The sequence below is a fragment of the Chlamydotis macqueenii genome, chromosome 5 (assembly GCF_036417535.1).
Source record: "Chlamydotis macqueenii isolate bChlMac1 chromosome 5, bChlMac1.mat, whole genome shotgun sequence".
Lineage (NCBI taxonomy): Eukaryota > Metazoa > Chordata > Aves > Otidiformes > Otididae > Chlamydotis > Chlamydotis macqueenii.
In genome coordinates, this window is record NC_141560.1 from 17,113,578 (window position 1) to 17,245,592 (window position 132,015).

Sequence of the window (132,015 nt, forward strand, 5' to 3'; positions counted from 1 at the left end):
TTGGAAAGGCTTGGTATCTGAATCATGATTTGTTCTTGACATCTCTGAAGTGTTTGTAATGATTCATTTAAAAAAATGAGGAGTTAACATTCAGGCATGTTTAGTAGTTGAGATGGTTTAGAAGTCAGATTCTGTCATGGATCTGAGGAAGGAAAACACTTTAGTAAATGGTGATTTGTGTTTATTACGTGGGGCATCTGCTGGGACAGCAGGAGGGAACAAAAGTGTCTCTGCCCCTCAGTTGCATTGTAATGCATGCTCTCAAACACTGATTCTGCTGAAGTGCACCACATTTAAACCTGGTCATAATGTCCAAAATTTACTTTTGTTGCAGGAGCGGGTGAATTTGGCACGGCAGATTGAGAAGGCAGAATTTTTCAACAGTCGGGCAAAGCAACACAACTCCTGGCTCCAGCAAGCAGCAGACGCTCTTGAGATTGATCTTGATGATGACATGCTTATGGGCAAGTAGAAATGCTTGTTTATGGGTATGCTCAGTCGGTTCCATAGCACTGATGTCCAGAAGAAGCCCCACCACAGCAAAGGGATTCTTAAAACCTGTAAAGCACAAGGGGAAGGAAAGGAATGTCATTATTAGTACATGGCGTTGCTGGTGTTTTCAGGATGATTGTGCAGTAGATAGGGAGTAGAGGGAGGGAGGTGTGACAATTCTGGCAAGTCGCAGGCAAGTCCACCTGTTATAGGACAAGAACTGTTTAGCTTCTGGCAAGTGTTGTAGGTTAATCTAACAGCCCAGTATGTCCTGCTTGAGTCTTGTCCCCTCTGCGTCAAAGAAAAAGCTGTTTCTGCACTTCTGCTTGTCTCTCCCTGCCCCTGTAGTCAGGCAGCAGGGCAAAAGCCTGACAGCTCTGTGTGGGAACACCCAGAAAACACTAGTAAACACCAAAAATTACGTGGGCCTTCAGTGGCCTGAGTTCTGTGGGCTAAATGGCCAATACTTATATTTAAGTTGCTGAGGTTTTTGGTGGTGTGTTAGAAGTAAATAATTTCTTATATTTTTAAAAATAATGTTCTAGAGGCTGTGTCTGAGAGAATGCATAGGGCTGTGTAACTACAGGTGCCGGCTAGTTCAATGCCATGAAGCTTGGCACTGCTTAGATGCGCTGTAAAATGCCACATTGTGTTCAAATTTTAGGAGCTGAAGGTATGATTTCCTACCAGTTCTTTGAGGTGCTGCCTGGGTCGGTTCAGCTTAAGCTGTCTCTAACCTGTTAGTGGCTAAATATGCAGATACCTCAATTTTGAAGCATGTTCAGATTAATTTTTTTCTTTCTTCACGGCTTGACTAGCTTGTTCTCAGCCACTTTGCAAGCAAGTACTAATCGTCTCTGTCCAAACTGTTCAGGAGCGCTCTCAGATAATTAGCACTCTGCTGTCTTGTTTTGACATAATCTGAGTATGCTGTGCTTTGAAATGAGTTTCAAAACAGCACATCCAGTCCAAGTTGTGGCTCTCAAGTGAAGCACTTTGTAATTGCCACACAGAATCTTGCCAGATTCATGCTTTAAAATGTATTCCGTCTCCGATTCTTCTGTAGCTTGTTGGAGACCAATTAAAATCTCGGTCATTCCTCCCGTAAATGAAATGCCTCTTACACTGTTACAAAGGATTTACTAACGCCCTTTCAATGTACATTACAGCAACCTTGATTTCATTTATTCTCCCCAGTTCAGGCCTCTCACCATATTAGGTATTCCAGTCTTTTCTATGCCCTTTTTTCTTCTATCTTTTTTTTTTTATATATATATATAGATATAAGGAGGAAGTGGCTTCCTGTTTTATAGGTGCTGAAATAAGGCATATATAAAGTAATGAAATAAGCAGAAGAAGCTTCTGCCTGAGCTAGAAGCCCTGGATTAATACTGTATCTTCTGGGCCCCCTTTCTTTTTGTTCCTGAGTCTTTTCTGTGTTGAGAGCCAACTGAATGATTCTGCAGAATGATACCTGGGGTGTAGTTAGTCAGTAGTCAGGATTCTTCTTGATCTTGTTATCTTGTGGACAGCCTGAGTGATCTGAAGGTGTCACAGATGACTGGAAGACTATATGGGAGTTGAGTGACCTTGTTAGAGAGAGAAAGATGAGATTAGCATCTGCCCCTAGCACTACAAAAGCCTGGTGAAAGAGGCCAGTGCAAGTTCTTTTGTTGTAACATTCTGTATCTTTGATTTCTGCCCCAAGGAAGAAAAGCTAGTGAGCAAGAAGAAAGCCAGAAGCAAAGGATGCTGAAGGGGATGAAAAAACAACTCAAACACATGTTGTCCCAGCCACTCTTTAAAGTCCTTATGAAAACCAAGTACCCAACACAGTCTGGAAAACTACTCCTGCCTCAGACATCAGTGGGGATTTCAGAATCAGCTCTGGGTACCGTATCCAAAAAACAAGCCAAGAAGAAGAAATCAATAAAATTAAATTAGATAACTGAGCAAGATCACTCAGTGCAATGGAAACAAGGATAATACTTATCAAGGCTGTCAGTGCTTATGGAGGAGCTCAGCTAGAAGACACGTAGTATCAGAGGATGTTGTCTGTGCCCAGATTGTGCAGGCACAAAGCAAAATGTTGATTTAAAGGGCTCTGTTAACATGTGGTTACTTACTGTTGAATCTTATCTTGGATCTTGTTTTCTTGCGTTCTTAATTATTTTTTCTTACTGTCTGTATTAATAGAAGTTAATTAGTTTTGAAATAGTTCTGTTTATTACTCCTTTCTGTGAGATGGGTAAAATGCACAGTGGGCATACTCTAATGATAATACTTGATTTGAATTTTAATGTCCTTAAAGGGCAGGGGAAAGTGAGCTGTGTACAGTCTGAGTACAACCTGAGTGGGTGGTAATGGGAGGTTTGGCTTTTACTGCAGCCAGTTCAGTGAGAAAGGCAGCAAATCTAGGTAGTGTTACCACCAAGTCTGCAATTCTAGTTATGGAAATCTCTCCCAATTTTCTTTCTCCTCTGATAATATTTCTCTGTTCTGTTCTCTATGGGGTCTAAGTTCCTTAGTCCTGTGTTAATAAGTTTTAGAATGTGCAAAAACAGTGAACGTCGCAATGGGCCAGGACTGACCCTGGGAGCTGTGTAGATTTTTGAAGAATAAGTGTTGCTACTCAGTGTTTTATTAATTAATATTTGGACCTAAGTCTGTATTTGAAAACATGTTAGAACTATGACCTTTGCTTTAATGGAAAATATGATGTTGTGAAATGTCACTTTTGAGGAGTGCTTCCTGATAATTATGCTTTAAAATGATTTTAACCTGACTTGGACAAATAGGTTTAAAAACTATTTTAAAAATATATGTCAAAAATATATTTTTCTTTTTTTTTAAAATTATATCTGCTATAAAACCCAAAGCCTGTGTCCGTTTTCAATCACATGAGATTTCTAAATTGCTCATAGCTGATGCCCTTTTTGCTTAGCAGGCAAGGAGAGGGGAAAAGCACCCAAAAGGTAAGACATAGCAGTGGGATCTGTATTGGTGGGAGCAGAGGGAACCTCCACCTGGCAGTTCTGGATCGAGCTGAGTTTTTGTGTCTCATACAGTATAGAACCAGTGGTGCTGCCATGATAGGAGGCATCAATTTACTCAGCTAGTCAAAAAGAAATTTGTGGAGTTGAGTGCCCCCTCCAGGCACTTGCCAGTTATGTGAGAAGAGCAAAGGCTTTACTCTTTTTCCTATGTAAATAATTAAAGCCACCCACACCCACTCCCCCATCTCTGGAGGGCTTTTCTCTTGCTTCCTTGCAACACTGAAGAAGAGCTCTGACAATTTAATCGTAAGCATACAGAGCTTACCAATTATGTATGAAGCTTTCCTTGCAAGCCTGTTTGTCTCACGTCCTTTGGAGTAGAGGGGGAAGGTTTGGCGGGAAGAGATGGGAAGGGGTTTCCTCACCCATAGGAGAAGATGACACATCTTTGGAGTTAATGTGACATTTGAAAAATAAAACCAAGAATTTAAAGGAAGCTTCTTGTAAGGAAAATGAGCTCAGCAAAGGCAAGCATGCCCTCATTCATTTTCTGTGCCATTTTAATCACATTCTTATGTTATGGAAAGGAAATTGGCATTGGTTTTGCCACCCTGAATGTAGTGGAGACCAGGTGGGCCTTTTCTGCATCTTGTGGTATATTTCTGCTTTATAATTCATCAGCAAGATCAAGGCTGGATCCTGACACAACAGCTCTGCATCTCCTGCTTTGTTTGAAAATCGGCATGAGGCAGGGCAGTTTTGTCAATTTCTAATTCCATGTGATCATGAGGAGAACTGAACTGGGGGACAGTGAGAGTATTGTTATTTCCTCTCCATGACTGCTGTGAAGTTTTCCAGCTGCTTCTGTTTCCCTGTGTTTAAGAAGCTAGTTCTCACACTCCCACCCCTTTCTCTGGCCCTCAGCCTGCTTTGCAAGTCTCCTCAAGATGGAACACAACACTTCTGCCCTCCTTGCCTTCTTCATGCTTGCCTGTGGCATGCTCTGCTACTGGTTTTCTCCTGCAGCTTCTGATGTACTCAGCATGAGCTCTCAATGCTTAATCTGCTGATGCTGCACCCCCACAGGAGCTCAAGCAGAGCTTGGACCCTAAAAATATCTTGGTGTTTTAAAAAGAGTACTTGTCTAGCACTCTGAAAGCTCTCTTGTGGCTGTCTGCTTTGCCTTGTCCTTATCTTACCAGGATACCCTGAGTCTTCTACCTAGAGGAAAAACCTTATACTTGCTTTAGCTAGTTTAAACAAGTTATTAAACAGGAACTGGCAAATATTACCACTTAGCTGCCCTCCTCCAATGTGAACTAGATTACTGCAGGAAGAAAGCAGGGTAAAGGAGAATGTTTTTTCCAGCTCTGATCATTTGCATGTGTATTACCGGTGCAAATTAGACATGAAAAGGTTTGCATCAAGCACACATGGGCAATTTAGTTTTGGGATTTAATGAAATGTAGTATCCCATGGTTTCAGTAATACTCTACTGGCACAGCAGTTATACTAAGGCCTCAAACAAGTAATCTTGTGTTTTGTGGCAGCTTCTGTCTGCTAAAATATCTATTAATTAAAGGACTAATTAAGTCTATTTAGGCTGTCACAGCAACTTCCAGGTAGATTAATAAAAGCCTGAGTTCAGCAAAGTGTTGGTAGGGGCCAAGCCGATACAGAGCAACCACTACTACATAACAGTAGAACTGAAACCCTAATTGCTTCTGAGCCTTCATTTTTATTTTGTGACTACGTGGGGCCAGTTGACCTCATCCTTAACGCAAAGTTCTTGGTCTGTCATACGCCTGACAAGAGAAGGAAGAGTCCCTGTAGTTTAAGACATCTGCTGAGGAGATAGTTTGGACAGGATCTCACATACTGGACAGCAAAGATTCCTGACATTCTTGTAGCCTTTTCTTTCTTTCCTCCCCTCTATGTTAATAAAACAGTGAGTTAGCAAAGCAGAAGCTGGAGCGCTGCCTTGCCATATGCCAGCAGCCCAGGCGCACGGCTGCCATGTGGCACAGGGGAGGTGACTGAGAAAGGGCTGGGTACCACACGCTTACTGCAGCCAGTCTCTGTATCTAGGTTGCTGAGGGGGAAAGGAGACAGGACAAGGACACTTCTGATGACCTCGCCTCATGCTGCCTGATGTCAGGAGGAAAATATGGTAAGAAACACTGTGCTTTCTTGGGTGTTAAAATACCCACTGCTTTGTCCTGTGCTAGCAGGGTGTCTTTTGGGTGCTTGAGTGATTCCAGATTGTTTGATAAATGGCTTGGGGAAGGAAGCAGCTCAGAAGGCCATAGATTGGGCAACTAGTAATGGGCTGCTAATATAGCAAGCAGCAATGTGTAAGTATATCCAATAGTACTCACAGAAAAGTAGGATGTTGTCAGAGGTCATAGGACTGGGGAGAAGAAGGGAGGCAGAAGGGCTCTCTTTTAGGAAATGGTCCTGGTTCTGTAACCCTGTATAGATCCCTTCCACCCCGCCCTTCTGATACTCAGGCACATATTGTCTGGTATTTTTCTGGTTTGTGTGAGATTTCCTATTCCAGCTTCCTTTTCTGAAAGATACTTAAGGGTTTCAGTGTTTTCTCAAGTCAATCAAAAGTTCCTCATGGGGTTGGCCTCACAGAATGGATAAGAAAGAGGAAAATAATCTGTGGCTCCTGAGGCAAGTTCACGGCCCGGCGAAGCAAGTGAACAGAGCTGCTACACTTGTTTGTCTTGGAGTTCAGCAGCTCTTGCTGTGAAGCTGGAAGAAATTGTAACCTGTTTCCAGAGCAACCGACTTTAGATGGTACAAATTGCCAAATTTCTGTAGGTGAGGGCTGCAGTTACAAAACACAGACCCAAATCCTGGGCTGGAAAAGGAGAAAGGGCACTGCAAAGTACACATGGGCTTTGGTACCACTGGGCTATTTAGAGGTCTGATATTCTTTTGTTATTGATGTAATTATATCAGCCTAATTAGTAGTGTGGATGCTCTTATAGGAGTAAAGTTTATTTTCCTTTCCTCATGAGAATACCTGCACCGGTATAAGCCTGACAGGTGTGATGGATTGACACATGCCAGCCACTGTAACAGTCCAACCCTGGGATCCCACTGATTAATGTAAAGTCCAAGTGAAGGCTTCCAATTCCTCTTTTATTAGCTCTCAGCTTATAGCCTGAGCTGGGTGCCTCCAGAAAGGGACCCCCTACCCCAGATCATGCCCCTCAATTATACCCACACCACCCATCATGCAATGCCCAAGTCCAATCATATAATTCTGGTCGGTGGTCTTTTGACTTCTTGCTGATTTTCACTGTCACTGGAGTGACCTTCTTCTGAAGTTCCCTCATTCTCGTGGGGTTGTCTCCTTGATCCTTACTTTCTTCATTCTGTTCACATCTACTGGATTCAGCTAGTTCTGTGTTAGCAGCATTAGTTTTATCAAAAAGTTTACTCTCGGTCAGCTCTTGCGGCCTAAGGCTTCAACTACTTTAGCTGCTAGTGCGAAGCTGCTGCTGCTAAACCAGACTGTTCAGAGAGAGGAAAATAGTTAATCAAATTTCTTCTATAACACAGCGGTTTAACCTAATTAGATTTCTGTACGAGTATTGATAATAGCAGTGCTGTAAGGTGCAAGGTTGAATTTTTCTGAAATATTTCTCACTATATTTCTTCTTTGTTTTCCTAGGTTCTCAAAGTCTCCTAAGTTCCAGCTGGGAAAAACGTTTACTCTTGCACGTATATACATGTATAAACAGGAAAGTTTTCAAAAGTCTGTTTTGTAGTACATTATTCAATTATGTATATGTATACACATACACACAATGTGACCTGGCTTTTAGCTAATGAAACTACATCTATTTATATAGAAGTATTGTCATTAGCTCCCCCACCTGGACTCATTTGTCTCATTCATTAAAGAAATGAAGTATACATTTACCAAATTAGAAATAAATGTGAGCAGGAAAAAAATGTTGTCATCAAACATTTTGAATGAAACAAGAAAATCTCAATGTTCAGTCTCAGCTAAATCTCAGCTGGAAAAAATGCATCTTCCTTCAGGCCTTGAAACAGGACGCCTGATACCGACTTTTCTTTCTTCTTCATATTTCCCACCTCAGGACAACAAAAATTATGTCAGTTCATTGGCAAAAAAAAAGGAAAAATGGAATTAAGACTTGACAATTCGAGCATAAAAATGAGGACAGCTTTATCAAGTTGAAATTCCACGTTACTTTCTCCTATTTAATGTATGAACAATAACAGCAGAAAAATAAACATTAAGAAACATTTATCAGGAATTGTTTTATTAGAAAAGGGTACCATAATTCATCCCAGCACTTTTCTGTACACAAAAGTCTGGTTTTACTAATAGCCAGGGACAGCTTGCTTCTTGCAATGAAGAAAATGTTTGCATTTTCCATTATACTTCATTGTACTGCAATGCCTTATTATTTTTTTTTAAATTAAAAAAACAACAAACCAAAAACCTAGACTGGGAAAACTGCCTCTTGTAAGGCATTGGTCTGACTGAGAAAGGTTTATTTACTGTATGTCAACAGAAGCTGTCTTTGTTGTTCTTGCATTCTAATTAAACTGTTCCTCATACACAGAGCGTGAAAACAGAATTCAGTTCTCAATGAATTACAGCCTCCCAGAGCTGGGTCACGGTGCAAGAACAAACAGCCGTAAGACGTGGGTTCCACTGCTGGGCAAACAATGTCATAAATAAACATTCCTGCTCCTTAGCATGCTTATATTTATGACCATTTTATATGCTCTGAAAAGCAAATCAGGCTTTTGAATATATGGCATCGTTTCCCCGACAGAGGACTACTGCACAGGTGCACACAGGGCTGGTAAGTGTGCTTTGCTCTGCTTTTGCTAAAGTGGAGAAGTTAGGGAGGAAGGAGTTCAAGAAAAGAATATTCTGTGACCTTGCAATTGCTAAAACTACATGTTCTCCCTCTCTGCTTTGTTTTGAAGCTATCAGCATAACTTTTCAGTTGAGTTAGTGTGAAAAGTAAACACTCATTTAGAAAATTTCATTACATACCTTAAAGTGTTGGGGGGGGAACCGGATTCGAGTGACAGCTTTACAAGTGGTGCTTGCCAATTCCTGACAGCGCTCATCAGTCATGGATCCAATACTGTCAGTACAGCCAGAACTGCCAGGTGCAAAGCGGCTCCTGTGTGCTGGTGGCTTAACAAGCATCGAGCAAAAGGTTGTCCAAGCCCCGTAAGCCTGAACCCGTTGGGGTGTCAAATCATTTGTTGTTTTGAAGCTCTGGGAGTTCAGCAGGCTGCATTGTGTCTGGGGGACAGACAGACATCTTTCCCAATTAAAACATTAACAGATTCTGGCTTTGTCTAGTGAATGGTGAATATCAGGCGTTGTGTTTTTGTGTCTTTTGAGCAAAAATGCCGTGATAATTCAAAAACTTCTCTCAGGTTCTGGAAGGAAACCTTCGAATTCAAAAGGCTGCTGCTGTTGTGAGAAGTAAACAGATCTCTCCGCTTTAGCCATTGGCTTTACCCATCTTGGCAAATCTGATAGTTCATTTTTCCCCAGCCAGCTCTGAATTTTAAGTAAACAAATTCACTTTGCTGTTGAATTGTGAAGTGCACGGCACATGGCGGCAGTGGATACATTGAGGGATAAACTGGTATGTTGATTAACTCCAGCTTTAGTTTCACGCAGAGGTCTCTTACAGAGATACTGTTTTGTCCCTTGTACAAAACTTAACCAGGGTGATGCTGCTGTGTGAGCAGTGGTTATTCTCCTTGTGGAATCCTATCTCCTCCTTGCAAGAGGGAAATTAAATATGGTAGGATGAAAGGGAGAGCCTTGCTCTCTTCTAAGTTCTACTTCAGCATCTTACACGTCAAAGTCCCTCACCACTGGCTGTAGTTACCACCCCGCCTTTCTGCCCTATTTCTCTAGGCATTATTACAGGAATAGAGCATGAGTTGTTATTCTGTCTCTTGTTGATTCTTATAATGGCTGAATATAAATCCCTGTAAATCTCTCTCTTCTTTTTACATTTGCAGCTTTCTCCATATTTATTTATTCAGCTATTGCACCAAAAGCAACTCTTGCCAGGTGCAGTTGGGTTGCAGTGATCAAGAAGACAAGCAGAGTTCCTAAAAGATTATAAATCCTCATAGTAACTACTTTCCTGGTAGTTCACGCTGTGAATAATAGAGCAAACATCTAAGTTATTAAAATGTCTCTTGTTAGTATGATTTAGAAAAAAAATATTCACAATTGGACAGTGCTGTTTGAATTTAAGCCACTAAAGCTAGGGGATTCCTAGTCCGGGTGATGCATTTCCCTTCAGTGTCTTCCAGGCAAAATCCTCTGTACCTGCCTGTCAGCTCATCTCTGGAAAGAGCCTCTTCAGCAGCCCTTTTCCCAAGCACGCAGGAGCACGTTAAGGGGCTCTAAGCTTGGCCTTTCTTCCTGTTAATCCAGCATTAACGCAATAGCTGTTTATCACGCTGAAACCTGCCATCTTGCTGGTGAGCGGAGCGAAATGCTGGCTGCTCCTCCCGTCACCCTCCCGATGGTGACGGCTGTGTGCCTGAGCCAGCCTCAGCGCTGGTGGCTGCTGGTCCCTGCCAGCACACACCTCCACCGCACCCATGGGGAAGAGGATCAGAACTGGGAGAAGGTTCGGGACAGACCAAAATATTGACAGAAGAAGAGAGAAGAGGGGCTTTGCTGGGACAGGAGAGTTTGTTTCAGCTGTCACACTGGAGCATGTCCAAGGAAGGGCAACAAATCTGGTGAATGGTCTGGAGGATAAGCCCTATGAGGAGCGGCTGAGGGAACTGGGATTGTTTAGTCTGGAGAAGAGGAGGCTGAAGGGAGACCTTACCACTCTCTACAACTGCCTGAAAGGAGGTTGTAGTGAGGTGGGTGTTGGTCTCTTCTCCAAAGTAACCAGTGATAGGACAAGAAGAAATGGCCTCAAGTTGCACCAGGGGAGGTTTAGATTGGATATTAGGAAGAATTTCTTCACAGAAAGGATTGTCAAGTGTTGAACCAGGCTGCCCAGGGAAGTGATGGAGTCACCAGCCCTGGAGGTATCTAAAAGACGTGCAGATGTGGCACTTAGGGGACACGGTTTAGTGGTGTATATGTCAGTGTTAGGTTGATGGTTGGACTTGATGACGTTAAGGGTCTTTTCCAACCTAAATGATTTTATGACTCTACATCATGCTCCACTGGCCTCAGTTGTAGTATCAGTAGGAAAGTTTCCTCGAGTCTCAATAATTTCTCAGAGTATTACCTTTGCCCACATTTTGTCCCGTTTTCTGCAACTGAGTGTTGCTGACTTGTTTCTCTACAGAATGAAGCCGGACAGAGCTGCTAGTGTTTCTGGCCAAGCAGCCGACCTTTGTGGCTGCACTGAGAACAAGCGCAGCATCGCCTGAAGGTGCAGCAGGCAGGAGGGCTCATCTTCACCTCTGCTGCGTGTTACATCCTCAAAGACATGTTCAACTGTTCTTTCCCTAATCACAGCAACTCAGCTGTGCTGTCTCGTGGCTTTTTTAGCTCTACTAAAAGCATCACATGGCATGAAAGACTCTCCTGTTCCGCAGATGTTAAGCAGAGCTCAAGGACAGCTTGCTGGGCCAGATCAGAGGCCTGCCTAGGCCAGCAGAAGACAGCAGTCTCGGTATTTCAGAGAGTGTACTGATCTTCTGAAAATATCAGGGAAGGACTTTTCTTTTAAAGAGACGTAACCCTTAAGCCTTTTTGTGTCTTCTGAAGACGTAGATATGCAATGTCAGATAAAATGCTCTTTTATTTCTATTCACTTGGGAAAAACAAATTCAATAATGTGGTGTCTTGCTTGAACTGTTATAGTAAAATCCAGACTAACTGGAAATTATGGATTTGGGGGAATTACTTGGGGTTGTTCAGGTTTGTTTGTCTTCCTCTGAGTTGTGGAGTACAGTGATTTTTGGGATTAAAATATCTAGGTGATCTTTATAAAATTCTCTGCTACAGCAGGAGCCACCAACACTGAAGATGTCTTCTTTTGCTTTGCCCTCTTCTGGTCACATGTAGTTTTAGTATCTTGTGCTGAAGATCTTCAGTCTCCTGCAAATATTTGAGCACGGGTTTTGTGGGCTCTGGTAAGCAGAGACCATCTGGCTCTTGCACACTCATCTGAACAGGGGCTTACAAAAACTGTGATTGGGCTTACAAAAACTGTGATTAAGTAGAGGCTTACTAATTAGAGAATAGGCAAACACATTATTAAGACACTTCATGCTTGATTTACATCTGGAATAACAACTCTAACATACTTTATAATAGATCTTTGTGTGTATCTCTCCAGGGGGAAACATCCAAGTGCTTTGAAGCACTTAAAAAGACATTGAGGGAATTTTGAACACCTTCTGCGTTGAATTTCATAGCATAGCTCCCAGAGGGCAAAACTGTGGCACTTTCTTTTTTATAGGTAACAGGAAAGGAGACGGGAGAAAGAATAATTAACCTGTGTTCATCTCTCCCTGATGTTTAATGACTGGGTGATTGTGTGCCCGCGGATGCAACAGGGTTTGTGCGTCTTCCGTCTTAGGTATATCTTTACGCAGCTAAAGTTATTAGCAATTAGCCAACGAATTACCTTCCAGAATGGCTTTATCACAACCCTGGACTGCTGGCTCCAAGTGGGACATTGCGGTAGTGAGGCAGAACAGACGCTAGATGGCACGGACGCACTTGCAAAGCAGGAGGAGGGCTGGGATCGGCTGGGCTGGGCTGGGCTGAGCCGCGGGCATCCTCCCCTCTCCCGGGGGCCAAACCTGGGCCTCTGCAGCCAAAGCGCCTGGGTGGGGAATATAAGGGTCTGTGACCAGAGTAATTGTGAGCCATCAGTGTAATCATACACTCTGCTCTGTTAGCCTCAGCAAGAGTTGTCACAGGCCCAGTTTATCTATCTGTAAATGTTCCTTTGTCGTTCATAGGTGAAATGATGATCACTGGATATTTGCACTGCCCCTTTTACTTGCCCAGACTTAGGGTTTTTTTGTAACTCTTTGATGTCAGCAACAAAGAACATGAAGAAGAGACTAAGCTTTACCCGCACTTAAATCCTCAGCATTTTGCATCCATTTTGTTTGTGCACTCATGTTGATCTGTGTGTACTCAGTCAGGAGATTAAGGTGAGATCGCAGTTGTCCTTTAAACCTGCCCTAACGAGGCAGGGCAAAGGAAGCTGGAAAGGCTCTAGACAAAATGCTGGTGTGAAGCAAGCGGACAGATGTGGGTCTTGACAGCAGGTACTGGGGTTTTGTAGTCAGTCAGATGAACAAACCCCTGTTTCTGTTCCAAAGCTGTCCAGACACAGCAGCTCTGGATTGTTTTTCCCATGTGCCTCCCACCTGAAACAAGAATATTTTAAATCTCCACACATCTCTCAGTAAAAGGCCTCAGCAGACACTTCTTGTGGGTTGCCCTTTTGGGGAAGTTTTGCTCAGGTGCTTCACATATTTGTATTTACGCTCTATAGGCTCCTGATTGTGATGGTCACGCAGCTGTGACCAGGTCTCCATTTATGAGGACTAGCTGCATACAGCTCTTGCATGGGGCAGCAGTAAGGCCACGGGAGCTGGGGTGCACGCAGTGGGGCTGTTTGCCAAGCACATCCTGGGCCACAGGCACGGCCCAGAGGGGACATTGCTACCCTCTGTAGGGATCCCCCCCCGAAGAAACTGGAGCAGCTGGAACCCTGTCTGCTCGAGTGCTGCTGGTGCTTGTAGAAGTAGAACACACCTGGTACTAGAACAAATCCAGGGAAAAGCCATAGGGGTGGGCTCTCCAGCTGAGTCGTCATGTCCTGCTAGGGCTTTGGGCACAGCAATGAAAGACACCAGGGGATGCTGCCCACAGCACCTGCCTTCTCCTGGCTTTAGGTTCTTGCTCTTGCTCTAAACACTGATGGTAAAAGAAACCCAGCCCAGAAGCCAGACTGTAAAAAGCGTGAAGCAAACAGAGCAAGTACAGAGTCTGCTTGCGCCTGATAAATCCTCCCATTTTTCAACAAGCAATGACTTGGGGATTCCCAGTTCTTTGCTTAGTTTCACACTGAAAAGCCTGTTCAAGAGGTGCAAGAACCCTCTTGTGGGATGACTGAACCTACTAGATTCAAGTCATGACTGTTAGAGATACAGGGGATATTAAATTTAAGAGGAATCTACCAGATTCTTGGTCTTAATTTTTACTCTTGAGCTTCATAAACTTTTATACAGTTAGTGCTCATATTCAGTTTTATGTACATCTGTTGCCTGGTAGTAAATAAGTCAGTACTTTTTAGCTTTCAGTATTTGATGTTTTCAGTAATTTTCCCAGTTTGCAGGGCAGAATCCCTACTTAAAGTTTACAATTCCTCCTCAGGAATTCCTGTGAAGGAGTGCGAGTTTGAATCAAAAATAGGCTGGATTTAATTCAATCCATAATGTCAAGACTGTCTAGATTTAATTCTGTCTAACACTGAGAGCAAGACATTTGCTGAGTGACAGTCAAGTAACACAAAGATGCTTCTTCAACTGGGAAACTGAACTGAAGGAGGATTGCATGTGTTCAATTCTGCAATGTTGATGTGGTAAGTGTCTTGGTTTAATGAGATATGCACGTACCAATTCTGTAGCTGTTGAGGGCACGCACCGTTCAGATTAGTGAAATGCAGGAATTGCTGCTACGGGTTGCAGCAGTAGACCAGCTTCCATCTCTGTCGGCAGTCAGAAGCAGCTGTTGAGAAGGAATATTGCAAAAAAAAAAACAACAACTGGCCTCAGGCAGATACAGATTGGAGTAATCTTTGAAACACAAAGTTCTTAGCAGCTGGTGTACTTCATTACATTGATTTTTATGCTAGACTCTTCCCATTCCTTTCCTTCTCTTTCCCTTGTCCTTGGAGAATACGTTTCTCGTGGAAGGGATATGGCTGTTCTACTCAGAACATGGTATGTGATGAGAAAAATGTCTCTTGAGCGTGATGACCTTGCTTCATGAATACAAACTTTATTTTTTTTAAGCAGATAGTTTTGGAAATAGATACAGCTTCAACAGATTGCTATCACACCAGCTGATGTCTTTTTGTTAGTGTAAAAATAAAACACAGTGTTCTTGCTGTCTTTTCCATTAAGTAATTAAATTGATAGACGCTATTCAAAATCTTGTTCAGGATTTTAATATTCTTGATGGCTTTTTATATTCATTTAACAAAATCAGTCTTGCTTAAAAACTGTAAGACTTCAAGTGTTTGACCCCATTGCTATAATACTGAGTGAGCTTCAGCTTAAGTTTCAAAAGTATAAAACAAGATTTTAATTTCTTGGTTTGAGGCAAATCTGCATTTATCTCTGTCTTGGACCTTGGTCTTGGTATTCTATATGTTACTGTATGCCTTTGACCTCTCTCCGGGGTAGGGTCCCTGCATGAAGCACTGTGCATACAGGTAGTAAGCAGAGCCAACAAAAAAAATGAGAGTGGATGTGAATTTTTTTTTATTTAAAAACAAACCTAACTGGTTTTGATCCAAATTGGGTGGAAATCAGCATTGTTCCAAATTTCCAGCAAACCAAAACCTCTGCAGTCCGTGGTGTGGCTGGCTGGAACCAACACACTTGTCAGTTCCACTGGTAACAGCATCTGTCCATGCCCCAAGCAGCTGCAGGAGGCTCCTGAAATCCCCAGCTGGGGCAGAGCTGCTGGCACGTCGAAGTCCATCAGCCCCAGGGCGGGTGTCAGGAGCATCTGTGCTGTGTCCGAGACCTGTAAAACTGCCTCTGCTTCAGTAAAAATGTAGCAGTTAGAACATCACTTCTATTACCAGTAAATGCATTTACCTCAGTTGGAGTGATCTGAGGTTAACTGACTTTCCTATCCAGGCTTTCTAGTCCTTTAGCAGTACAGTTCTTAGAACCATGCTATAATGCTGTTCTCATTGTCTCACTGCTGCTCTCTGGGATATCCAAAAGGCCTGTCTCCACCTCGCCTTTCTGGGCACCTTGAGAGCTGGGAATGCCCCCACCTGGATGGAGAAGTCCTCTTGCTGTGACCATTTTTGCTAAGGAAGTCAGGCTGCCAAGGCAGTGGTGTGGACTTAGCATCACTAGCTGTCTGGTTACTGCAAGTGTCTTAAATTCTGCAGATTTTCAGAAGCGTGGATTAGCCTTAGTACTGTTAATATTCTTTCACACTTTTTTTCTTTTGTGCTGTTGCTTCATTGCTGCCAAAGACTGTGACCACGTAATATTTTTGACCATAAGATTTTTTTTTAACTTACAGTCATTATTCAGTTTGTGCAATAGTTTAAATATGACCAGAGTCAATTAGCTCTCCAAATCAGCAGCTTCAGGTCAGTGCAATTACTTCCATTGTATAAGGAGATAAGCACATTCGGTTGAAATACAGATACCTATGTGATTTAAGAAGCACTTTATAAGTAACATGGCTGCTTTGTGTTTCTGCATTATGCATTTTTATCCCAATGTATTGCAAGTCACCAACACATCCTAAATTGAATCATGCAAGCTGCTGTTCTTAGGGAAGGGAAGACCACATCTTCAGTCACAATAGTTCTCTTGACTTTTGGGGGAAACAGACATTCAAAGCATCCATCCAGACGTAACCTAGCTGGAATGGTATTGATGCCTGATTAAATCCCTATTTCAACTGGGAAAGCCAGCATTCAAGCAGAGGTTTCATAATAGCATTGTTAAGTATCCTCTGATTCAGAAGTGTATTGATTCCTGTGTATCAACTTGGAATGTAGCTACTGCTCATTGTAAAACATGGTTAATTCTGGAAATAGGTTCGGTAGCAGTGGCGTGGAAAGGGACCTACACAGCATTAACACAAGCTTTCTAGAAACACCCTTGCCATCCTCCTGAAGCGCACACTGCAAACAAACAGCTTTGCCAGAGCTGAGAAAAGTCTGATTCTTCTTTTAACTCGTGTCTTTTCACATCATAAAGCAGCCTGGAGATTTCAGGCCTATCAGCATCTGCCAATAAGCCATTAAAGGAGAAACAGCCCCTTCATGTAGAGGGTGGAAAATGAGCAGTTGCTTGCACAGTGCTATTTTGGAGAAAGAAGATCAAAATGTGCCATAATCAGTCAGATAAACTGAGCTGCCCAAGCTTTGGTTACTGCTTTCTTCCTGTTGTAACTCAGCCCTGACAAGGACCAGACTACGCAGTCTCTCTCTCACTCCCCCCACTCTCCGAGAGAATAGGAGGAGATTTGGCAAACAAAAGAAAACCAGAAGAAAAAAAAACCAAACACGTGGGTTGAGATTGAACAAAAAGTAAATTTAACAGTAATGTCAGAAGAAAACAAAGCAGTGATGGAACACAAATACAGTACAATAGCTCACAACAGATCTCCACATCCAGTCTCTTCCAAGTAGCAGAGGGCCTCCCTTCAGCACCCTCCTCACTTATATACTGAGCATGATGTCAGATGGGCTGGAATAGCCCTTTGGCTAATTTGGGTAAATTAACCCCAGCTGTTAGCTAATTAGTTAACTATCCCAGCCATAGGGGCTACCAGCTTCAGTTCTCCACCCAGCTCAGGTAAATATTATCTCTATCCTGGCCAGAACCAGGACACTTCCATTGCCTGAGATGTGACATTCTGATGCTGCGGAAGGTCTTCTCTGAGTTCCCAGCAAAGCTCTCTGCTCCCTGAAGAGAGGCCAGTCATAAGTTCAGGATCTGGATCCTGCTCTCCCCATCCCTCTCTCCTCCCTTCCTCTTGCCAAGTAAAAAAATGAAAGCCTCAGTAGGGTCACATTTACTTTCTCCCTACGGATTCTGGCTGGCTGCTGGAGAAAAACTATAGCTCTAAGCTGACAGTGACCCGTGATAAATCAGGTAGTGTATCTTCTTTTCAGTTGTGCTGAATCTCCTTTGAATTGCTCCAGTGGCAAATGCACTTGCTGTATGTCCTTTGCAGGAGGGGTTTTCCATGGTGGGTACAGCTGCAGAACCATCTCTCCAGATGGGGGATGCTTGGTGGGGAAGGGGAACAGAGGGCTGGGAGTCTGGTCATCCCTCTTCAGTACAGATGAGCTGGGCTAGGATCAATGCCATGTCCATGCAGCAGGCGACGGTGAGCAGCTGAAGGCAGAATTCTCCATGGGAGCTGGAAGAAGATGGGGGGAACTGTGGGTGAGGAATAGCAGCGCTTGGTTGCCATTGCTCTGCACCCAGAGCTGCTTGGAGCCAGTGCAATTTGGTTGCAAAGAGGAGGAATGAGACATTTCTGAATGTTTTCCATTTAATTGCTAGAGCTTTTGATTTATGCCAGAGGAACCAAGTCCAGCATGGGCACCATTCTGCCCTTGTAGCCCTGTCGCAGAAACAAAGACCACAACAACTCAAAACATTCGATTTTCTTATGGAAAAAGGACTTAAAGTGGCCTAAAGAAAATATTAAGGAAACAAAATTATGGAGAGCAGTTTACAGTTTTAGCAGAAATCCTTTTGAAGCATGTTGATAGGGGAGAGGGAGCAAGAGAATTTGTTGCTGAAATGGAAATGTTTCATTGAGTGGAAAATTCTGACTTAATTTCCAAAAACATGAAAGACTGCTGTCAAAACAGGCACTGTAATGCCTCTTAAAAGTTGCCTTTTACATTTGCAACTGTCATTCTTCTCTTAGGGCTGGGATGCCAAGATGGCCCCTCAGCTTCCTCGCCCTGGAAGGCCCTGGCCTCACTCCCTGAGTGGGGGTAGGGGAGGCGTTTGGCAATCCTGGCCTTGAGGAAAGTGGAAATGTACAGGGAGCAAAGTACAACTCCAGTCTAAAGACTCCGTGACTTTAATTTTTCACCCAGGTATTTACAGATCAGTTGTAGTATCTTAAGGGGTAGTTATATTTTCTATCAATAATCACATTTTTGGAATGTCTTGTTTTCATTCAGAAGCAGTTTCAGTGTTAGCAGTGCCTGTTAGCAGTGGTTCTGATAATGAAATTCACCCCAGGACTGGTGCACAACAGCCTTCTCTATGTGACTGATGCTTTGTCCTTTGCTCAAAGCTGCTTTATCCACAGTGATAAACACGGGAGGTGCAACTCGTGCATCAGTCTTGGGGAAGGATGCTCAGAGAAAAAAGAAGGTGCTAGGATAGGAGGTGGGCAGAGGCAGCCGGAACGGGTGAGATGTACTCAGACACCTCTAAATCTTGCTTTTTAAGTCCCAGTGAAGCTGATCACATAAGGTACCCATGATATTACCCATGGTAAATGAAACCATGCAGAGGTCTGTGGTGCTGGTTCCCCCTTCCATTGACAGAGCAGGCTGCCCCGCAGCTGACTCACTGGTCATATTTCCACATCCATAAACTGTTCTTCAATCATTTATCTTAACACATCAGCAACAAAAACGCTTGCCTTCCTCAGACCTTTAAACATCTTCTTTTCTTCTTTATCTTGCCATACAACTTAGTCTACTCTTGGTTGTTGTTCTGACTTTGTCTAGGGTTAGTTCTGCAGTACTTTATTATAAAGGGGATGTCTTTTAAAGGTTCTAAGCCATGAACTGAGCTTTGATAATTGCTATTTATCAAACAATATCAGCTTCCAAGTACAATTGAATTGAGCCTTCAACACCAAAGGAAAATCCATGTCCTTCTCCAGATGAGCACAGGTGTGGTGGTTTTGAGGGTTTTGTTTGGGGTTTTTTATGTTTCTACAGCCCACAGGGATACTGGTTCATTCTGGGTCTTTAACTATACAGCAGCACTACAAGTAGTAACTGTAGTATCAGGAAATAATTTTAAAATCTGAAATGTGGAACTTAGCAGAATCTGGGATGACTGAGTCAGTGAACTGCTGTATCACATTTTTCTGAAAGGAGAAGCAATGGGTATTTTTCTTTTTTTTCTTCCAATGGACTGACTGTCTGTGGTACCAGCTGGAGAAAGGTATTTCTCTCATCCTCCATGTGATCAGAAGGCAATTTTCATACAAAATGTCATCCAGGGCAGTCCAGTGAGCAGCCCAGTCCTATCCAGCCCACTGTCCCATGCTTTGGATGAAGAGCCATCACTACCGCACCCTCAACGGAGAGCATGGGGGGGCCAGAGACAAGCCTCTCACCAGCGAGTGCCCACCCTGGTACTTGGCATCGTGGGTCCCCATCTCCATGTGACTCAGGGACAGTCACATCAGTGTGAAAGTGGGGTTATGCTGTTTTAGGCAATGGTATTGTGTTGCTCTCTACTAGCGACTTCGAAGGTCGAGAGGAATTTTCAAATGCATGTGACAGTACAGTGCATCCTGTGACAGGAATGCGCTATTGGGAAACAAGAAGTGCAGGTTCAAGTCCCCAGTGTCCCAGGTCAGTTGTTTAGCACTATTTAGCCAACAAACGACTGTGGAATGGGACAGAGGTGAGTGCTTAGTTCTCTTTGCTCTGCTCAGGGAGGCTCAGTGCCTCAAAAGCCCCACACTCACTGTAAGGCATTACCTAAAGATTGCTGCTAGGGGCTTTATGGAAAGAGTTTGTGTAATCTCCCTTACCTTCCCATAGCTCGGGCAGCTGATTGGGGATTGAAGTGAGGTGATGTTTCCACAGAAGAACCGTGGTCACCAATGCCTGGCCCTGCATGCAGCCTGCCCCAGAACAGAGCAGTAGTCATTGGCTTTTTTTAAAGCACTGCAGCACAAGAGCACAGTGTTCATCTCTTATCAATCACATGGTTTGACTGAAATGCCTTTGAGGCTCTTTCCCTGTCCTCAGGTTGAGAAAACTATATCTTGTGGCAGAGCCTGGGCAAGAGTGTAGGATCTGCAGCATTGTCAGGTGGGACATTTTGGAGAGCATGTGTGACTGCATTTCTGGGCTCCTGGCCCACGTCCACATCTGATAGGCGAGGCACCAGTGCTGGCTCTTACCACCACTTGCCTACCTGTCCTAAAAGTCAGCATCCTTGACACCCAGTACCACTCCTTGTTGAGTTTGGCAACGAGCATGGGACATGAACAGTACTCAGCTGCTGTCCCATAGGGCTTTTATGAGCTGGATAATTCTTGGTGACTCAAGGAGGGCTGGTCTTGAGGAGTGGCATGTGATTTGATGCTAGAGCTATTAAAACTGATGCTACCTTTGAACTGAGACAAAAGACAAGGAGTTTGAGGTCAGATCTGAATGAACTTGATGCTGCCTGCAATGAGTGCCTCTAGCTTCACCAGCTGGTGAGTCACTTAGGAGTGTCTAATTCAGTGACTCTTAGGAAAGACAACTTTAGCAACCAGCTCTCCTGTTTAGACTGGTGTGAGGGAGAAGCCAAGGGCGTGGTTCACCGCAACCTGGTGCAAAGCAGTGTCAGATGCTTCCTTTCCAATTTGGAAATGTTTTCCAGCAAGCTTGCTCTATTAGAGCAGCCTAGAGGTTTGAATCTAGAGATTCCAATCTTGAGCCTAGAGAATCTGGAGATTTGGCAGCCTGTGGAAGAGCTGTGAATGGAGCATGCTGTTATGACATTGGAAATCTTGGGCAGGATGTACAACAGGCATAAGTCAGTAGAGCCTCTGCGTTTATAGGTAATGAATCACCTCTCATACAGAGTGGTGGATGCTGTGATAACACAGTTCAGCGTACGTGTTACTGACCCGTCCCAACATACTGCCATGGTACCGTGGGATCTGCAATTCTGGGTTTGCATCCTGCCCTTTCCTGCTTCTCCATTCCTGCTCACACCATCTGGCCCTGCAGAGCCTCTGCTCCTGATGCCTTCATCTACCTCTGCCATTCCAGAGCTGAGAAGCCCCCCAGGGCTGGATTGCTATTGGGGAAGGAGTGCAGGGAGGAGGATGAGTGAAAGAGAATTGCACCCCTGTCTCCTCCTTTGGCTGCTGGTGCTCTCAGAGCTGGACTGGGGAGGGGGGCTGTGTGCACTGATGCGAGAGGGGTGAGGACCAGACTGAGCACAGCCAGTTCAACAGACTCCAGGTTCAGGGGGAATATTCAGGGACTAGCGTAAGCCTTAAGGGCAAGATGAGTGGATAGAGTGAGGAGCTAGCGTGGGAAGAGCAAGAGGCCAAATGCCTCTGAACTCCACTGGGCGCACACTGAAAAGGCTCTGAAGTATCATGATACGATTTTGGCACTGTGAGTGATTCCAGTAGCATCACTCATCACTGTTCCCACGGTGATCCAGTATGTATTACTCGGTCCATTTTGTAGCCCCTTCTTTCTCCCACAGAAGGAGGAACTAAAATGAGGGGTTCTGCACTAATTTCAAAGTGGATGCTCTGAATCAGTGTGCACCAAACTGTACATTGATCCCACTCATACCCAGCATGACCAGTGTAATGACAAAGTTTTTTATTATCAATGTGTTTCCATTGTGCCGCAGTTGCATCTATTATTATCAACCTTGGATATACAGGGAAAACAAATGAAAACAAACATTAGAAGAAGTATTAGTGAAGGAAAACCAGCTAGCCTAATGCTGAGGTTTGCAACTTTAATCTATTGAAGTGGGACTATATTAATCTATAACAGTGTCATGTGAATCCTTTCCACTTTTTCTCACCACACTGTATTATTCCACCGCTGCCCACTGGCAGTTTGTTTTGTGCCTTCTTTGTAGCATCTCGCACTGAATCTGATCTCCAAAACCAGACTGCAGCTTCCCAGATTCATCAGAGTGTGTCACTAACCATATGACTTAAATTTTTTCAGAAGTGAAACCTGGCAATGAAAAGGAAAGGATTCCCCTGCAGGAAACCATGACTTGCCTCAATTCTCCTTCGAACCTACAGGATTTGATTCTGCAGCTCTGCTCTCCTCAGCCTGTGCCCTCACCGTAGTCTTGTGGGCTGTGCTGCCCCTTGAAGGTACTTGCTGTAGCCGGGAATGCAGGGACAGTGGATCAGAAAAAGTGCAGAAAGGAGTCTGTTTCTGTACCCCATGAACTGGTTTTGGGCAGTACTGGGATTATTTATTGTTGCTAACATATCCTACCTTTAGGATTTCTTGTTCTCACTATAAAATGCACATAGATGCATACTAGGTCCATGATATGGGTTTTGAGACTATAAGCTGAACTAATTTCCTCCTTCCTCTTTATTTTTGCTAGGTAAAATGATTTGTCTTTTCTCAGTAGGGCCAGGATTTCGACTGAAGATCAACAGAGCTGAGGGAAGATTCAGAGTTAGTCCCAAAGCTGTAACAGCTTGGGAACTGTTTTTGGACTCTATCCTTGGGCCTCTCCCTGGCTCCTCCTCTGACCAACCTCTTCTCTGGGTCTCTATTATCTCCCTGTTAAGATTATTCTGCTAAGCCATTTTAATACAGGGCTTTGGGAGAGGCTGGAGAAAGCCCTTGAAATATTGATGGAAAAACCATTGCAGTTCTCACTTTGTAGAAATGCCCATATATAGCTAAACCTAGGCAGTCTCCAAGTGGATTTGTTTATCCTAGCAGACTGTGTACTCTGCGGCTTTCTCCAACGATACTCTGCTCCTCAGGTTTACATTCCCAGGGGCATGAAAAACATGTTGTGACATATCTCAGCCAAGAAGTACAAGTCTCCCTGTGCTGCCTTTGTACCCCGTCTGTTGTCTGATCACATAAAAAGGAGCCTGATCCACCACCGTTACTGTTACAGACTGGCAGCAAGATGAGACCAGCAATGCGTTGTGCAATGTGCATACCACACATGCATATGTGCATGTGCTACTGATGATCTATAGCCCTTCTTACCACATTTCCCACCAGTATTTTGGTTGTTCAATGTATTTATTAACTTTCAGAGAAAATGTGAGAACTGGAGAAATACCATTCTTTGCAGGGAAACTGAGGCATGGCATTATGTGGCTTTTCCCCACTCTCTGTAACTTGCTGCTAGAGCTGAGGGACAGTTTGGATCTCCTTGTTCCTGGCTGTTTGTGCTGCCCGCCGCTGCGATGCTCCTGATCTTGCCAGTAATGGGTGGTTCTGTGTTTGCCAGAATGCTTTGGTGAGTAGGGTGAATGAACCAAGTCACCGGGAGTTCAGCTGTCCGTGGGGGTGTGCGTGCTCCTCACGGAGGCGTGCGGCACAGGCGCCGTGCTCAAAGCATGTGTGTCACTTACCTGCCTCATGTCCAGGCTGGCTGACAATCCCATCTCCTGCCATTGCCGCTTATGGCGGGGGGGGTGGCTGACAGCAGCCTGCCTTGTCCTGGCTCTGCCCTGGCACAAAAACCCTGCGTGAATTTCTGCCCCTCACAGCATGTCTAGGGCTGCCCAGTTCCCAGAAAACGCCATTCCTCCCGTGGTGATAGAGCAGGGCTCCAGCCTGGTACAAATCCCTTTGGGAGAGCCTCTTTTTCTTTTCGGAGCCTCCCAATGACGCTACAGCTTTTGTCCCTGTCCCCGTTTCCTCCCTGTGACTCTGGCTGGCCTCTGTGCAACCTGCTCACCTGCTGTCTGAGGTGACCTTTCTCCCAGGGGATGTGAAGCTCCAGCTCTTTGTTTTTCTCCTGTGAGCTGTTGCCCATCATCTGGAGGGGGGAAAGCCACTTCTCAGCATCTGGATGAAGAAGTCAGAAAGCTCGCCTGCTGTTGTGCTTCTGACCGGCAGAGAGGCAGCCAGCTGTGATGGCTTCCAGTTACCAAATGGCTTTACAAGCGACCATAAGGGTCTTTGCAAATTTACCAAGCCAGCTTCTGGCACTGGGCTGGGACAAGCGTTGGCTGGGCATCAAGGCTCTGCAAGGCGCTGTGCAGCTCTGCCTGTGCTAACAGGGCCACCTTCTTCTCTTACCATCGATGCTGAGGTAAACCTCCACCAGCTCCAGCGTCAGCTCTCAGCCGTTGCCGAGCAGAAAGGTTGGCGCCAGGAGGAGTGACGCCCAGGCGCAGACCAGGCCCAGTGGGCGCCACTTGAGCCTCCTTGGGACCTGGCCTGGAGGATCGGATCCAGGGCGACGGTTTGAGGAGACAGGCTGTGGCAGGGCTGCTTTATCTTCCCAGTAAGAGCACGATTTCTCCTTTCATCCCAGTTAAACTAAGGGACAAAGATGATTGATTTAACCAAAAATATTGGGATAAATCTTTTAACTATAGAAATTGGCTTCAGTAGCAACATTCTGTAAATATGGCTCAAAATTAGGCTTCAGTCACCGTATCTGTGTATTGCTGTGGCCTGGATTGCACTTGGCCCCCCTCCAGGAACCCATTTGATATCCATGAGAGACTTCCAGCGGGGAGGGAATCCAGGCTGTGCAGTGGCCACTGACACCACTCATTTGACAACACGGATTTTTTTCTAGCATGTTCAGCTGAGGGGGATGTATTTGATATTTACGGTCAGCGATAACTGAAGAAATATTCTCCTCTTCAGCTGTTACACATGAGTCTGAGCCCTAAGGATTTCTTGCAAGAGGGTGGTGTTCAGCACCACAAAGAATGTGATTTTTAGGTAGTTGACCTAAATGCTGCCCTACAAACCATAAATAACATGCTTAATAACATTACGATTTTTGTGGTATCATGTTCCTATAGCAAGGCTTCCAGGTCACATGCTGGCTTTTTTGGTAGTCATCTGACAGGATGACTAAATTCTTTATCAAGTTCTGATTTGTAGCTGAGAGTCTCATGCTTCCTGATGGTAGCTCTCACCTCAGGGTCCCCACCATGTTCCAAATAATCGACACAAGGGAAATGGACCACAAAGTGGATATAGGTGCCACCTACCATCTATCACACATATTTTATTGTCCTTTCTTTGCATGGTAGGGGCCAAATCCTGCTGATATACCAATTTCTTCCTGGAGGATATGTTATTCTGACTGCCCATGGACTTCTGAGGAACAGCCTGCACCTTACAAAATCCACCGAGGACCAGAATCTCTGCATAACAGCCTAATCTCATTGCTGGGGAATGTGTGGGAATCCGATTTAAGATGACTGGTTAGAAGCACTCATATCTCAGCACTCAGCTTGCTTCCCTCTACTGCATCTGGAGGCCATCTCAACAATCATGAATTACAAAAATAGAAACTGGGGGTTCTTTGTGCTTGCCAGTTTTTAAATATGGGAGTTTCACATTTTCAGATTCTTTCTCTGCAACTTTGAAGAGGCTTGAAACAGACTCCTTAGGAAAAAACCACACCGTGCCTTCTCCCCCACCCTTGCCTGAACGGTGGAGACTACTGCTTCATCTGTTGAGGGCAAAGCATCTGCCAGGCTGAGGTGCGAGAAAATTATGTGAAGTGTCTCTGCTGGTGGGTGTCTGAAGGAAAGGAATAACCCTGTTTTAGTCAGAGGATGTGCAAAGGTAAGAAAACAAGGCAGCTGAAGTTATTTCATTTCAAGGTTTTATCAGGGAAATGTATTGGACTCACACCTCTACGACTGAGGGCTTCAAGCTTCTAATCTCAGGGAATCTAATTTCTGGAAAACATGGTGATCTGGACGGAAAGGAGGAAAACTCCTCACCAAGTAAGGTGTTGGTCCATGAATAGAGAATGAATGAATGAATACAGCCAGAGTCTGTAGTGACCCAACAAGGAAATTAATCCAGTGTGAGACTTCACAACAATAAGTGAAATTTTTAAGATAATGTGTTTGCTTTGGGGTTTCATTTGCTTTTTGTTGTGTTGCTGTTCTGTTTTTTTTTTTTTTAAACTGTGTCCTTTAAACAGACTATTACTTTGAACAGACTTGACCTCACAGTGAAAGCAAGCCCGTGACTTATCGTGGCGCAAGGTCTAAATGTTGCCAAGGGATAAACTATTTATAGGCTTAACACCTGACTAGGTGTTAAATAGCCCTTAGTGATAAACCTTTTGGTGCAGAATTATCACTTCAGACTGAGACTAGACTGAAAACCCAAAGACCTGGAGTGCTTGAAAGTATTCAGGTAGGATTTAAGAAAGTGCATTTAATGCATCTTTTGTAAGGTATGTGTAACTCAGTTGGGTTAGAGACTTTGGTAATGATAGACAGGTCCTTTACCTGTGTGTAAACCACACATCAATGAATTTACTTAAAAGAAAATCACCTAAGTGTTTAAATACATCATTAAAACACAGATGGGTTTATCTACACCAAATAAGCCTCCACTGGGTGGTGGCCCCCCTCATTGTAACACAAATATTCCCTGGAGTCGAGTATATTTGTTATAAAAGCAAGAGAAAAAAGTATCAAAGCTTGTTGGACTGACTTGCTTGTTTGGAGAAGCGGACAGAGCACAGTTGACCTTAGACATGTTGGGATGGGGGGGTCAGGGAGCAGGACTATATTAATTTTATAGTGTAATAAATGTTTCAACATATCACAGCCCTCTTGGTTGCCTTGCATGGGACTAGAACGGTCAGAACCAATTTCCTGAAAAACATTGAGCTGTAAAACAGTCTGGAGCCTCTTCTACTGCAACTCTAATCCTCTAATAAAATAGTGGAGAAAAAGAGACTGTGTCACTCACAAAAGGGTGTAAGCAGAAGTTCTGAGCTGTCTCCCATCCACACTGCCTCTGTGCTAGCATGTGCTCTGGAGCCATTTTAGGGCAAGTTCCACAGTCACCTGGAGGGAGAGAACTCAACCATGGTCAAAGCCTAAGTCCTGGAAGCCAAGGATGTGCCTGCGTGGTCTGAGAAAAGTGCTAAGCAAGTCCAATCGGCTGTAATTTGTCCAGGCAGGTTTCTTCAGGCCAGCTCTACCCAAGTGTTGTATGGTTGTGTGGAGCCAGGAGCACAACAGAGCTGTCAGCCAGTGATGGAAATCGGAAGAAAGGGGGTCAGGAGGCTCAGGGTACTTATAGCCACTTTCAGTCCAGTCTATGCTTGCAGTGGTAGTGTGATGGAGCCCTCCAAGCATCACTGCCCTGTTCCTCAGGCACAGCAGCCCTGCTGACTGCGGTAAGTGATTGGAGCCTGCAGGTCTAAGAGTTCCCTGTGCAAGGGGCATGCTTTAAACCTCACCTTCAATAGCAGACAAGTTCAGCAAGGCAGAAATGAAACACGTATTTTGTGAATACTTTCAGCAACTTCATGTCATCCTGGTCTAACCCCATTCCTGAGCGGACAACGTAGCAAATTAACTGCTGTGACGCTGCTAAGCTGCACTATGCAGTTCTGACTTGCTTTCTTCCCAAGCACAGTTGTATTGGTAGGTTGGAGATTTCTGTCCCTTGTGCTGCTGGGGAAGCACGTGCTCCTAGTTCCTGGCCATAGACTACACAGATCCCATGGTCAAACTGGGCTGCAGCTATTATAGGGGGGATCTGTCTCCCTTGTCCTCTGCCCACAGCTTGACAGTGCTGCCCAGGCACACAGGCTCAGCCCCAGGAAAATGGGTCGGGCTTGCTTGATGCTGTTCCCGCCATCAGCTGCCAGAGACACGGCCAGCCCACCTCTCTGCACAGCCGATTGCTGGTGACTGCGTTCACGGGACCACAGCCCAGCAGCAAAGGCAGGCAGCAACAGTCGCTGTTACCTGAAAAGAGCCAGTGCATGCCTTAGAGTAACACTTACTGTCAGGCCATTTGTCACTGGTTTTCAGCAGGAAATCTTCATATATGTCTATGTTTAGCAGCTTCCCTCTCTAGCTTTTGCTCTCTGCAAAGAAAATGAAGAAATCCACAAGACTATTTTCAAAGAGTTAGTTCAAACAGTGAGAATGAAATATGCTGTTAAAGAGATTCTTTGGTGTCAAATAAGCTTTTATTGTGCTGTGCCACACAAAGAGGATTTCCATGATGTTAGAGGAGTGTATAAAAACAACTGGCCTTTGAGGGGAAATCTGGCAGTTCTGAAAGTTCAGCCTCCCAATAGCCTCCTGAAATACTAGTAATGCTAATAATCATAATACTTCATAACAGCAAGTATTAACGTCCTGTGGTGCTGGATGTTAATTAAATCAACTCCCAAATATTGTGCGCAGTGTTCATGAAATGCAGACTTGGACCAGACGGGTGTGGGCAGGGAGAGCTGAGCAGAGCCAGGGAACCAAGAGCCTGCCTGGGACAAGGCGAACTTGGCTGGCTTAACGCTAGCGAGAAAGCATCCCAGAAGGGATACTAGGGCTTTCTATAAATAAAGCAAGGGCATAACACCAGGGAGAACAAAGAATCAGTTAAGCTAAAGGACAGAGTCGGCTGTAAAAGAAATAAAGGGCCATGAGTCACTTAGAAGAAAGTTTGTAATCAGAAGAGAGAATCTGGAACACCGTATCACTGAGTGTAAGGGGAGCTGGGGCTGGAGCCATGTTAGACACTGTCCCTTTGGTTAGTCATTGTGAGTTACAGCTTCATGAAAGCCCTCTAATGCTGGAGGTGCCTAAATCACTTTGTACTCTCCCATTCGCACTGAGAGTCTCCCGGGAGCTGCAGGCTCTGCGTGCTCACGGTGTAATAACTGGCCCCAGTGTCATTGCTGAACCTAACCTAAAGGATTTTACAGCATGAGCAAAGACCTAGGCTTTGGTCTGTGCAGGCTGCACCACTGACTCATGGCGTCATGGTAAAATACGAAAGTTACTCATGTCACTGCCTGTGGGATGTGCACTTGTGAGGATGGGAGGGAGTCAGCGAGCACACTGCTCTCCCTTGGAGAAAGCCTATTGTCTGCAGCTCTTCCCCTGCTCCCATGGACTATGGCTGCTGCTTAAATTTCCTACTGATTGCAACATGTGTGAACATGCAAACGCTCCCCATGAGCAGCCAGAAGAGGGTCGCTGAGGGATGAAGCACGACTAAACCCTGACACTCCTCTCCTAGCACAGAGTGAGAAGGATGCTTACATCTTGTTGCACTTGGTGGCCGGCTCTGCTCTCTGCTGGGACGCAGCTTCCATCCGCACTTTAATTTCTTGCATCTTGGCAAGGAGCTCTGCTGTGACATGATTGACTTTGATTTCTGTCTTTAGAAGCAAGGTCTTCTGGAGCATGTTTGTGCCACTTTCCAGTGTCTTGCAGGGGGTCTACCAACAGAATTGGCTTTGCAAGTCAGTAAAGGCAAACGGCAAATCCCCTTATGCTTGCATAAAGCCAAGACAATAACCCCTTTTCTTAAAGCTGGCTAAATTCTCAGGTTGCACCGCCTGTACCTTGCAGTACAGTCATACACTTTACATGATAACCCCAAACAAGAACAGTAGTTTGACAGTTTTAATAAGTCCCCATTTGGTCAAACCATGAGACTTCCTCAGGCCATGCTAGGAGCCACCATGACTCTGGGTCCCATCCTGCCACAGCCCTCAAGAAATGTAAAGTGAGAAGAGACCCTTCAATCAAGGGTGCAGCTAAGCAGCAGCAAAGGGGATGGTGGTGGGCTGGGCTGTACTTGCACCATTAAGACCGGTGGGGCCCTACCATGTGGGTCTGAGCAGCCCACAGGTAGGAGATTAACCAGCTCTAAAGCTGATCAGCAATAAACATCCTGAGAGATCAGTGCACCCCACCCAAGCTCTGCAGTGCCCAAGGAGGTACCACCTCTCTCTCTCACGATTCAGGGGAGTGTAAGGTGATGAGACTGTGGACCATTGTTCAGTGCCTACAGTTACTTGGGACAAATCTGGGCAAAGGAGTTGGGCAGATGCTGAGGCACGTCCTGCTTTCTCACAAAGGAGGGAGTACCTGAGGTAGGACTTGAAAAATGTCATGAACCAAACAGTAGTTGTCCCTAACTACAGATGCTACTGTTGAAAACTTGGAACTAAGACCTTTAAAGATCCCTTCCAACCCAAACTATTCTGTGATTTATTTCCTTTACACAGTATATTTTTCTTCTTTGACTGCATTCCTGATTTTTTACCTTTTTCTCATAATGAATAATTGCTTTTGGGTTGTTGTATGTATTAAAAATGCATATTTTTTATGTATAATTTTATTTTGAAGGAAGTCTACATATAAAAATGGGGCTCAGCTCAACTTTGAACAGACACTTTGAATTTGACTGTATATTAGTAATGCTGATGCTGTCTGTCACCTAGGCCGTGCAGGGCACAATTGTAGGTCGCCTTGGTATTCTTCATTCCAGACTCAGGCTCCCTCTGCAGGGAAGTAACACCACCAATGTGGGACAAGGTGTTTGCATCAGCCAGAAAAATTACTCAATTGAGAGGTTATTTTTAAAATTAGCATGACTTACTCACCAGCAAAGACTGATCAGGCAACAGCTTTCATCAGGTTTCTTTTGATAATGTTTCCAGTTACTGATTTTCTGTTGAGACACAATTATTTAATTTTTTGGCCAAGTCATAACCTCAGTGATGCTGATGTAAATTGAAAGGGAATCAGTTGCATTTATTGCTGTTATAATCAGGTAAGTTAGAAGAGCTGAGGGCAGGATGCATCTCCTTGTCTGTAGGAGACTTGTCATCAGAATACTGAATGCAGTGATTGTTTGAAAAGTTCTTTAAAAATTTATGAATTGATGAATGAGGGGAAGCTTAATATTCTGTTTTTTATAAAGCTTAATTTGTTTCAAAAGCAATTACAATACTTGGAAATTTTTATTTTATGAAGTAAAGTCATTTCAGTAATTTTTTTATTTCAATATTCCTTTTAGGTTTGATATTAAGTTAAATGGAAATGCAACAAGAAATGTTATGTATTTTATTAGATTTTGCTTTTTAAAGGAAGACTACACTGCATGTTTACAAACAGATCAAGAATTTGCCTCTGGAATCAGACCCTGTATGAGAAATATCAGCTTGCGGTGATGAGATTTTTTCCTAATATGTTTCTTAACCCTGGTAATAGTAATGATACATGGTGTGTTGTCATGTCATACAATCACACAGCTCTGCTCAGTAAAGCATGATAGCCAAGATGAGAAAGGGTTGTGCTGAGACAAAGAAAATAGTCTTTCATTGCTCTGACATCAGTGCTTTCAAGGCCAAAGTGGTTTTGGTCTGAGTGTTTACAAAGATGACTATACTTCGAAATGTTCTGCGTACAAAATGAATGGGTGTTTTTAGAAATATATATATGTCTGCAGGGGCAGGGCTCCTTATGAGGACAAAGTGGACTAAATACAAGCTGACAGGATATAAACCAGACCTGTCCAGCTTCTTGACAAGTTGATGCAAAGATTGTACTTTAGTACTGCACTCAGGGGCCAAGCAACAAATACATTGCATCATATTGTGCAGTGGAGAAAGGCATTCAGGAGGCAGGTGGGTTGTCCAACGGGAAGATTCAACCCAGAAATTACCAACAGCCTTTATATTGCTTCTCTTTTAAGTTTAACGTCAATGCTTAACTCTGAAGATTTGAAATTCTATCAATCTGTGAGCCCAGATCCTGATAGGCAAGGTTGACATATATTTATCATTATCAATCAGAGTGCATTGGTCTCTTGAATGGATCCTTCTGTGTACATGGATGCTTAACAGCTCCTGAGGATTTTCTTCGGATTAATTGTTTGTCCTGCCACCTTTGCAGAAATTAATTCAGTGGACACAACTACTGGAATCTTGAAGAAAGTACTCAGAGGTTCTACAAATGCGAAAATGAGATATGTTCCCAGTTAGTAATTTTCCACTGGGCACAGAATAAGCCTGGCAGATATGGGATGAAAAATGAGGCTTCTGTTCCAGGATTAGTCGCATTCAAAATGTCTTAAGGGTTCTTATGCATTTGATTTGTTTATAGTTATACATTTTGGAAGTCTAGAGTCTTTTGTTACTGGAGGTGGAAGTCTTTGAGGGCAAGCTGCAACAGAGTGGTCTTGAAATGTGCAAAACTAATGGGCATGTCTGGTATGTTGCTGATTCTTTTGAAGAGACACTCTACTGGAAAGAACAGCTGCCAACACACATGGGAAGGACTGTGCCCCTTGGATCTGTTGCACCATTTTGAGAAGGCCAGTGGGCAAGCAGCAAGATGTAGGCAGCTAGGCAAGTAGGTTTGGGCAGCAATTTAGATAAAGCAGGTCAATGCATGTATGTGTTAGAGCTCTGCGGTATGTAAATAGATAACACAGTGGTGGGCACATTACTGTTGAGGGATGGATTAGATGGACTCATGCGTGAGCAGCAGCTGCACATACGCAGTTTCACATATTTGTCCTAGGCTTTTCTGGAGCTGAGTCAACCAGTTGTGCACATATGTGTCAGATTATGCATGGTGTTGTTCTGTCTTTTTATTTTTATTGACTCCATATTATCTGGTATAAATTCTGATTTTGCAATGATGAATCATCCTACTGCCTTCTACAATCTCCCTTCCATATATTGCAAGACAGTTTTAAATTCAGCCAGTGCTTACTGACATAATCCCAGTTTGTTCCACTTGTTTCTTCCCTGTCCACCCACAATGGAAAAGACATATACTTCCTAAGATAAAATCTTTTTTCTGCTTGCTCCAATTCAGCCTAACCACCTGCATAAAGGCCTCCTTTTTTTATATATATATATTTCTTTGCTGCTGTTTTCAGACAGAGTGGTGGACTCTGTGCACAAGTACATCATCAAGTCCTTTCCAGGTCTGTTTACAATTGTGGTTGTCAGCAAATTACCCTGAACAATATGGGATCAGCAGAGAGCTTTTCACTCATCTCCAAAGAGCCTGAAGTCTTATTGTTTGTTTCTCACTGGACATAGGATGTCACTCTGGAGCTCAAAGGGAAAAGTATTAATATGTCATGAGAACTTCATATGGCGAGTCAGTGTATGTCATTTGCATGTCACGTTATTTCACAGATCTGAAACACAATTTTAAAAATCTCTTGATGGAACATACATGCCTCTCCCTGAAACGCTTCTTGTGCTCCTCGGCCTGAGCTGCACCTTCTTTGGGAACAAATAAGTAGAGTTCCACTAAAATAAACAGGGATATACTGATTTCTAGTAGCTAAAGATCTGCTCATTCTTTACATAAATGAAGGCAAAAGACTGCATTCCCTGCCTGTCAATTTTGCAGCGTACAGTGAAGAACTTAAGGAGGGATGGAAAGTAACTGGAAGTAGAATTTTAGCTATATGAAGGAATTCTTTATCAGAAGAAAGCTGGAAAAAGCCCACACCTTCTGTAATATTTTCCTCAGCTACTCTCTTGCCACACAGATTTACACCTGGAATGGTTATCTCAGGTAAAGGACTTCACCCCAGTACAGCAGATTTCCAGTAAGATATCTGTACATATGTACATATAGAGAGAGTGAGTGCTCATTCATGTGTGTGTTTTTCATGACAAGAGGGTCAGAAGAGATGGTAATAGTTTGCCATAAATGGTAAAGTACAATTAGACAAGGAAAGAAAAGGTCGGTAATGCCTGGTTGAGCTATTCTTTCTTTGCATATTTATCTGTGTTATTTCCAGCATGTTACGAGACCTTAGTGGGTTTTGACTGATTACTTTGTCCTCATTTACTCCAGTGTGATGCCATGAGCTTCTCTGATATTGGACCAATCTACCTGACCATACCATAAAACCAGTATTGGTTCTCATGCTTTGTTACACAGATGTGATGCAGAGCAGAGACAAACTGATCCTGAGGGCAAACATGTGGTATGGAGTGTGGTTACAAAGATCAGTGGTGAAGACAGCACCCTCCAATTATGCCAGTAGTTTCTGGTAAATCTTCCCCTTAAAAAAAAAAAAAATTATAATGAAACACTCCACTCCTATTCACATCCTGAGCATTTAACCAATAGCCAGAGACATTTCATAACACTAGTGAAAATTTACACTATCAATCACTTTTTTTGCCATAGGAGTGTTTTGGCTCTTGCCAAAAAAAACTCTGCTGGTGCCATGTGCTGCACAGGCTGCCCCAGTGAGTGTGCGGGCAAGTTCATCAAGAGCTGCCACCTGCAAAAGTGAAGTCTTGATGAATGTACGGGGTTTGGGATTTTTTTTTCTTTGACTGTATTTTAAAGGAAGCCACAGTTTCCTGTGCCACTTGAACTCAGTGTTCGCAGCATGCCCCAATGTCCTTTCCGTGTGACTCAGTGTGTCAAAGGCTGGGTTGGTACGTGCAGCCTTGCTTTCCCCTCGTGCCTGGCTCACAGTGCCAGCATCCATCAATGAGGAAGGTCCCTGCTCCTGGTGTTCAAAGCCACATGTGGGTCCCTGCTGGTACACAGCGAGAAGTTGTCAGAAGTTTGATAACAATAGCACAGAAATGTGCTATTGGCAGCTCTGGGACTTGTTGCTTCCAGATGTCACAGAGATAAAGAATTTAGCAAGATTCAAATTTGGGTTCAGCATTACATGAAAATGGGACTGTTGAAAAGTAAATAATCAGAAAAATATTTGGAAAGGTTGCAAAGTGCCAAGTTTTGAAGATTCAAACCAGTCTTTATGAGCAGGCAGGATGTCTCAGAGGGGAACAGTTTATCCTGCCAGAAGTTTCTTGCAAATGCTCCTAAACCACCATTGTCAGAGTCAGTCTATAGGGTCTACTGAAGCTGACCACTGGCCTGATTGCTTTTTGAGGTGCTAAACAACAGAATATAAGATTATATCAGAGATTAATCCGTAATACATAACTGTGACCACAACACAGTGTGACAGACAGGATGTACAATCGCAGCAGAGAAAGAAAAACCATCTTCATGAAAAATAGATTGTGCCAACCAAGAAATGACCCAGTCTTTGCAACATCTCAATAAAAATATCTTTGACTCTCTGCATGCACCCACCTACACTCATATATTGTGTGAGCCGCTTAAGACATCTAAACATGTCTCACAATCTTGGGTCAAAAGGAAATCACTCATTAAAGGAAAAAATGGTAAACAATATTTAAGCACTTTTGAAAAGCTTAATACCAAAGTGCTGTGGTATCTGGAGAGCAAGCACAAAGTGGATGGACAGATTTTCCTACACTGACACAGCAATGTGCCTTGCTTTGGTCCCAAGAGACTGCCCCACCCAACAGAGAGTTTTTGGGCTGAGGAGACTGTAGCCCATGATGTGATTGATTATCCTGCCCCTACACCCAAACTGAGCCTGCACATGCTCCCATCAGCTACTGGGCAACGGTCAGGCATCAGCCTCCTCCATTTGAGCTGGACCAGCTTTGCCCTAGTGACCCAGCGAGCTGTTTGTGTCCCATTTCTAATCCTTTTGAAACAAAACCCTCTCCTTGCTCAGCTGCCATAGAAGCATCGGTTCCCCGTGCTCCCACAGTGCTTGCTCAGCAGCACTGCACGCTGCCTTGGCACTCTCAGTGCACCCTGATAATGAGTTGATTTGCACACTGCAGCTGTTGGCCCCTCCATTTGATGGTCAGCAGCATTCAGCATTTTCTGTCTTATCCCAGGGACCCTCCCTCTGCCAGGCTGTAGCTCCAAGGACATGGGTTCTACAAGGGCATTTCTGCAGCAAGGAGCCATGGAGGCTGCCAGCTCCTCGCACGACAGGAGAGCTCGGCATTGATGGCCATCACTTGCACGTGGCCAGAGCGCCAACAGCCCCACCATCCAAGGCCTGGTGAAAACACCCTAACCTTTCCTTCTCAGCAAGGAGGGCTTAGATAAATGCCAAAGGACAGAAGCACGGCAGCAGCTCAAATGGAGGAAATACATCCTGTTTATCGTTAACAGCTCAGTAACATCAAAGCAGCTTGGCTGAAGTTCAGCTCTTTACTCCAGCCTTCATCTGTGCTGTCATGCTTGTTCTCATCTTATTCGTAAAGGTGTTAACCAGATTTTCCATCTCACTTTGTGGTTTTGACACTTGTATAACAGGTTTTGTTTCCCTGTGCTCAGGTTTACCCTGAAGCTATGATATCAAAACACAGCTCAGGAAGCTAATGATGCTTAGTTTGGAGATCTGGGTCTCCCTGCCTCAGCCACACTGACTGGTGCCCTGTTGTAGATGCGCAAACCATGTAGGTTGCAAGCTACTTCTTAGCTGTGAAAGAATCTGTCCTCATCTAGGCTTTAGGGTGGGAGTTTTAACAGCCATTTACCTCTGCTCTTGAGGAATCAGAGAGCTCTCACTTTGGTAGAAAAAAAAAACACTACTATTCTTTTCACAGTTCCACTCTAATTTACCTGTTCACATCCTTTTTTAAGATAATCTAGACTGTCATACATAGATTACTATGGGATAGTAATTACTACTTGGTACAATAAAAAGAGAGAGTAAATACAGAACAAGATTTTTTTCCATCTTCTTGCTTTTAGTGATGTCTCTTCCCTCAGTACCCTTGTGACTCTTATTATTGCACTGTCTACTTACCAGCTCAGTAGACAGTGTTCAGAAGCCTGCTGAATTAGGTAAGTGTATGGTTATTTTTAACCGAGTTGAACATTAGATGTTTGTATGGCATGTTATGGAACAGATATACTGTGGTGTCATATGACACTCTGTCCAGACACTTGTCCTAGATTTAGCTCTAAATTTAACCTGAGAGATGTAGGGCAAATAATTAAATGTCAGCCCTGCAAAACAAATCTGTTGCATTGTGATTTGAACTTAAAGGAGGCATAAACTTCTGGTCCTCTCTCACATGTGTTCAGAGCAGTCAGTGCAGGACAACGAAGCTATCTCCGTGGCAGTGTAAAGGATAGTTCATTTCATCAAGGCTTCAGATATTGTATTTATTACATACAAATTTGACTGCACAGCAAAACCAGCACTGGGTAAACAGAGATGATGGTGCAGTGTCCTTTAGCACAGTCTATTCTGGTTCTTTCGCTGCACAGCAACCAATGATGTCCCAGGCCTGGCCATCTCATCAGGGGGAGTAGGCCAACGTAGCATGTGGATGACAGCTTCTCCCCTCACTTTGAGTTTCTGAGCCCTACGGCAGCAAAACTGCTTCCAGTTGGGGCAGCCAGAAGCCACCTTCAGCATTCATCCCAAGCCAGACTGGAGCCTGTCTCTCAGGAACCAAAACCACCCACTTCTCCCTCAGGAGAGTCCTGCTCTGCCTGGCCACTCCATTAGCACCTGCTAGCCTTAATTTAACTCCAAGCATATAGAAAGCCATCATTCCTTTAACTTCATTGTGCTCAAAGTTACGGACAATTCTGCAAGCTGCTGAATTTAGGTAGGGGCATCTTTTGTTTTTCAAGGCTGTTTATCTGTGGCAATAGTAAAGCAAAGACTGGTCTATATCTAGAAAGCCTGTTTTTCTCATGTCACTGAGGGAAGGAGAGTAGTGCAACAGGTCTTACTGCATACAGCAGGCACAACAGTTAGAAACAAATCAGTCTTAAAGGAATTAGAGGGTACCAGAGAAATGCATCGAAAGAGACCAGCCTGAGGGATCAAATGGAGAGGTAATCACCCATATTATATTTCCAAAGACTGCTTTTAAAAAACTGTGGAAAGGTTGTTTCCCATCAAAATCTATTTCACTTTTCCATCATTGCTGTTTTGAAGTAGCTATTTTTTCCAGGACCTTTGCTATTCTCAGCAGCTTGTGTTTCTTGTTGCTGTCCTCATCCTCCTGCTCCCCCATGAGAACCTCAGAGCAGTGCGGTTGCAGCAACATCTCTGAATTTTGTGGATTTTGTGGAGGTCAAGAAAAAGACAAGTCTTTCATTAGAATTCTTACTAACATACACTATAACATAAGATAAATGATATTTGCACAGCAAAGAGTAGCTAAAAGACAATGTTTATGCCTTCCGTCTTCCTCCAAGGAACATGTATTTGTTTATATAGTCTTTAGATTGTGTTCTCTTCGTATTAGCATTTCATGTTCCCTCTGACTGATTCCTCTTTCAGTTTGAGTCAGTGGATGTGACCTTATGGTGACATTTGCAGAGAGGCGGTGCCTGCAGTAGCTGCACACTCTTCCCAACCTCACTGGCAGGACAGGTCCAGGCTGAGTCATCAGGTACTGGAAATGGGGCTTAGGACCCATAATGGGTGTTCCCCTTTGTGTTCCTGTCATATTTCCAGAGGAGTGATGACTCTATTTTCTTTTTTATCTGAAAGCTAAATGTTTTCTGTGAGGAGCCACTGTGCAGAGGTGGAAGTTGTACACAGAGACAAAATCCACCCTGACTTGGGGGTGTGAGTCAGGAGCCATTAAGGTGGGATAAATTCCACCAGAGAGGAGATTTATGTTCTCAGTAGAGTGATCTCAAAACACCTAAATCTTTGCAGCACTGAAGGACTTAGGCAGCAGAGTCAGCAAGAAGGAATGTACATTGTATTCCCTACCCCTGGGCATGTGTGACATCCTGCACCTTTTCCCATACAAGTGCCTCTGGCTCCTTGCCTCTCTCAGGGTCCTGGGGCCAAAGCAGTCATTAGCTCTTGCAAAGGAAATTGAAACCACCTTTCCCTCTGGGAGTTTCTGTCTTCTTGTTATTTGGAAGTGGATTGTATAGCAGGAGGCACAGGAAGCTTGCTTTTGGTTCTGGTGTTAGCACTTCATCTCTGGGAGTGTCTGATGGAAGCACAGCATGGCAATACTGAATGCAAGGCTCTGCTTACTGGAATGTGATTGCAAAAGGTACGGAGATGTGTGCTCTAGGTCTATGCTCTCAGTGAAATTTGCCACCCAAACTATCTTGCTGTCTTTCTACAGTAAAAAGGTTCAGACAAGATATAAGTAACAAGGGAACAGTTCCAGGTAATGGGTGCACAAAGATGTGTGCTGTTCTGTGGCAAAGTATTATGAGGATCTTCTGTCCAGGGATGGTTACTGTCACAACTAACCAGTATTTTCTTCCTTTCAGAACAGCCACCCATGCGCCAAGTGTTTAGCTGCAGTAGAGTTACTCATCGTTGGTAGTTATAGGCTACGGACAAGAATACAGTCTATGCTCGTGTCCGTTCTCACCAGCATTTCATTATGTGATGGAATATCTATGGCAGCTCTGCACACAGAATGAGCCTGTAACAAGCTCATAGGTCTCCCGGGATGCACAAATGAGCTTTGTTTTTTTCACCAACCTCAGTTGCTTGATTCAGTTTTGTCTTAAAATAAAACAGCACTTAGTAGAGCTGAAGGGCTACTTAATTCAAGTAATGGAAGTAGAGACTCTGAACAAACCCCCAAATTAAGTAAATGCTACATATAGTTTTCTAACCTGACTTCTGCTCGCGATTTTGAGGAAACATGAAGAATAAAGCAAATCTTGCTGTTTATTTCATCATTTGTTATTTTCATGTGGTCATTCTTCTTTGCCTTCTCTCAGATTCAAATCTCTTTTATTGAGCCCTGAGTGTGAGACCCTAGCTGACTCCCCCATCAGCCTGAGCTGGCTATTTTCATCATTTTCTATTGAAAGAGAAAGCAAAGAGGTCTAATATGCAGTATTTGAGTTTAAAATCTGTCTCAGAAAATGGCATAAATTTATGTATTTATTTTTGCAGGTGACATTTTGTAATCTCTTGGAATGTCTTGGGGTTAAGCTGAAAATGTAGATCCATAACTGTGCATGCCCCAGGGGAAATATTAACAAATCTGATGCAATGCTAATAAATCATAATGATTGTTATTACTATGCTTTGGATGTGTTGTAATAAAGCCACAACATTGTTTTATTGGGGGGAAAAAATCAACCCCCAAATGTATGATTTCATTCCTGTATGGTAATATTTCTGTAACTAATATTTCAAACTTCTATGAGGTCTTCCTCTGAGGATACCAAAGTATTTCACAGATACTAATTAAGTAAGGTCTTATTCGGCAATCTCTATCCATATAAGCAGTCTTATTGGCTTCCCATCTGCAAGGATTTTTGGACTCTTCTCTAAAGTTAATGCGTTTCATTATTTCCACTTCACTAATGTAGAAAATGGGACACAGAGGAGTTAAATGATTTACTAAAGACAAAAGACAGAGTTAGAGGTATCCAAAAATAGATCTTCTGCAGCAGAGTCCTGCACTTTTATCAGAAAATGGTGCAGCAGCATTCATAGGAGCTCCAAGTACATCAAAGGAGTGCATGGGGCTTTGCAAGGAAACCCAGGAACGTGGGAGGGAAGAGAATTGCAGTGTGCTTGGTGTGAATGGCATGGGGAACCACCTGCAACTTTCATGGCTGATGGAACCTTGAGCTTCAGTATCTTTTTTATAATCAAACAGTCCATCCTGGAAGATTTAGGCACCCTTGTCTCTGCCAGATGTGAATCTGCATCACAATACTGTTATATTTTCGTGAGTTCAGTGAGACATCAAGCCAGCCATAGGAGTGCCACAGCTATGCATCCCATGAAAGACTGCCAAAAGGCAAGCAGAAGTGTTAAATGTGAGAGGTATTTACTCTTGGTTTTAAGCCAAGGCTGGTTAATATCTTAAAGTAATATCAGGGAAAAAACTGCTGGATGTTGTTTAAAAGTCATGGAGGGTTGGCTGACATGTTTTCAAGGGTGTAAGGTTTCACACCCTCTTGGTGATGACATCCACGGCTCCTTTGCCTGCCACAGTAACTGCTGAATGTCCCTAACTTTGGACAAAACAACAGCCCTAAGCACTAGTTATGAGGGGCAGATGGTTTTGTGGGGAGCAAAGAAGGTGGGCATGTCAGATACTGGCCATCCTGTCATACTGGAGCAAGTCTGATTGAGGAGCAAGCATGAAGGGGGAATGATGCTAGTCCTGAAAGACCCTAAAAAGCAAAGCAGGTGAGTTGGAAGGGATCACCTATTAGTGGGTGATATAGTCTTGCTAAATTTGTTTCCTTCAAGATTGCTCTTGTTAAGCCTTAGACAAGGGGTGTTTATGCACTGAGAAGGTGACAGCGGCTAACCTGAGGCTCAGCAATGTAGTTAGAAAGGAAACCAGACCCACTGCAGTCTGGGCTTTATTCTCTTTATATGTGATATTTTTCCATGGGAATCAGTGAAGCAGGAGCTGAAGAAAAAAGCATAGACATCATTTTGGTACTATATCATATTGTTTCCCTTCATTCGTCGTATTAGCTGGACAAATACATCGAAACCTTCCCAAACTGACTATTATCCCCATGTTCCAGCTAATCCAACAATTCTCCATATGAGCCTGACTCTTTTCTTCTAGCTCATCCCTGGATCAGTGCGCTCTCTCCCTTGGCCAGTTTGCCCTCTGCCAGTTTTTGGAAAGATGGCTACCATCGTTCACATTTACATGGTAGGAAAGCAGTCTTTTTCCAGTAGTAAGCTCTTAAAAATACTGCTTGGAACAGGTTTGCAGCTGCTTTTGTCATCTTTTGGAATCCTGAAGTCTCAAACTTGCAGCCTTAAAAATGTACGAACCACTCTAAAACATCAATAAATACCTATGTAATGTTTGCCTGTTTTGTTTAACAAGCAGCAGCTAAAAGAAAAGTAAATTGAGCTCCTTTCTCCCCAGGTAAATAAAACTCTCCATTTTACTTCAAAATTATAAGGCTTTTCTTTTTTTTTTCTCTTTAGGTTCCAGAAACATGTCCATATATGGTCTACTTGTCAGGGACAATAAATAATGATGTAATAGAAAGGTCAACTTTGTGTCATTTAGCTACAGGATGCTTGATGAAGTGAAGTTCTTCAGATAATGCAGCAAAGAAGAACTTTAGGATGGGTAAAAATTTCTGCCATGCATCTTCAAACAGGAAATCTGAGATTCAGAACAACTTATATTTTGGCTTGTATTCGCTGATCATGGGGTGATCCAGAAATAAACTCCAGGCTTCAAAGCGAGAGTGTTTCAAAGCTGTCCTGCAGTTGATCGAAACATCCAGGCAAAGCAGGGAGATGAATACCAGCGAGGATTTTCTGAATTAAGACTTAATCAAGGAGATAACCCATTTCAACAGTATTATTACCCTTTTATTTCAGAACAAAAAGGTAATGCAAATATGCATGTTTTAACTTATTTAACATTTTCAATCTGTCAGTTTGCTATATCTAGGCAAATATTTATTCCTATAGCAGTCTGTAACCTAACACCCTAACACAGTCTTGGGAGTTTCTGTGGTTTACTTTGGGGTTTTTGGGGTTTTTACAAATAAGCCATAAAACACTCACTGGTGTTAAGCAGAACTGTAGCTTTGTCATTTCTTTATTTTTCTTCTACTTGCAAGTGATGCTTATATCTTTGTCCCTAGAATAGCTTGCTCAGAAATAATTGTTGTCACTGTTACAACATATTAAGGTACAACGTAGTGTGCAAGGCAGAGTGTGAAGGAAAAAAATTATATCAGCAAATGATTCCTTTCATTTATAAATTTCCAGTTGGTATGGCGTTAAGCTAATATTGCAGGGAACGCTGCGTGAATTAATGCTTCCTGAGAAGAAATAAAAGCTTGCAGGTGTATGCATTTCCCGTAAAGAATTTGCACAGAGTCATATTTTGATGGCATCGTCACATATGCCAGACTGATAGGTGACCTGTTTTGACAGCTGGGGCTGGACAAGGGGATTTGTTTGCTTCGAGGATTCCTTTGGGAATCCTGGCTTTGCTCCTTCAGCACTGGGCTAGAACTTGAGCGGTTTGCATAAGTTGTCATTACAAAATACATTTGCCTGTTGCCGCAGCTAGACAGCATGAGGTGTCGTTCTTCTAATGTCCCAGCTCTGGCAGATCTGATGGGCACTGAAAATCTTTCTGTTTTTTAAAAAAAAACATTTGCTTCCCAGTAGTAGTTATCCAATATAATATCCTTTGAGAGCTGCAAAGATTTATCTGGAAACTGACCTAAAATACAGCAAAAACATGAGTACTTTAAGTGCTGCAAATTGGTCTGGTTTCCATTGCCAGCAGAGGATCTGGCCTGAAAGGTGCCACTGGAAGAGCTGAAGTGGAGGCTTGCTTTGCTGTGATGGCTCCCAGCCGTGTTTACCTTCCCTCTGTGCGTGCTCCTGCTGCTTTCAGAAGTAAAGGCAAACACACGGAATGGCAAACATGTCTCTGCAGAAGCTGGGGCGAGATCATTCCTTGCAAAAAGCAGAGCGAGTAAGCTGCTCCTCTTCTCTCTCTTTCGCAGCCTCTCAAAGACTTGTTTTTGTTTTCAGAAATGTGGTTTATCGCACCGTGAGCCATAAATACTGTGGTCCTGTATCGAGTTACAAGCTGACTGGGGTAAACTCAGCGCAAAGGCAGGCAAAGTCCCAGGCTCTGCTCCCTTAATGACCTTGTCACTCACCTGCCACCCTCCTCTGACAGCAGTAAGTGATTCTGCTAATTCTGCTGCCTGGGATCTATTGAAGGAGGACAGGCAGCCTTGCTAAGCTTTTCTTTAGGGAAGTGCTGTCAGTGGGGACCAGTTGTTTCAGATGCTAATGGTACCAAATAGTGGGGTTCTGCGTGTTCAAAGCTGGCTGTAATCCTTGTTGTTTATTTACGTTTCATCAGGGATCAGAGGCCCACTCTCCCAAACACTGTATGTTGGTGGAGCTTGCAGTCAAATGTAGTAGCGACCTCATTGTGTTTGTCTGTGGCTTTTATCACAAGGTGAGTGGTTATTAATAGTCACCCTGGTGAGCAGTACCCTTGGTTTCAGAGATCTGCTCATGAGGGCAGGACAGAGCGGCACAGCCTGGCCCTGGCACGGGCATTTCATTTCTAACCTCGCCTTCTGGTCGCTGGAAGCAGCTCAGTGTTCTCTGTATGGGACAGGCCTGATTTCCACAGCTAAATGAACAAACTCTCACAGAAATTGAGATGGCAAAATTAAGAACCAGGATCAGGCTCTATGTGGAAGCCGTGATAAATTTAGATCCAGAAGATCTTGTCAGACTGAGCTATTAAATGGCAGCACAGGCACCAGTCTTCTAAGATGTGTCTCTGCCAGGAGAGATCACTAAGCCATTCTGACCTGAAGGCAAAGTGATCTCTAAGGAATAACAGGGGCACCATACACATGGCTTTAAAACCAGGTTCTGCTCTCACAGCCCATGCAACGCTGTGTGCTACCTGCGTGTGAGGATGGGCTCTTGGGCTTCCAGAGAAACGCAGGGGACAGCCAAATATTAAAACCTCCCCCAAAAATCTGAAGTTATGGTGAACAGTAAACCTAGCATTTAACTTATAAATCAGATTCCAATACCTTAAACCTAGGAAGCAGGCTGAGAGCAAGCAAATAGATCCAAGCTGCATTTAGAAAGATCACTTTGGCCGGATCTTACTTATCCAAACTGATTCAACCATGTCTAGCAACAAAGATTGATTTTTTTTTTCACACCTTCACTACAGAAGCTTATAGTGCATTAGTCTAGTGGGCTTTCATAAGGTTGTGGTAGTTCACCACTGGCCACAGATGAGGTTGCCTTAGCCCTGCTGTGTCAGCTGTGCAGGGTAGGTCGGGGCGGGTGCAGCAGTGCTAGGCGATGCCAGCGAGGTCAGCCGCAGTGAAAAAAGGTTAAACTGAATCAGGCTGCATTGCATCAGTCTCCAGCTGAGGGCACACGCTTGGCCTGGTACCACAGCTCAGCTGGCTCGCTGTGGCTGGTTACAGAAATAACCTGAACCAGTGCCTGATGCTTCAAACAGAACCATCTCCAGGTGGAAGGGGAGGGTGGTGGCTCTGCGCTGCTCCTCTCGGGGCTGTTGCACAGGGAGCTGTACGGAGGAGGCACACGTCATACCTCCTGCCAAACTCAGGCACACCACACAGGTCAGTCTGAGGTAGGGGAGACAGGCAAAGAGAAGCAAGGACGGCTTGAGGCCCAAGTGGAACCATCTCTGCTAGGGGTCAGGAGAGCCAAGGCTGTCCTTGGCTATCAGGACCAACCGAAAAGCTCCTGCAGTCCCTGGATGTGACCCTCACACCTTCACTGGGGTTGTGCCAGTTAGATGAACAGAACTGAAAGCTTTTTCTATTTTGGGCCCCAGGATGTTTCTTCTTGCAGGATGAGTCAGTGGCGGGAGCTGCAGCCAGCACTGTTGTTTCTGCACTCCATGGGGCTCCTGTCAAAATATTTGGATTAGTGAGGATCACCAACATGCAGGGGAGGTTCTCACTTTTCTCTGAGAGTGGGTGGGATGCAGTTAACCTGTACAATGAAACCCATACAAGTTTGGGAGTGATCCCCAAACTTAAAATCTTCCTTTTCCTTCCCTGTGCTTCAATGAGGCATGAAACAAAAGAAGGAGGGAGGGGAAGATGTCCAGAAATGGCCTTTCTACCTAGATCCATTGGGAATTTAGTGAAGCACCTAGATCAGTTAGCTCCTCTGTACCAGAGTGCGGAGTTGCATTGGCAGTGGTGTCCCATATGCCCCTCAAAGCCCTGACTGCACATGAAGGGAATCCAACACCCAGCTCAGAAGCAGGGTGGGGCTGGACCCACTGCCTCCTCTGCCTCCTGTGCTCTCAGGATGCTGGCAGTGGGGCTGGGGAGGATAAAGAGGAGGGATCTGTGCCCTGTGCTCCACTGGCACAGGTTGACCTCAGAGAGGAGCACTTTTGTCTTCATTCTTGCCTCCTCCAAAGAGTCATTGTGCATCACCTCCATTAGAAGCTTACGATCAGATCCTGCCCTCTCCATTAACTGCTTAGTTTAGGTCTCTGAGTCACCCTCAGGGCCAGGTCCCTACATTTAGGCGTTGCAGTGGTGGATGCTGCAGACAAGCCCTCTGACTCCAGCCCGTGGGTTTCACACATCTGCAGCACACCAGCTACTGAGTGAGTACATAGGCTGATGGACTATAAAAGTGGCTGCCCAGCATGCCAGGAGTAGGGCAAGCCAAGCAGCAGCAGAAGCTGCTAGGAAAACAAAGCTGCGTCACAGTTCTTGGCCAGGCGCGGGCTGGAGCGCAGCCAAGGACAGGTACTGGAGCGGACGGGGCATGGAGTGGGAGCAGCTCCGTATGGGAGCTATCAGCGGTTTGATGCCTGGGCTTGGTTCCTTGGGACAGTGAGGGTCATAGCAGAGCTGAGGCACACAACTTCTCACAAGAAGGTAACAAACAGCAGCTATGAGAGGTCTGCCTGAAAATAAAAAAAAAAAGAAAACCCAACAAAATTGGGTTGCATTATTTACAGCAACAGAAGGTTTGATTTTGGCAGTTTTCTTGGCTGTAAAATACATCCTTCATTGTTAAAAGTAATAATGTCAATCTGAAATCTGCTGAGATTCCCTTTACCCTGAACTCTTCCCACTTCTTCTGGGGTGTGCTTCGCATCTGAGGTGGCTGTTGATGTGGGAGGTATCACCATTTCTGAACTGAAAAGCTTAAATCTGAAATTTTGTGTTACTTATGGCTTGATTCAAGCTCTTGCAATTTCTTCAAACTGTGTTAGTTTCTTTTTCTTTTTTTTTTTTAAATCACGGTTACAGAAACAAACATGAGTGTCTTGACATGCAGAGATACAGCTGTCGCCAGAGTGGCACACTGGTAGCCAGAGTGGTATCCAGATGAGATCTTGCTAGAGCATCAGATCTTGCTAGAGCATCAAACCATTCATGGCATTAGTGCTTCCCTGCACTGCTAGAAATACCACAGTATTTTGGATTGTCTTTGCCTTTTTTGAGTTCACGCTATGGTGATGGTCCATAGTAATTCTGTGATTGCTGAGTGCACCCCAATGTTTCCCCTTTCTCTCATTTTCAGCTCTCAACCACCATTTTTTAGAAGAGAGTCTGACCATAAGTCTGAAAGCTCATGACCTTGAACTTTGTTCTATGGAAAGCAAAAATTCAGAAGTGAAACTCAGCAGGGTCGTGTTGCTCTCCTAGCTGAGTGAAACAAAGAAAGTCACTTCATACAATAGCTTTGCATGATGCTTGAGAGATCTCTAGATAAGGTGAATAACATTAGTCCACAGTCTCTTTACACTTCATGGTAGAGAATCTGCGCTTGCAGAAAACCACCAGCTAGAGAGACAAGCCTCTTCCCTTAATTTTCTGCAGTTAGAGCAAGAAAAAAAACAAGAAAACAACAGCAAAAATATACGTCCATTGATGTTTTCCTAAACAAATTCATTTCAAAGCTTTATCTCTTTAATCTTATGGGGGTTTCCTTTACCTCTTTTTCTCTTGAGCTGTGGTAACCAGAACAAGTAGATAAAAACCTGTCTTGCTTGCAGCAGCTCACTTCCCTTTTTTAAACACCAGCTAAACCAGTTACTTCTATGTAATAGACAGGAATCAGTTCATTAAGTTTATGTGCAGATTTTAGCTGATAATGTTCTCTCCCTGGTGAAGGATTTCAGAAGGGTTTTCTAGTTAGTTTAATGAAGAAGCAGAAATGAACAAAATATGGTTGAGTTTCTTTCTTTCATTTTCCAGATTTTTATGGTCACAATTTCCTTCTACAGGAAAGCAACAAAAAATTTAAAAAATGGCTACAACGGCAGCAAATACTCAAAGACAAACAATAGGCTGCGAGGAATACAGTCTGTATAGCAGCTTGAGTGAAGACGACCTTATAAAGATGGCCATCCAGCAGAGCTTGGAAGAGGACCCCGCGGGTCAGACGGCTGCCCAGAGCCACCAGAAGTTGATGGTGGCAGGTCCCAGTGAGGTGGCCGCCCCCAGCTGCGCCAGCGGCCACAACCCGCCCTACCGCATCTACCCCTGGCAAAGGTGAGTGAGCGCCTGCCCCAGCTGCGCCGTCCCAAAAAACACCCTGCCTGGGAAGAGCAAAAGAGCTTCCCCTGTCTAAACACGTGCTCTCTAATTAGCGTTGCTGAGCTGCTGCTCTGTGAGCCTGTCGTTAGTTTGAAAGCCGGAGTCTGCTATAAATCAGATGAGGTCAACAATTTACACCCTCACAGAGAAATGAGAATTTGCTCGCTGTTGTCTGCTTTAAGCAAAAAATAAAATAAGAAAAGGGACACTGCTATGAGCTTTCCCAAATGACAGAAGCCCTGCCAAAGCCAGTGGCTCCCTCCTCCCACGGGGACACGCCGTACAGTGAGCTTAGGTTTCACCTGAGAGGGAGCACAGCATATAGGAGAGAGGCCAAAAATAGGCATATAAAACACTGAGAGCTGGCTACCTTTTAGATACTGCAGTCTTTAAAGGATGCAGTTATTTCAGGTCAGAGCCTGACCTCAGGCACCCCGCTCTCAGCCAAGAGCAGCTCCAGACACCTAAAAATGGCGGCATCTCCCTCCCCTGTGATGCCGGGCTGTGGGTTACAGAGACCTGCTGACAGTTTGAAACCCAGACATTGTTCTCCTTTCGTTTTTTAAAAGGCAGGTTTCTCAAGGCGGGAGGGAAGAGGTTACATAGTCACCCCCAAACCAAGGAAAAGTATCCTTTTAAACTTTTTTTTTTTAAATAAGCTGGGATTAAATGAAGTTTTGTTCCTCCATCTTTCTCATAACTCCACTATCTTCTGATGCCTGACTCATCACCACCTGTGATTGTTTGGTTTCCAAGACTGGGAAACTGGGGACAATTTGGTTAGCAGCAGGCATGTTTCATAGCTGTGGAATCAGGATGCAGGCAGTCCTGCTCCCACCAAAGGTTGTGGCTTCTCCGTGTTGTTACCGTGCACGCGTACTGTCAGCTCTGCCCAATGGGGACCCTGTCTGCTCAGCTCTGGGGACCCAATGTGGGGGAGAAGAGGGGACTTCCCCGCCCGTTTGGTCCTGTCCTCCTTGGGGATCCTTTGACACCTGCTGTTTTGGCAAAAGGTAGCATCTGCAGTTCTGCACATTAACCTGTCCTGCCTTTGCCTCAGCCTACCAGCTTCTGACCTCCCACTGTAGGGAAAATATTTGCAGGTTGTAGCTCCAGATCTGTAGCATGGCTGAACTCTTCTGCTGGGGGGAGAGCTGAGCTGGAAACGGAGCTGGCACCCGGGGGCCCTGGGTCCTCTTCCGCCCCCGCCTCCAACCTGCTTGTGTGGCACTTCGGAGGTGATGAATGTCACCTCATCTCATGCCTGCTTCCTGTGCGGTGGTGGCAGGGTTAACCTCGCTGTTGTCTTATATGGTCATTTGAATCCCCTGACGCTTCCTCAGAGGGCCAAAAATAATCTCGAGCCGAGTGAGCAGCTGAATTCAGAGCAGAGCAAGCCGTGGCCATCTGCTTTTATTCAAAGCCCTGACCGGCAGGCTTTCTCGCTCCGTCTCTGTGGATGCGTGTCTCTGTTTCTGCCTCAACATGACCTGTTTCTCCTATTCGGAGTATTTCTCTCTATTTCATTCATGTCATCGCCACTCCAGATTGGCGGCCCAGCCGAGAGGCCGTGCTCAGCCGTCCAGCTCGGGGGCAGCCTGGGGGGTCAGGCGAAGGTACGACGGCAGCCTGTTCAGCACATCCCAGCCCGTGTAAGTGCTTTTCTCTCCCTCTCCTGCTTTCCCTGCGGTCAAAAAAAGCCTTGCTACCCACTCTCCCCCGAGCTAGTTCTTCTGGGTGGTGATGGTGTCTAGTGGGGGGAAACGGTGGTGTTCATCTGGAGGAACTGCTTAGCGGGGTCTTGCTGATACCTGCATCGCACCCTCGCTGCCTTCCTGCTCCTCCTTCTGACCTTCCAGCTGCACCAGAGCATGCCCAGGCTCTTGTAGGTGACCCACCTCACACCTCCCTTGTTCTCTTCTCCCCCTTCATCCCTCTCCATTTCTCCAGTGCACATGTCCTGTGGATTCTGGGTCATTCGGTAGCTTTGAGGTGACAAGGACAGCAGGGAAGGTTTATTTATATATGCTGGCTCCCACATCAACACAGTAGATGAGGCAGGCAGGTGCTGATAGTAACTGCATCGGTATTAAGTTCACAGTTCAACGTTGGGCAGGAATGAGGAAAACAAACATTTTATTGCAATACATAAACAGGGCAAGGAAGTCCAGTCCTTCAAAGTAAATATTTTATATGTGCTCCCAAGATGCCGTGCCTCTTCCCAGCAATACCTATACTGTCCTGCCACACTGAGGAGGGCTGCTGGGGAGCCGTACCACATCTTACCTGCCCGAGAAGGAAACCAGCTTGACTGACTTTGGTCCTCCTGGCCACGTTTTGCTGTTGGCAGGGGCCATAAATAAGCTTAGGTGAACAGTCATGGATCAGGAAAGCAGACAGGCAAGGGGCTGGCCCAAGCTCTGCCCCAGTGCCTGTGTTCAGTGGAAGTGTCTGGACCATGAGGGTTTATTACCACTCTCTGAGGGGCTGAGTAGATGCAGGCACCTGCCTTTAGCTATCAGTTGAAGACAGGAAAGTGTTGTAGGCAGCACTTCTGTGTCCTTTAGAAAACTCTTCCCTGCCTTTTTTATCTACCCAGTTCAAATCCACTTTGTTTTCTCCATCTTACAAGTCCCACCTTGGATGCAGAGTTGCAGTGACTACTCCTCCACTACTCCTCTTTCTTTCATCCCTCACTCAGCTCTCCACTCTCCCCCACCTTACCCTGCACCCTGGCTGCTCCAGGCTCTATCCCAGGCTCTCCACTGACATTGCATTCTCTGACACATGTGGAAACCTCTTTCTGCTGAAACATGAAGCCTCCATAATACCTGTCACCTGCTGGCTCCCCTCAGCCACATTGAAATCCCATCCTCTCATTAAGTGCTCTGCACACCTTGCATGCCTTTATCCTGCTTTGGGTGCACTGACTGGAGGGCAGGCTTTTCTCCTGCATCAGGAAGCTCAATAGAGTTCAGTTCACAAGAAGATTGGGATAAGGCTGATAAGCTAGCCCTCATCTGCTGCCAGGTGAGAGTAGAAATGTGGCTGGGAAGCCACAGGAAAGCTTTATGGCAAGACTGTTTTACAGCCCAGGTCTCAGAGCCAGGTGAGGATGATAGTTGGCATCACGTGGGGAGATGCTGTTCCTTCATGCTGCCTGCATCTCATCAGGCTGCCAGCAAAAGAAGGAGCTTCCTGAACTCTTCCGCGCTCCACTGAACTTCTTCTGCGGCACTCAGAATTAACCCCACCATACATCTCTCCTGCAATGAGTATTTATCATCTTGGCTACTGGCCTTTGAAATACAGTAATTCTTTTGATTTTCCTATAAGGTTAAGATTTCATCAGATCTTCAGGTTTCCTCCATAGTTCTAATACTCATTTTTTCTATATCTGGTGAAATCCAGGGAACATAATGTGTTGGGTTTTTTATAACAGCCAAATATAAGCCAGGCAGAAAACAAGGATTTCACATGGAGATTCATTAAACTTTCTGTTCTGATCTGGAATTTACTTGGCTAAAGCATCTACAGCCTGGTCCAGCAAACCCCCTCATCTTACTCAGGAATCATTTACGGTCAAGGAGCCCGAAAGAAGTTTGTTTCGTTCAGCATCTGAGGGCTTAAGCAAAACAGTAACTGATTCTTCACACATTTTTAACCCTACCACAGATCCGAGGTACCCTCTGCTTTCACTGAGGTCTCCGCTAAGGTGGTTCACCTTGCTTTTGCTGCCTGCCAGCCCCACGCGCAGCCTCCTGCGGTGGCCCACCTGGCATGCAGTAACTCATTCAGTGCTGGTAACTCTATCCTGTGCCCAAATCCCCAGGTCACAGTGAGCGGCTCTGCGTGTGTAACACAAACCTTTGCACAGAACAACAGATGGCTTCAGCAGCCTTCTGCCGAAGGCTTTCAAAGACGAAGATCCCCCCCCTCCTGCTCCTCTCCCAGCCAAACAGGCCAATTGTTGCTGTTAACTAACATAAACAAAATGCTCAATTTCAAACACCTATCTAAAAATCTATTGTCTATATAAAACTAGCAATTTTAGTTTTAGCCCCCAGCGTACTCTAAGTAGTGTGGGGGTACAGCGGTGCCCCTGGGCCGCAGCCTGGCAGTTAGCAGAAGGTGAGATGATTCCTCCTGGCTGGGCCACGGCCAGGAAGGCAGCTGCCTGCTCTAGCTGTTATCTCCTCAGGCAAAACTTTGTGTCCCATATCTCCCCCCATTCCAGTGTTGCTATTTTAGTGATTCTGGTGTCTTGAGATCACTGCTTCCAACTATAGAGAAGGAGCAAGTGGCACTAAGTACTTTTTCACTTGGGAAATGGTGTGTTTTCCCAGTCCTTGGTGCCCGTGTTGTGTTCACCTCCTTCTGCAACAGGCCCTGAGTTTATCCTCAGAGAAAAAGCTTGGTGGCTTTTCTTTCAGTGCTAGTATCAGTGTTTATGGCACAGATTGGGTACCTCTGGGCAAGTTGAAATTAATGATGGCTGTGTGAATTTCAGGCTGTCAGTCTGTCCAGCCTCTGCAAGGCAATGAAATCCAGTGCTGCTCCTGTAACCTGCACTAAATGCAGAGCTTGTACCAATTATCTGTTTTGTGAGGACTCCTGTGCTGAGCTGCCCGTATTTTTTTGTCTGTGATCTCACTCCGCTGTGTCTTTTTACACCTTCTGTCATAACCAGGGTTTGTGGTTGTTCCCACAACCTTCATTGCATGCTGTTTTCCTACCTGCAAATTTTGCCTGCACAGGCCCTGTAGCAAGACAACTTAGGGCTAGAAATATTTATTGCATAGGCTGTAGGGTTTCACTGTAGTAGCCAAATAGTGATGTTGCTGAAAAAAGCTTCTCAGTAATGAAGGAAGCAGTAAACAGATTTTAATCTTGTTTTAAAGAGAACTTGACCCCGTAGTAGCAGCAATCAAGGATGGAGATGAAAAAGCAGTATGCAACATGATGAAATCAGGAAAAAACCTTTCTGAACCTAATAAGGATGGCTGGATACCCCTCCATGAAGCTGCATACTACGGCCAAGTGGGTTGCCTGAGCCTGCTGCAAAAAGGTTAGTAAAGTTAAAATTAGTTCATTACAAAGGAGGAAGAAGAATACGAATAAAATAAAAAGCAGAATTAGCAGCAGCCCAAACCTTGCCTGGGACTGTGTGTGAAGCTTTTTTCCAACGTCTCTGAGTGTGTATTAATTTTACCTTCTTTTTGAGAATGGGTTTCTAGACTGAGGACTCTAAAAGTTAGGATATTCAGGAGAAAAATATATCTGGATTGATCTTACCAAGCTCTGAATTTCTCACAATAAAGTCTTGTAGCTGAGCTCTCAGCTGTTGCTCTCAGCAATTACCCCACTTCCTACTGGCTGGAGATCCAGCCCAGCACCTCTTTGCTGGTGCCTGAAGGTGGTTAACTACTGTAGTTTGTTCTCAAAGTGCTACTGAAGAGCATACCTCAACAGCCAGTAGCCATAGCTGAACATTTTAATCTGAGACAGTGAGTGGTTTAGATACTTCATCTGAGTTATGCTAGTTTTATAGTATATTCTTAACTTACTTTGTTCATGGACAAGGAAAAGAAGAGAAAAAATAAACAACAAAAACCTACCTAAAACTCCAAGGGTTTTGAAAGGTGATGGTACTGCAGATACTTGTGCACTACATGCCATAATGACTCTGGGCTCACTGTTTCTTCACAGCGTACCCTGGCACAATTGACCAGCGCACCCTCAACGAGGAGACGGCTCTCTACCTGGCCACCAGCCGGGGCAACCTGGACTGCCTGCTCACCCTGCTGCAGGCTGGGGCTGAGCCTGACATCTCCAACAAGGCCAGAGAAACACCGCTCTACAAAGGTGAGTGGCTGTTGTTTCCAGGGATGCTGAGCTCTTCTGGCACCACCGAGGCAGAGCAGCAGAATTACTTCTGAGGTGGTGCTGAAACTCAGCAATTCGCTCCCATTTTCTACCTCCCTCCAGTAGTCCTGCATCTCCTACGTCTGACCTGCCGTGCCATGGCCTCTCTTCTCATCCACATCAGAGATGGGGCTCGTGGCTGCCCTGCGGGGTGCAGGTTGCAATGCGGTGCTGAGGGTGGGGGTCATGGTGCTTAGCGGGGCCCTCTCAGCACAGGGTGTCTGCACAATGTCCCAAATTTAGGGACGGCTGGATAGTGCAGGAATATGTATGCTTTTCTAAACAGTAGGGCCTAAGTAAGATGTGGGAGTATAGTAACTGTAGACATGCCAGTGATTCATATACCGTGTGGGCCAGGCCAGGCTGTGTGCTATAGGAGGGATGTAAAGTTATAAACAATTTGGTGAGGTAGATAAAGTCTTTAACATGGACATATAACTTTGCTGCTGGTCAGAGAGAACACTTTCTTTAGCATTACATTCATGATATCACAAAGATTCAGAGAAGGCAATGACCTCTCACACATTTGTGTCCCTCTCCCTTTTATTAACTGCTCCTGCCGTGATTATTGTTAGTGCTCTAAAACATTAAAAAGCACATACAACAGTAATCTTGCCTCCAACTTTGCATGCCTGGCCTTAGAACTGCTCCATTTAAAATGTTTTACTTTTAAAATTCTGGCTGGTAGTCAGCTAAAGGAAAGCTGTTTAAAGGTGCATAGTGGCAGTAGTAGTAATACTCGTAGTAATAATAATAACAATAAAATGAAAACACCCTTTAGCCAGAGAAAAACTTATTAAAAATGTGCTAGTATCGATGCAAAAATCTTCTGGTTTATCTTCCAGCAAAAAAAAAGAAGAGTGAAAAAAATCATAAAAAATTACTCAACCCTAGTATGGAAGCAAATTAAACTCTGCAGAGCTATGCATAAGTAATTACAGCAGTGTCTAATCAGATAGATGTCACTTATGTGTACTGAAATCAACTCTGTATGGGAGAGGAAGTCATGGCAGTGTCTCAAGGGAAGAATCAAAAACAAAAGGCAGGACCACTGTGAGAAAAAGACACTATTATTTCAAAATTTTTTAAAAAATTGCTATGGAATGTGCTGGCCTCTGTCTCTGCACGCTGTAAAACAAATACTAATTGATATTTGTAAATATGGCTGCTTATTCTAGGTATCTTTGGTTTGAGGTCCTGCAGTAAAGGTGTGTAGGAAGGTTTGGGATTCAAAAAGCAATGGAACAAATTGGTAGAATAAAAATTAACTAAATACTATTAAATATCAAGAAAATACATTTAGCTCAGGATGGTCCTGAACTATAATTTCTTACAGGCTGAGAGAGTGCTACTGACTTCCACCATTATTGTTTTCTAAGGATCCTTTTTGGGCCACTGTTGGTTTGAGATTTTTTTTTTTAATTTTCTTGTTTATATAGAGCTTTATCTGGGGCAGTAAGATACAGAGTCAGTGTTCACAGAATTTGGAAAGAAAGTGTTCAGGTCATGTGATTTCTGTAGCATGTTTGTTCTTCATAAATTATCTCCCACACCTTGTCACGTCCCTGTGTGTTCCGGTTTTGTTAAGGGGGGGTTTGGGGGGGCCGTAAGGTGGCAGCTTCTGTAGGAAAATGCTAGAAGTTGCTCCCCTTTGTTCAGTGGACTCGGCCGGGCCTAGGGCGGACCAAGGCCAAGCCAATTGGTAGCAGAATGATAATCCCATGATAATGCCTCTGTGATAATGTATTTAAGAAGGGGAAAACAGAAAAAAAAAAAAGGAGAGAAGATGTGAAGCAGTTGAGCGTGGGGCAGAGAGGGAGAGGCACGAGCCTTGTGGGCCTTGCAGGCCACACCCTCTGGCCTCCCACCAGGCAACCGACTGGGCCCAACTCGGCCCGGCCTGGCTGCAAGAAAGTGGAGAGGAGATGAGAAGTGAATAAGATGTAAAAAGGATCCTGAGAGGCGTCTGCCAGCCTGTTGTGAGGAACGGCTGCAGACACCAAGGTCAGTGAAGAAAGAGGAGGACGAGTAATGCGGCTCCTGGCCAAGGTTCCCCTGCAGCCTGTGGTGACGACCGTGGTGGAGCAGGTTGTCCCCCTGCAGCCCATGGAGGCCCACGGAGGGGCAGAGATCCATCTTCAGCCTGTGGAGGACCCCACGCCAGAGCCGGTGGAGGCCTGAAGGCAGCTGTGGCCCGTGGAGGGCCCGCTGGGGCAGCTGTTCTGAAGGGACTGCACCCCGTGGAAGAGATGACCCACGCTGGAGCAGTTTCACGATGGACTGTGGCCCATGGGAGGGACCCCACGAAGGAGCAGGAGAGGAATGCGAGGAGTTCTTCCCCTGACAATGACGCAGCGGCGTAAAACAACGTGTGATGAACTGACCGCAACCCCCATTCCCTCTTCCCCCCTGTGCCGCTCAAGAGGGGAAGGTAGTAGAGATAATGTTAAGCCCAGGAAGAGGGAGGGGTGGGGGGAGGTTATCTTGTTCCCTCTCTCATTCTCCTGCTAGTTTTAGAAATAAATTAGTATTTTTCCCCAGGTCGAGTCTGGTTTGCCCGTAACGGTAACTTTAAAGATTTCTCCCCCTCCTTATCTCAAATCTCGAGCTGTTTTTCCTTATATCATCTCCCCCTGTTCTCTTGGAGGGTGGGGGGAGTGAGAGAGAGACTGCGTAGTCTGGTACCAATCGGGGCTGAACTACGACACTGTGTCACTGTGGTGTCCAGTCGGTACAAATGTGCTGGGCTGGGCTGGATTCCCCTCAGTCTCCCACATGCTTAGCCTCCCCCAGGTCCCGGTTGAAGATTGACTTCACTGCCACGTCCTTTGCAAGCCCCTGACAATGTCATTTGGCAGCAGCCTTGGCCCTCATATTGACCTAGATGGATCTTTGGCCTTACTCAATAAGGCCTAGTTGTATTATATTGCCTTGTGCTACATGAAATGGATACTGTAGTACTCATAATCTTTTCAAAATCTTGTCCTGATCACCTCCATTTTTTCCAAAACAGCTTGTGAGCGCAAGAATGCAGAGGCCGCAAGACTCTTGGTACAGTACAATGCTGATACCAACCATCGTTGCAATCGAGGATGGACTGCTCTCCATGAGGCTGTCTCCCGAAATGACCTGGAAATTATGGATATCCTTGTGAAAGGGGGTGCCAAGATCGAGTCTGCAAATGCCTATGGGATCACTTCTTTATTTGTGGCAGCTGAGAGTGGGCAGTTGGAAGCTTTGAGATACCTGGCAAAATGTGGTAAGTACAGTTTTGCCGTTACATGCCATTACTAATTTCATCCTTAATATTTCAAAGTTCCCATTAGTTCTCCCTGGCTCAGTTCTTCTGTCTCTGGAGACAAGGCCTAGCCTGCAGAGGTGCTGAAACCCTGTTGCTCCAGATGGCTGACTTGTGTAGGGTCTTTCGAAGACCATGGTCTAGACACACACGCTTCTTCAGCATTCATTCATGGTCACCTATTTTGGGAAGCAATATGGTGCTTTTTAATTGTATTGCCTGACAGCTTTCAAAACCCATATTGCTGCACACATATAGCCTAAAATCTAATCAGTCATAAAAGACAACTATACGTTGGTAATAGATGGCAGAAGTTGAACATTAGCCAACCCCATCTGCTCATGAACATATGCAGTGATGGGCAAGGTTAGCTCTCCTCCACTAATGAATCCTGCTGAAAATAGATAAAGTACTATTGTATATTTAATGGATTTACACCAAGGAGGAGACTCACTGCCTCTGTGTGTATATGTTCAAACATATAAACAGAGTGAAGTTGACTCCAGTTTACACTAAACCTACCTTTTACTGCTCCATTCATGTAAAACAGCTTTGCAATAAGCACAACATACTTTACTACTATTCTGAGGCATGTTTTATTGTCACTGTGGGCTAACATCCTCAATGTAGGTAAGAATTGGGTCCTGCACTTCTGAAACAAGAGCTAAAGAGCGATGAAGATAAGAAAAACTTCTGAAGCAGTTAGTATGGATAAGAAAGATATGAAAGTTAGGGAGTGAAAAAATGTGTTCTGCTGTCCAGCTAACATTGTCAAGTCAGTTTTATATGACCAGTTAGTCCATCATACTGCTTACAATTTTAGAATCTAAGCCAGAATGTGATTTGTGTTTCAACTTAGACAGATATTAGGATTTCCTTAAAGTTCAATTTTGAGAAAAATACACAGGACAAAAGCCAATAAAACTGTCCAATTGTTTCAAGCCTGGAAAAGCTCCTCAGAGAATCCTAGGCATGATATCACTGCATCATTTACGATGAGCAATGTTCATCATAAAAAGGGTTTATTTTTCATTTATTTTTCATTAGGAACGTAGTCCTGTGTTATGTTTTGTCACTGCAATTCTCCTGATGTTTCCGGCTACATCTTCAAAGGGCCAAACACAATACACATGTTTTGGTTTGGGTTGAGAGCACAGGGAAATGTTCTCTTTGGCAGTGAGTTTTCATGATCAAATGGGAGACTTGCTTCTTTATTGGAGTTTAGAAGCAAAACTCCAGTGAACTGTCATTCTCATTTAGAATACACATAGAGCAGCCTTCCTGAGGACACCATGGTACAGTATATTGCAATTGAAACCCAGGCTTTCAAACCTTAAATATCTAGCATGGAAAAAGCTAGGTTCCAAATTTTTTGTGGCCAAAAAGTATTATGGTTTATTCTTGCATGTTATTTGTCAAGCCAAGCACACACTAAAGCTCAAGAAAAAAAAATGCCCCAAATAATCTAGTAGCTTATTAATAATATTTATCTTTTGGTAAAACTTACCATTTGAAGCCTAACTTGAACCCTCATGGAATTAAGAGATATGGCCTCATGTGTTGAGTTTTGAAATGAAATGTTCTGTTCATTGACTAAGGCATGCTCAAATAAAAGCTAATTAGAATTGTTGCCCAGTACCATGCAGTTGTCATGTTATAATATCTTATTTTACCCTGGGTATGCACTAAAAATAAATATAGTATAAATAATATAAATGTACTTATAGTGTGAATATATACAGTGTACTTATAGTGTGAAAAATATGTATAGATATAAATAGAATTATAGAACCATATAATCATTAAGGTTGGTAAAGACCCTTAAGCTCATTGATTCCAACCATTCACCTAACACTGCAAAGTCCACCACTAAACCACGTCCCGAAGTGCCACATCTATATGTCCTTCAAATACCTACAGGGATGGTGATCAACCACTTCCCTGGGAAGCCTGGTCCAACACTTGACAACCCTTTCCGTGAAGAAATTTTTCTTAATATCCAGTTGACACCCACCCCCGCCCCCCCGGCCCGGCCCTGGTGCAACTTGAAGCTTTTCCTCTCATCTTGTCACTTGTTACCTGGGAGAAAAGACCAACACCCACCTCACTACAATCTCCTTTCAGGTAGTTGTAGAGAGCGATAAGGTCTCCCCTCAGCCTCCTCTTCTCCAGGCTAAACAATCCCTGTTCCCTCAGCCACTTCTCATGGGACTTATTCTCTAGAGCCTTCAGCATCTTTGTTGCCCTTCTCTGGACAAACTCAAGCACCTCAATGTCTTTCTTGTAGTGAGAGGCTCAAAACTGAAAACAGTATTCAAGGTGAGATAAATATATCGCATAAATACGTAACCATAGAATTTTAGAGAACACCTATTGAGATAATCTAGTCCAAACTCCTGCTCAGGAACAGTGTACATACACAGTGTAAACATATAAATACTAATGAAACCATTGTGTCTAAACAAAAGGCCATACTGTGTAAAAAACAACACATTTTAGAGGTTTTTTGCCTTTGAGCTATAGCTGAGTAGAGCCTGGATTAATGATTGTGAGCTAATAGTTGCCACCCTTCACATCCCCATCCAGCACATTCTGTAGCTCCAGTGTCATGGAGACGTACGTATTCATTCAAAATATGTTCCTTCCATCTGATTTTAACATTTTGGTGCTATAAAGCTTTTCTTCCTTCCTAGGTGCTGATATTAACACTCAAGCCAGTGATAATGCCTCTGCTCTTTATGAAGCCTGTAAAAATGGACATGTGCGTGTTGTGGAGTTTCTTCTGTCCCAAGGAGCAGATGCTAACAAAGCCAATAAAGATGGCCTGTTACCTCTTCACATAGCAGCCAAAAAAGGGATTTGCGAGTAAGTTTTATTTCATTTCATAGTTTCATCTTTTGAGAAAGAATCAAAAGTCCTTATGAAAAGGAGAATGTAATGTCCCAGATCTAATTCTGAGCATTGTAAGCAAGGAAGCTGCCATTTGAGAAGTGGACTTTCCGCTTGCAGAGCTCAAGTTGGAAATTATAAACTGAAGAGTGTGTTGGCAGGTTGAGATGGAATGGGATGGGGCGAGCAGGAATGTGGGGTGCAAGATTCCTTTAGCTTTGCCAAGATATCACCTATTACAGCTAAATAACCTCATGTATCTTGGAAGCAGATTAAACTGAACTCCACAAAATGTGCTTGAGATGGAATAAAAAAGCATCTGGTGAGGGTGAGGGTTGGGGTTAGTCCTCAATAGCTATTGCAGCATAGTTTGCTATCAGTTTCCTACATGAGCCCATTGTGATTCTTCTGCACAGGCAGAACATGCTGCATTCATCTCTGGTGTGTTCCAGTTTTATTAACAATAATTCAGATGCTGACAGCGGGAAGTGGTTAAGTGACTCTCTAGGGCATTAGTGAGATTGTTGCTAGAATACGGTGTCCAGTTCTGGTATCCTCCCTTTCACAAACCTTTCAGGAAATTGGAAAGGCTTCAGAAAAGAAGAATTACTCACGTCTGGAAAATATACTTTATTAGTGAGTGATTAAATGACTCTTAAATGTAACAGACAAATGCATAAAAAAGATCCAGTGGTTTGCTTCTGAAATTAAATGGTTTTGGGATAGAGTTGAACATATTCTTTAAACAGTGAGAAAAGTAACTACTGGAAAATATAACCAGGAATTGGGTAGATTTACTAGTCCTCTGAGGTAGAAGTGTTTACAGGAGGGGGAGAAACTCTACAGCCTATGATAAAGGATACCAATTTAGAAGATGCTGTCTAGAAATAGGATTGTTGCAGGGTCATGTAAATAGTGTTCATCTAGTGTGGGGGGTTGACCCTGGCTGAATGCCAGGTGCCCACCAAAGCTGCTCTATAATTCCTCCTCCTCCGGAGAGAAAATATAACAGAAGGCTCATGGGTAGAGATAAGGACAGGGAGAGGTCGTTCACTAATTGCCATTGCAGGCAAAACAGACTCAACTTGGGGAAATTACTTTAATTTATTACCAATCAAATCAGAGCAGGATAATAAGAAATAAAACCAAATCTTAAAAACACCCTCCCCTCACCCCTTCCTTCTTCCCAGGTTTAACCTCACTCCTGATTTCTCTACCTCCTCCCCAACAGCAGCACAAGGGGACAGGAAATGGGGATTGCGGTCAGTTGATCAAACATTGTCTCTGCTGCTTCTTCCTCTTCAGGGAGAGGACTCCTCACGCTCTTCCCCTGCTCCAGCGTGGGGTACTCCACAAACTTCTCCAGCTTGAGTCCTTCCCATGGGCTGCAGTTCTTCATGAACTGCTCCAGCATGGGTCCCTTCCACAGGGCGCAGTCCTTCAGGAACAGACTGCTCCAGTCTGGGTCCCCCACAGGATCACAGGTCTTGCCAGGACCCTGCTTGAGCATGGGCTTCCTATGGGACTACAGCCTCCTTCAGGCATCCGCCTGCCCCGGCACGGGGTCCTCCATGTGCTGGAGGTGGATCTCTGCTCCTCCGTGGGCCTCCATGTGCTGGAGGGGGACAGCCTGCTCCACCATGGGCTGCACCACCAGCTGCAGGGGAATCTCAGCCAGCAGCAGCATTACTCCTCCCCCTTCTTCTTCACTGACCTTGGCATCTGCAAGGTTGTTGCTTTCACATATTCTCACTCCTCTCTATGGCTGCAATTGCTGCTGTGCAGCAACTTTTCCCCCTTCTTAACCGTGTTATCCCAGAGGTGCTGCCACTGTCACTGATGGGCTCAGCCTTGGGCAGCAGCAAGTCCCTCTTGGAGCCAGTTGGCATTGGCTCTGTTGGACATTGGGGAAGCTTCTGGCAGCTTCTCACTGAAGCCACCCTAGTAGCCCTCCCACTACCAAAACTTTGCCACGCAAACCCAATACACCTAGCTCTTTCAAGACCTGGGACATTGCAGCATGCTTCTGAGCCTGAACTCCTTAGCATTTTACTTCCGATCCTAGGGCAAGTTTTAGCTCCTGCCTTTAACCCCTTGCCACTGAAAGGGTCAAGTGGCCCACAGCTATTTTTGCAAAACCCAGTCACATCTTGGTGACTAGTGGACTCTTCTGACTACCACAGTTTCTATCAAAATCCTTTCAGCAATAGTCAAGGAGAGAGTACATCCAGCTGCAAAGACTATTTCTAGACAGTAAAGCTATCTTTGCAGACAAATGCTAGAGCAGATTCTTAAATATTTCACAATATCTGAGGAATGAAAACTTTTGCCAGCACTACACCTTACCATAGCATCTTTTATCCTAGCATTTAGGTCTGCTTGGGAATGCCAATAAAGCTTCTCAAATCGCTTTGACAGACCTGAGAATATTAATTTTCTGCAGCTGGAGTAGGCTTGCTTCTTTGTGCAGCCTGTGTATTCTAGAGGGCAGCCCAGTGTGCATTTATGTAATGGATTTATACGCTTACAGCATGTACATGGATACCCCAAACAGACTAATGCAGGCATGATTCAAAATTTTCTCCGGGGTTTGAGTTACAAAGATATTTTCTTCAAAACAAAAACATTTTAGATGAGAAATGTGCCAGAGATAGAACCCAGCTCCAGTTGCTCACTTTCAAAAAAGTTCATCTGAAAGTACAGTGAGTTAATCCAAATCCAATTTGTATAGAGTCTGGACCAGCTCTCTGAATCTTTTCCTCCCCTCAACAGTTCCTGAGTCCATCTCCATGTTATGAAGGAAAGGGCCTGATGCAGATCTCGCACCTATTATTCCCAACACTCAGCAGCATAAATGGGACCAGAATTCAGCCCAAACTCTGAGTTCCTTCACTTGTAAAAGACTGAGCACAAATTTTTGTGCACAGCTGCTGCAAACTAAGTGCAAAAGAAAGAAAAAGATCTTCTCTTATAAATATTTATCTAAATGACAAAGCTTTAGCCCAATTGGCTGATCATTCTTAATTCCTTTGGTATTCAGTAAAACAACACCCTTCACGGTGACCTCTCTTTGTATTCCCGCAGATTTAATATGTAATTCTGCAGGAATTTCATGCTTCAACTTTTTGCCAGAGCACAAAGGCTCCCTACCATCAAAAGGCCAAGAATATGGTCCCAAGGCTCAACTGTCAACTCTTGTTGCTTGTTTATGTTAAATGACACCTTGTCAATACTGACTTGAAATTCATAAGGGTCATCTGATCAGCTGTAGGACAATTCCAAGCAGTCATTTAACTCCTTCCCCCTTGGAACTGAGATGCCGAGAAGAGAAGACTTTGTGAAGTGTGGGCAGATTTATTAAGTAAATGCAAGTCAAGAAATTCTCAGCACACTCATACTAAGGATGGTCTGCCTCTCCTCCATATAATTTCTAACAAGTAGAAATCAGAGAAGCATGTGTCAGGGATAAGGAGAAACTCAGCACAATTTCAAAACTGTACATGAAGCTCAGCCCTGTGGCAGACATGCAATGTGGTCTGGCTTGTCTGGCCTTGGGTGCCTTCACTCGAGCTGCTTTTCTTCCTATAGACAGACAAGAAAGACTGCAGTGGTGGAGGCACCACATTGCTGAACCAACCCACTTTGGAGGATGAGGAAGAGAGACAGGTTCAAGCTTCAACTAAACTCTGGTACAAATTTGATGCTTCCTGCTTTTCCTCCCCAGCTAAACCTAGAGTACAGAAAGTGTAGTGAGGTCTAGGACATTGTAGCATTTGGATGCAGAGCCTCAGTGTGGCACCCCTGCAGTGAAGTTCAGGTCCCCCTTGCAGACAGAAATGATGCAGTGCCTCTTTAACTCAAATGTGAAGAGCTGGCTGAAGCACATATGCTGGAGGGAAAGAACAAAACAGACCCTTAAATCTTCAAAACAGTTGATCATGGGATGACTAATGCTGGCACTTGGCATGGTGTCCTTGCAGTGCTCTGTGCCCTTTTTGTTATTATGGCTCTTACAGAACATTTGCTAATGGTGGGAAGCTGCCAGCTCACCAGCGCCCAAACCTCCTGCTTTCTGGTGAGTGTCACAGCACTGGAAGATTAGTGAGGCTGCTTGGAGGGAAAAAAAACCCCATGCTTAATTTCCAAAGATTTTACATAATTTAAAAAGCTTTTTTTTTTTGTTAAAAAATAAGACACAGAAGTAACTTGGAGACATCAACAGTCCCTCATGTAAATAGGAACATAATCCTGTAAAGTGTTATGCATCTGCAACTCTTATTTCAGCTCCTGAGAGTGTTGGAGGCTCAGTTTTTCACAGGATCACTCAGTGCATCACAGACAAATGTTTTCCTGAGATCAGCGCTTATATTTGGCTTAGTTCATTATGAAAATATATGTTTGAGGGCACTGTGTTGGGACCAACCGTTGCAGTCAAGCTGAAGATATGCAGCATTTTAAAGGAGGACTCACTACATGACAGGAAACTGAGCTTTGCAAGTTTGTGTGTTAGAAAAGCTGTTGACTGCTAGATAGAGGATTCTGCATGGGTGAGAAGGTGTGCTTAGCTTGCTGGATCCCACAAGTTCCTTTTTTAGATATCTCTCTCTCCACAGGCATTATACAGGGAGCATAGGCATCTCCTGAGACAGTAGGCAGACTCAGGTTGGATGGTGCCTAGTCTCTTTCTGGAAGTAGCTTAAGGTGACTTATCCGTATTTACAGAATAAACCTAGTGCCTTGGCTAAACCATCTGACTTCATGAGCAGGAAATGAGAGTTTAACCCATGGGGCTGGTCATGCAGCTCCAATGACATCTATGGAGACATAAAAAAGACCACAGATTTATGACTATGGGGCTCCTGTACATCATATATTTAAACTTCACATTACATAATGAAAACAGCTTGATTTATGTTACTGCATTTAATGCCACATCACACTTGCCAATAGCAATCCCTAATTACTCCAGTTTAGGACTTGGCTGTACATTTTTTCTCTCTGGGCTAAAGCGTGGACACCAGCCTGGAAAATATTTTTGTTTCTTTTCCTCCCCTTTCCTAATTGTCTTTTTGATTCCCCATGATCTGGGATGGATGTTGGTAGCCCTATGGATTTGCCACAGCCAAAAGCCAGACAGTGAGGGCCTTCAGGACGGGGATCAATCCAGGGTAATAGCTGAATTGTAAAATCTGGTGGGGAGGCTTGGAAACCAAATGTGTGGTTTATCCTAGCTCAGTCCAGCAGAGGAAGGTTTGGCTTCACCTCCTTTCTGTTCTCAAGCCTCTTGCTGTGGCTGTGATCCATGAGGCTTACCAACACCTTGTGTTAGTGCCCTTCTCTGCTGAGCAATAAAGCAATACAGTTGTTCCTGTGCCCAGCTTAGCAGGCTCTCTCTTATGGTTACAACCATATATCTACTATTTGCTGTTTGGTTGTAGATCCCCTAGATCCCCCAGAGCTCATTGCTGTTCATTGACTCTCTACCTGGCAGGATTGTCTCCATGCTGATCCCTGTGACAAGCCGCACTCGTGTCAAGCGTAGTGGCATCAGCCCCCTGCACCTAGCGGCCGAACGCAACAATGATGACATCTTGGAAGAGCTGATTGATGCTGGCTACGAAGTCAACACTGCCCTCTCCAATGAACGGTCCTGCCTTTATGAGGACAGACGAACCACCCCTCTCTATTTTGCTGTTTTTAACAACAACATCTATGCCACAGAGCTCCTGCTGCAAGCTGGAGCCAACCCCAATGTTGACCTCATCAACCCATTACTCATCTCCATCCGCCATGGCTGCCTGAAGACCATGAAACTTCTCCTTGACCATGGAGCAAACATTGATGCCTATATATCAAGCCATCCCACCACATTTCCGGCTACCATCATGTTTTCAATGAAGTACCTATCCGTGCTAAAGTATCTCCTGGATCTGGGCTGCAATGCAGGTCCCTGTTTTGATTGTCAGTATGGAAACGGCCCACATCCTGCATTAAATTACAGACGCGACAGACTTAATGATCCTCAGCTGTCCAAGGAGCCAACCGTAGTACAGGTAAGCAGTGCCTAGTCTATCTACATGTCACAGTTTAACCCCAGCTGGCGACTAAGCACTACACAGCTGCTCACTCACTCTCCCCTTGGTGTGATGGGAGAGAGAATCGGAAGAGTGAAAGTGTGAAAACTCATGTGTTGAGATAAAGACAGTCAAACAGGTAAAGCAAAAGCCACACATGAAAGCAAAGCAAAATGAGGAATTCATTCACTATTTCCCATCGGCAGGCAGGTGTTCAACCATCTCAAGGAAAGCAGGGCTCCATCACGTGTAACGGTTAACTGGGAAGACAAACACCATCAGTCTGAACGTCCCTCCCTTCCTTCTTCTCTCAGCTGTATATGCTGAGCATGATGTCATATGGTATGGAATATCCCTTTGGTCAGTTGGGGTCAGCTGTCCCAGCTGTGTCCTATTCTAACTTCTCGTTAACCCCCCAGCCTGCTTGCTGGTGGGGTCGTGTAAGAAGCAGAAAAAGCCTTGACTGTGTGTAAACACCGCTCAGGGATGATGACAACATCTCTGTATTGTCAACACTGATTTCAGCACAAATCAAAAACATAGCCCCATACTAGCTACTGTGAAGAAAATTAACTCTACCCCAGCCAAAACCAGCACACTACAGTACTTCTGAGGATGTCTCCGACCAATGTATCTTGACAACTTTAATGTCTTTTCTTCCCCAGCTTTCCTATGAGAGAAGATGCCTTTATTCCTACTTTATTTTCAGAAAAAAAAAGGCTCAGTAAAAGTCTGTGAATGTTCTACGTCCATGTTCAATGACAGCAGGATGGTAGGCAACAGCCGCTGTGGCCCTAGCTTGAATTTGCAGTGAATTATAGCCATCCTGACAGCCTTGCTGTCAGATCTACAATATTCTTTTTCTCTGGACCTGAGGTGCCAGGAGGGAAGCATGTTTTCTTGACAGGCAGTGTCATATGGGCTGTAGCATATGGGCAGTAGAAACCTGCTTGTTTTATTTTCCCTGTAAGATTTGTTTTGTCTGATATGGAATTTAAGCTCCTGGTTAAATTAAAATTGCTAGTGCTTCACTTTATGAGGGCAAACTAGTGAATGTAAACAGTTGCGATTTCTGAGGCTACTGATAAGCAGCCCTGAAGAGGGAGCATAAAACACTACATTAGCTATATGACTGTGCATTATAGTTGAAGTTTTCAAAAGAGATTAGGAGATTTAGATTGGTGATTTCATATTTTCAAAGCCGCTTACAGATTTCAGATATCCACATTTCACACACGTATCTTTGCAGTCCTTTCCAAAGCGCAGCTGGGCTCCGCTTCCATTGGGTCAGAATAAGACTCTCAATTCCTTAACAGGCTTCGCATAATCTCAAATTACACATTTTTTTTTTCTGATCTCTGTATGTTGACTCCTTCCAATATGTCTCAAACAAAATCTGACCCTACAATCAAAATTTGCTACCCTTCAACATGCAACACAACAAAGAAATCTCAACACAGCACTCTTTCTATTTTGCAAAGAATCAGGGAAGAAATAAATCAGCTTCTATCTAGTTTAAGTGTAGCTTTGAGAGATTCAGAAGAAAGTGTCATTTAGCCCAAAGAAATGATCACCAATAAATGCTCCTTCATGGTGCAAAGAATAAAGGAAAACATTAACAGATGCTAATCAGTCTTGACATTTTTATCAGTCTTCTCTTCTACAAGACTTTACTTTCCAGTAATATGCCTGGGAAACAAACAAACAAAAAATAAATCTTAGAAAGAGGATTGTAAAAGTCCATTAAAGTAACCTCTTATCCAAAACAGAGCTGACTTCTCCTCGAGAGTGTTACCACAGCAAAATTGCACCGCGATACCACATTTTTGTCAAAGAAAAATTAATAAAATGTATAATCTGTAGTTCTTGAACCATGATATGGTAGCATGTAGAGTGAACAGAGGGCTGGAATTCCAAGACAAGGAGAGAGAGTTTGTCTGTAGCCCACTATGGTTTCCTAATCACTCAAAACCAGTTTCGTTTTTACTTATTTAAGCACATTATTTCCCTCTGGATCTCACCTAAAACTACTTTTAGTGCCTAACAAAATACTAGGTCACTCATAAACAGAGGCATCACCTCAAAGGTCAGACTACATGAAGCAGAGGTAGCAAAAGCTGTATAAAATTATATCTGTGCCTAGAGAGAGATTGGTGAGGGACAAATGCATACAGAGAAAAAGCAATCCCTTCCCTCCAATATTATTTTAAATTTGCTTCTTGCTGCTAGGAATTTGGATAATAAAGGTAAGGCTTGTGTGGTGTAGCTTCATGATATAATTGTGATATGGTTTGTGTTCTGAAACACAGAGGGTCTTACAAAACTATAGCCTTCTCCACACAAAAGATGTGCGTTTTTTATTTCCTTGTGTAAGATATGTAAGGATAATAAATCGGAATGATTAGTCTTTAAACACTGAAGACTATGAGCTCCTGGGAGTGGATTTGAAAAATGCATAACTGTGAATCATTACTGTTGCTACTAAGTTAATGTGCCCTGGAGAAAGTGAAAGCAGAAAAACAGTTGCTGCCTCGCTCCACATTTCCAGAATTGCGGTGTTAAACCCTGACTGTGGGGGTGAAGTGCCCTGCTGCCACAAGAGGGAATTTGGGGGCCCACTGAGGCTGCAGGCCCAGAGCCGCTTGGTCCCTGCAGCAACCCCATCGCCTGCAGTTGCAGGTTTGCATCATTTTGCTTCGTTTTTGCTACAACATGCTTTGCAATATTTTTATTCCTGAAAACATATTTGTAGACTCAGGTTGTGAATAGGGAAGAGAGAAAAAGGCAGGCAAGGTCTCTGGCAGAGACAAGAATATGAAAGCAGTAAGATCCAGTATTTCACTGCCCTACATGTGTCCTCCTGGCAAAGTGGAGTTACTGCTTGGAGGTGGTAGAGCAGATCCTCAGTTTGCACCTCCTATGAGTAACTGTATGGCAGTGGCATATGCACTGGAGAATGACAGCCGGTTATAGTAAACCAAACTTCCTATAAGCGATCCAGGTAAGAAACTGTGGGTTGTCCGCTGGGATCCTCCTGACATTGCTGATTCTAATTCTCCTGGGAAACACTATATGGTGATACTCAGTGAAAAAAAAAAAGTCAGAAGAGTAGTAAACACCTCTGTGAATGCTCTCACCTTGAATAAAATGGCCTTATAATTTTCTGCAGCTTTATTCTTTCCTAGGTGAGCTACTATAATTTTATTTCTGAATAAGAGTATCCACACAAGAGTTTAAAGCATTTTGAGTTAGGGCTCATGCATGTATAATCAAATCTGATCTAGTTACAGGAGCTTAAACAGAAAAAGATCTAAGCCGGTGCATTTTCTTTCCTGTTTGGGGTGGGCTTGGAGGGTGCTCGCCATCCCAGTGACTAAGCTGATGGATGGTGCTTAAGTCACCATAATTCAATTGAGTTTGGCCATGTGCCTTAGTTCTTACCCACACAGCATGATCTAACTCATGTTAAACTTTCTGACAGCTCACATGCAGATAAGTCCACAGATCTCTTCATCATATGCAGCACCCTAACTGAGATAAATGAAGCTGTCTGGTATAATATACATATTTAGATTAAAGTGGGAAGAGACATCACTACTTTTTTTGAAATAAGACTGCTTAAAGTCAGGTCCTTAAGTCTGTTCTTCAGTAGCTCCATAAGCTGCCCTCCATGCAATGGCTCTGAGTACTCTGCAGCTTGCACTGGGGGCAACAGAAAATTTGCCTCATCTGGGACTGAGTAAGGAAGGTGCCTCTGTATTAGGCGCAGGATAGGTCTCCCATGAACGAATAAAACTGCCTGTGATTCACCTGTGCAGAGTTTTCCCCAGACTTGTTTCTGGTAAGGTGTTTCATCCCCAAAAGCTGCAGATACTAGGGGGCTGACAAGAAGCAGGAGGTGCTGCGCTCTGCCAAATCTCGCTCTTTCCCTAAGCCTCCTTTGTGTGCAGTCGCCCCACAGATCCCCTCCCAAGAAGGGAAAGGGGCCCAGCATGCTGGGTCACAGTGTCCTAGGCTGCATGGACCTTTCAGCAGCTTCCTCACTGGCCTGGGACAAAGCTCCTCTGCCCTCCCATTTCTGCGTAAGTAGGACCTTTGGACCCTGTAGACAATTCAGCATCCTTTCCATGCTCCAGAGCTAGGACTTCACCAGGGGTTTGTGTCCTCTTGAAGTTTTAAAGAGGGGATTATATTATTGTAAAAAAAAAAAAAAAAAAGGCTTTTGTTGAAGTTTTCTGAAGGGAAACTGGTAATTGCCCTCACAGCTGGTAGAAGAGTGGGACCACCAAAGCAATCGGAGCTGTTGCTATTTTTGCAGTTTCCAGAAGCGCATTCATGCCCCACTGACTGTGGTCAATTTGTTTTTCCTTGAAGTTTTGTGAAATGGTGTCTACTCCAGAGATGAGTCGCTGGGCTGGGCCGATCATCGATGTTCTCCTGGATTACGTGGGTAACGTGCAGCTCTGTTCCCGGCTCAAGGAGCATATTGACAGCTATGAGGACTGGGCTGTCATTAAAGAAAAAGCAGGTATGGTCACCCAGGAAAGAATCTGGCACAAATAATCCATTGGATTCAAAATCTCAGTCACCATCTCTTCTTAGTATTCATCCCTTAAACTTGATATGATTTCCCTACTGAGACTGAATTTCATTTCGAACCAGCTATGAGGCACTAGAAATTGCTGGGGTGTCACTGACCCTGTGATGTTAAATGCACACCAGCTGTGGATCTGACCCACTAGGAATGAGCATTTCCAGTGCAGGAAGGCCCATTTGGCTGTACCTGGGGTGCAGTCAGATCAGGGCAGGCGGCCAGCATGACCGCAGGCAGCCAGCATGACCACAGCAGCCCAGCAGGCACCAGTGGCCTTTAAAGCCTTTACTAGCATTCTGCTCTCCTAGATATCCTTTCCTTCAGAATTCAAGATCTCATAGACATTATTAGAATTAGTTTTTTGTCACCAAGATAAATTTGGTACATATTGCATTTATATTCAGTGGGAAGACTGACTACTGTGAAGCGGCTTGTTTCAGTCCTCCTAGAATGCCCATTGATAAGGCTGAGATGGGATACAGCAGCCCATCCTCCAGTGCCTCTTCTTTCCCTATGTTATGCCTCAGAATAGATGAGCTGCCACCAATGCCAGGTGCATCATCTCTCCATTACAGAAAAGCCTCCTTTTATTCATTCCTCCTCCTCCTATTTTCCTCTTGCCACTGACCTGGTCAAGCTGAGCTGTCCCTCTCAAGTTTAAACCTGTTCTACTCATGTTTCTGACCTGCCTGTCTTTCAGAGCCCCCACGACCTCTTTCTCATCTTTGCCGCATCAAAGTACGAAACCTGGTTGGAAGAAACCGCATTAAACTTCTTGACACCTTGCCTCTCCCAGACAGACTGATTCGATACTTGCAGCATGATTACACACAGTGACCCCAAGCACACTGGACATGCAGCGGCTTCCCAGCATGGTACCCAGCGTCATCAGCATGGTGAGGGCGCACATCATGCACAGTGGGGAGGAATTGCTGCTGGCTTGGTCAAGCGCCCTCAAATGACTAATCTAAGAGACATATGCTTCTGAAGCATGAGTGAGAAGAAAATGGAGGAGACAGAGAGAGAAACATAGGACTACTGTTAGATTTTCCAAGAGAAAACACATATTGACCTCAGAGCTTGGTCTGCAAAGAACAAGAAATGAAAGCCAACACTGAAAAATGAGTACTGCTGAAGCAAGTATCAGTGAGGAATTCAAAGGTATCCCGGGGTTGTGGTGGAGCTTAGCATCCTTGCTGTGATCACAATTTGGAAATTGTCAAGAGTCAACATATTTGGAAAAACAAGCACATTTCATTCACTGACTGAGACTTTGATTTTAGTTTCTATTCTACTGTTTGGATTTCTGCTAAGTGTGCTGGTTGCTAATTCTCTGATACTTTGGCACGACCTTGCTAACACTTTTACTTTAATTTTTTGGATCTTTCTTATTGAGTAGAGTACTTGATTACTGAACATTCAATTTTCAGAACTTTTTAATAGACTAAAACCCAGAAATGTTGATTCCTTTAAAAGTCAAGGAAAGGTTTATTTAAAGAGGATATAAGAATTGGGTTTACACATAGTGAATACAGTTCATTTTGTATTACATTTGCAATAAGAAGCAGGTGAAATTCTGCTTGAGAGTCTTTCCTAGACTGGAGATTTGAAAGCAACTCTATGCTCTTTTTTTTTTTTTTCTTTTTTGGTGTAAATTAGAAGTAGCTGCACTGTAAACAGTAGCTTAAATCTGTCATGAAGCTGATGTCAGAACAGAACAAAGCCCGAGAGGAGCAGGAACAGAAAGTGATGTGAAGGAGAGAGGCAAGGTACATAGGGAGAGGCAACACTGCTATACCAACTTTATCTGTTCCTCCCTTAGAAGATCTTGTCCCTACAAAACCCTTGAACCTCAGTAGCTATAACAATACCACCACTGGAAGAAAAGAGAGACTATTTCAAAATTATGAAAGTCAGACATTGAGATTTATGACAATAAATACCCAGAATTAGGATTCCAAATTGTTACTCAGGTGCCTAAGCAATGCCAACTTGCTTGCACCAGGTGTAGTTCCATTTAAGCCAACAGGACCACATTTGGTGTTAAATATTACTGAGGCAGAATAAAAGTTTTAGGATTTAGCCCTGAATTTCCTGACTTTGGAAGTCTGAAGTATCTATTAGCCCCCTTTGACATTGATGAAAGTTATTATCTCCGCTTCTTTGAAAATTAGGTCACCTATTTACAGCTCAGATCCACAATTGATTTATGGCAGCTTAACAAGTTACCATCTATCAGCTGAACCGCTATAATTGTCCGTGAAATTCTTTATTGAAGTTTTTAACAAGTCACATTCCCTCACAGCTGGGGAGGCCGAGGAGCCCATGAACGGTTCTCGGCAGTGACTACAGCTCAGTTGACAGGTGTGACTTGCTGAACCACTGATTTCATCAGTGCCTCATTCCTAACTAGGCACCTAAGTAAGGATGGAAGAGCCTAAATTTGGAACTATGTCTTTGCAGATCGTATGCTAGAAGTACACTCATCTTAGGTGACAAAGGAGTTGTGCACCATGGTTTGTTTGGATTCCCCACCAGAGACCTGATAGATCTAGTTTTGTTTGTTGGCCTGCATAACTTCCATGGACTCAGATAGAAACATAAGTAGGGAAAATGCATTGCACCAAGTTTTATTTGTGTGGAGTTTTGTACCTTAACACAGGACTAAAACTGTGTTGCACACATCCAAGTCTATCTGGGCACACAAGTTTAGATTCTGTGATGGTTTTGTGTGAAATATGTTCAGCACTTGTGAGACAGGATCTGAGCAGAAGGAGAATTGGTTACAGCTACGGGCACTCTGTCCATAGCTGTCCCCTTCCCAAATGCAAAAGAAGTTGAAAAACCAACAGAATTTCAATTCATGCTGTACAATGATCTTCTTGCAAAGCTTTGGAAAGTCAGGTGAGATTCCTCCACTGCTGAAATTTCATCCAGTGACTTCCATTACTACCAGTTTAGGATATACCTCCTTGTACCCTGCAGCGTGAACGGGGAGATGCTTCAGATTGCAAAAATACTAATTGGAGGGAAAGGGATGTGGAACAGAAAATCTTTAGACCAATTTTGCCAGTGAAGGCCCTGTATTGGTAAGCAATAGCTTGAGAGAGAGAAAATCACCCGTGGAGTTCATGCATCTCTTACTTTATGGGGCTGAGCTGTGAAGGCCTGGGTTTTACTCATATTGATATAAATCAGAAGAAAATTCCTTTAAATTAAATGAGTATAACAGAGCAGAGCTGTAGAGGGTGATGGATACAGACACAGCTTGGTGGAGATCATTTACTTAAGTGCTTGTTTGGTGTGCAATGACAGCCCTGGAGACCGCTGGCTGATAGAAGGTTTCACAATCACCAACTGCATGTGTAGCCACAAGGGTGGGATTTCATAAGCTATCCCAAACTGGGAATTTCCCCTGAGTCAACATTGTTACGTATACAAAAGTCTCGCAAGTTGCAGTTCATGTCCTTGGAGAAGTTGAAACTGAGTTTGAGTGGAGCAAATATGGAAAGTCCATTTCTTCTTTCAACCAAGAGACTTTCATCTCTACTGGGAGACCCATGTCCTGGATGCTCTCAACCATCTGTCCTGAGCAGGAGAGTCACTGAGCTGGACAGCACTAGTCTGATGGGAACGTACTGCAACTGTGGGAAGGACAAGGGTACACTGTGCACAGAAACTGAGGAGAGAAGAGTCTGTTAGAGGGGGAATCTGGTAATTACAATGCCATTAAGTCCTTTCTGCTTGGTACCTACAGCAAATCTTCACACACTCAGTTTACATTTATTTGCACTGAAATGGAGGCCACTGCCTCTCCACTCCAGTCATTGACACAATATTTTGTGCGCAATACTGAATCTGCACAAATTCAATGTGCATTTGACACATCTATCTAGAAGTTACTGTGAAAAATCAAATACCCCAAAACCCAAACAAGCAGGCTTTGTAAGCCGATCAGTAGTTCTAGTGCAAAGTAAAGCGGTTTGTTTTTATTGAGTATGATAGATAGACTCCTTCAGAGATGATGACTTTATGTAAAATGTTCTAGGAATGTTTCATGACCAGGTTACTGTACTTTTTTTTTTTTTTACTGCAATATGTGCAATTCACTTGATGTTCTTGTGCACTTTTCTGATTTTTTATTTCATTTTGTATGAAAGCTTTTTCATTTACCTCTCCCTTCCCATTATTTAGAAAAGCTATTGTGCTTTTAAGAGTTTAAATTTGCATTGTTTTAGCAAATAGCAGCTCTCAAATGTTATGTTTCTGTCTTTCAAACAAAGTGTGAATAAACAAGTAGATTCTGAAGGGCTATCAGCTGTCCTAAATAGCAACATTGAAAAGTCAAACACAAAAATATCCAGGAAAAGTCTGAATCAATCCAAGCTTGAACAATTAATAATTTTGATGTTAATCTCAGGGGTGAGAGAACAGTAAGTATTGCTAGAGAGGAGACAGAGTTGTTATTCTTTGCAAACCTTTTGGAAAGTCTCACACATCCCCATTCAGTGATTTTGAATATACTTAACAATTGTCTTCTGTTCATTTGTATTTTACTTCACTGCTGCTCCAGTTCAGAGCCCCAGCAAGGGCCACTGCCTGCCCTGCGCTGGGGAGGGAAGTTCCATGGCACAAGGGATTTTATGGATTTTTTAAAGTAACATCAGTTTAAATCTGAGGGTAAATGCATAAATATCTGTGTGTCAGAGGTCATTTGGAACAGTCTGGTTCATTCCTTTGTCATAACTTAAAAACATGCTATTCTACAGCATTAAAATAAGAAACATTTTAAAAGAAGAAAAATAAAACAAAGAGTTTAATATCCAAAAGGTAGAAACTTCATTTTAACTCTCTTCTTTCTCTGGATTTCTTCACAAATAAAATTTCTAGAGGCTATCCCCTTTGCCAAGTATTTTAATTGTGATAGAAATCCATATTCTGCTGCAATATGCAGCACTTTCAAACTTCCCTCCTGAACTCAAGCAGGACACTTGTCCACAGCAGTCACTGCAATACCTGTGGTTCATTCCACGACCTGCTCTGGTCACCCAGATAGAAATTCAGATCAATGCCAAGGAGGCTGCTCTGAACTGACAGCACTGAGACAGAGTTCAGCACTTGCCTTCATCTGGATTACAACAGTCACACAGAGAGATTGATGTGAGAAAGCATCCCTATTTCCATGTTAAAAATTCCTTGCCTACAAGCCTGCAAATTAGGAGCCATAGTTCTCCTCTCATTAACTTAGGTGGGGGTACTGCCTCTGGTTTCTGTTAGAGTCTCCTCATGGAGAGGGCCAGTCTCCTCATGGAGACAAAAAGGGAAAGACATCTAAGTATATTCATATATTCACTTCTGGATCAAGAGCTAACCTGATGTCTTTAACCCTTAGATCAGCTCTTTACCGCCTTGCACCTTGCATGTAGTTGCAGGTATGTGCTACCAAAGCTGTTTCCTGGTCTCTCTCCTATAGGAGTAGTCTATACAGGCTCGAAACATATATTAAGTGCTGACAGCAGGGAAAAAGCAATGACAGCCATCTCCATTTCTACTTTTGGCCTGCTGGACTAATATATTACAGCCACTGTTTCCATAAAAGTAAACATTGGTGGATATACTGTGAGGTTTGGGGAAAGAACGAGCTACTTTTAGCCCGAGAGTAGTTCATAACCTAATGAAAGATGCAAATATGTTCTATAACACCAAGCCCCATCAGAAGATCTAAAATGATATGCTACAATTGCTTAAGATGATAATTTTTTCATGACTGCAATGTTCTCAAAATAAGTGCTGCCTGTTTTTCCCCTTATGGAGATACCAAGAGTCACAGGGAGCTGTGCTAGCCAGAGACCAAGCCGACTGAGGCCATTTTTTGTTGAATCCTGGGAGAAGTTCCCATTAGATTCAGTGAGAGCAGGTTCAGGCCGTGGGATATCACAGACATCCATTCTCTGGCCTTCTTTCCCCACATAATACACTTCTCTTGACCTCAGCAATTTACTCCAGTGTAACTGAATAGATATATAAGCCTGCAATATTAAACCTTTCAGATCTCACGTTCTATGCCTTAGCACCACTTTCTCCATGGGTTTAAGAGAAATCTAACTTCAAAAAAAATCCCCTATTAACTTTGTAATGCATTTGTTAAAATTGTTGGAAAATTACTGGGCAAATCATTTGCAGCCAGGTCTTGTGATAGCATCTTACAATCAGGCAAAATAAAAGATGTCTGTGAGCCAGAAATCAAGGCAGGCTACTCTATATGCTTTTTTTTTTCTATCATATTTTATGGGTTTTTATTCAACAAATGCAATTTCTCACTTGTTCTGTTGATGCAGAGCAATTCCTGATGTATAAATTCATGATGCTTCCATTTGCACCAGCTTAACACTAGCTAATTTCCCAGCCCCAGAATTACTTTTTATTTACGTCACTCTGAACAAGCAGAGATTTCATCCCTCGTATCTGCCTACCAGCTGCAAATCAAACCTGTGTCTACCCATTGGGACAAAAATAAACAGACTGCATTTGCAGAATCACGAAAATAAAATTACCTCATTTCTTCCCTTATTATTTTCTTTTAATTCTCTCAGTATTTACATACAAGAAGAGCTTAAATCAATTCACAATTGTGTATTTTACATTAAAAACTGTCCTTCCAGTCTCTCGCACCGAAAAGGAAGTGACCTGAATATCTTGACTTCTCTGGAATTACTGTAAACTACAAAAACTCTTTGAATGGGTTTAATTCATTTCATTCTGCTGCTGCTGCCGCAGGGCAACCCTGGAAAGATGTTCCCACATGGAGGAGGTCTCCTAGGTGTTACAAGTGCGGCAATGAATGGCCCGCAGCCCCACTCACTGCGGCCTAGACAATGCCCATCGATGAAAGAGCCCTGGTTTGCCTCACGCTCCGTGCCACCGGCTTCGTAAGGCTTATTCCCAGTTTACACCCGTGTGCTGAGAGGACCGTGGAGCCCAAGCAGCTTCCCAACAGTTACGAATTCACTCCAGCCCACCCACGAGGAAGAGGGTGCGATCACTGGCTTCCTTCACCCCACCACTCCACGCTGCCAGCAGCTCATGCCTGGTGCCCGACCAGGCGTTTCAATTCACTTTCAGGAGATGTTGTGTTCAGTGTGACTCCAACACCCCCCCGGCTAAAGATAGCCAAAAACATTGAAGATCGGCGAGGGGACGGCGGGTTTGGTGGGGATGGGTTTCAAAACCACGGGCCTGTAGAGCTTCTGCCCTGTGCCGTCGGCCTCCTTGCAGAAGTGCGGCACCTCCGCCGGCAGCGCGGCCGCACTCTTCCTCCACAGCCCCAGCCCCGGGAAGGGCGACGGGGGCAGCGCACCCGGGGGCTGGTACACCCCTGGCCCAGGGCAGGGGTAGGGGCAACAGGTCCAGGCACCCACCCGGCCCGAGAGGACCCCAGCAGGGTCCTTCTCCCCAGCATGCAGGGCAGGCTCAGGGGAGCTCTCTGAGCCGGCAGCGTCCGGGCTCTGTTTGCTTTTCTTTCCCTCGTAGGGAGGAGGGTCTCTGGGGGCCAGAAGCCCCTCGGGGCTGGTGGGAAAGGCCCTGGCTGGCAGGCTCTGGGCTGGCCGTGGCTCTTCCCAGAAGGAGGCGGGGAGCTGTCGCTTCCTCATGGGCACCTGATCCGGCCTGGTGGCCTCGGGGTTCTGCTCCTGCAAAATCCGTTCACTCGTGGGGCTGTCCTCTGCCTTGGCTGTCTGCAGCACCTTCTCGGTGCCAGCCCCGCCATGGGGGCTGGGGTCAGGAGCCTCAGGCTGGGGGCCACGGCCCTGGTCCTCCGTCCCCCTGCGCCAGCCACACTCGGGGGGTTTGCTGGGGTGGCACCGCGGGATCCGCGAGTGCTTCTGAGAAAACCGCTTGAGCTGCTTCTGCAAGTATTTTCTGTGGTCAACCGATCGGCGACAAGGAGCTGATTTATCCAGAGCTGCTTTGATGTCACTGGAGGCCAGGTTGACAAAGTTCAGTAGAGTTTTTACCTCACTGTCCGATGCCATCTCACTGGATGTCCGGTGCAGAGTTTCCCATGAAAAGTTTATAATCCGCCTTCATACAAACCTTGGCGAACCTCCTTGGTGAACCTGCGAAACATGACGGGCAGACTTAAGAGCGGGAAGTCTTGGTTCAAATAGCACCAGGCAACTGGAGGGAGGGTGAGAAGACATTTGAAACTTCTCAGCCACACAAACAAGTTGTCAATCAGCTCACCTCCATGCCAGCAAACTCCCGGTGGAGTCACCGCACGCCTGCAGCCCACCGCCCCTCGTAGCTGCCCCGGCACACAGCAGCACGGGGACTGGCTCACGAATGCCAGCCAGCCCGGTGCCTAATCTTGTTAGATAGCGCTTAGGTGGAATGAAGCTGGGGCAGCCACTCCCGCCTCCCCGTAAGCGAGCGCGGACACTCACCCGGCGTGCGGCAGCTTTTCACAGCAGTGCTGGCGGCTGTGGCGTCGCTGCAGAGAAGAGCCCCTTCCTCACTAATCTCGTTAGGCAGGTTACACACCGCCAACCTCGGTGGAGGCAGCCGGGCCCCGCCAGTGTTTGGATGCAGTTTAGCAAGCACTTGAGCAAGCTGAATGAATATCGACTCCAGCGAGTTCGGGGCTCTCCCAGACCAATCAGAAGCCACTTTGCCAAATACAAAGCATCCCAATCAGGCATCAGCCTCCCCTCCTCGCATTCTTTGCCATCACAAATTGTCACCATGGGAACAGCCACAGAAAGACAGCTAATAAATACAATTATTTCCCTGCGATTTCTACCATTCTTCCTATCCTCTTCACCCCTGCCGAGGACTTTCTTTTTAAAAATTACACAATCTGAAGTGTAAACGCTGAGGATGAGTTAGGAAAGTTTAGACACCCTTTTCTCTGCCCTCCCTGAAGCTGTCTGGGGGCTGACACTAACCATGCTTCATTGGCACAGGACAATGTAATATGGGGCACCAGGCTAGCCTACTTTTAAGTGTTCCCCATCAGAGCTTTTTTTTTTTTTTTTAAGGGGAGGATGATGTCAGAAAAAGGTAGGAAAGGAACAAATCTCTAAAGAGATGTGCAGATATCCATGGAAAGGGAGCTTGAGCGCTCAAGAATCTTGTCTTTATGTTTGCCCCCTCAATTGAGTTACACAAAAGCTGAATTACCCATTCAAACTACCCAGACAAAAGGATGGAGTTGGATAGTACTCTTGCATCTGTAGTCAAACAGTTAGAGACTTAAATCGAGTCGTCATGATAGAGAAAGAGTTAGACAAAGCCCATAGAATTGCCATCAGCAAACATTTTCCTGTGTCATATTAGTGGGTCTCCATGACTCCCCCTGGCCTGGGGACAATAGCACAAGTTTGCACACTCGACTACTGTCACCCTGCCAACGCTGGCAAGGAGCAGAAACAGGACAATCCTTTAAGGGGAAAGCATGCCCGCTGCAGGGAAGGTAAGAAGAGAGGGAAGAAAAGGCGTGTGAAATGCTAATTGAGCTGCTTCCTTTACTGATCCAGAGTTATGTGAGCCCTCCGCCTTCTCACAAGCTTGTCCCTTAGGGATGGCAATAACTTAATAGCATGGTAAAATCGAGAGCTGGAGGAAGAGGAGGGCAGAAGGGCTGCCCTCGGTGTGCACCGGACACACCGACGACACAGAGCTGGCAGCAGCCTGTGTGCCAGCCCAGGACCCGCTGCCTCCCATGCCAGAGCAGCGCTGCTCCCGCTCTTCAGCCAGCAGCACCCTGGGATGGGAAGAGTGGAGAGGGGCACAGGACGTGTGCACCCACACAGGGAGATGCTGCCAGCTCTGGACCAAACACGTGCACGCCCTGGGGAACACAGACTGACGTCCAAGCTGTTTTGCAAGTAAAATCTACCTTACTGATGTGAGGCATCAAAGGCCTGAGCACTGAGGGTCAAAAGCAGCCACACTGTACAGTTATTTTACTGTATTTCTATTACTCCAATTTTCCTCAGAGGAGGACCAGATCCAGACTGTGCCATTATACAAAAATCTGGGCAGAGGCCTCAGGAATGACTCTTTAGTGTCCCTGTACTGGTGTGTACCCAGTGCTGCCATCCCTATTCACATCATTTCTCCCAGTCTGGCCTCAGCAACAGATGCTGGTGCCCAGGCTCAGGTGTTTCAGGTTTAGGGAGACCCTGGGGCCAGGGCATCCTGCAGCAGGATGCAAAGCCTTTGGCACCACAGTGGGCTGTAACACAGTGGCTGATTTGCCACCGCAGACGTGCCTCTCTCCTCCCAGTTTCTATTTCAGAAGCAGTTCATTCCCTAGGAGACCTGGGGCAGCTAGCCTTGCCTGCACCCTCTATCATCTGCCTCATGCCAGCATGCAAATCTCTGTGCAGTTTTCTCCTTTTCGATCATTTGGGAGGGGGGCAATTTCCAGTCACCTGCTTAGGCGTCTATTTCAGGATGCGCTAGCTGGGGCCTGGCCTCTCTGTGACCCGACACCGATCCTTCTGTGCAGCTGAGGCTATAGGGAGAGGTTTTGTCTAGGTCATTGAAAGTGACGCACACTGAGGGATCATAGCTCTGTTGCGGGGACAAATTGCCTCCTGTGCTTGAGCTTTTGAACCCAACCTGGACACCACGCTGCACAGTGCAGTCTCCCAGTAGAGCTAGTTGGTTGCCCAAGGGGGTGAGAGGTAGAGACAGAGAGAGATGGGACAGGTGCCTGGGAGCAAAGGATTGTTTCGGGATGTTAATGAGCTGTGTCCTCAGAGGCCCGGGAAACTCATGCCATGTATTATGAGACCCTATATCCAATCATAGGGGCTGAAGACCCCTGGGCTGTGCTCTGAGCCTGAGGGCTAGTGTGGCAGTTAGACTGAGGAGGGCGGATATGGCTTGCCTGCTTACTGGAGGATAAGGGAAACCCAGCACCCCACCAACACACCCATTGCAGAAGCCCTTTCCAAGCCCCCAGGCTCCAGCCACTCCGGCATCCCATTCCCCTGCAGCTGGGTAACGGTGGGGAGCCGGAGGGAAATGAACCAGCAATCAGGATTTAAAAACCAGAGCAACCCACCCTTCCAAGGTCAGACACAGGTTGAGCTGCACAGGGTTTTCTCTAAGAGGCCACCGGAGCCCTTTTGTTCCTCGCTGCTCTGGCCATGTTCATCCCAATGTACATGTGAAAGGAACAATTAACAATAGGGCACTCCTCTCCGAGGATCCAATGCACTTTGAAGTGTCCACCAACCAAAGGCTCAAGAATGATACATCATTTTCCACTGTGAACATGTCAAACTAGTACAGCAATTGAAAAAATGTCTCCACATGCCTTCCCAGCATGCAGACAGGGACCAGCTGGAGAGCCACTTCATATCCGACGTGTCACCCCCTGACAGCTGTCTTCTTGGGAATTTTTGGTATGTGAGGTTTTCTAACTTCTTTTTTTTTAAGTAAAGCACAAGAATAAATCCATTCACTTCAAAGTTGCAGCCAGGCCTCTCCTAAATATGCGGTATTTCCTTCAAGACTGAATAAAGGAGAGGGAAAAGAAGATTTTCTTACACAAAAATACCTGGGAAGTGTTTTTAAAGCATCATTCATTGCAAGTGATGCCAATGTTTAGCTACTTCTACACCAAAACCTCCCACAGCTTATTTTCAGGCAGAGGCAAAGGTATTCCAGCGTCAGGCTGGCCTGGACCGTGTGAGCAGAGCCACTAACCGCAACGCACGCCATTAACTGAGGCAGGGATCCCTCCGTCGCAGGTGCCCTGAGCTGTTCAAATAGCATGAGCGCCCAGATCACTGCTGTTATTTCAATGGTCTGTAAGGCAAACAGCAGCGCACTGAACAGCTGAGCAGTACAGAGATGATACAGAAGTCACTGTTTTGACACTAATTTACTCAAAATTCTTTTTCCTCCCCTAAAACAGAGCTTTTTCTCCATCCTTGCCTGAGCAGCAGGTGTTGTCACAGGGTTCACCTCGCTGTCAGGATGGTCTGGGCAGGCATGGACTAAAATCAGCTCTCAGTGGCTTCTTGCTCTCCCTGACTTGGGGGTATATGTTTGTCTGAGGTACACATCTGCATGGTAAGCAGTTATCCTCATATCTTCCCCATGGGTGTTAAAACTCGGTAATCTCCATTAATTTAAAAAAAAAAAAATACTTTTCAGATTTTTAGTTGAAAAATAAGGCTTCTTAACGATGGTCAAGATATTTTATTTAGAAAATGCCTAGAGGTTTTGCTTGTTTGTGTTTAGAAGAGGAGAGGAGAGAAGGGGAAAAAAACAAATTTCCATTGTTTTGTGGAAAATTTCAACTGTTTTTTCTCATTTCGTTCACAATCTTGTAACTCCTTGTTGAGCTTAATGAATATGCACTTTGAAGCAAAGGGAAAATAGGGCTCCAACTGTTTTGAAACATGATAAGAAAATAAGCTGGAAAATTCCCAGACAGGCCACCTGTGATTCATCCCTTTTCTTTATCCATTAAGAGCAGAAAAAAGCAAAGATATTTCAGTTGCATTATATCTTTCCACTCACCTGCTGTTTCCTAAGCCTCTGCTCTGCCTTCACACTTGGAAAAAGAGAGAAAGGGTTTTGAGGAGATCCAGGAGCGTGAGGGGAAGTGATGATTGTTCACGGTGAAACCAGAAGTATTGGCCTGGAGAGGAGAAGTATTGGGATGGAGGAAGACCACTAAAGCTCTTCCTCAGGATCAGGGATCCTGATTTTAGATTTCTTGTTAACAGTGACTCAAGTGGAGGGATGTTAACAATGCGCTGATGGCATAAATATAGAAGATGTTGTTTAACATACTGCAAGAACTGGGTAATGTTAGGAGTGAATGCAATGGGAGAGGAAAGAATTGTAGTAACTCTGAGCCATAGGCACTGATAGCAGGAATTTCTGCCACAAGGAAAGATGGCACTGCCTGGAAATGCGAAGGAAAAACAGGTCATAGGGTGAAAATTATTCCTCCTCCATCCAGTCCCATCAAAGGTGGGACACTGATGGTGTTTAGGTCACCAAACAGGTCATCCTCTGGGCTTAGAATCTGGCCCCAGCCTGGAACATGAACCTACCCATCCCAGCACCTGCAGGTTCATTTGAAAGAGAAAAAACCTCTATGTTACCTTCATAAATATTTCTGAGGATTAAATTCATCTGTGAGAAAATTGGTGTGGGCAAAGCTAGCAGCCTGCCTCCCAGTCCAAGGACCTGAAAGGTATCTGGGACAGGCAAATGATGACCATGGTTGCAGGTCTGTGGGCCCTGCCACCAGCCCATAAGGATGTCTGACAGTGTGTGCACAGGGGTGCAGCCAAAACCCGTGGCATCTGTTCCTGCACCCCAGCACGCAGGTGCTGCTGACAGCAGCATGGATGTCTTGCCCTGGCACTGACCCTGACGCAGCCTGGTCCTGCCCTGCAGCTGAGTTGTCTAAGCTCAGGGAAGGAAGAAGGAAGGAGAATACGGGATCTCTCCCCAGGCTCGTGCTGTCCAGTTATCCCCTTTGCTCTCCCTCCTCATCTCCTTGTTGAAGCCAGCACCTCTGCTCCCAGGAGAAGAGGAACCTGGCACTCCTGCCAGACAAAGCTTTGACTCTTGCCCCCACCTCTTTTTTTTTTTTTTTTTTTTCCCTCTTGACAATCTGCTTTGACCTGAGTGACATCCTCTCTTTGCTTTCAATCCCCGATTTTCTGCACTTGGGGACAGACTTTGAGCAGGCACTAAGTGTTGAGGCCGCACAGAGGCGGCGAGGGGGGGCCGCTGCTACCCCACGGCCTGCCATTCAGGCAGATGGTGGAGGGGGATGATATGAATAGCTCCTGTCAGTCTCATAGAGCGAACTTTACAATTGTGCTACGTGTTGGACTGCACGTGACTAATGCCATTCTTCTGCAGGCTGCAGGCAGGACACAGCTGTTTCTGTAAGGAAAATTTTCTTTTTCTGGGAAGAAAAAAACCACCCCTGGCAATATTGTATCCATGTATCCAATACTACACTCCATAATTAGGTGTGATCAAAGCCCATCCTGCCTTTCACTGCTTCTCTTTCTGGTAAATTAGATAATGTTTAAAAATGAGCTTGGCCTTGGTTTAGTTCTTCTGGAGGTTTAAATCCTGCCTCTCCACACAGCAGGTATGCACTGAGAAGCAGCAGCGGGGCCAAATACAGGTTTCTTTACGTAAATCTGGAGTAATTAAGTATTTCAAGATCAGTGATGAATTCAGGGCCAAACGCTACCGAGAGCTCCTGTCAATGAGAAATAATGCTGCAAAAAGGTTTCAGAAAATTTAGACATGAATATGAGCATGTGAAAAGGTGAAGACCTTCTCTTAAAAGGTGAAAAAAAAAAAAAAAAAAAAAAATGCACAGTGAGTTCTGGACAGGGGATGAATCTGGATCTTGAGCCTATGATACAGAAAAGCCATGCCAGACCAGAAGGGTAGTGCTCCTCCTGATTGCATTTTGGCCAGGTTCACAGCCCTGTTCCCTGCTCTACCCTCTTCAACAAGGCTTCTCCGCATGGGTGTTTCTGCAGTGAAACCAGTGCCAGGCTCTCCAGCTTGCATGCAGCCAGAAACACACCCCCGTCACTCCTGCACCTGCATTTCCTTACCAGGGGGCATGCTCCTGCCCCACAGCCTGCCTGGGGCTGCACCTGCAGCCGGGCAGCCCTGGGCAGTGGGACAAGGTGCAGGCCGCCCCAGGCAGTGCTGCCTTGAGCCGGTTGCCTGCAACCGTCTGGCCACGAGGCTGCAGGTGGACAGCTATCTAGCGAGGCACTGACATGTGGTTATACCCTAACATTTCCCTCCACCTGCCTCTCTTGTTGCATTTCCAGATCCAGCATCTGCTCACCAGCGCTGCTGAAACACCCCACAGAGCGTGGAACAAGGCAAGAGCTTTGGTTTGAGTAGTGGGTGAACGTCACCCAGAGACCTGTGAGTGCATCAGCTCAACACAAGGGTTGTACAGAGAAGTTAAGCTTTGCTTAAAGCACCTTTGCCATCGCCTCCAAGGGTGAGCAAGGTGGTGTCTGAGCAAGAAAGATGTCTTTGATTTCCTTTCCCTCCTCATATTAATGGGCCACAGAGGCTGTAACATACTGTATTTCTGTGTCCAGCTCAGACTGTTTGTGCAGCACAAATTGCCCTCGGACTCGGACTTGTTTGAGGTATTTTAATACATAACATTGATATAGAGAACAAAAACTAACTCCAACTACTATTTTAATTTCTCTCTGTTGAAGAACAAAGTTATAAATAACACAGGTCATTATTCTCAAACCAAAAAAAAAATCCCTTCTAACCTTAAATGACAGCTAGAAATAGCTGATGAACTACACCAACTTTCTTGGACCAGGTCTTCAAAGTCTGCTGGTGATCTGCAATATGGGAGCTACCTGGGAGCTCCTCCAGCCCCAAGTGTCCTTTCCAGAGGGATGCTAGGATGAAGGCTCAGTGTCCAGCCTAGCTGGGCTGAATTATCCAAGCAGAAGGCCTAGAAAAAAAAACTCTAGAGAGACCTCTAAAATCTTCTCTATGCTGTTTGTTGTCTTGACTCATAACTTTAGCACTATTCATGGTTTGGGGAATTCGGCCACCTTCGCTGTAGGCAGCAGTTGCTCAAGGAAGTAGCACCAGCCAGTACCGAGTTCAATGTCATGCCTCCATTCCAGTTTTGGAAATCTCCTTCTCTAAAGTTGTCCTTCAAAAGAGTGTGGAAAGGTAATGAGGGCCACAGCTGCTTAGGAAGGTCACCCTTGGGAATCCCTAGAAGGGAGGTGAGTGCTGGGAATTGTGAACAGCACGCTGCACTTGCAGAGCTACCTGGAGAGAAGGAGCCTTGCAAAGCCTGCTTTTCTGCAAGGTCAGCAGATGAAGAAATCTTCCTAGGAGAGGCAATGGTTATCATACAGACCAGAGAAAGAGGCACTTCTCTGCAGTGTTGGCTGTTGGCACCCTCACCACCCTGACAGTGCCCAAACGTGCACCTTTGTGCTGAGCACCTCTGGGTTAAGCCTTTATGCCAAGGTCTGCCTCTCAGCGTGATGCCTCACAGGCTGTGCTGACACAGCTGCGTGGCCATCAGTGAGGGAAAACGCCTGTCCACCATGTCCCTCTGCTCTAGGGAATAGGCACCTCTGCCTATGTGCCTTTCTGAGGGGTGCACTGATGGTATTTAGAATCATAGAATCATAGAATGGTTGGGGTTGGAAGGGACCTTCAAAGGTCATCTAGTCCAACCCCCCTGCAAGAAGCAGGGACAGCTCCAAGCAGGTCAGATTGCTCAGAGCCCTATCCAACCTGGCCTTGAATGTTTCCAGGGTTGGGGCATCTACCACCTCTCTGGGCACCCTGTGCCAGTGTTCTACCACCCTCATTGTAAAACATTTTTTCCTTATGTCCAGTCTGAATTCACCTCCCTCTGTTTTAAAACAATTAGCCCTCCTCCTATTGCAACAGGCCCTGCTGAAGAGTCTCTCCCTGTCTTTCCTGTAGGCCACCTTGAGGTACTGGAAGGCTGCTGTAAGGTCTCCTCGGAGCCTCCTCTTCTCCAGGCTGAACAGCCCCAACTCTCAGCCTGTCCTCATAGGAAAGGTGCTCCAGCGCTCTGATCATCCTGGTGGCCCTCCTCTGAACTCGCTCCAACTGGTCCATGTCCTTCTTATGTTGGGGGCTCCAGAACTGGACACAGTACTCCAGGTCGGGTCTCACCAGGGCAGAGGAGAGGGGCAGAATCACCTCCCTTGACCTGCTGGCCATGCTCCTCTTGATGCAGCCCAAGATGTGGTTGGCTTTGTGCGCTGCAAGTGAAAGTATTTCTACCACCAAGTCGCTGAGCAGGAGGGAGGAGCACTCGTGTCCCGACAGACCAGCTCCGGGTGCTCCCCAGGACCGCAGCCCTGGCCCCCCCGGCGCCGGCGGCGGGCCAGGGGCCGCCGGCCGTGAGTAAATCCGGCCCCGCGTTCCGGCGCGGGGGCGGCGCCGCCAGGGGGCGCTGCGGGGGCCGGGCTGGGGCCGTCTCCGCCTCCGCTTCTCTCCGGGCCGCGCCTGCGCCTCCGTGCTGTCGGGCGCGCGCTGCCGCCCGCCGGGGCGGTGGTCGGTGGAGGAGCGGGGAGAGCGCAGGCCGGAGAGCCGACCTCGGGTGTTTAATTGTTTCTTATAACACATCTAGTGGAACAATGCCCTTCCTTCCCTCGCCCCTTTTACACCGTGATGCCGGAGTGCACCTGGGAGGCGCTCCCCTGGCACGGTGCTGCTTCTTCGGCGCAGCCTCACAGCTCCCTCAGGTCCATGGTGCTTCAGCGTGCTCAGCACCCTCCAGGTGCTCAGGTCCAGCTCTTCAGGACTGATCCTGCAGTCGTAAAGCATCAGGAAGAGTTTTGGAGAAAAACGGGATCCGCGGTACATAATTTAGTGAAGAAGCTGAACAAGTCACAAAGCCAACATGAAGCAAAGCATCAGTGATCAGAATCAGTCTCTGCTGGAGCTCGAGTGTTTCCTACAGCAGTTCTGGCCTCGTTACTCCCACTGAACCCAAATCTGAGCTGGGCATGGATTTCTATAGGTGCCAGATTAGGTTCTGCCATGAGTTTTCCATTTAAAAACAAGAGCTGGGTGCTGGAGCAGATTAGTACTCTGCTTGTCTGGGATATCACACTGCATATGTCCACTGGGATCCTATACGTGGATGTGGATGGGAGGCAGCAGGGTTTGGTATGTGCTCCTGCAAAATGTAAGGGACTTAGAACAGGAAATCAATATGCTGAAGTGAAAAAAAAAAAAAAAAAGAATGTTTACTGGCCCTAATGTAGTCTCTTCAACCATCTTTTGCAGAAAGAATGCTAATAAAGAAACAAAATGAATATTTTATTTGTTTATGACAAATAGCAATAAGAATATATTTTCCAAGTTCAGTGGCTAAACCAATTTTTGCAAGTCTGATGCTAAATTTATAATTTGTCTTCTTTTCTTTCTGTCCCCAGTGGATCTGGTACATAGGGAAGTCTCTCACTGTTGCACAAGCCAGATCTGTGCATCAAGCTGCCAGGCATGTGCAGAGCTCCACATGAGAGACAGTTGTACGGGGTAGCCTTGTCTGATCCATCATGAGGACCATCAAAATTAATCCAGAGAGATGATGCTTTAAAGTAGCACTTCACTCAAAAAATTCTATCATCAGTGGCTCATGGTGAATGAGAAGTATTTGTAGCTGTACCTAATAGTAGCTTAAATGTCTCTTACTTTCAGTGTGATGTGCACCTTAGCAACAAAATTTAGTAGGCTTTTGTCTCTGAGGAGGCTTTTATACCTAAAACACTTAGTCAGAATTCGTATTATTTTCTTCATGGAGTATATTGTGGAGCTGAGCTGCAAGGACAGCAGAGAGTGGTACACGCAGTACTTTGGCTCAGCTTTGGCAATCCTCAGCTTAGCAATGGCTATTTGTTCTAGCACAGAGGGATGACACAAAGTAAACTAGAAGAAACCAGTCGCTTACTAGTTTGCCAGCCTGGCTGAAGCAAAGCTCTGCATCTGCTTATCGGAGAAAGATCTACAGACCATAGAGCTGCCTGAACTGAAAGTAAATAGGAGAAGGAAGGGTCAAAATGCAGCTTACTGTCCTGCCAGGAGTCCTCCTTCCCACCTACAAGAAGAGGTGTAACTGTATATGTGTGTTACTACAGATCCCAGTTCAGAGGAACGCATGAGCACAAGTTTATGTGCAACTCTACAGATGTCAACACAGTCTTACTCAGATGGACTCTACTGAATTAAAATTTGATTAGCAGCAGTCAGTTCCGCCTACCCCCTTTTTTGGACAATAGTTCTCAGAAAGATGTTACTGCACTGTGTTACATGCTCAACAGAATACTAATTCAAGCACTCCAGGTTTACAATTCAATGTATTTAAAACAGTTCTCCACTTGTAACTGATAGAACTTAAACCTTGGATACTGAGCCCAAGCCTGAGCTGGTGGAGCGATCACCTTCAGTCTAAGCTTAACCTAGGTGTACAGGGCCCTTCTTTAAGAGATTAATTTTGCTGGAAGATGCAAAAGGTTGACATTTTCTGATTAAAAAAAAATAGTCATTACACCTGCATTATTCCCAGAGCTGGGGCTTTCATGGCGAGGTGGAACATCTTTGGTCAAAGAGAAGCACAGACAGCCTCTGGAAAGCAGATGTTTTTGGATAAATTGACCTGGATCAAACCATGAGGATGAGACGGCATTCAACTAAGTGTGCCAAAAAGAGCTCAAATACAAAATTGCTGAGCTACCAATGCAGAGCTTACACCAGCTTCCACCCCAAAGAACATAGGTGAGTGCTGTGATTGGTAGTTGTATGAGTAACGGAATAAATAAAGCAACATCTGGACTGGAGGCAGATATACCAGAGGACTGCCCAAAGGACTAGAATTGGTGCTGTTCACCGTCTCTGTATGTATCATGTCAAAGCAGGTGAGTACTGACAAAGTTTGCAGATGATACAAAATTATTCATAATAATAAAAGCTAAAGCTGACTGTTGCAAAAGGAGCTTGTAATACCAACTGACACTGAAGTGCCAGATGAAATTCAGTATTGACAAGTGCAAATTAAGGCACTTAGGGAAAAAATAACTCTACTTATACATTTGCAGTGATGGGCTCTAGATAGCAACACTCAAGAAAGATCTTTGATAACTGAAATTAAGGTATCAGGTTTCTGAAAACATCACTTATTGCCCTGCAACAATCAAAAGGCAAATTGGATAGTAGGACTGGCTGAATGAGAGAACACAATAAAATAGAACAGAAAACAGTATTACAGCACTGAACTAATAACTTCAGAAAATATATAGAAGAGGTAGCAAGGGTGATCAGAGTTTTGGAACAGTATATTTTTGAGGAAAGACTGAATTAGACCTTTTCAGCTTGGAAAGAAAACTACCTGAGGGGACTTGATGTAAGAGTATAAAATCAGCAATGGCATGGAGAAGGTAAAGAGGACAAGGTTAATTTGTGTTTCTCTAATGCAGGACTTAGAGGGTAACAAATTGAATTATCATACGGTAGGTCTAAGGCATAAAGAAGGAATTTTCCACATGATGCATTAAACTGTGGGACTTATTGCCAAAGTATAAATGAGCTTAAAAAAGACTTAGACAAAGTCATGCCATATAGGACCATTATTAAGCTGAAAAATCCACCTTCAGCCTGTAGTTCACGGACTCCTGAAACTGTTGATTGTCAAAAGCCAGAACAGGATATCAGGTACTGATGCAAGGTACTTCCCCTGTCCTTGTGTCCTTCCTTAAATATCCACATACATTGTCATCAGAGGTGGGATACTGGACTAGAGAGACCTCTCGTCTCATTCACTAGAGTATTTGTTATCTGAAGGAATGAGAAAATACATCCTAGGTATAACTGTGCAGTGTGAGGCAAGGAGAGGGTGTACTGGAACTGTGTGAAAAACAAAGTCCCATTTCCTTCCACTTACTATTTAGAAGTTTATTTGGGACTATTCTGCATTCATAGCAATTTTGTTTTGATGCTTATAAAACAAAGTCTGCAACTCAGAAGATTTACTTATGATGCATTTTTAGAAGAAAGATGAGGTTACTCTAAGGGGAGCTAACATAATTCAATGTGTCATCCATCATGAATGTTTTTCAAGAAGATTTTGGTTCAGTTGTTGTTGTATTATGGTTTCAGTCACAGCATCTTTTCTTACACCAGGATATACAGTACTGAGTCCATCAAAACAAAAGCTCCAGTCCAGTTGTAAAAACAGCCGCATGCCTGCTTACCTCTGAAGCTTCTCTCCAGTGTGGCTGGAAGTCAGGGTGGCCATTTGTTTTGGTACCCATCAGTGTGTATGTGCTTGCAGATTTGGGGTCCAGGGGAAAATCCAAGTCAGAGAGAGATAAAATTACATTCTTTCTTGCTTGTTGGTTTGCAGATCACATCAAGGGTTCAGATGTGCTAGTTCAGTGGCACAGTTGTCTGCATCCCGGGCTGACTGTGGGGTCTAAGGCATAAACAAAATAGGTGGTTGTTGAGGGCAGCACACAGCTGGCAACGGCCGTATGTGGGACTGGCAGCAGGAGCAGACAAGTTCCACATTCATGGGGCAGCACAAATTCAATTTTGCTCAACTTACTGCTGAATCTCGAACTGCTCTGCCTGGTTTGCAAACACAGGGGAAGGCGTGTTCCCTCTGGAGCTAAAAAGCACGGAGATGAGACTATTTCTGCTGTCTCATTTTATTCACACAGATTTCATGACCACATTTTTGGACATTTGAGGACACATTTGTTACATATACAAAAGCCAAAGATTTTGAGATTTCCCAAGAGCAAAACAAATACCCATCCGCAGCCCCAGGAGCATTCAGATATTGCAATGAAATGTTTGGTAGGAAAACTTTGGTCGCTTTTTGCTCCAAACAGCTCAGCTTTGATAAATGTAGCAGCATTGATCTGTGCTGTGCGTCCCTTAACTGAGTTATGATGTATAATCCTCCCTGGAACAGAACATTTACATTTCACTGACCTAGTTGAAAAAAATGCATTAATTTTAATTTATGTAAAATTCTCCCAACAGAAGAGTGAAAGGAGAGAGGCGATGTCTTATTTGCAGTCCCTGCCTGCTTGGAGCTAGAAGTGAAGGCCAACTTTTTAATCAGGATTTTTGAAAATGCTGAAGTGTTTCAATGGGTGGCTTCTTTGTGTAAATCCAGATATAGCTTTATTACCTCTTATTTTAGCTCATGGGGTCATGAATAAAAAATGTGCCATCAACCTGTCTCCTCTCCACTGAGGGGTCCCTCTCCTTCCCTGGGGACTCCGGAGCAGTGGGGCAGAAGGGACAGTTTAACAGAAGAAAGAAAGCAAAGACTTCACCAGACACCTCATTTCAACTGTTGTACGTCCCCATGGAGGCTGATGCCATAGCACAGGGATTGGGGAACTTTGTTGAGGGAGGAGGTTAATGGTGCATCTTCCTGCATCAGCTGACCTGAAGAGCCCAGAGAACATGGTTAGGCCACAGCCCAGCCCCGGTGCTGCAGTGCCCACAAAGGAGAAATGGCCAGTAGCATTTGTGAGAGTTGGTCCTGTAGCCCAAAGTTTGGCTGTAGGGTCACTTCATCCATCTCAGTAAGTCAAACACCACAGCTACATTTACAAAAAGGACTGAGTGAAGGATTGTTTTGTATTGCTTCAGTGTGGAAAAACAGCTGGAAAGATGTCTCATGTTTGAATTCCCGTTAGCAAGAGTTACTTGTAAGGTCTCGACTCAGCAATGTTGTTCCTACTCCAGCCAGCCAGGCCTTTTTTCACATAGGAGGTTGTCAGAGCAAGGAGGTGGTAGAAGCCATCATTATTTGCTCAGCAGGCTCTTTGGCTGCTACCAACATTACTGTAGCCAGCGGGAAATAAAGCCAATTCAGGAGCTTTTTGTACCAAAGTGGGCTAGGATCAGGGGAGCACAATGATGTCCAAGTTTTCGTTTCCTTGTTAACTCCTGCATAAAGAGTAAATTTGGGGCAGATGAGCACAGGGTCCTTTCTCTATCCCTGGAGCCTTTGCCCACGCAGCGCTGCTGCACGGCGCGTTGGCTTGTGCAGTCTTTGACGAAAGTTGCCTGTTTACACGCAGGAAACAGAACTTTTTGCAAGCAAGAGGAGGGAAAAAAAAGAAAGAGGTATCTGCATACAACAACTATGTAATTTTAACATCTCCAGATCATGCAGTACCCCTGCTGTCCAGGAATGAGAAAAACTTCCCTTGCAGGTGCAAGGAAGCGTCTGTATCTACTGGAGATATCTCAGGGATGAATTTGATCACCAGTGTGTAAGGGCAAGAGCCACTGTATTTTCAGGAGGCCACTGCCCATCTAACATGATATTTTTTCTTGCTTACTGATATCTTTAGCTTACAGTAAAGCTCATTTCAGATGGAAAGTACTGTAGATGTTTTGCTCATTACCAATGGAAATGCGATGGTGTGTTCTCAGTAAGGCTCTGAATGTGCTTATCTCCAGCTGTTTAAGGACACGTTCATGTTGCTGAAGAAGGGCAATCCCTACACTAGACTGCAGCTGCTCAGAGAGATACAGTATCGTAAAATGCAGACAGCGATTTGTGCCAATAGAGAAAATTTTATTTTTTCCCAGCCAAAGAGCAGTCATTTTGCACTCTACCTTATGCAACATGAAAAAGCTATTATGGAAAGTAACCTTTCCCTGTTTTCTAATAAACGGATACCAGCAACATCAGGGGTACAATATCAGGCAGGTATAAATAGTGAAAGGCAAAGAAAGCAGGAGGAATATTGTTCGCAAAAGAAAGTAGCCCATCAGCTCCCAGAACATTTCCAAAGATTTATTTGGTAATGAAACTAGCAACATTCATTTCAAACAAGCATCATTCGTTTCAAACATTAGAGCCGAATTATCAGCTTTTCAGCCTTGATAACTCAAAAGCTGTCAGATCTCCTTCCAAACACACATACACCCTCACAAACTTGTCTTCTTCTGCAGCTGGACTTTGGCAGAACCTTAAAACAACTGTTTCAAGAGAGAGAAATGGCTATGCAATGATACAGCTTTTGCTTAAAAGATAGAAAAGAGAAATAAATAATTTCAATGAATCAATATGCACCTCTCTGTAAAATTTAAGATTTGAAGGACACTGGAAGAGCAGAGGGAATTTTACTAACTATTCTTCCAGGTATGGAAGTGTTGAGAAGAGACCAGAGCTGATTGCTACCATGAGTAGCCAAGGCTTGGTAAAAGCAGTCTGCAGGTGGAAATATTCTTTCATATTCCATTTTCCATGGAATTTCTCATGATCTTCAGGAATTTTATTTACTCATAGTGGGTACGGATTTGCTATTTTTAACCTAGTTTGTTTTCAAAATCAAGAACATGTTGAAGATTGTCATTCTACAGTGTCACTTTAAGGGCAAAGCTAACAAAAGGATTTCTGACAGAGAAGATTGTTCCAAGACCTACTGACCTGCTATGCTGGAGCGACTACATCAGTGGACAAGGGAAGAACTACAGATGTCATCTATCTGGACTTCTGTAAGGCTTCTGACACGGTCCACCACAACATCCTTCTCGCTAAATTGGAGAGATATGGATTTGATGGGTGGACTGTTTGCTGGATGATGAATTGGTTGTATGGTCGCATCCAGAGGGTAGTGGACAACAGCTCAATGTCCAGATAGAGGTGGTGTCCTTCAGGCATCCGTATTGGGACTAATACTGTTTAACGTCTTCATCAATGACGTAGACAGTGGGATCGAGTGCACCCTCAGCAAGTTTGCAGACAACACCAAGCTGGGTGGTGCAGGTGACATGCCTGAGGGATGGAACGCCATCCAGAGGGACCTGGACAAGGTCGAGAAGTGAGCCCATGTGAACATCATGAGGTTCGACAAGGGCAAGTGCAAGGTCCTGCACATGGGTCGGGGCAACCTCTGGTGTCAATACAGGCTGGGGGATGAAGAGATTGAGAGCAGCCCTGCTAAAAAGACCCTGGGGGTGCTGGTGAATGAAAAGCTGGACGTGAGCCGGCAATGTGCACTTGCAACCCAGAAGGCCAACCGCATCCTGGGCTGCATCAAAAGGAGTGTGGCCAGCAGGTCAAGGGAGGTGATTCTGCCCCTACTTATGATTTCCTGGACCATTTGGGTAACACAAGTTCCAGCTAATGGGTTAATTCATTTTGTGTCAGTTCAGCTGTGTCACATTGTGTCATTTTTGTTTCTTGATTGGGTGAATGAAACCTTTAAAATGGGATGTAGCACGTAATGAATGCCCTGTTCATACAGTAGAGTAATTCTTGGTTTTGTGTGTGCCTGACTATGCAAACAAGATTACATCCAGGCCAGTGCAGCCAGCCACCACGGGGTGAATGCAGCACGCCAGCTGCACGGGGAATAAGCGGAGTTTGAAAATGTCATTGCAGACCTGGTCCAAATGCTCTGAATGAAACATTCCCCTTCTACAATTCTTTTGTAGGAGAAAAAATTAACTGGCCCTACAAAATGATCAGCACTATTATCTGGTTGTTTTGTTTTTTTTTTTTATTTAACACTGACTTTTTAAAACTTTTCAAACACCTATTGTCATCACTAGACTGAGTCTAATTTTGTTAGGTGAATGCTCTTCCCAGGAATAGCTGTTACTAGAAAATGAGTAAAATTAAAGAAGAACACAGTAAAACAATTTTCAGTTGAGCAAATTGAACAATAAAAAATGGACAGTTTGAACAATAAAAAATTGAATAAATTCAGAAGGGTTTTTTTTCTAAAATTGCTTTTTCATTTTAATGCACATGCGCACCCATCAACCACTCAGCATTATTTCTGCAACTGTAGTACACAGAAGCCTTCACATACCAGGACCTCATTGTCCTTTGCTTTAGAGTTCTGTACGGGCTGAGCTTCAGTCATGAAAATCTTTTTTGCCAGCAATTATCAAGGAGGAGGGGGGGAATTTTCTAGAAATACCTGACAAAGTAACTAGTGTACAGATCAGGAACATGGATGAATCCCGCAGCATTTGGGGGTTTTCACAATATTTGCAAACGCTGTTTGCAGTGTGCAGGCAGCCCTAATCACCAGTACAAAAGCTGTATCAGCCTGGTGTTTAGCAACTGTGGTGAGCATTAAGAGTCTGAATGCTTGTTGGCTCTGGAGAGATTGCTTGGTAGTGGGAATATCGATTTGCAGGCAGAACATTTAGATAATCCATTTCCAGGAAGGCTTCTAGAAAAAATAAGTTCTTGTTTCTATTTATTTGACACTTTGGTAAGTTGCATCTGCATTTTACAGATCTGGAGCTGAATAGCTTTCCCTTAAGAACTGCCGTTTGCCAGACCTCACACTGTTCTGCTTCAGGCAGATGGAAGGAAGGCAAAAGGGTGTAGAGATTAATCTTATCGGTGCAACTGATACAGCTGGGAAAAGCAGGTAAGCTTTTGGACACACGGATCATTCTTTAGGTCTGAAACAGGCATCAAGCTTCAAGCTGGGTTTAATTTAGTTACAATAATTGATTAAACAATTGCATTGACTGGTTATAAACAGAGGCTGGTTGGTACCCATGGAGCAGGTGAATGGAGCACGAGGAGGCACAATGAAGTCCTGCAGCCCAGAGAGTAACAGCTAACCCTGGAGTGGCTTTGTGAGGGGAAGAGAGGAGATTATTATATAGCACAAAACTGATGTCTTTGCTGAGTTGGTAATACCTAGCCTCCAGCAGAGCTGTAATTTTTTTTGGAAGGTGAGCAAACCTGTTGAGTACATGTTATCTGCCGTTGACGAGGAAAATGGAACAGATCCTTCACAGTGTCCTATCAAGCAGATTATATTAAGTGTATCTGGTCAATGAAATACATCCAAACTGTTTGACTTGTCTCTCAAACGCTGAGATGTTTATTCAAAACAAGATTGTGGGGCAGAATGAAAGACCAGTGGGAATGTATGTGGCTAATATTGATTCGATTAGGAGTTTGCTATAAAGCTAAACACAATAAGGTCCCAGTGAGTTCAGCTGTCTGTCTCTGTGTCTCAGGCCCTTCAGTGCTGCTGTCCATTAGCAAGTCTCTAAGCTTGGGGTGAGTTGCTAGAAAGGCTTGAACTGCTCTGGGTCAGGGCTCCAGGTCCTTCCTCCTGATCCTCCCCTGCTCTCCTGCCCAGGACTGCTTTCTCTACAGATCCTTCTTCTCTTTGTATTTTCCTCTGCCATAGGTTGATATTATTTCCATCATCATCTTGCTAACAGCTCTTATTCAGAAGTAGGGGAAAGTAGGATCTCTCATCCATATGTTTGTCTTGCTAGTGGGAATTGTCTGAATAGAAGATGAACACAAGCAACACTCATTTACCATGAAAAAAAGCAAGCTGGAAAGCGTCAGAGAGATGCAATGAATGAACTCCTCTTGCTAATGGCTGACTGCCTTGTTATTAATATAGATATAATGATGTTAAGCTTCTCTATTAAGTCAGCAGACCGGGGCTATTGGTTACACTTCATTTCTAAGAAACAGGCTCATTTTTCAATTACATTGTAATTCACTGTGTCTTGGAAAATGCAAGAAGTTCAAGAACATCTCACTGAGGATGCTGCAAAGTTTCACTCAAACAAAAAAGTACAGAAAGACCATATTCACTGGCTTGTGATTCACTTCTTCTCTGTTCCCAGATGAAGGGAAGAAAATTATTACACCCGTGCAGATTGGGACCCAAAGTTCATAATGGATAAAAGTGAAAGTAAGCCAAGATCATCCTGAGGAGAAGACTGAAGTTGTCTGCTTAAAACCCTCTGCCAGAGCCCTCCAAACACTGACTCACCTGGGTGTGCTCAGCAGTCCTATACTGGTGTGCAGCTGCAATTCTGGAGTGCCTGGTGAGGTGAGGTGAAAGGTGTTAGAGCATCTTTATCTCCTCTTCATGCCTCTCTGTCCCTGGTGCAAGCACTGGGACCATTTTCAGTCTCTGCCTGTTACTGGGGCATAGACCCACTGGAGTCTATCCTGGGGCTGCTGGCTGCCCAGGGACAAACTCCCTGAGTCTCTGGGTGTGCTGTGCATTACGGCACAGAAGCTGTTGGACAGTGATGAAAGCAAAATGCAGCCCATACTGTTTGCATCTGGATCACTCTACATACACACTGAATGCTTCTGAGCACCCAGACTCGTCCGGGTCTCAGCAGCACGTAACTGCCTTTCCCTGCTGTGCACACAGCTGCAGGGGACTGGCTTTCAGGTACAGCCTGTCCCTCAGCAGAGTCTTTTTCTGTCTCAGTGTCCTTGTTTTCCTCTGTTCAATTTAGTGATGGTTTGGTGTCTAGGAGCTGGGAGTCCCAGGGGATGCTGTATTCTCTGGTTGGAAGTCTTGTGCAAAGGAGACGGTTAATGGTTGCCCAGGAGGGTGAAGCGTGACAGTGGAGAAAACAGTTGGCTCCGACTTAAGCAGCGAAGACAAATGTAATGGTGGTTGGCAGGAGGAGAGCATTTCCCTTGCCAGCACCCTCCCTTTGCCATTGCCTGGGGGCACCAGACCACACACGAGGCCTTGCTGGGCTTCCTTAGACCTCTTGGATATGCGTATTAGTGGGGTATTAAGGGATGCTCGCCTCTCACTATTGCTGGCACAGGAGCCTGGCCCAGATCCTCACAGCTACTGCCTTAGTCTCATTTCATTTCGATAGCAGTAGCTTCCCACGTACCTTTCCTTTTATGTCTCAGCTGAAACTCAGGCCACAATAAACTGCTGCAAACCCCTTAGATGCCTTTGGGGTCCCAGCATCTAGGGCAGCCCCCAGAAAAGACTTCTGCCTCTCCTGACTCTTTCGATACCAGTTCACCTCTCCCTCATGCCGCAAAAGTGATGTCCCATCCTGTTGCCCTTTGGCTGCTCCAGGGACCTTCACCTGGCAGAGCTAAAACACTTGTAAAGGTGCCCTGGGGATGGGGTGCCATGTGCTTGAACAGGAGATCCCTTTTGCTGTCAGATTATCATGGGTTAGCTGGTTCAAGCCAGCCTAAGGTAAAACACAAATAAAACAATTTATTCATAGCCTCAAAATACACAACACTTACAATGCTTGCAAAAGATGCCAGTGAAGAAGATAAAGCTAACTTCCTACCTAAACTAGTTATGCTGGTATTAAATCAATAAGTTCTCTTTCTGTACTATCAGTCTTGAGGTATCAATCAATTTCTAATACCAATCATCCTGGCAAGGTCGCCTTAAGGGACGATACCCCTACGGCTGCCTCCTGCCTGAGCCCGAGCCCTTTGCCGCCCTTTCCCACACGCTGCAGCTGTTTGGCCATGGTACAGGTGTGAGCTGACACACCAGAGAGCAGCCAGCGGCCGAACACGCGGCAAGGGCAGCTGCTCTGCAGCCCAAACAGGAACATTTCCAGGGCAACTTGCAGGTCTCCACAGCTCAGCATTTGCATTTTAACACCTGGGGCTTTTAGAAATATCGCAGATCAACCATGGTAGCTTGAAATGACAGAAAGTAGGAAAGATTATTAAGAATACGGTCTGTGGGCTAAGTCAGGGCAGGACAGCACACACACCTCTCTACCAGTGCTGCACTTTGGCCAAACCAGTGCTGCAGTTTGGCCTCAGTCCAATGTGACTGAAGTTTGTGGCTGCCGGTCACCTCTTGCCAGTCTCAGTTTGGGCCAGAGGAGGCTGCTCAATAGGGGAGCGCAGGGTGCTTTAGGTGAGAAAAGCTGACGATCTCTGAGCTTTCCCTATTGCACACACTGCATCTGAATTTCCAATTTGGAATCCACTTGGATTTGGATTTTCTTTCTGCTCAACTTCAGACAACAGCATTGGGGCAGGCAAGCTCTTGGACTTGCTAGCCTAGGGGAGAGAAAAAGTGTGTGGGCCAGAGAAACTGCTCACACATCACACATGGGGAGCAGCTATGTGAGATCAGTTCATCCGTGTGAAATCCAGATCCCTGTAATGCTGCCAAGCTCAGGGAGACCTGCGTGGATGCCTTGGGCTGAGCAAGGGATGGTCAGGCAAACGAAAGCTGCCTCTGGGCACAGCTGAGTGCTGCACTTACTCTTTGCAAGATATAAACCAATACTAAAAATACAACTAATAATATGCGAGGAGACAGTGTGTGCTTTCTCTTGCTGAGGCAGATCCACCTGGTTTTCTAATTGTGAGGTTTCCAATGTGTGGCTGCACATCACCTGCTCCTCCAAGACACATGCCAGCCCCTGAGAGGGGAGAAATTGCTTTGTATTGCACTTTGTATCGCTCCAGTAAGGCAGCTTAGCTCCTGCCAGCACAGCAGTAGTGATTTACTGCTTGCATTGTGGGTAGGGACCAGGCTGGAGGTACATCCCTTATTCCCTCATCTCTTGGTCTTTCATCTCCGGTGACTTGCACTGCACTGCAGACATAAGCACGCCTTTGCCCAGTGTCTAGCCCAGCGGGACTTACGGTGAGAGACCTGGTCCCAGGTGGTGGGGACTGTTGGTCAGCCAGTGATCCCCTTTCATTTGGGGGTGTGGGGATGTCTATAATAACACTGAGCATTTTTTACAATCTCAGAGCAAAGCATTGGCTGCGGAGAACAGCCAGTGACATTTCAGCTCCCTGATTAGGAAGAAGCAGCCTTTTAAATTTGAGAGTGACTGATATTCATGACCTTTTCCTCTTAGAAGTGAAGGACTGTCTTTAAACCGCACTCTGTCTGTGTCTGGGGATGTTCAGCAAGCTGAGCTGCTCTTGAAAACAGGACTTGAAAGGACTTCACTTCCCAGGGTTTTGGTCTAGGACCAAGAACTTACCCTGCGAAGGGAGGGGAGTCAGGCATTTGCTCAGTCAGGCTCAGAAATAACACATGAGGGATCACAGGTAGGCACTTGCGCTTTCTGTCTTGCTCGGCTGTGCCCAGCGCCGGGGCACCCCACAGAACAGGCTGGTGATGGCAGGAGGGGTGGCTGGAGGAGACCTGCCGGAGCCTGAGTGCAGGTTCCATCTCCTGCCATGGGACCACAGGGCAGGAGCTGCCCCAGTGCCAGCCAGGGGACAATAGGACGTAGCTCATTCCCCTCCCACCAGTGTGCCTTGTGCTGGCATTGTGTGGTGGGAAACGTTTCACTCTCTGGGAGGGTTTGAGAGCTAACACTGCCGCCAGCTCATCTTGCTAATGGACTGAAACCCCCATAGTTGCCATGAAGGTTTGGAAAGCTGAAGCCACATTTTGGAGATCCAGCAAACTATTGCAGTTTGCAACCTGTACCCTGCATGACACAGGGAAGGAACTCACATGCTCGGTGCGGGGGATGAAAATGCTTCCTTAGCACAGAAGAAAAGTTAGATGTAGACATAAGGTATATCTGTGCACAGACTTACAGAGACAACGTGCAGAACCGAGCAAGGGGGTGGAGATGTCTTCATTACAGCTGCAGGGCTCTTCCTTAGTTTCTTACATACCTGTAAGCAAACAAATATCCCACAGACCGGGGTCTGATTCTGGCTGCTTGTAGGAAATAGCAATGCCAGGCTTGTTGCCTGCAGCCTTATCAAAAATTACAGTAAGATAAAATTTTCTATTAAATGTTTTTAAAAGCAAATAAAAAATAAAATCAAGGAGTCAGAGAAGATGATCATAGCAATCTTATGGTCTCAGTGATCATTTTAAGCTTCAAAATTATGACACTATAGAAAGATTATTATTTTCTGTGCAACATAAAAATGTCTGTTCATTGCTACAGCATTATTATAATAGTTATCACAAGTAATGCCTAAACCAAGGTAGAGTTCGTTTCCTGTCTACATGGTGGAGGGGAAGTCCTGAGAATTGCAGACTCACAGCTGAGAGTTAAATTAGGCTGAATATATTTTTGCAGGTTTTAGCTTCTTTTAGCGTACCTTTTGCTCTTTACAAGCTGGAGCTCTGGAGCTGTAAGTAGACACTGGGAAAAATCCAAGGAAAGTTTCTCAAATACGTGCATTAGCAGCTAGTCCTGAGGCTCATCTGGGGCTGTTGTACCTACTTAGGCAGTGTTTGAAGAGTTCTCAGATCATAATGAATTCATGTACCCTACCTCATTTAAATACATGGAGAAACCATTTTTCAGTGCATAATCCCGAGCTCTCCCCTTTCATTTTGCACATCAAACAGGAAGGTATTTGAGATCAGTCTGACCCGGTTCACATTGCCATTATGAGAGAATAACTCCCAGTTCAGGGAACTTGTCCATGGCAGGGGGTGGTGGAGATAGATAACACCTCAGTCCCGGGTACCAAGCTCCCTGCCTCCAAAATGTGTTTGATGATCAAAGTGCCCCTCACCAGACTTTACTGCTGCAACAACTGCCAACATTTCAGACTCACTATTGCCTCTTCACATCTGCTGTGGATGCTCCAGTATGCTAGCACACCCCAGCCCACGGCCACCTCCTCTCCAGAACCCTGTCTCCAGCGTGCTAGCCCTGCTCTTGTCTCAGCCAGGCTTCCCAGTCACTGCTCTGGAATCACAAGCTCTGTTCTGAGGTGCTTCAGAAATGGGAAAACAGGGAAAGCTGGCTGCAGGCTGTGCCGGAGGTACCTGGGCAGGTCCAGCAGGCACCTCACTGGCTTTTTGTGGCCCTCTCTGTGCAGCAGCTAATCCACAATGTGGATAAAGTAGTTGTGGGTGATGGAGAGCTGGCAGCACTGCCCTCTCCTGTGCCAGGGGATCATGGATGGGGAACTGGCTGGAAGAGGTGGCTCTAGAGCAGCACCAGCAGGGCCTATGCACATTGCTGTCAGCAAGACCTCTTCTCATCATATATGGCCTCCGGCTGCTTTGCAAGAGTAAGCACAATGGATGCAGCGTGGAACATGGATCGCAGAATATGCCTTCCTTGCAATTTTATCAGCCGTAAATCACGAGTCACAACCAGGTGTGCCAAGCATTGAGTTCTGTGTGAGCCCACAGACAGTGTCCACACCCCAGCTTTGGGGCGTTTTAACACAGTCTCTAAGCCATGTTGTCCATAGCTCAGTCTTTATCCCTTCGCAACCTGCTCAAACAGGTTGTCTCAAGCACAGCAGATCTCCCTCCCTGTGTGTGCCCTAATGCTCTTCTCTAGAGCTAGCAGCATCCAAGCCTTCTCAGTGTCTTTGGACACCATTTTTCCCACCACTAGGATGAAAAAAGGGAATGGGAATGATGACTAAGATGAAGGATGGGAAGAAGAGAGTGCTACTTTTCTAGATGTTAAGCAAAACATGTGCATCTCAAACTCAGGTAGACTGCAGTCACCATGCACTTCAGGTGCCACTGTCCATCTCACGGGTGTATGGATCCAGATGAAGCCTCTCCCGTGCGGCTGAGGCTGACACCTGCCCTGTGATGTGAAGGGAACAAGGCCAGGAGATCTCCTGCAGCAGTAACGCTAGGAGCTGGCAAAGCAGCAGCAAAAACAGTTTCACAGAGGTCTGCATGGTGATTAAAGCCACCTCAGATACCCCTACACTACAGGACAGGCAGGCAAGGATCCTTCTGCCTCTTTTGAAAGTGTAGTGGCCTCAGCTTGACCCTCGCTTCATGCTCTGGTTGCCTCCTATCTAAAGGAGAAAGTCCTTTTACAATGCCCTGCTCCCCTCCCTGCCACTGCCCTTTCCCTATAATTAAATAATAATGGACTAATGGAACATGGCATGATGCTAAGTGCTTAAAAGATTTATCTTTGTGTCTTCATTTAAGACATTTTAGCATCAGCCAGAAGTTTCCAGCCATCACAGTAATTTCTTTAAATGATTTATGTGGAAAAACAAGACATTCCACAATACCTCTAAGACGGCTCCTGGAGCGTGGCTGTTGCTGGCTAACACTGCCCCTGGGAGCCGAGGTACTCATTTACCCCTTCTGCTTCTCACCTCTGCGGGGGGGTGATTACCCCTGATAACAACACCCCTTGGCAGAGATTTTAAGCATTTCTGCTTGAACAAATACGAAGCTGCATGGAATAATTTTAAAAGTAAGCAGGAACAGTGCACAGGAACAACATGGGAAAGAATTATTTCAACACTGCAAAGTGAAATCACAAGAAAAGAAACAAACACCAGGAAGAGATTTCCTGGGAGTAAAACCAAAATATATTTAGGGACTTTAGAACAAAAACTGGGAGGAGAGGGGGTCTCATTAATCCGCAGGAATAGTCAGATACTAGACACTACCCCATTAAAGCTTTCAAAAGCACTGACTGACAGCAGCTGCAGAGAGTACATTTTTGTCCCATAAAACAGTGGCAAGCCATTCTACAAAAACAAACAACCAATTTAAAGGATTGCCATTGCCTCTAGAACTGCCTGGTTTATCCACTTGTAGAGAAATATTGCCAGTTAAGCAAGACTGCAGTCTACTAAAGGCTGGCTTATCCCATTCTTGAAGCCCTTCAGTGAGAAGTGCCACCCGTTCCTGCCTGGACTCAGGTTGATGCCCCTGCACGTTATGTCAATTTGCAGCCTGAGACTCCAATCCTCATCACCTTCAGCTTTACTGCAAATGCCTTCCCAATACCAATGACATGATATATGCAGCCGTATGACTTCCTTGCCTACATGCATGGGGCTAGAGGGACTTTGAGACCCATCCTCCTGCCAGTCGGGAGTTGCCTAGCTGAAGTTAAAGCAGCGTTCAGCAATTTCTGCCTTGCAGAGACGGGGCACAGGAGCACGGTGTGGCGGGCTGGCTCTCCTGGGCCCACGCAGGGAAGGAGGCTGAGCAGAGCGTGGGACAGAGCCCAGGGTAGGGATGCTCAGCTCACACCCAGGGCACTGGGAGCTTTCTCGTGCACCCACAGCATGCTTCTGGGCTGGTTGCGGTGACACCTCAAACACCATGTCAGAGAGGTTTGGACAGAGCTTGCTCGGCTCTCCTCTGTGCATATGTGTTTTTCACCCTCCTTGCATAAAGTCAGTGACTAAATTAAGACCTTCAGCAGGTGGCTGTAACTTTGTTTGGGTGTTGAGCATGTGCTGTTAGGGTAGAAAAGGGACAGATGAGAGACACTCCTGCCTGCATGAAGCACCGTGCATCCCCACTGACCCTCTTCCCAGAACATCAGTTGCGCAGCCCTTGGCATGCAACGAGTCGAGCAACGAGGCAGGAGGGAGCACTGGGCCATTCTTTGCATCTGCAGTGGGAGGCAGCTAGCAGAGCAGGACTAACTGGAGATCTTCCAAGTATTCAAACATATTTCCACTAAGAGTGTTTCCAAAATTAAACAGAAAGTTATTTTCTCATGGGGACCACAACGCCTGTTAACCACTGCAGAGGGCATGGCACGTAGAGTAAATCAGCAGATGCAATGTCTCACCACAAACCATGCTCAAGTAGGGGATCTCCAGGCCAAGGACAGAGAGCACAAGCCTGAGGGGGGCCTGTCCTCACTCTCCTGCTCTCTGCTTGTTTAACGGGACTGCCAAAACTTTATTGCTATAACCTGAACAAGCCCTGCAAGTGCTGCCTAGGGGGTAATGTGCCCTGAAACTCCTGCAAGTGTTTGCTGAGTGCCTCTTCCCATGCCCCACCACTCCCGATGCCATTTCTCCATCTCTGAGAAATTTCAGCAGAACCAGTGTCAGTAAGCTTGCTAGGTAATATCTGTTTCCCAAGGCTGCTGCTGATGTGAACAAAGTCAAATAGCCTTCCTTCTGGCTGGGGACTCTGTCTCTGAAACACTCAAAGTTCAGGCATTTGTTCTCATTACACTCAGTGAAATATTCCACCAGTGCAGGCTTTCTCAAAAGCATTAAGTTTTCATCAGACCCCTTAGCTTTGATGAAGTTGTGTTTTTTGATAAATAATAAAAACTAAACTCAGAAATAGTTATTAATTTTTCACTGGAACAGCAACTGCAACCTCAGTCACCTCATGTCCCAAACTAATGCCCCAGTCAAGGGGGAGAACAGGGTGGGGGAACAAAATAGAACAAAACGAAACAAATAAATAAATTAAACCAAACCCTCAATTTGTTTTTCTCTTTACTCCACAGTTTACTGAACTTGTGGGCTCACAGTACTGCTTCAGCTCACTGGGAGCAGAGCTGTGTGTTTACCCCTGTTACATCCTAAGGATGTGACCATGCTTTACCAGGTAAATGAAATTAGCTTGGTCACCAGGGCAAGCCGGTGCAGGTCCTTGGCAATTAAAGAAGTCATGTCAAGGCACAGCAGTTGCAGTCCAGCCTATATTACTCATATTAGCTCTTACAAGAACGAAAAGCTCTGAACAAGCTCTAAATTCCCTTGCAGGGACTCTGGGGCTGCGGTCAGGCTGCAGTGTTACTTGAGACAAGTCAACAAAGGACCAACATGAAGTACTAAGATAGCCAAGGGACCTGCATTTCAGGAGCATTCTCCTCAGAATATCTCAGGGCACACGATAAGGATGAATGAGCAAGAAACTCCTACACCCTCATGCCCATTAAAGAAGTCAGGATTTGCCTGCAATCTATCAAACTATGGTAGTGACAGGTGATACCTGCCACCAGGCATTGATTTTTTTCTTAATGACATCTTCTGCCTGAGTTCTTATCCCTAGTCTAGAAATAGGGAGGATGAGCACTATGAGGTGAAGTGATTTGTACGTATTATCTCAGTTTATGGAAAGAAACAGCAAATGAAACACACACCATTTTTTTCCTAGGCTCAGTGTGCCCATGAGTCTTTGTTCTCTGTTACTGTCCTTTCTTAAAGTGTAGGAAAAGGGAAGGTGGTTGAGTTTGGAAGACCTACATTCCCTTTTTTCATAAGTTCCTTCTAACAGGCAGGGAGGTTTATCCTGGAAAGCAAACTTCATCTCTGATGACTGCTAATTAAAAAAAAAAAAAAAAACCTGCAACGGTATATATTTGTTTTAAGAAGTGTTGTGTTCTTCACTAGTGCGTGGAGAGATCTGGGGGGAAAAAAAACAAAAGGTGTTTCTCTTTGCGCACAAGGCTCCCATGCAAGCCATGGGGGAAGCCCCCTAATTCAGTCAGAGACAGCAGATAAAACTGTACCTGCGCTCCTATGGCCTGGCTGCTGCAGAGGCAGCCGGCCAGCCACAGCGGCTCCTCTGGTCTCCCCCAGCTTCCCCTGCCCCCAGTATATTCTATGGAGACATTTTCATTATCTGCTTGAGAAAGACATTTGTGTCAGCTTTCAAGTCTTCATATGCATCAGTCATTCCTCTTGAGATAGGAGAGGGCTTTTGTTACTGATTTAGGGCTTTGTACTTAAAAGTTTTTATAAGTCAATGCCGAGAATATTAAAACCAGGTATATTTTTAGCACAGGGGACCAAAATGTCAAGGTGTATGGTTGAAAGCCAGTACTAAAAGAAACCATGGAATGTAAATAAATACTTGTTGGGGGAAAAAAGGTTAAAAAAAAAGAAAAAAAAGAGCCCACACGTCACTCCAAACTTTCTTACCTCCCCCAAGGAAATCCACAAATCCACTTAGTGGCCTTGCTTTCTTTCTCTCTGGAGCCTGATTCTGCTCTCATTTATACAGCTGTAAATCCAGAGTAATTTCTTGGAAGTCAGAGGAGTTTGCGGAGTTCAAAACACACAAAATAGGAGAATAACGGGTCTGTCTGTAAACAGAGACTCCCCAGCTGGCCAGATCCTGATCCTGTTGATTTAGTAGGTGTTTCCCATTGAGTTTAACAAAAGCAGGAGGAGCCATTTCATTCAGTTAAGTTTCACTTGGAGCCAGATCTTCTACTGATGCCGTAGGCTCAGGTCCATGGAAGCTACCTTGGTCTTCAGTGCCAGAAGACTGGGGGTTTAATTTTGTACGTACTGGTGTAACTTAGCAATAATCTGAATAAGAAAGTGAAGTCCAAGTTAGATCCATTATTTGCAATGATAAATGCCTACCCTATTTGTCATCAAAACACTGATGGATGATTTATAGCTTGAATTGGACAAATCACTAGCAATAAAATATTGTTAAGCCTCCAGCTCAAAGTCTGATAGCTGATAGGCAGTTTGGAATATTAATTGGTGTAATTAAAAGGTACAGAATACTTTGAGGTATTTTCCTAAGGACAAGGATGGCCAGACACCAGAATGAAGCCAATAAATAGGTGTCAAAAGGGTACTAAGCAGAAAAGGCAATGGGCCTTGCTGTTAGCAGAGTGTGTTGATTCAGATGCAGTAAGAAAATTACACTGTCAAGAGGCTGGATAAAAATCTGGAGTTCTGGAAAAGAGTATCTTAGATATCAGAAGGGCTTGTTGATTCCTAGAAGTATCATATTCATCTGTAAAATCTACCATCTTTATGTTGTGGGTTTTTTAAGAAACACAAATGTTTTTTAACCTTTCTAAACAGAATTAATCTTTTGTCTTTGAAGACTAATAGCTGGTGGAAACCTCAGTGATCTCTTGGAATGTGGGCTGTAGGGAAGGTTGAACAAAAATATGATTTATAGAGCTGAAAGTGCCAAGTGTTGTTCTTCTGTTTGCACACGTGGCAGTAACTGACTTTATCTTCCCTTAACACACCACAGCCTGCAAGATGCAGCAGTCTCACCGTGCTATCTCCTGAGCTTACTGGAAATGGTGGCTCTTAAAAACTATTGACATGGCCTAAGTGCTGTGGCATTTTGTGTTTGCTTTGACCAAACCAGGCAGAAAGTCAGGAATTAAGCCTGCCAGAACATCCAGTTGAGACAAGGGGTTCCTGCTGGTGGAGTCTGGACTGACACCACCACTGAAAGGGAGCCCAGCTAGGAGGCATTTGGTAAATTCATACCCACAAAAACATTATGGAATAACACCAGAACTGCCATATTGTCCAGTCTAGAAAGAAACCATATAACCACAGATTTGATTGAGCTTCTGCTGGGAAGCCAATGTAATCATCACCTTGAAAAACAGGTCTGTTGTCTATAACACAGAGACAAATTGCTTACGATAGTTTTGAGCCATTCAATTAGTCTTACCTATAACAAGATTGAAAAAAAAAATTTTCAGGGTGCTTTTTATCACTTTTCTTCCCTTTGTAGCACTAGAGAGAGTGCTTGGCTTTAGCAGGTCTTTTGACTCCCTGAGTTGAGGAAGTTACCCTTTCCAAACAGCTGGGTGCAGGGCTTATTATATCTCGTGCTGCTCTACAGGGACCTCTGGGAGCTGGCCACAGACCTGTCAACGTGAAAAAAAGGTGACAGAGATCTGCAGGATGTCATTGGCTTCAGCTATTTTACCGGCACATATTACACAAAGCAGAACTTGCCCTTAATATTCTTTTGTTGTTCTCACATCAAAGGGCTAAATTATGCCCCCTAATATGTGTAAGAGGCTTTTCAGTTATCTTTCTGATGCAAATTATATCATTTTGCATTATCCACTGATTATCTGCAGTTTGAAAAATATAGCAGATGCTGTGCAAAGCCTGTATGTCAGTTCTCTCCTCTGAGAACAGCATCCAAGTAAGCAAAGTAAAAACAGCCCGTAGTGAATTAAAGTTTAGCTGTAGCTCAAGGGTGGAATCAGTCTGGGCTTTAGAAAATTTGTCAGGTATTTGGTGAAGCTGAGATTAAAGGTCTGGGTGTGCCCAGCTCAGCAGCTGGACATATGCCCAGTCACCTCCAGCACATACATCCTCTCCCCTTGCTAGATGCCTGCATTTAGAACAGTGTGCATCATTACATGTAACAGGCACTTCAGGTCCATTACAACAGCCCAGTGTGAGATCTGCCCTCGGCTCTCGTTGCACACCGTGGAATAAGTTGCATTTGATTGTGGCAACATGCCGACAATGCCAAGGTTAATGAATTAAAGATGTATAACAAAGAATGCTTAATGAAGTTAAATTATGAGTGATGGCTTTATGAGGTAGTATTTAGTATTAAGACTAATCATTACAAAGGAAATCCTCTGCCCACCTCTGACTGGGCTCTTGCAGAGGTGCACAGCATTTCAAAACACAGTTGAGCTGAGAAAAAGCAAATACTGAAGAGGTCTGCAAAGCAGTATCAGTCAAATGCAGTATTATTTACTGTTTTTAAGGAGCTGTGACAGGAACATATGAGAGAAAAGAAGGAACAAAATCATGACTCCATGCATGGTAAATTTTATTATCGTAATGTGGATAAACCATGTTTCTGGTTTTGCCTGTGTTAAATCTCAGCAAACTGGCTCCTTTGCAAGTTCAAGCTTTTGTATGTCTATACCATAGCTGGGGACTGTAGTCTACAATTATTAATTTAGTGGTAGTTCTGGACCGTATCTTGTTATGTAGTCAGATATATTAAATTATGACAGATCTCTCCAGAAGTCCACTGAGAACACTTCCTCAAAATAAAAACACTGACAGATGGTCGAACATCCAAGACAGAGTTCTTTCTCCAGGAAGGGGTGAGAGGAGCCTTTTCACCCAGCCCTGTCTATCCCTCTGAAAGTCTGAAGTCTTGTCAAACTTGCCCCATCCTTAACTCATGGAAGTTAGGGAAGATGTGGCTCTGCAGGCCTCTCCTTCTTCCTCCCACGCTGAACAACCTACAAGGCTGTAATGGGGCCACAACATGCCTAAAACAGGCCTTGAGCTCACGTCAAAGGGCAGAGTGTGAAAGACAGCTGCCAAAGCTGGAAGAATCAATGTTGGCTCTTTCTCTTTGCCAAAAAGACTATTGATTCTCTATACTTGCTCCTGGAACTTGGCTGACAGGTTTGTAGGACAGCAAGAATCTCAGCTATCAACAGTGCTGCTTCTGCCAGTTGTTCTTAATAAACCTGCCAAGGAAAGATTTATAGACAGGAGCTGAACAAGGCAAGAGGATATTTTTTTTTTAATGTAAGCACATATCTCAGGACAATTTGCTTGCATGCAAGTTGTCTCATGTTCTTTTCCACAAAGCTGCAAGTATACAGTCTCTCTGGAGTGTTTGATGGGTAAGGGGTGATATATGAAGCTGGGGTAAAAGCACATACATAAAGCTGGTTGCTCTATCTGTTCCCTCACAGTTGTAGAGCAGTTGTACAACAGCAGAGGTTCTTAAATCATGACCTTCTAGACTGAGGACTAACCCATTCCCCCTTGAAGTTAATTAGAAAACTCTTGTTGATCTATATAGAGGTTATATGCTTACCACAGTCAAGGTTTGGCCCTCAGCATGTCCTCTTTCCCTGAAGCCATCAGCTTGTTTGGCTGTTATTGCCATGTACACACATTCTTCTTCAAAATTAATAACCAGCTCCTTCCACATCACCTCTCTGCTTTGTCAGACATCTATACCATGACCTCCTGTTTCAGATACACTGCAAGATCATAGAATCATAGAATGGTTAGAGTTGGAAGGGACCTTCAAAGGTCATCTAGTCCAACCCCCCTGCAAGGAGCAGGGACATCTGCTGATGTCTGATGATGAAGAAGATCTGGCACAACGCACTGGCAAATAAAGGCGATACGATAAAAATGGGAAAAAAGGTGATGATTGGTTGGATCCTTGCTGCTGTGGTAGAATATACGTCAAAAGGAGGAATAAGCCATGCTGAATATATGATAGCTCTGATTTACTATACTTTCAAACCATACCTTAAATATCCTGTGTTTTTGAGCATGGTCTGTAATTTGTTTTCCTCTCACCTTAATGCAGTCCCTTCTCTCCTTTCTCTTTATGTACCCTCTGTCCTCCAGAGGGTGGAAGTACCAACTAGCACAAAGCGTCTTGCGGACTGGCAATTTGGGCTTTACAGAGCTTTTATGGGAGCTATAAAGAAGACACTCAGCAAAAGTAGGTTGATATCTGAGATAGTGTGTGCACATGCTTGATATGGGACTTCGACCATGATGATGCCAAAAGATGGAAATAGACATTTGTCAAGATTTGCCCATCAAAAAGAAACAGAAAGAAGCACGAGCTTCTTTCATAGTTTTCTCTTCTTTTGAAAATCACCTTTCAGTAAAACACATGGGTGAAATTCATGTTTATTTTGAACTTTAAATCTTAGCTTTTTGTTGGACAACATCAGGCAGGTAGCGTTTGGAGAGCTTCTGAGGACTTAGAGCCTCTCTCTTTCATCTTCTACAGTATATATTCAATACTGGAACAAAAAAAGCCAGTGTCCTTGACAGCAAAACCTCACAATCTTGTAAAAAACTTTACCCATCTTGGGTTCTGGCAATGCACTGAATGGGGAGTGAGCTTTGAACTCTGAGACTACAAGGCATGCCTGGTTAGTTTTAATGCCAGGGTGAGGAAGTCCCCTAGAGACCAAATATTGCAGGAGGAGAATTTAATCACTAAGGTGTTTCCAGGCTGGATTAGGCTGAAATACATTCACAGAATGTGCTGACAGGTTTCCTCCAAGCAGGAACCAATTATAAAAGAAAGGCCATTTGTTTCTGTACGTGCAAATCTAATTTCTGGTTATTCTCCTGGATATACAATATAGAAATTATCCTGCCTTAATAGATTGGGATAGATCCTAAATTGTGCCTGAGCCTCTCAGTACTAAGTAATTATTTTTCCCTTTTTCTCACCCAAAAGCCTTAGGCCAGTATATTAAAAATAACAACACCATTCTAAAAGATTTGTCTGTCACTTAGCTGAACAGCGGTTTCTGGCTAATAGGGCACAGCTCACATTCAACCTTAAGAGGCCTCTGGTAGAAACTATTAAATACCCCAATTAGGAATGAGATGGAGCAGTTCCCTAGGGACCTTTGCTCTCTGATGTTCTCACTGCCACTGGAAGAATAAATAAATGCAAAGCCTGTCATCCTAGCTAATAACTCCCAGAGCTAGAGGTTACAATTACGCAATGGGAGTTAGCCCGTGATTCAATGATGTTTTGCTATTAAATTTGCCTTCCTGAAAGGCTTTTTATGACTGCAAGAAAAAAAGAGGTGCCAGACTCAAAGCATATGACCCAGCAGTCTGGGTTTCATGACAGCCAGCACTAATCAAGCACAGAAGACATTTTTTATTTATAATGTACCACTACCTTTCCTTTGGAGGGCAAGATGAATCATAATTGACCATTTACAAGAGGTACAGATGCTCCCCAACCAAGCAACATCCTGGACTGCACAGGACCCTCCAGGGGTTCATCAGGTCCCCTGGCGCAGGAGGAACCAGGAGAAGGACAAGGACTCAGCATTGCGGTGCCCCTTGGCAGCAGACCTTGCATGGGCCATTTGAACCCGTACGCCTTTTATTAGGGTATTCTTTGTGACACAATCTTGTCCTCCTACAATGTTGATCACTGCTATGAACATTCAGATTAATGTCTGACCTCTCATGATTTAATTTTTTTTTTTCCATGCTGCAAACCTCTTATTTAGATAAATGTGAACAAAAAGCAGTGCCCTGGAGATATTTTTTTAAGCGGGAATGAATTTTATATACAATATCAGAAGATGATGTGTGCAGCAATTTGGCTTCAGAGATACAAAACATTTAAGGTAGAAATTTTGCTGATGGGAAAGTCAGGAACGGGAATTACAGCTGGAGTCTGCAAGGCTGGGAAGGGTGACATGTTAAAAATTTAAATGATTTGGAGGGTTGTCTATATATGCATGAATCAAAGTCAACTAAGAAGACAGCCAGTGTTAAAGTCATTAGTGCCAATTACTAGTTCAAGGAGTTAAGAAACAGCAACGGAAGTTAACGATTTAAGGCTTTTATAATGCAACCAGATGAGTGAGCTGAAGTGCTGGTTAGAGCAGCCGGTGTGATGGATATACTGGGAGGCTGGTTTAGGCAAGAATGGAGAAACTCTGGTTTTCTTACAAAGATTTTAATTCTTTACCTCTATCATATGTCTTCTATTAGCTTTCAAGTGAAAAAGAAGCTGAAGATTTCTGTATGAACCAAACTGCAGCAGAAATAAATAGACAGGCAGCTTTACAGTGTGCAGGGATTCTTGCTAGCTGCCCTATGAGGGCAGATTTACAATCTCTTTGTAACACAGAAGTGATCTAAAAAGGCCATATCTGAGGATTTGACCCCTGCTTGAAAAAAAAAATAAAAATAATTAGAAATAAGTGAAGTTACAACACTTCTCTGGCACCTTTTCCATTTGCAAGCTTCAAAGTGTTTTACAAACATTAACTTAGTGCAGACCCCAGGAGAGCTACATTGCTTTTCTCCTGCTCTCTATTTTACAGGTGAGAAAACAATGCAGAAGTGAAATGTCTTTCTCAAGGTCACACACCGCCTGCCTTGTAACCACCAACTTCTGCCCTCCTGCTCGTACCACTAGATCACGCTGACAAGTTAGCATGATCATTCCCAGTGTGAAATGATCTCCTGGGAATGAAACATGTAACCTGTTAAATACACAGCTTGCTGACGTTTGCTTACTTCTCAAGTACCTCTTTAAATAATACATTTTCAGTGAGCAACTTGAATAGTTCATAATTTATGACTTTAAATCATGGCAAGGTGTTTTTTTGAAGTCAAATCTAATGAAATGACTGCTAAGTTCAAACAAGAAGTTGAGCCTGTGATTCCTTAAAGGGTTTTATCTCTGTCAGATTTGCAGTTACACATATTAAAAATTGATCCACTTAAATCTATTTGGCTGTAGTTGAAGTTATCAAGGTTATAAATTCTGAACAGTTCCCAAGCTTGTGGTGAGTAATACTAATTTTAGGATGACATTATTTAGAATAACCTTTCTTTTTGCACTAAAATGCATTTTTTCTCTGTAACTTGCATCTTTAACCTCTAATTTTTTCCCCTTCACAAAACACAAAAACTTCTGTTTTACATGTGTGTTTTAGAGATCCCTGAGAAGTAGTATACTTTCTTTTTTCTTTTCTTCAATGAATGATTGCCTTTGAAATCACTTTAAGTGCAAGGCATAAAATACTTCTTTGTGAGTTTACATACCTCTTCCAAAAGCAGTCGAAATGCCAGGCTAACACATTCCAAATGGAGTGGGTTTGGGGGAGTTTCCATATTTAGGTGTCTGATTTGGGGTATCTGAAAAGAGCCTCATTCAAAGCGGGGGGGGGAGGGTGGATTTTCAGCTTGATAGGTATTCCAGAAGGTCATGTATATTTATATATGCAGTGTGTGTGTATGTGCATTGAGCTCTCTGAGCGGCTGACTCTGGTTTCTGCTGTGAATGTCCCCGGCCCCACTGAATGGAATCAAAATCCCAGATTCCAAATCCTATATTTTGGTGGGAGGTGTGCTCAGGTGTCCTGTCTCATCTGGCCATCATGGTGTCAAGCAGTACTGGGTCACCTCCTAGGCCACAACTTCTCCCATTCAGAAGAAACAGCATCACCCACTTGAGCATCCTCTGTGAGAGCTAAGATTTTTTCTCTTGCTGCAAATTCCTCCCAGTCTTGTTTCTCTAATTGTTCATCTCAAGCCTTCAGATTTTTCTCACTCTTGGATCTATTTTTAAAACCTTTTTTTTCCTATGATATATAATCAGCGCTCACCCGACAGGAGAGTGCACTCAAGACTTATGAAAAAGCTACTTTAAGACCACATGATAATAAATTCTCCTTAATCCCAAATATATATGAGATACAGAACACGGCCCACAACAAGTTTTATAGAGAGCATTAGTGTCAGCAATTTAAAGAGAATTAAAAAGAAAAATAACATTCCATCCCTGAGGAAAAATCCAAGTAGTGCATAAGACTAAAAGGAACATTTCTGTGGGGAATTGCTCATGAAATAGTTTTTTAGTTCAAAATAAGGAAATCACTGCAGAAGGATTATATTGATCAAAAATAGTATTCTGAAATACTAGGTTCCAAAGAATAGCTCTAAAAGCCACACATGAAAGGAAAGTAAGCAAGCTCAAATGCAGGAGAAACTCCGTCTTTCATTTCAAGCAAAGATTGTGATCAGACTCCCGAATAAGACAGATGCTACATGGGGTTGAGAACATTTGAAAACTGACTTATAGCTATGATCTATAACAGTGCTAGATTTATTTACCACCTACTGTGAAAACAAACCTTTTCTTTTGCAGCAAAATCTCAGCTCGCCGTTTGTGAAGTATCTCCTGTGTCATTTTCACAATTTCCTAGAAGACATGATTAACCAAGGTGCCAGTGGTGCTCCATTCCAGCACGCTCACCAATCAGCGCAGTGTTAATAAGATGCCAGGTGAGACAACTGAACCTCCTGTTGAGCTGCTGAAAGGAAAGTGAGCATGCTAAAAATACAGAGAGATTTATTTGATTTCTCCACATGAAGTCCTCTATAATTTATCACTTCAGCTCATACTTGTTCTGTTTTCTGCTTTGTTTTCTTTCAGAAGGGGGCCTTTCAGTCCTGACCTTTACTGTAAGCACATCCAGAGATTTGGATCTGTGATGGTTATCAGTGTAGTTCAGTCCCTATGTTTAGCTATTTGTCCTGTCTGGTAAACCAGCAGACTTCTCCACATGGTCTGCTGAGCACAGAGAGGCTGAAATGATATACACCTGTCGTAGTTCAGCCCCGATCGGGACCAGACTACGCAGTCTCTCTCTCACTCCCCCCACCCTCCGAGAGAATAGGGGGAGATGATATAAGAAAAACGGCTCAAGGTTTGAGATAAGGACGGGGAGAAATCCTTAAAGTTACCGTCACAGGCAAAACAGACTCAACTTGGGGAAAACTATTCATTTATTTCTACAAACAGCAGGATAATGAGACAGAGAACAAGATAACCTCCCCCCACCCCTCCCTCTTCCCGAGCTTAACATTATCTCTACTACCTTCCCCGCCTGAGCGGCACAGGGGGGAAGAGGGAATGGGGGTTGTGGTCAGTTCATCACATGTTGTTTCACGCCGCTGCTTCATGGTTGGGGGAAGAACTCCTCACATTCCTCCCCTGCTCTGTTGTGGGGTCCCACCCCTACGCCACAGTCCTTCGTGGAACTGCTCCGGCGTGGGTCATCTCTTCCACGGGTGCAGTCCCTCTAGAACAGCTGTCCCAGCGGGCCCTCCACGGGCCACAGCTGCCTTCAGGCATCCACCTCCCCCGGTACGGGGTCCTTCACGGGCTCCAAGTGGATCTCTGCTCCTCCGTGGACCTCCATGGGCTGCAGGGGGACAACCTGCTCCACCATGGTCATCACCACAGGCTGCAGGGGAATCTTGGCCAGGAGCCGCATTACTCCTCCCCCTCCTTCTTCACTGACCTTGGCGTCTGCAGCCGTTCCTCACAACAGGCTTGCAGATGTCTCTCAGGATCTTTTTTACATCTTATTCACTTCTCATCTCCTCTCCACTTCTTGCAGCCAGGCTGGACCGAGTCGGGCCTAGTCGGCTGCCTGGCGAGAGGCCAGAGGGTGAGGCCTGCAAGGCCCATGAGGCCTGCGCCTCCCCCTCTGCGCCTCTGCCCCTACTCAGCTTCTTCAAATCTTCTCTCCTCTGTCTTTTTTTTCTGTTTTCCCATTCTTAAATACGTTATCGCAGAGGCGTTATCACGAGACATTCTGCTACCAATCGGCTCGGCCTTGGCCAGCAGTGGGTCCGCCCTAGGCCTGGCCAAGTCCCCTGAACAAAGGGGAGCGACTTCTAGCAGTTTCCTACAGAAGCTACCACCTTAGGTCCCCCCCTACTAAACAAAACCACGACAACACCTCAAACATGTACGTGTTCTTTGCAAGTATGTATGATGTCCATAAATACCCAGAGATATGAATGGGCACGGTGCTGGGGCAAGCAGGGGATTGACTCTTATTCTTCTGAGCTGCAGAAGAAGCCTGCTCTGCTTTGCTAAATTACAGTGAAACAACACTCTGATCTAATGGTTATTTAATTTAATCCAACAGGTCCCCTTGGAACAGGCAGGTTTTCTGTGAGAAGCCGAAAGCAAAATCAAACATGACATTTTGGGGCATTCATCAAAAGCAATTGAATGAATGAATATCAGAAAATAAACACCAGTTTTTTTCCAGTATTTCAATACCCAGGATCGGAGACATGACAAATTTTAGAAAGAAAAAGATCATCAGGTTTCCGCTGTAAACTGCTGACAAAAAGGATCTGCTAAGTTTATTTGAAAACTTATGTTTACTTAGTGTTATAATTGAAAGTCTTATGAGCATAGCAGCAGCCTCAATCGAGTTGCTGGATGCCGCGTATGCAGTAACAGCAACTGGTTTTTTGCATGGAAGTATGTCACAATCAGTACCCACTGCAAAGTGGAAAAGCAAAATACATACATGATCATACATTACAGGTACTGGATGAAGCTGCCATTCGGGATGAGCCAGAACTGGGTCTCTTACTCCATTTACTAAGCAAGATAACAAGGCACATTTGTTTCTGACACTTTTTAATGGAGACCAAAACTGACTACAGCACAAGCAAAAGGAATAGATTGGTTGACAATAGAGAATAAAATTACATTTTTACTGTAAAGCAAGTTCAAAATGGGCAATCCTAGCCAGACTGAGATGTCAATGTATATCTAGCTACCTCACAGGTGATATTGAAATAGAGAAATGGGCAGATTCATATGTGCTTGGGTGGAAAATTATCTGAAAATGTAAGCAGTTGGACTGGTACTGACCTGGTGTAATACAGAAGGCATAAACAATATTCACAGAAATGTTTTGGTGAATGGACTCATCACTGTTTTGAGATATAGCCCAAAAATATCAATAAAGTTAACTTTGTCGTCTTAGGCTGAGCACTCAACAATGCTGCTTGAAATCATTAGCTGTCTTTGGAAATCCTGACCCTTGTATGTGGAGAGCCATTTGTAGCTGAGTGGGATTTTTTAAAATAAATACATCAATATATAGCTATGCAAGTAAATGGATAAATAAACTAATTTATTCCATTCAAGAGAGGGCTGTGGGTATGTTGTGTTTGTCTCCACTGAGTATAGAATAAGAGCTTAAGAGCCTGTGGGAAGAGGTAAGGGGTGAGTACCCCTGAAAGGGGGAGGCAGCACGAGCTGGCTTCCTGTGCTATTGCCTGTCCTGTTCATTGCTTACTGCACTTTTCCTGCTCCATCCTAGTTTCACAGAGTTTACCCCCAGGCAGAGCTTAAATGGGAACTTTTTAAGAGTTTAGACAAACTTACTGAGCGCATTGCATGCAACAGGACATTTTCTTTCACAGGTGATTTATCTCCTCTGTATGACTGGAGCAATAAATACCCTGCAAATGAACTCCATGTTCACTCATAAAATAAAATACACATTAATCTCAACTATCAGAGACAACTATAAATTAAATGAAAGCGAAACAGGCTAAAGAGGGTTTGGAAACAACAGCTCCATCACTGGCAACACAGCCCTGGGCAGACATCATGGCAATGCCAACTGAGCTCAGCCATCGAGAAGCCCCAGAGAACTGACTCTTCGGTCAGCTTCACAAGGTCGAACATGAAATTTCAGGTCTCCATGAGCCACCTGCAGGTCCTGCAGACCACTGTGGCCAATAATTACCTCTGTTCCAGGAAGGAGATCAGTAGGAAAGATTAATTTTTTATCAACAGGAGGAGCAAGTCATTGGAGAGAGGGAAAAGAGGCATGGAGAATGTACCAGAGACTTTTCATTTTAACACAAGGCACTATTGGTCCTCACAGGCCAACAGAACCGAGCAAGTTCGCCTTGTCCAGTTGATGCATATGAGTCACGAGTGTCTATACGCTATGTGTGAGTTATCCTAGCTCTGTCTTTCCACAGCCAGTCTTTTGGGAGAATCACATTATTTAAGTCTTCTATTAAAAATGGCTCTAAATATCCTTCCTTGGGTTAAAGGTCAATAGTGTTCTTTTCAAGCTAGCTCTGAGGAACCTCCCACAATAACTAAACATACAAGATTCCCTACGAGCAGTGCCTCCAGCTGATGCCAATGGGATGGCACAGAGGGAGCAGGGATGTTTCCAGATTTGAGAGCTAAAGGTAAGGAGGAGAGGGAAGGCAAAATAAATTGCTATATCAGAATTTTGGGGTGACTACTTTTACTGGATTATGAAATGTAGTGAATTTCCTAAAGTTTTCTTAGCCTGAATAAATGTATTCTTCAGGGCCCCTTTTCATCAAAGAATACTGTATGCAAGCCCCTGTAGGTCCATGGCCCCCTGCATCCTATAGATGATACACACATTCAGTGTTGGATATACACTTACAAAGCCCCTGAACTGCCATTTAAATGAGCATAATTTGCTATCAGATTTGCAGCGCTAGGATATTCTGTGCTCCAAATCTGTCCTGGGCGAATTCCATCCCCGCAGCTCACCCATTTTTCTATTACAGCTAATCCAATTACCTCAGACTCTTATCTTCCTACCAGTGCGCATATATGTCATCTTCCCCATGCAAGTCATCCTGGAGAAAAGTTAATGAGCATATTTATGTGAGAGAAGTCATGGACCAAAGTGTTTATGGGCACAGGAGTTTATTACCTTTGTGGTAAGCAAGGTAACATATTGATGGACAAGATGGATGAGTGTAATTTAAACCAATGAAGAAGAAGCATGAATGAGTATCTGAAAAAGGCCAAACCTCACCCCTAGTTCAAAGTAGAAATAGCACAAAAAGCTATTGAAGGCAGATGGTTGACACTGGAGAAAGCTTTTGGACACAATTTTTCCCCCTTTCCAGAAGGAAACTGTGCAGAGTGTCCATTGCTGATGGAGTTTCACACCCTGTAGGTGCCAGCAGTGCTCACCAGAACTCTCTGCTTCAATCAAGCCAAAGCTAAAACTTACCTGAAACCTGGTTCTAACTAAAACTGATTATGAAGAGAGGAGAGTCAGTCTTTTCTTGCAGCTGAGCTAGTTAGAGGAATGAGTTTGAACCGTGAGAGACAGAGGGTGCTAGCAGAGCTGAAGCAGAAGCTAGCAGAGCTCTGCACGCAGGTGGTTCACCACAGGCAGGTTACCCCACCGAAGCCAGCGTGTGAAAATGCACCCTGAGAGTTTGTTGGCTTACCCCAAGTAATTCCAACCAAAATCATTCTGGTGCAATTATTCTCTTTCTGCTGCTGTGTGGTGGTTTATTTTCCAATCTGGCAGTGGTGAGTTCAGCTTCCAGATCAAACAGCAAAATAGGCTTCAGTAACTGCTCATATGAGATGTTTGGGAAGAAGCTCGATGGCTGAGTTACATTTGAAAAGACGAGGAGGGCGAGACCTGTACTACCTGAGAGCTAATCATACTCTAGCAAAAAACTAATTCATGCTCTGAACAGGACGGCCAAAGCCCACCAGAAACAGCACAGAGGGCAGAGATGAATGCCCTGGACTCCAGAGAAGCACCCCAGTGAGTGCTTCTGCACCACACCACTGGCAGGGCTGGGGAAGGGGGACGCTCAGCACTGGGTTAACTTGTAGGATGAAGGAAGAAGGAAAAAGGGTGAAGAGAACCAGCCTTTTTGCTCTGAGACTCAAAACAGCTCTTAGTTGCTCTAAATAGCTCTGTGTGGGATGGTCAGCATAGCTGATGTTGGATTATTCCAGAAAAAAAAAAAAAAGAGCATTATGAGAATCCATTCAAGTGCATGAGAGGGATGAAGCAAACCAGCATCTGGTTAAACAGCTTTGTTGCAAGGCAATTCTTTTACTCAGGAGTAAACATTTGTTCCCCCAGGCAAGAAGTCATCCCAGCTAAAATCCCCTATAATGAAAGGCACCATAGGATATCCCAACTTCAGGAGCCTATTTCTTCTGCTACTGGGAGGACTCATTGCAAAGGCCTTCAAAAGGGCAGTGGGGATTTGTTGTGGAAAGCAGTACAGGAGGACGCCCAGGGCTTCTCCTGGTCAGGAAGGTCCTCACTCTGGTCATGTCCCTTTCTGAAGGCAACAAAGACAATGGGCTCCTGCCTGCAATATCCAATGGCAGAATTATGTTCCTATACATCTAGGACAAGTGTGTGGAGTGGGACTCTGGATTTCCAGTTCACTGGACAGTGTTCTCCAGGTATGGGCACACATAGGCATTTCAGCTCCTCTCCCACAGCTGGGAGTCTGCAGGCACCTGGCCGATTTATTTAGGGGAAGCCAGAAAATGGCAGCTGATTAGATAAATAGCACAGTGTTTCCAAGAAAAATTAAACTCTCCTTTGCAAACAAAGATACTTCAAAGACAGAGAATCATGTATCACTTTTCATTTTATACTTTCTCACTGGGTGCCTCTTCTGCTCTCTAAGACCATAAGCGCACTGGGACATTGCTGCCCATTTCCCAGCATTTGACTAGAGCCTTATTAAGTGAAGTCCCAATATTAGCTCATCCCTTGGCACTGCAGTAATCAGCACAAGGAAATAATATTCCTATTAGACAGCCACTACTGCTTTGGATACAAAGAAAGCAAAATGGATGCACTTGTTCATAAACAGAGAGATGTTTCCTCTGATTATGGGTTTCCTCCCTGCTCATTACAAATAATTGTTGACTATTCCTGCCTGTAGGTATATTAAGATTATTTATCATCAAGTTAACAGCAAGGCGATCCACCTTTCCTTCTGTAATTCAGGTTTAGAGTCATTACAGCAGCCCGAGTCAGAAGGATTAAGCAAGAAGGAGAGTGTGCTGAGTACAGGAAAATATTATATGCAAATTGTGATTATTCATGACTGAGTCACAAAAAATATGTATTCAAAATCTGTCATGATTTAAAATTTTAACAATACAATGCTTTGCATTTATGTAATGACTTTCATTGGAGGATCTCGAAACGCTTAGGAGGCACCGAGATGAGTGCAAAATAATGTCAGTCTCACAGTGGGGCTTTGGGAGCATTTCTTTTCAAACCAGCAGCCAGTGGGGAGTGATGCACTTGGGATTTGAAGTGAGGGATGAGCTAAAGGACACAGGAAGTGTCAGCGGAGGCCTAAGAGTCAGTTAAACAAGACTGGACCTGCAAACATGGGGACAGACGAAACAGCACGAGGGGCAGTCAGCAATGTGAGAAGTACCACGCGTGAGCGTGTTACCTCCCGGGAGTGAGTGTCCCCAGCCAGCACTTCTGAGACTGTGTATGTCTGCGAGCTTATGAGAGTGCTGTGCCAGGGTAAGCTGAAATGTGTCGTCACCAGCAAAGATCGGCTGCTCTTGCCTCTATTACCTCTTCATAACACATTGTGTACCAGTTATCTCACACTACTGCATCAGAGAAATGGATGGATAGGAAGTTACTCAAAGCAGTGAATCCCAGGAGTTTCCAAGACTGTGAAAAAGAGTGTGAAAAAATTTGGAAAAAAAATTGGAAATTTAAAAAACAAAAAAATCACACAGACTCTTCACCCACTTCATGCACAGACATGCAGGACTAACAAGGGAAAAAAATTGAAAAAGTGAAAATTTCAACCTTCAAAACCTAACCCATTTTGAAATGAAAACCATTGTGAAAAGACAGCACAGGGTGATACTTTGTGGTCTGAGGAACAAAAAGGGCTGATGAAGATGGATCTGATGCAACTTCTTTTCCCCTAACAAGTTCAGCCTCTGTTGATCCTGACAGATGCATTCCTAATATCTTTGAAAATATCTCAGTGATAGAATACTTAGCATTAGATCCAACCTCTTTCTTCTCTCTGATTATATCACAGTGCCTACAGGTAAGCAGCAACCAAATATGTTGTGAACACAATAATACACTGAAAAGTTACTCACTAACCGAGTGTTATTAGTGCCAGCAAAAACATGATGTGGCCCATCACTGATCACAAGAAGAAAGCCCTTCCCCAGAGAGATCACAGGAATTTTGCAGTACTTTCCTTCATCCCTTTCCACACAGGCTGAGCAGGGACGGTGGAAAGTTGTGACTCTTGAAGATGAAGGTGTCCATCTCTTTCTTGGACGTGTACCACCTCTGAAATACGCAGCAAGAGAGCACACCTCAATTTGTGTGAAACAGAGTCTGGGCAACAATATTAGAAGACATGATGATGGACACCTTCCTGGGACTTCCTGAGGGCAATCACATTGTTTGGTGAGACAAAGCAGACTGAAAGATAAAGACTACTCCAAGGTGTAAGTTCTTCAGCTGGAGGAACTATGGACTGTCAGGCCCTATACACAGAGCTTTCTTCTTCTACCTAGTGCACATATTTGTTAAGATGAAGAAGGAAAAGGAACAGATCAAGGATTTGAATATTTCCAATAATAGTGCAAAATAGAACAGTAGAATCATAGAATGGTTAGGGTTGGAAGGGACCTTCAAAGTTCATCTAGTCCAACCCCCCTGCAAGGAGCAGGGACATCCCCAACTAGATCAGGTTGCTCAGAGCCTCAGCTAAAGATGACAACTGAGATTTTATTGACAGGAGATGAATTTTTTTTAGAATACAATAAAACCTAACTCCACTAGCTGATCCAGAGCAAAACCAGTGGTGTGTTGAAACTGTAGTCTGATAAATGTCTCTTGATATTGGTGGCCTTAGTAGGAGGAGATCCCAGTATCCATATGTTTTGCATAAGATTTTTCCAGGGAAGCAATTCAGGTGCAGTGACAACCTGAATTCTGTTGTCACTACAACTACTGTTGTAGTGAACAGAAGTTACAGGCAGTGTAATTTGTGTTTAATTTAATGAAAACATCCATAGCAGAAGCTCAAGGTAAAGTATTTCAGAATTTACATTTTTTTTTTCTTAGAATTGTAATTTTCTAAGTGTTTTTGTCTTTTCTTTATGTCTAACTGAGAAAATTATTTGCAATATTTATGCCACCAGCATAAAGGTGCTGGTGGTGAGCCTTGCTCCCAGAAAAAAAAAACTGCCTTCTGACCCTAGAAAATACTCAGAGGGGACAGCAGAAACCCACTGGTCACTGCCTGGTAGGATTGCTTTAGGAACACAAACAGTTGTTGCTGAGAGAAATACAATGCTTCTCAGTACCTCAATATCTAAAATATTTTATAATGTGGATTTTTTAATTTCCACAATGGCTTTCATCTATGGTTTTCAAAGGCCAAGCAAGGCCAGTCCTGAAAGACCTATAGGTTTGGGTCGCTTCTGTACAAAGAAGGTTTGTCAGGCAGTCTGTGTGTGGCTTTTTGACAGTCAGTCTAAGCCATGAGGAGTCATGCTCCCATCTACTGTTGGCTAGCCAAATCTAACAAGGCTCTAGCAATGTCTTACCAGACGTGAAGATAACCTACCACCTATGGACTCAGGCAGATCTCATTATGTCTTCTGCATGCCAGAAAGCACAGGCACTAGTTGAAGTGTCTGGCTTCTCTTCAGACAGATACAGACCACATAGGATCTAAGAAATTACAGCAGTGGCCAACTGAATTGGTGCGCGTGCCTCCTGGTGACTTCAGATGTATATTATGCAAAAGACTCACAGAGATTTAACACCCTGTAAAAGCTTAGAAACCACTGACAAACTGATGGATCTTCCTCCCTAGCTGTAGACAGAACCACAATATATTTTCAGGAGAGTGCAGATGTACCAGGCAGACAGTTTTGAATTAATACGTAAAACAAATGTCTGTATTACGTACCAAACAGAGATTGGTTGGGAGAACTGGGAGCTGCTACCAGTAATGCCATGAAGAGCTGCCAGTGTTTGTCCCAGTGCAGTGTTTGGTTCTGAGATGTTGGAGAGAAACTCTCCCCGTTAACCCCAGCAATATCCGACTGCAAGCAGATCTCAATGCTGAGCTCTGCTGCCAGTGGTCTCTTTGTGATAGTCCCCTACTAGCCAGGACTAATAACCGATCAATAGCTTTTCTTATGAGACAGATGGGTCCATTGCAGTCTGACCTGCTTGGCATCTGGCTCTTAACTCTTAACCTCGGCTGATATAAAACACTCACAAAAATTCTGTGTTAGACATTGGCACAACCTCGTCTTTCTTTCCCCCATTAACAAATGTCACACATTTGTCAATGGCACAAATTATCACAGCCACCTCACACAAATGGATGCCACATTTGTTGAATGTATTGTTAAAGAAGCAGTATAATGGCTCTTTACCAAAATCCACTGCGGAGCTTGTGGGTAAGTGAAGAAAAACAAGAATAACCTGGGAGGTGTTTCTGCCAGTATTCTCCTACAATAATGAATAACACCTTTGTGATTTCCTCTTGAAACCAAGGTCAGACACAACTCATCCTGATGAAGTTTGGCAGAGTTTAGTCATGTTTTGCTAAATGACAAAGGGCCCCCATGTTGCCTGGCCAAAGGAGTGTAGGTTTGCATGTTTGCTGCAGCCTGGGGTGCCCTTGATAAGGGATTTTTGCAGAGGAGGCTACAAACCCTTCCAAAGGGACAAAGGTGGTACTGTAAGGGATGGGAAGGGGAGGGTGCTCACTGGTGAGAAGAGTTCTCCAAGGCATACAGTTTATGTGCATATTCAAACCATGGTTGTACATGTACCACAGTGATTCAAACCTGAAACTCCTTTAACTTGAGCCATCCATATAAGGACGCACTCCTGCTCTTCCTTGGGTACAGCCTACACCTCACTTTGACATCCAGGCATCTCCAGGTCTTCCTGATGGGGCTTGCAGGCTAGGTGGGATGGGAAAAGTGAATGAAAATATGGCACACACATCTCAAAAAACCTCATTGTTATAAAGTTACTTTCTTTTCTCTTTTCAGTGATAGTCCATATGTGCATATACACGTGGGTAACTCTCTTCTTCCTCCCTGCACATGGATATTCCTCCCAGAGCCCCTCGTAATTCACAGGTGAGGGAGTGGTCCAGTGTGATTTTCACAGGATTTTCACAGTCAATGCCCTTTCTGACAAGATGCAGGTCTGGTGTGCACTAAGAGTAGAAAAACTGAGAGAGGTAGACCACCGAAAACAACTGTCCATCCTTTCCTCCCTAAGTCTGTGCTCACACAGAGGTGGATGCAGTCCCTTACTCAATTCTTCATTGAATACAGTCACTCCCTCCTTCTGTCACCCTTTGTTAACTGCTTGCTTGCCGAGTCATCTCCCTGGCTTCCTGTGATTTCAAACTTTTCCGCTCACCTGTAACAGGTCAACAAATACCCTTAAGGACCGGAATAAATCAGCCAGCATCTCGTGCTCCTGCCTCCTCTGTGCTTGCTCACAGGTCGAGAGTGAACCTCTGTGCACCAGCGCTTTGCTCTGCTACCTGCTCTTTCTCCTGCTACCTTGTATCTGAGAAGCTCTTCTTGGATTATTTCCAGTCACCCTCCCGACCTCACCCAGCAGCACGATGATCTGTATCAAAATGCAGAAGATGTAGATACAAATCAGCTCTGCTCTGCCCTCTTTCCTCCTCTGAGGATTTTGTACCACATTCCTCATCCTCTCACCTGAGTGCTGGGGTTGAAGCATTGCCACAGCTTGGAACCCAGATATGAACCCAGATGGTCTGTGTGCTCGCGGCCACAAAGGCAGGTTGGACAACCCACACCTGAGATCTGCAGACGAACAGCGTTATAAAATCAAGTTCCTAATTTTTCAGATTGGGAATCATCTTGATTAGAAACAGAGTTAAGAACTGAGAGAGAGAGGGCAGAAAAATAAAGCGATGTTCTGTGAAATGGACCATCTTTCAAGCATTTTTTTTATGAAACATTGTCAAATATACAGACCTACAGACAATGGTTTTAGTTACCAATTCAGTCATTTTTGCTGAGTGTAGAAACTCTTGGACTTCTAATTTTGGGGAAGATTCTGATGCTTGGGATTCCCTAAACTGGCCATTAAAATCAGATCAGTCATATCAAACAATTAGACCAAAGTATGTGCAGGTTTCTACTTGCAGGAGGAGTTAAAAAAGAAGCTATGCTGATAGATTTGTCTTAGAAATAGTGATTCTCCATCCTTGCCTTTCAGCTGGAACTACTTATACTCCCATACGTTTACTCAGCCTCATCCTTGTCATCTATCCGTTTCCATAATGGCCTGAGCAATCATGGTTCTGGTCTTATTTCATCCTTCATCTGTAATAACCTCAGGGATAGTAGAGAAAACACATCCTTAAGAGTAGTATGGAATAAACAGTGAGATATCTTTTTAGGCCTTGGTGAGGTCTGATGAACTCTTATCACCGGATAAGCTGTTTTTTCCAGTGGAGCAGATACAGACCATAACCTGTTAGGCAATTGTACTGGATTTCCACGGTAAAGTGGATGAGGAATTCCTCCTGGAAATATGTAACCAGCCCTGCCTTTTACATCAGACCCACAAGGGAGCCAAACAGAGTCAGTCCAAGAGTAAATGTGAAGGCAATGGGTTCATATTATTGTCTATATATTCCAATAACAAGTATTTAATCTTCTGCAAAGGCAGATGAAAGCTAAGCAGCAATGAATATTGAGAGTAAAAGTGATACAGCACTTAAGTGATTCCTGCAGCCTGCAGTTCACTCAGGATATAGGGACTTCACTGTAATAGCCACAAGGGACTAAGAGTACAGTATCTGTAAGGAGAAGCAATGTGTTGTGTGAGCAATTGATAAAGCTGAAGAAACCAGACATATTTAGGATGTACAAGGCTTTCCTCACATCTGGGACTTTCCTGGATGCTTTAGTAACTAATTCCATACATTTTACTTTTACATTTATAAACAAAGAACAGCGATATTGCTGAGCAAATCCATTTGCTGAAAAGAACAAATTGTGAGAAACTACCAAAAGTGAGTAAGCAGGAGGCCTGTTTGTCACTGAATGCACCATTTCAGAGCTAAAGAACTGAAAAGGCAAGAACAGGCTTTTGTGATGTATAGCCATAACTTTTCTGGCCAGGAATACAAATCTGTGGTGTACTCTACCTTCAGGTGCTGGAGCACAAGCTGAAGATTACATGATGCAGCTTTCTACGTTGGTCCTATTCACTCTTCACCTAAACAGACATGGATCCATTGATTTCAGCAAAGGTGTTCCTGACCTATACCAAGGGAATGGAGACATCCTGCCTTTGTTTTCCAGATGCAGTGCAATAGCCCATATTTATCTGGGAGAAAACTTGAAGAGCACTTCCTGAAATTCTGACACTTTTAGAACTTAAAACCCATTTCCAATCTTTGATTAAGTATTAATTTAATGTAATGAAAATAATCAGTCTTGACAATTTATTCTAGATGTCCTTAAAGTTGGAAATCTTTTCCCGCTAGCTGGAATTATCAAAAAATTGAATGATCAAGTCTTCTGAAAACCGAATCTGGGTTTTGTATGTGTAAATGCTATAGAGGGTCCTAGTGTTTTTCTGAATTCTTTAAAATAATTCAGATCATCAAGAAGAACCCCCTCCCCTCTCTAAGAATTGATGGTGGTACTTGGAGAATTCCTCCACTTTTTCTGCTGTTGTGACCTTTATTAATTTGTGATCTCTAAAAACTTCCCAATAAGCTGTCGATTCCTGGGTAGAGACTTTAAATCCAAATGCAGGAAATTTTCTTTCCACATGTTGAAAGCACTGCGTTAGACATATGGAACAATAAAAAAAAATCTTTAAAAAAATAGCAACAAAAGTATTTTAAGTGTAAGCCAACATTCAAAGTGAAGTGATGCTGTACATTTACCAGCCTTTTGATGGTATTCTAGACTCAAAAGTAAAGATTAGCCTAAGAGAGACCGTGCTTTCAGGCTGTGAAATCTCAGTGCTGAAATGTTTTTCTGTTTCTGTTTTGGCTAGCATTTCACCAGGTCGGACACTCTTCTTGAGTTCATTGACTCACATCCAGAAATGTCATTAGCAAAAAAAGCTCAAGTAGATTCTTCCTAGGCCTGACACAAAGTCTGAGAAGTGGTTGCCTTCGCTTCCTCTGCTGATGGCTCCAGCTAAAAGCCCACACTGATGTATCAGAAGATGTAGGACAATGAATAGGTGAATATCTATGGATTTTAATGAAGTTTTGACAAGTCAGCCTGGAAGAGAACCTTCTCCCATGCCCTCTGCACACTTGAATACATGTTGGAAACTCAGTCTATACTGACAAAATAAATAGCCTCTTAGAATCCATTATAACCATTACAGCTACTTAGATTAAAGGAGTACAATAATATTTGTTGGTACAGCTAATCAGTGTTGCAGACCTTACTGATGTTTCCTGAGTAGCTGCTGTATTGAAGTGTTAATCATAATTGTTCTGATTATCAGCAATTGTTAAAAAACAAACTGACAAAGCAAACAAGATAAATATTCTTCTCTGATAATCAAACAAAAGATGAAAATGAAAAACACTAATGGTCGTCATTCCATTGAGTTTTAACATTCATCTTAAATTTTTAGAGTGACTGCTTGAATCACACTGTGTGCAGTCCTTTTCTGTAAACAAACAAAAAAAATCTTTTCAAATAGCTTCAGTTTTTGTTTTGAGCTATGACTCTTACTTATAAGACACTTTCCATCTCCAGAGCATGGACCTGTGCTGATCACACCAGCAAAGGATCTGGCATTGCTTCTGGTTTTTCTGATGTGCTAAATACATCCTGGAGGACAGGACCCCGTTACTGCCTCAGCCACCAAATGCCGCTGCCTTCAGGTATCTGCATTTGTCCGTGCCGTCTTGACAGGCAAGGAATCTGATGCAAGTAATTTAAAAAATGTGCCCAAGGTAGCAGAGGAAGACATGGCTAGCAGTGGGACTGCAAACCAGGAAATCCTGGTTCTGGTTCAGGGATCGTAGCCCTAGCCGATATCCATCTCAACACTTCAGCGGTGTGGCTGCCGCAGACAAATCATCGTGTTCTTCCTCGCACCAGTCCTGGTGCTACAATACACTTAATGTGTTATTAAGCAAAACATATTTCAAGGCTGTCATTGATTCAGGGTCTGCACTCTTACAAGCACCATATCATTTATCTTCTTTATAAGTGGGAAAAATTCCTGGACTCTATTTTCTCTCCATAGAAACTACAGAACAGAAGCCAACGCAACTAATGAAAAGCGCTGGTATCATGTGGACAAGAATAGGGCACGCATTGAGCCCTTTCTTCAGCCATTCAGTCTAATGGGAAATACGCCTGTGGGCGGACTGCATGACCGGGGCCAAAGACTGAGTTTAATACATCCGCAGCCCAGTCATTTCCCCAAGGGAACTGTCAATTACCAGTGTGAAACAGAAAAGATGCTGATTACCTGGGCCAAACTCCGCTCTTGTTTGTGTCAGAACAATATCCCTGATTGCACTTGCTTCTGTGCAACTGTGGGTCCAGTTTGGCCCTGTGTCCTCAGTTCCCTCGGTTGTCTTTGAACCACAGGAACAACGCTTTGAGATGGCTACTTGGGCAATTGCTAATGGCAGGAAAATACACAGTTCTTCTGACATTAAGGCATTGTAAATACTGAAAGAAAAGAAATCTGTGTTGTATTTTTTGGCATACAATGCCTAAAGCCTTATCTCTCATTCTGTTAAGAACCAGGAACTATGTATACAGATGGTGCAATTTATTATGTTCTGTACTGTGACCAAGTGCTGAAATACCTTCAGGAAATCACCAGAAAGCCTGAAAAGCTTTGCTGTCTCTTGTGACTCCAGCTCACTAAAACTATAATTGAATGAGCACAATATATTAAGCGCTGCATGTTACACAGTAGACTTACAGAAAAGGACGCCATCTTTTTCAGCATCATTACAGAAAATATATTTTCTGTACAATTACTGCCTGTACCCAAGGTCATAATGTATCTGTCTCTCTGTATTCTGCCCTTACAAACCCACAAGATGAGGATTTTCAAATAAATATCTAGGCTCAGAGGGTCTATCTCAACTCAGGTGTAACTCCATTAAATTCCACTATGCTCTTCTCATTTGTAAGATGTTGCTGGGCCGGATAGTCCTGACATTTAAACCAGTGTCTGTTGGGGCTGAAATGAATGAAGGTCGGTGTAATGGTGGTATAAAAAGAGTATTTTAGCCCTCTTTCGGCTGAGAAATTAATGTATTTCCATTCCTGCTTCACTGAGCAGATTTTTATGAAACTGTT

At 44.4% G+C, this 132,015-nt stretch overlaps 3 protein-coding genes and 1 long non-coding RNA gene across 7 annotated transcripts in view; 3 read left to right on the forward strand and 1 right to left on the reverse strand.

The window, feature by feature from the left end:
• Positions 1-3,370, forward strand: part of DDX24 (DEAD-box helicase 24) — a 17,448-nt gene extending 14,078 nt beyond the window's left edge. For both annotated transcript variants that reach the window (XM_086749702.1, XM_086749703.1), the window contains 2 exons: positions 335-468; positions 2,205-3,370. In XM_086749702.1, coding sequence (XP_086605828.1) covers positions 335-468; positions 2,205-2,436 — 366 coding nt within the window. In that variant the 3' untranslated portion in view covers positions 2,437-3,370. The remainder of the gene's footprint in view (positions 1-334; positions 469-2,204) is intronic.
• Positions 3,371-38,802: 35,432 nt separating this feature from the next.
• Positions 38,803-39,954, forward strand: LOC147600507 (uncharacterized). 2 transcript variants are annotated; one of them, XR_015258686.1, is made up of 3 exons: positions 38,803-38,879; positions 38,955-38,999; positions 39,106-39,954. It is a non-coding gene; the product is annotated as an uncharacterized LOC147600507 (long non-coding RNA). The 2 variants fall into 2 exon arrangements; XR_015258687.1 differs by lacking the exon at positions 38,955-38,999.
• Positions 39,955-47,605: 7,651 nt separating this feature from the next.
• On the forward strand, positions 47,606-77,257 carry ASB2 (ankyrin repeat and SOCS box containing 2). Of its 2 annotated transcripts, XM_086748983.1 has the most exons (9): positions 47,606-47,862; positions 49,455-49,559; positions 52,809-52,975; positions 53,617-53,772; positions 56,846-57,091; positions 59,824-59,995; positions 65,511-66,072; positions 70,468-70,621; positions 71,388-77,257. In XM_086748983.1, exons 1-9 carry the CDS (start codon positions 47,618-47,620, stop codon positions 71,522-71,524), a joined length of 1,944 nt encoding a protein of 647 aa, XP_086605109.1. In that variant the 5' UTR covers positions 47,606-47,617; the 3' UTR covers positions 71,525-77,257. The 2 variants fall into 2 exon arrangements, with proteins under 2 accessions (XP_086605109.1, XP_086605110.1); XM_086748984.1 differs by lacking the exon at positions 49,455-49,559.
• Positions 77,258-77,583: 326 nt separating this feature from the next.
• On the reverse strand, positions 77,584-78,862 carry FAM181A (family with sequence similarity 181 member A). Its single transcript, XM_086749437.1, has one exon. The coding sequence runs from the start codon at positions 78,715-78,717 to the stop codon at positions 77,848-77,850; it is 870 nt and encodes a 289-aa protein (XP_086605563.1). The 5' UTR covers positions 78,718-78,862; the 3' UTR covers positions 77,584-77,847.
• Between the last annotated feature and the right edge of the window lie 53,153 nt (positions 78,863-132,015).

Coding starts and splice junctions, on each gene's coding strand:
- FAM181A (XM_086749437.1), bottom strand. CDS start 78,717: ATGGCATCGGACAGTGAGGTAAAAACTCTACTGAACTTTGTCAACCTG.
- ASB2 (XM_086748983.1), top strand. CDS start 47,618: ATGGCTACAACGGCAGCAAATACTCAAAGACAAACAATAGGCTGCGAG. Junction 53,773..56,845: donor AGAAACACCGCTCTACAAAG/GTGAGTGGCTGT, acceptor TTTCCAAAACAG/CTTGTGAGCGCAAGAATGCA. Junction 59,996..65,510: donor GCCAAAAAAGGGATTTGCGA/GTAAGTTTTATT, acceptor TCTACCTGGCAG/GATTGTCTCCATGCTGATCC.